The sequence below is a fragment of the Perognathus longimembris genome, chromosome 10 (genome assembly GCF_023159225.1).
Source record: "Perognathus longimembris pacificus isolate PPM17 chromosome 10, ASM2315922v1, whole genome shotgun sequence".
In the NCBI taxonomy this organism is placed as follows: Eukaryota; Metazoa; Chordata; class Mammalia; order Rodentia; family Heteromyidae; genus Perognathus; species Perognathus longimembris.
The window spans coordinates 70096652-70235443 of record NC_063170.1 but is presented as its reverse complement, the minus strand read 5'-3'; the positions used below and the strand labels follow the sequence as shown (position 1 = coordinate 70235443).

Here is a 138792-nt window from a genome sequence, read left to right as displayed (position 1 = left end):
GGACTTCAGTAAATTGGGCCTCTGATTCCGCACAGCTGACATTCAAATAAATGTCACATAGGAGATCTTTTTTAAAATTAAATTTGAAAATTTTTTTTGTTGGCTGGAAGGGAGGAGATCTGGTCCAGAGTCTCCTAGCCAGAAGGAGTTTATTTTTATGATCGAGCTGGTGAGCGCTTAGCAACCGCCAGCCTCCTGTCGACCGGGGATGGTCGGGATGATGGGGGGGGGGGGAGTGTGGGGTAGGCTTCAGGTGAAGACTAGTGTTTAATCAGATGGCGTTGGGGGGCTAGAGGGGGACCTCCTACCACCTGCCAAGGATCCACAGAGGAGTGGGATTGGCGGGATGGATGGATGGAGAGGTTCTTAGGCCTTGGCTCAGCCTTCAGCTGACCTTGGGTACGGTTTCCTGGCCTCAGTTTGCTCATCTGTAAAATGGGTAAGACGTGCGGCCCCGTTGGGCTGGTACGCTCTGGACCAGGAGCTCGGGACTTAGAGTGCACTGTCTTTCTGGTGACCTTGGGTGATTTCTCTTTGGGCCTGGGCTTGGCTGTCCAGGCAGCAGGGACGCCAAGGCCAGCCTCACTGCGACCTTGAGGGGATTGAGGGAGATGAGGCTGAATAAGCTTGCGGTAAGCTGTAAAGCCGGGTTGGGCTCCAGAGCTGCCGATTAGAGAGCGTCACGAGGTCTCGGGTCACAGTGGTGTGTGGCAAGGGCCTCTGCACGGCCCAGAGCCTTTGTCCCCTGGGGACACCCTTGTACTGCCTGGGGCACTGCCACGGTCTGCCTCCTGCACCTTGCCCCCCTCTGCCCATCCCATGCTGCCTGGACCAGCCCTGCTTGTCAGTGCCTGTGTCACAGATGGGCCTAGAAGACTGCCTGGATTGGACAGTGACAGGGTTAGGCTTCAGAAAGCCTGCATGTGGCCAGCCGTGAGTTTTGGCTCCATGGGGCTTTGGTCATGATTCCCCAGGGAGCTGAAGATCCTCTGGGGGCTGGAGAAGATGAGGGTCAAAGGTGAGGCTTGGGTGAGTTAAAGGGATCCATTCATGCCTCAGTTTATTCTGGGGGGCTGTTCCTTAGCTGGTATCGCCCCCCCCCCCCCAAGGTACTGTGGGCTCTGGACTCTGTTTTCTAATCCCACCTTGTCTGTCTGATAGTCCGTCAAGGGATTTGGGGCCTATGGTTCTCTGAAAGTTTCCAGAGGTCCCCAATGTAAGCCATTTGGGAGTCACTGAGCACATTTCTGTACGCAGGAAAGAGCTGAGGAGGAAACTACGAGGACACCCTGCTCCGCTGCTCGGCTGCTGCCGGGGGTAGCCGGCTCGTCTCTGCTTCTGCAGATGGACGTGAGCAAGACTCAGATTCTCTGGGTCTGCATCCCACTTTCTGGTGTTTGCCCACCTCCCCTGGCAGAGGCAGTTGGCTCTTTGAATTAATGGGTTGTGGGTGGATCTGGAAAGGCCCAGGGTAGCTTGGGTGAGAAGGGAGGTCCATTTTTAATGTGCTTTGCTCTGTTGGTTAATAAACATGGGCTCTGGTCAGGTCAGAACAGGCATTAGATTCAGGATACATCGTTGGCCTTCCAGATGTTCACACCTCTCAGGGAGAGGGGGGAGCAATGACCTTCACCATGCATGGGTGTCCTGAAGAAGTGGCAGGGGCGCCTATAGTGTAGCCAGCAGAATGTGCTTCAGCCTCTTAGCAAAGTCATGTCTGAGTCGCTCTCTTCTCTAGTTATAGAAACAAGATGGGCTGGCATTTGAGGTAGGGCATAGCAGGTGGCAAGGCACAGTGACAGGAAATAATCAAGCATTTCTTTGTAGAACACATCCCCAGGGTCCCAGCTGGAGAGAGGACCGGGAGCCAGGGTTGGATTTAGCAGGACCAGGTGGCAAGGGCCTCGAGTGCTGGGCAAGTGGACTTTGTTGGGAGGACAACAGGGATAGAAATAGGATCTCATGGGATTTGGGGACAGCAGGGCAGAGACCAGTGAAGCCCGGAGCCCAAGAGACTCCTGATGGTGAGAGAGGAATGAGGCTGGGGTCCCAGAGGCAGGGGCGGCAAAGCCCCAGTTGGGCAAGGTACAGTGCGGTTTCTGTGCCAGTGAGTCTGGCCCCGAGCTCTTTGTGTAAACATGGGGTGAAGCCTGGACATGCTGTTTAACAGGTACACAGCCCATTAACCTCCCCGGAGCACGCAGCAGCCCCAACATTGCCCCGGGTGAGTTACGGGCAGGACTGTGGGGTTTCCCTTCCCACCACACCTGGTCAGAAGTAGCATTTGGAAACTCCAGGTGGGGCCGGGGCCGGGGCCGGGGCTAAGGCTGGGGTGGAGAGGTCACAGGGATGAGGAAAAGGCAGAAGGACAGGAATTGTCTTTCTGTTTCCAAAAGCCAAACCACTCCCCTCCACAGGATGAGGGGAGGGTGACCTTGGGACCACGTTGTGAGGTGCCGTGAGCCTCCAGTCCAGGGTGGGGAGCGTCCAGTCTGCAGGGCACTTACGGGCTGTGCGAACCACTTGGTGCGTGACAGGACAGGCACCGGGTTCCTCCCCTCGGCAGCCCGTGGCCATCTGCCTGCAGCGATCATTTTGTATGGTCCTCAACGATGTTATAAGCGTTTAAATGGTCCTTGGCAGAAAAAAAAAGGTGTCTCAGCTACTTGGGAGGCTTGAGGCTCCGGGATTGATTGAGAATGATAGCTTGAGCCCAGGAATCAGAGAGCAGCCTGCCTAACACAGCAGGGAGCCCAGTCCCACAACACAGAAACAACGAAAACCTGCCGCAACGGCCGGGTCCTGGAGTCTCATGCTGTAACCCAAGCTGCTCAAGAGGCTGGGATCTAAGGATCTTTGATTTGAAGCCACACTGGACAGACAAATCGGAGAGACTTGTAGTTACAATTAACCAGCAAAAAGCTAGAAAAGGAGCTGTGGCTCAAGTGGTATAGCCCTTTTTAACGAACAAATTCAGATTACCAGGCCCAGCCAGGGCACCCCAAATCAGAATGGTCATGAGGTGGAACTACCTGGTTATCTGTATTTTTAGTTTTCTTCTCTGGTTATTGATTGATTGATTGTTGGTCATGGGGCTTGAATTCAGGACTTAGATGCTGTCCCTGAGCTCTTTTGCTCACTCTACCCTTTGAGCCTTTGAGCCTAGTAATTGGAGATAATAGTCTCATAGGCACTTTTGTGCCCAGGCTGGCTTGGAACTACATTCCTCAGATCTCAGCCTCCTGATTATCTTGGGTTATATTGTGAGCCACCAGTACCTGTCTATTTGTTTGTTTATTTAGGACAGAGTCTCTCAGGCTGGGCTTAAACTTATGAGCTCAAGTGGTTCTCCCACCTCAACCTCTTCTGTATCACTAATACACTAGGTGCCTGTGTTTTTTTTCTTTTGTTTAAAGAAGCCTTTTAAGTGGCTGAGGGGTGTATCTTTGTTTTGTTTTGTTTTGTTTTTTTGGCCAGTCCTGGGCCTTGGACTCAGGGCCTGAGCACCGTCCCTGGCTTCTTTTTGCTCAAGGCTAGCACTCTGCCACTTGAGCCACAGCGCCACTTCTGGCCATTTTCTGTATATGTGGTGCTGGGGAATCGAACCCAGGGCCTCATGTGTACGAACGAGGCAAGCACTCTTGCCACTAGGCCATATCCCCAGCCCCAGGGGTGTGTCTTTGATCCACAGCTGATATAAAAATTAAGTCAAATTTAGATTGATGTATAATACACATGTATTGAGATGTAGAGGTTTCTATACTGTTTAATGACTTTTGACAATTTTATATACCATGCAACCATCACCTATATCCATAGGGAACCTTCCTACCACCCCCAAAAAGTTGCCTTGTGGTCCTCATTTCTTCCTTTTCTTTCTTTGCTGGGGATTGAACCTAGAGTCTCACACAAACCAGACAAGGGCTGTACGACAGAGCCACATCCCAGCCCTCTCCACCTCCTAAGATAACCCCTCTCTGGTTTCTGTCACCATATGTCTGAACTCTGCATCTTGCACTACCACTTGAGCCATGCCCCCAGCCATGCTTTGTGTCTTCCTTCCTGACATCCCAGGGGTGGGAGGAGGTGAGGGAGGAGTGCATCAGAGGTTAATTCCTCTCCTCACCTTGCTTCTCCTCAGTTTCCCTTTCTGAGATGTCAGTCCCCATGATTATCTTCCCCTGGAAGAGCTAGGTGGAAGGATCCAGAGAGAAGCAGTTCATTAGTGTGAATAACTTTTCACTTATAATGGTTCTGTCTTATCAGTGGTTATTGCTGTTAACTAGTTTGTAAATTAAACTTTACCCAAGAGTGTATGTGTGGGAAAAACATTACTGTCCTCAGGGTATGGGGCTGGGTGGTGCCCGGTGCCCACCAGAGGTCTGTGGAAGGTCTGTGGACCGACAGTTTAGTTTTCCCAGGGTGGGGTTTTGTGAACTAAGCTTCTGTGAATGTGAACGTTGCATCTTTGTGAACATGTATTTTCATTTATGTAGGAAGTAACTGGCTAGTTCATAAGGTAGAAATGCTAGCTTTATGAGAAACTGCCAGAGTCCTTTTAAATCAAAGCAAAAATAATATACTTCAAGAAATACAAAATGTCTACTTTCAGATCATTAAAAAAGCAAGTAGGATATGGGTAGAGGTGTGTAGCTAATTGTCAGGACATATGATTGGAAAGAACATATGTGTAAGGCCCTGGGTTCCTTCAAAAATAAACTGTGCTGCAAAATAAACATGTAAATAAAGTCCCTTAAGGCTACACATTGCCCTCCACATGCAGCTTTAGCCACACCCCTCAGGTGTCACAGACACAGAACACTTTTTACCACTTTCTGGATACACTTTCATTTCATTTTCAGTTTCCTCTTTGACCAAGCTTTGTTTAGGATTTGCTCAGTAAGCCTGCCGTGGTTGTTTTGCTTTGCACAAAAATAGCATCACAATGTTCTTGGTTCTGCCACTTGGTCTATTCAAACAACGGACCATTGTGGACCTAACGCACGTAGTCGGAAGACATAGGGCTGCCAGCTCATTGTGCAGAGCCAGCCTTGCATTCGGGAGCCTCTGACGTCTTCTGCCCCTGCCAACTGCCAACCCAGAGAATGAGTCACCCCCACCCAGTGACTTTGGACAGAGGCACAGCCTGAGCCTGTTCCGAGAGGGCCCTGGAGTGCTGTCCTGACTGGCCTTCAGTGAACTCCTGAGCTCAAGTGATCTTCCTGCCTCGGCCTCCTGAGTGGCTGGGACTGTAGGCATGTCCCACTGACCACGCTGCGAGTGTTTGTTGAGCACCGGTTTTATGGCAGGCAGGGGTAGAAGGGCAGCGATAAGTAGAGCATGTTTGCAGGCAGCTCTCTCTCTCCCACAGTATCCCAGTGGGAGGGAGGGGTGATCAGCCTGTGAAGCAAGGGGAAGATGTATATCAGGAAGTTAATGAACAATCCCCGGTGGTTTGTACCGAGGACCGGCATTCTGGAGCTTGTGACAAGTGTTGAGAAAAGTGGCCCACTGGCTGTGGTAGTTTGGACCCCGGGCTCTCCCACTACCCTACCCTGTGGATGATGAGACGGGTCTGAGTGAGAGGCAGCACCAACCTCTGCAGAGCCCCATAGCCCGGTGCCAGGGGCTCACGCCTGTAATCACCCCAGCGACTCAACAGGCTGAGATCTGAAGACTGCAGTTCAAAGCCAAGTCAGCCCAGGCAGAAAAGTCCTTGAGACTCTTCTCTCTAATAAATTACCAAAAAAGTCAGAAGTGGAGCTGTTACTCAAGTGGCAGAACACTACCCTTGAGCAAAAGAAGTTAGGCCCAGAGTTTAAGCCCCAAAGCGAGCAAATAAATAAACAAACAAGAGCCCTGTTCTTTTGCCCCTGCAGTGCTGGGTCCTGTGTGAAGCTCCCCCTTGCGGGGGTGTGTTGTGGGGTGGGGGGGTAAGAACGCTGTACCTGCCTGGGAATGGAGCCCCGGCAGGTGCTCTACCATGGAGCCACACTGGAGCTCCAGGTGTTGGTGGTAGCTGCACCCAGAGTCTCTGCTCCCCAGGTTGGCACAGCTAGTGGAATCGCATGCCAGACTCAGCATGACCCCTCTGCCCAGAGACACCCTGCAATGCAGGATGGGCTTCCTGGAAGGCCCAGTGTGGGTGGGGTGTACAGCCCTGGGCCTGGCTGGACGAGGAGGCAGGTTGATGGGACTGGGAGAAGGGTGGGCCCGGTGGAGAGACACCTCTGCCTGAGTTGGGGTCTAGCAAGCCCGGGCTGCAGGCCCAGCTCTTGGTTTGCTCAGCCGGGCGCCTCTCCGTCCTCTCTGAGCCTCAGCCCCCATCTCTGCACAGTCCCTGCCGGTGCCAGTTCCATCGGTGCCAGGCTGCCCTTAAGGGTCTGAGAGGAAGACCCATCGTTACCATCCTCAGAGGGCTTCTAGTGAGCACAGCCTCCGCGGGTCACCAGGCCCCTGGGCCCCTGCACCGTCCGGAAGCCCAGCCGCGCTGCTCTCCTGCTCGGGGGCTCTCAGCCTGCCCATGCTGGCCCCTCAGCCCACAGCTTTCTCCTGCAACTGCTTGTCATTCTAGAAGCATCCTGCATCCCAGAATGGTGTCTGACACATAGGAACCCCTCAAAAGACAAGACCACAGTCCATGTGGACTTGAACTCACCCTACTGAGTTCCTGTAGCTTTCTCTTTGGTCCTGGCCAGCTTATTTGTCCACCTGAGCGCAGACATGTCACCATCTAGCCACCCACCCACACATCTTCCTACTCAGCAGCAAGAAGTATTGTCCCTGCCCTGGGGATGTAGCTGATGAACCTGACAGGTCAGGTACCGTGGTACACACCTATAATCCCAGCCCCGGGGAAGTGAAGGCATAAGGATTATGAGCTCAAGGTTAACCTGTACTACATAGTGAAACGCTGTTAATCCACATAAACCATAACAGGAGCCCTGATGACTACATGAAAGCCCCGTGAGACCCCATGATACAGGGTGGATGTCTCTCCAGGGCTTCTGGCTTGCTGTGTGACCGAGTGAATCCTTTCCCTCTCTGGTCCATGTGTTTGAGGGAAAGCTGCTGGCTAGAGGGACGAACTTCTTCTCTCTCGTCACCATGTGGACTGTCCGTCCCCGTGGGTCCCCTTTGAGGAAGCAGTTGTCTCCCTGTTGGTTTTCCAAGGTGTTGCCCCCCCCCCCACAGCCCCAGCCACCAGCTTCAGGAAAGAAAGATTTCCTGTGGGAACCATGTGTTTTCTTCCACTCTTACCAGAAGAATATAAATTAGAACAAAACCGTTCAAAAGAAAAAGAAGCCAGGCACAGGCAGCTCACGCCTGTCATCCTAGCTGCTTAGGAAGCTGAGATCTGAGGATCGTGGTTGGAAGCCGGTCCGGGCAGGAAAGTCTGCGAGACTCTTCCGTTAATCACAGAAAAAGCTGGAAGTGGCGTCGTGGCTCAAGTGGAAGAGTGCTAGCCTTGAGCGAAAAGCAAGCCAGGGCCAGGCCCAAAGTTAAAGCCCTAAGAGCAGGAAAAAAGACAAGAAAAGAGAAAGAAATAGGAGAGAAAAGAACAAAACCAGGAAGCCCACGGGTAGCAGCCCTGTCCCGCGGGGCTTAGTTCTGCTTGCTGGTGGGTAGCTTTAAAGGTGGTCTGACACGCATGCCTGGCCTGCAGAATTTTGGCCCCCATGTGTGCTTTGGGGTGGCCCCTTGCTCTGGGTTGGCTGCCGTGGGGGGGGGGCTGGCAGAGCACCTCCCCTGTTACGGCAGCAGGTGCCCCCCTTGCGCCCTCTTGTCTCCCTGCTCTGGGAGCTGGGACCACACCAGCCCTCGCTGCTGCGTGTCGCCGGTTGGAGGATGCAGGTTGATTGGGGTCTGGCTTCCTGCTGCCAGATGAGGTGCTGACTCAGTGCCGCGGGCGAGGGCAAGGTGATTAACCGAGCACTTGAGCTTCCCACGCTTTGTATCCAGCCCCCCAGCCCGGGCGGAGTCCAGGCCTCTGTCACCAGGCTGGGGTGCGGGGGGGGGGGGGGCACCCCGGCTGCCGCTAACCCACGTGGAGCCTGCAGTGCCTCCTTGCCAGGCAGGGCGGCGGCTTCCCGGGCGGCCCCAGTGCCAACTTCTGCTTTGAGTTCCGGGCAGCGCGCTCCAGCCAGAAGGGTAATTTGCTTTCTTTGAACCTAAAAGGTTCCCCTCTGCCTTCCGCGGAGAGGAACAAAGGCAGCCAGACTCTTCCAGAAAGCCCCAAATCTGTCACCTGGAGCGCCGTGTTTTATTGCCTTGGCCTGGGCAGTGGGAAGTGCTCGCCAGCTTCACTGAGGGCCCGGCCGGCCGGCCTCTCCCAGACACCCACGGTCCACGCATCGGACCGGAGGCCGAGGCGCAGGGAGGATTTTCTTCCCTTTCTGTTTTCTTGCCCCTGACTCCAGCTTGCACCCGTGACAGGCCTGGAGGTGGGACGGGAATGAGCAGCTACCAGGGTGGCTTGCTTGGTTACAAGGGTGGCAGATGTGGTAACAAAGCAGTGATCATAGCAACTTGCCACAAACAGCCACACTTGCAGTCTTGTAGACCTCCGGGGGATTTCCCACCCACCCCCCCCTTTTTTTTTTGAGGCAAGACTTTGCTCTCTGTAGCCCAGGCTGTTCTCAAATTGATGACCACCCCACTCCCCCCCCCCCCCCCCCCCCCCCCCGCCTCCGCGCTGAGATTTCAGGCTCGAGCCTCTGTGCTCCGCGCTAGCCAACTGGCGCGCTTGCTGCCGGCCGGGGGACCACGGCTGGAGTTAAGGTGGGGCACCTGTCCTCCCAGTTCCCCGGGAGGCTGAGGCCTGAGCCCTGGGGGTCTGGCGACTGTGAAGCCCCACCCCCCCTCTCAACTAAAAACCAACCAAGAGGACGGTGCGTGCACCTCAGCTTCTCCTTCTCTTCAGAAGGCCACCTGGTTTCTGTTCTGTATTATGGAAAGCCCAGAGCCTCCCGAGGGCAGGTGACTTGCCCAAGGTCGCTCTCTGGGCTGGGAGTTGGCCCTGCCTGGCCCTTTGGGCCGGTGCCACCTTGGAAAAGATGCAGGTAGGGAAGCCTTTTACTACCGAGCCAGTGTCCCCGCTCCAAAAGCCACAGAAGGCTTTTCCAGGCAGCCAAACCACGTGTGGATCCGAGCCCAGGCCAGCCAGGCCCTGCTGGCCCCAGAAGCCCCAGGCACTGTATCTCGACCAGGTCCGCAGCAGGAGTCTGGCAGTCTGCCTGCTCAGAGAGTGTTTGGGAGATGCCCTCGGCTCCAGGGAGACCAGCATGGGGCCTGCTGGAAACCAAGGAGGCAGCCTGTCCCTCTTCCCGTGGGTGGATAAATTCTAGTGTGGGCTGGCGCGAGCCTAGGAAATGCAGGAGCTCTAACCTGATGCTTTCCTTGCTTAAAGGTTGGTTTCAGCTGGCCACCGGTGGCTCACACCTGCAGTCCTAGTGACTCAGGAGGCTGAGATCTGAGGATCATGGTTCAAAGCCTGCCCAGGCCGGAAAGTCCTTGAGACTCTCACCTCCAATAAACTACTCAGAAAAGGCCAGGAGTAGCCCTTTGGCTCAAGTGGTAGAGCGCTAACCTTGAGCACCAGGAAGTTCAGAGACAGCGCCCAGCCCTTGAGTTCTAGCCCCAGGACCAGCAGATAGAAGATTGGTTTCACCTGGGAACTACATACCTGGGGTGGGGCCCGGTGTTTCTCCACCCAGAGTGGAGGGTGGGGTTTATGGGAGGTTCTGAAGAGCCCTGCAGGTGTTTGATGCCTGCTTGGGGGGTGGGGGGGAGGGTGATTTCCACACCTACTGTGTGACAGGGTAGGGGTGGGACTGAGGACCAGGGAGGCTCAGGTCCAACCTTTGCCCATCACTCAAGGTAACTGGATGCCAGGGGCACTGGAGCAGGGGTGTGTGGGGGGGTGGGGGTGGGGGTGGGGGTGGTGTTGGATATCAGTTTGTTTGCATTTTCCCCTTTGTTAAGGTGGGCTGAGAATCTTAGAGATAAAGAGATCAGCGTAAAACAACAGCAAGGCTAGGCTTAGGTCTGGATTCTTAGGGTTGTAATTGGCCAAGATCAGTTCAAGCCTTTTTTTTTTTTTAGAGCATTTATTGTGTTCATGTACTTCAGGTGTAGCTTGATCCAGGTGCTGAGAGAGATTGTCTTTTGTCTCCATTTCTGGGCTGTGTCCTTCTGAGCCTGTACCATTCTCCTTGCAGAGAGGGGCTTTTAGTTGTTCCAGTGAGAACTCTCCCCACCCCCATCTTCTGCTTTCTGGATAAGCTGTATTAATCTAGAGAAAGCCCTCTTTTGTCCCAGTTCATCATTCTCTTGGTCCCGTCATGGTCAGATGCAAGCAGGAGTCAACGGTGGCTTCAGATTGGCCAAGCTTGACTTCTCTTCCCACCTAGAAGTAGAGAGTGATGTCCGTCTACCCAGTGGGCCAAGATCACCCACGGGGGACCCCCAAGGCCGATAGATTTAGGCTGTCCCAAGACCAAGTGCCGCTCAGAGCCACTGTCTGAGCTGGGCTGGCCTCCTCCAGCTGGTGAGAATTCAGCTCAGAGAGAAAGATTCTGCTTTTCTTTGGTCCCCTTGGCATCATTCTTGGGGTTGTGTTTTAAATACATGAACTCCATCCTTCCCTTTGGCCCGCTCCCCTGAGTATAGTCCAGGAGAGTCAGGCTCAAGCCTACTAGGCTGTTAGTACTTCCACCGCCTTACTCCGAGGCAGACATCACTAATCCATCCCAGCTCCATCGACTAGGGAACCTTGGCTTCTCGTTCATTGCTGTGTCCCTGTGTTGAGTAGGGCCCTGGCGCAAAGTAGGTGCTCAAACAATTGTTGACTGACTGTTCCTACCCTGTGCCTTGGATTTGTGGGGATCTTTTGTAGCCAGGGACTTGTCTGACTTGGGAACCTGGGCCACACCTGTGTTTTGAATCTGGGGTTGGGACCATGGGGCAGGGCTGTGGTAGGGGGAGGGGAGAATGAGGGGGGGGTGGGGAGCATGTTCCTCCCCTCCCCCCCAGTCAGGGCTAATCCCAGGTTAACTGCTCATTGAGATGTAAGATCTCCCTGATAAGAAACCATTTCCTGGTGTTTTTTTTTTTTTACATTTTTATACTCCAGGAAACTAAGAGGGCTTTCCTGCCACTGGGCGAGAGCCACTGCAGGTGGTCTGCACCTGGGTGTTCTAAGAACCAGAGGTACTCCGCCCCCCCCCCCATTAGAACCCCCCCTGGAGGCTTCGGGCCGAGCACGGAGGTCTAGTGCCTTCCAGACAATGCAAGGGGCCTTGGGTGGAAGTTGCCCTGAGCTCTACCCTCAGCTCTGCAGAAAGTAAATGGATTAACCTCCGTGGGGTCCATAAAATGGCCCTGGAGTCCTTCCCCAGGAAGATGGCTTGCCCTGGCAAAGGGCAGCAAGGTGGTTTGGCACAGCAATTCTCAAAGCTCAGTGCAGCCGGGCACCAGTGGCTCACACCTGCAGTCCTAGCTACCCAGGCGGCTGAGAGCCGAGGACTACGGTTCTAAGCCAGCCAGGGTAGGATAGTCAGAGAGACTCTCACCTCCAGTTAACAGCTAAAAAGCCAGAAGTGGCGCTGTGGCTGGAGTGGTAGAGTGCCACTCTTGAGCCAAAAAAAGCTCAGGGACAGTGCCTAGGCCCTGAGTTAAAGCTTGGGGTCTCTCAGAGCCTTGCCATCCCCTCTAGCCTTGCGGTGCCCTTTGATCTGTTGGTCGGGAACCCCACCCATCACAGACTTGTTGAGAGCCTGTGGTGCGGGGGGGGGGGGGGGGGGGGGGGGCTGGGGGCTGGGGGCTCAGGAAGGAGGCCTTTTCCCGCCAGGCCTGGCGGGGGCTTTGCTGTTTGCATGCCCCTCTGAGCACGGGGGCAGAGGGCCATCGCCAGAACTTGCTCCTGAGCATGTGGAGCGGTGTGTGTGTGTGTGTGTGCACACTCGGGTTGAGGGCCCGGTGGCCCCGTGCGTGCGTGCTTGTGTGCGCCTGCCCTTTCTATTCCCAGGCCCTGCTGGGTATAGACAGGCCTCTCCCTGCATGTGACACCACTGTCACCCGTGGGCAGAAGGTGATGGCCAGCCCCGGTGCAGCCACGCCCTGCCTGACCAGATCTCCTCTCTCTCGGTCCTAGGTCCGGAGCCAGAACCACAGCGCCTTCTGAGGGTCCTCCGAAACGTAAGTCGCTTTGCCCCCCGCCCCCTGCCATGGGCTCTGTCTCACCTGGGAGGCAGTGGCCGTCAAGAGCAGGGCTGTCGGGGGGCTCCGGCTCAGGACCTCATTCTGGGCACCTGGCTGGGTCCCTGTGTGCTCGCCCCTATCTGCAGGGTGGCACGGGGATGGGGACTTTGCAGAGCCGACTTGGGGTGGCACCGCACCCGGGGGGTCACCGGCTCCCTGGCAGACAAGGTGCTCTGGGAACTGGGATTTCTTTCCACCACAAATCGTCTTGAACATATTGAACTTTATTAGAATTATTTATGACTCTCTGCAGTGCTGGGGGTGGAACCCAGAACCCTGTTTCGTGACAAGCAGGTGGTCTTAATATTGAGCTACATCTCCAACCCTATTACGCTTGCTTTTTAGTTAAAAAACAACATGTTGAGCCAGGCCCTGGAGGCCTGTAACACCTGTAACCCTAACCACTCAGGAGGCTGAGATCTCAGATTACAGTTCGAAGCTAGCCAGGGCAGAAAAGTCCGCGAGACTCTCATCTCAAACTACCCAAAAGCTGGAAGTGGAGCAGTTGTTCAAGTGGTAGAGCGCTAGACTTGAGTGCAAAAGCCCAGGGACAGTGCCCGGGTCCTGAGTTGATGCCCTAGTACCCCACTACCCCGCCTTCCTGCCCAGTTGCAAACTCAGTGAAATTGTGAGACTACTGTGGTGACCTCGATATACCCTGCTTCCAGGTTTTCCTATTGTTTCTGGGTTGTCTCCTTGCTACATGTTGTTGGAGCACTCGGCACACAAGGGTATTCTCTTCTGCCGATTCATTGGGACTTCCCTTTACCCCAGTCCTTCAGCTGTTTTGTAAGACCCGGGCCATTGTCTTACATAAGCACAGCACATTAAGAACCCAGGACATTTAACATTGACACAGTTCTCTTATCTAATCTATAGGCCTTAAAAAGACATTCTGCTGATGGTCTGTGTATGTCCCGGCTGGCAGGCTTGCTTTCCTGTGGGTCGGATTGCAAGGGCGTCTTTAAGAGGGGTGAGGGTATACCTTCCTCTGGCTGGTTTAGCTGATTGAAAACGTCACCAGCGTCCGAAGTCCTTTAATCCCGGCATTCCATAAGAAATACTGCTTCCAGTGGCTGGGGATATGGCCCAGTGGCAAGAGTGCTTGCCTCCTGTACATGAAGCCCTGGGATCGATTCCCCAGCACCACATAGACAGAAAGTGACCAGAAGTGGCGCTGTGGCTCAAGTGGCAGTGTAGCCTTGAGCAAAAAGAAGCCAGGGACAGTGCTCAGGCCCTGAGTCCAAGCTCCAGGACTGGCCAAAAACAAAACAACACAAAGAAATACTGCTTCCAGCAGAGCCTGGAGCTGAGGTTTCTCCAGCCCTGCCCGCTTGTCTGCCAGGCTCTCCTCCTTCCCAGGCCCTCCCTCAACAGTAGCCTCTACGTGAATTCCTCACCCGCCTGTGGACTCCGTCCTGGAACCAGAAAGCTCTGCCTTCCTGCACAGAAATCCCTTTTTCTTTTCTGCTATTTTATGACTGTCATTCTTTCTGACGTGGGGGTGAAGCCCAGGCCTTGCCCTGGCCGGGCCTGTGACTCACCGCCGAGCCGCACCTCAGCCTCCAGTGCACATTTCCAAGGGGGGCAGTGAAGTCCCTGCCCGTCCACAGCCGGAGTGCGGTTGTTGTGGGGCTCACCTATGAAGCGAGACTAGGAAAAGCCGGTTTATGGGGCCCCGCTGCCTGCCGCCTACTGCTGGCCCTGAATGTGCCCTTGTTGTGGGGTTCCCCTCCCCAGCCCCCACAAGCCTCCATTGCCAGCTGGCTGATGTCATGGAGAGAGTTCTTCACGCAGTGAGTGACACAGGCTGGGTGGTGGAACACTTTCCCAGCAGCTCCGGGTGGATGGATGGGCACAGGCGGAGGGAGATGATGGCTCCAAGGGGGTCTTACTTGTTCCACGGCGGAAGTAACCATTACTGGCCGCTTCTTTTCCTCTCAGCCTTCTCAGGTGGGTTCTGATTCTGAAGGTAAAAGTGACAGGGGAGGGGCAGGTGCCGCTACCGGAGCCCACCCACAGACGTGAGTGCTGACATCATGCCCCTAGTACAGATGGGGAAACCGAGGCACAGACATGCAGGTAGTTATAAGGCTGACTGCAGCCCCCTCCCCAGGCGGCTTGGAGCCCAAGCCCAGCTCCCCCAGCACTTCCTGCTGGTTAATGAGTGATGGAAGCCTAGGGGGGCCAGGGTGGACCTTCTGCTCCACAGCTGGAATGTGTGTTCTGCCTCCAGATGAAGAGCTGTGCGAGGGCGGCCCCCTCCGCCTTGCCGTTTTATAGAGAGGCTAGCACTGCCTCCTTCCCAGGAAGCCCATTTTGCAGGAGAGGCTGAGAGCTGGTTTTGAGAGCTGGTTCTGCTCCAGGCAGCCCTCCTAGCTTGCGCTTCTAGAGAGGCGGCCTGGCCTCCCACGGTGCGGTAGGCTGTGGGCTGTGGAGAGAATGCGCGATCAAGCGCTACTGCGTTTCAGCTCTTCTGGGCCTGCCCTCCTCTGAGGTCACCTCTGAGGCCCTCAGGTCCCCTTTCCAAGAAAAGGAACCGCATTGTCTGTCTCACGCACGTCTGTGGGTTGTTCAGTGGAGCCTGCCCTGTCAATGAACCAGCTAAGAAAGCATTTGCGGAGGTAGCCCACATGGTGGAGCTCGCTGTGCTGGGGAGTTCTGGACCCAAATCCTAGCTCCAGGGTTGGGGGGAATACTTGCCTGACCCGCGCAAGGAGCCCATGCCCACTGTGTGACCTTGAGGGAGTCCCTAAACCTCTGAGCCTCAGCTTCCCCGTACAATGGCACTCCAAGGAGGGCTGGAGGCACAGGGGACGCGAACCAGCTCTGTGCACTGTGTGCAGCTTCTCCTCCAGTTCTCCAAGGAAGGACTCCCCACAGCTAGCCCTGCGCCTCCCTCCCCACACCCCGCAGCCATGGAGTCCAAGGACCAGACCCCCCGGGGAGAGGGTGATTTCAGGGAGATTGTCCACCGGAGCGGGGCGGGGCGCTGGGCTTTTCCAGGACCTCCCTGTCCCGCCACTCCCCTGCTGTAAACCTGGTCTGTTATCTCACCAGGCCTGGAACTCCTGGTGTGTCCTTGGAAAGTGCCACCTCAGCCCCTTCCTGTGCACACACACACACACACACATACACACACTCACACACTCAACGCAAGAAAGCCAACAACACGGGATTTCTTACATATGTTATGAGTAGAAAAGCCAAACCTTTCCAGCACAGAAAGCTTAGTACTGAAAAACAGAAAGAAGAAAACCAAACTTCGTTCTCTTTATCCAGAGATAACCATGTGATCTGACAGTGAGAGAATGTGTGTAGATGTAAGTGTGAGCTGGGCACGGTGGCTTACACCTGTAGTCCCAGCCACTCAGGGGGCTTAAAAGTTCAAGGCCAGCCTCAAAGGGCTGGGGTTGGCCCAGGATCCATAGATTACCCTATTAGGTGCCACAGTCAACTTGTTTGGGTGAAGTAGTAGTTGTAGTATTTTTTTTATCAGTCGTGGGGCTTGAACTCAGGGCCTGGGCGCTGTCCCGGAGCTCTTCGGCTCAAGGCTGGTGCTCTACCACTTTGAGTCACAGCACCACTTCTGGTTTTCTGGTGCTTCATTGGAGATGAGAGTCTCACAAGCTTGGGCTGGCTTCAAACCATGATCCTCCGATCTCAGCCTCCTGAGTAGCTAGGATTACAGGCGTGAGCCATGGGCGCCTGGCCCACACTGTTTTTCTCAAAAGGTGTTTTTATAAGCGTACATTAGCTGCACATGGGGTGTTTCCACATCCCCTCCCCGCTCCATTGCTTTCTGCTTCCCCTGTGTGCAGTCCCGCCTTCTTCTCTTCCCTTGGAGGTGTTGAGCACCCATTGTAGACCAGGTACAGGGGACACCACCGGAGGGAACACCACATAGACAGCTCCCCAGACCATCCCGTGTGTAGAGGCGGGGGCCTGGCCACGAGAGAAGCCATACCTCATGAGCCTGTGGCCTCCATTGCCCCATGCATTTTCCCTTCTAAAATCTCCTAGGCTCAGAGGTAGAGCATGTGCCTAGCCAGCACCCACAAAAAGCAAAGGCTTGCAAGGCTCAGAGAGGTGCAACAAGCTGCCCAAGGTTGCACAGCAGCCCTCGGGCCTCTGCCCACCTCCCCCCCCCCCCCCGCCCCCAACTCTCCTGTGTGCTTTTGGAGACTGAGTAGTCCTTGCAGCTGCCCGCTGGCCGTGCCAGCTGGTTGTGCCACCGGGCAAAGCCACCTCCCAAGTTGTCTGTCTAGCCGTGAGGTAGTATGCCCACCGGGCTCGCAAGTGTGTGGGGGAGAAAAGCCCAGTCCGTGTTGTCAGGGTGATGGAGTGACCTGGGTCCGGAAGTCCCGCGGTCGAGGGTCAGCCAACATCCAGGGGAAGGTGGTATTGGAGTTCGAACTCAGGACCTTTACTATTCAAGCCATATCTCCAGCCCCTCCCTCCAGCTTCTTAAAGTCACGAGTAGGACTTTTTGTTAGTCTTTGGCCTTTCCAGTCACAAGGAAATTCTGTATTCTCAGCCTTCCAACTCTGCTAAGTGGGGGAAGACTAGGGCAGGGGAAGTTTGGGGGAAATCTCTTAAGCATTTGGAAACTGAGAATTGAAAGTTTCAGCATTCAGTCAGCAAGAAGTTGTGGACTTTTGCTGGGCGTGGTGGTGCTGCATGTCATCCCAGCGCTCGTGAGGCCGAGGCAGGGGAGACCCTGTCCTCCTGCCCTGCTCCCCGAAGTTGTGACGTTTTCCAGTGGGCCAGCCTCTGAGGAGCTCTGGGGGGGCCCGGGCCCCAGGTAGTCTCCCTCCCTTCTCCCCCTGCAGCCTGGGGCTCCAGGCTTGGGAATGGGGTGGGGGTAGCGAGGTGGTAGAAATTAGATACAAATTAGGTGGAGTCCTCTGAGGATGCAGTGGGGTTTGAGTGTGTGTGTGTGTGTGTGTGTGTGTGTAAATGAAAGAAAAAGCGTTCAGTATCGGGGCTAGAACCCGGTGCCCAAGCAGGTGCTCTGTCCCTGAGCCACACCCCTTGCCCCCGGGTGAGGATGCTTTGGATCCACAAAGTTCCCCCAACGTTCCCCAGAGGCCTTGCTTTGGCGGTGGCCTGCCGGGTGGACGCAGACAGAAGGGCATTCCTCGCAGAGGAAGCTGTCCATGTAAAGACCTTGGCAGAGACTGAGAGCAGGGGGGATCGATCTTTCCAGAAGCCAAGCAGGGGGCGGCTTGGTGTGGCCGGGCGTCCTGGGAAGGGTGGAGGTGCCGGGCAGCTGGTCTCACGGGGTGGCTCGGCAGTGCAGGCCCTGTGGCTGGTCCAGCCACCGGGACCCCAAGTCCTTATTTCATGGCTCCAGGGGCCCCTTCCAAGCAGCCGAGCGTTGTCTGGTTGTTTTGACAACTGCTTCTGAAGAAGTGTGAGGAAGGGGGGCAGATAAGCCCTGCCTCGCCCCACCGCAGTTGTGGGAGAATCTCCGCTCCGCCCGGAGTCCCAGGAGGAAACCCACTTGAAGGAGGCGGCTGACCTCGGCGTCTGACCCACTTTGCTGGCTCCTTTCACGTGGTTTGGGGAGTGAAGTGCCTGGGCAGGGGATGCCACCCAAAACAGCTCCTCTTGTGTGACACGGAGCACCAGGTGGAGAAACTGAGAATCTGGTGTTTTCTCCCCCGTGACGTCACTCCCAGAGCGAGGCTGGACACGTAGGGCCAAGTCCATGGTTAGGGTTTGCTGAACCAGGGGTGAAATTAAAGATGTCTGACCTCTGCGTTCAGGGCAGGGGGTGTCCTGTTTCTCCCCAGAGTTTGTCCGATTGTATTGAGGCCTCACCTCGTGCCTTCCTGGGTGTAACTGGAGGAGGCCCATTTTATAGATGATGCCACTGAGGCCTCCCGGGGGGCAGCCACGTTCTGGAGGTTGCGGCCCACGGCAGCGCTCCGAGGCTGGCTCCGGTCTAGGTGGGGCAGTCTAGGATAAGGTCCTTGGCCGGCCAGCATCTTCTCCAAGGGAGGAATTTAGGGAGCAAAGCTGGAGAGGCCCCAAGGCCACCTGCCTTCTCCCCTGACGGTGAAGAGAGAACCCAGGCTTCTGGGGGCAGGAGGAGCCGGTTGACCAAATAAATAGATGAGTCAATTAAAAAGGCCGGATTTCTTGTCTATTTATAGTTGTGGCCTAAATCTCCGGTATCCTTGCCCCCAAGGAGGAAAAGGAGACTTTTTGCGGTTGGTCCAGGTGATGTGCGTAGGGGCTAAGCTGATTAAGTTCCGGGCTGCAGGGGCCGGGACGCTGGAGGAGCGTCAGGGAGGGTTCGAGGGCCGGGGGCGGGTGGCCAGGCCACGAGGGGCAGCCACGGTGTTTCCCCAGTCGGCAGGGGCCCCGAGGCAGAACCCTCCCTTCCCCCCATCGAGTTGGTGAGATTAGCCAGGTTCTGGACTTTGCCCCCCTAATTGCTCTGACCCAGCTGAATTCAAGTGGTTGGAAAGCCTTTTCCTCCGCCTTCCAGGTCAGTGTTTGGCACTTTGGGTAGATGCCCTTCCCTGGCACCTGTTCTGAGTTCAGTTAAATGGGAAAGCACTCAGCAGGGGCCCTGGGTTGTACCTGGGCAGGGGAGGAGTTGTGTGTGAGGCGATGGGGCTCCACAGTGGCTGATGGCCACCACCTGAGGAGTGGTCTGGGCCAACTCAGAGAGACCCGGATTCTTTTCTTTGGGTGTCTGGGGCTTGAATTCAAGTCCTAAGCGTGGTCCCTTACCACAAGATAAGAGTCTCATGGACTTTCCTGCCCAGGCTGGCTTTGAACCACCATCCTGAAATGTCAGCCTCCTCAATAGCTAGGATGACTGGCAGTTCTGGATTCTAAGCTTGCTGGTTAACTTTGTCTCCTTGTCACCTCTGGGGTCAGGTGGAGGGGGCAGGGCTTTGTGGTGTCAGAGGTCACATGACCGGGAGATGCTACAGAGCACTGTGGTTCAGGATCTGGAGTAGGTTCTTTCTGGGCTGTGCTGTCTTCAAGTTGTTTAAGGTCTCTGGGTCCCGTTCGCCTGTGGGAAGTGGACATGGAGACGTGAGGGCCGGTCATAAGCAGTACCACAGCGCCGGATGCCAAGAGCGTGGTGCACACAGCCCCAGGAGCTGGTACCGCTTGGTACTGCGCTGTTGGAGGGCTCTGCTTGTGTACGGCATTTCTGTGTGCTTTTTGTCCTGGCAGCCTCTACCATGCTGTAAACCCTCCTTACCTTTGGACTAATTAGGAGATAAGTGTGCAGCTGTGAGCAGTGGAAAAGGATTTAAGGATAAAAGAGAAATATTTAGCCTGATTAAAGAAATTGCTATTAACTGGTATTTAAAGTAAAGTGCCCAGCCAGGTGCCCGGCACGTCAGCCACAGTGATTCCTGCAGTCGTAGGAGAACAGCTGTGATTGGGGGCAAGAGAGCCTTGCTACCACTGTGATAAACCTGGGTGCTCAGCCCAGCCCCAGAACATTCTGCCTTCTGTGGCCACTGAGAAGGAGCAGGCTCACAGCAGGGATGGGCACCTAGCTGCTGCGGGGTGGGGTGGGTGCGGGCTGGGCTGGGCAGGCTTCCTGGAAGAGGTGGCATTTAGGGGGAGGAAGAAGAACAGGATGTACCTCCCAGGGCCTGTAGGCCAGGACCTTCCAGGAATGGTGGAAGATAAAGTACCATCCTCTGGGGTGTGTGTGTGTGGTGGGGGGGGGGGGTGGGTAGGGTTCTTCCGATACTTGGTGTTTGCTAGACAGGTGGCCCTGTCCTGCATTCCTCAGCCTCCTGTTCCCTTCAGCCAGGGCCGGCCGGGCCCAGTCCTGTCTGCCTGCAGCCCTGGCTCTCCCTCTCACTCACTGGGTCTCCTTGCACCAGGACCAGTTCTTCTCTGAGCCTCAGTTTCTTCATCTGCGTAGCGGGCATGGAGAGGAGCGGCACACGAGGGGCCGGGAAGCGCCTGGCAGGCTGCAGTCTGGTGGTTGGGGAAGGGGAGGCTGGGTTTCAAACCCAGATGCCCGAAGTCTGAACTGGGGCATCACATCCATCCATCACGGCCTCCCGGGTCTCTCTGTCTCTTCCGTTTCGGTCTCTGTTTTACTGTAGGACATTTCGCTACAGTGTGGTGAGCCCTGGACTCCCAACTGGTTAGCCGGTGGTAGGATCCACGTACACGCCACGAGTCCCAACGCCCAGGGTTGAAGAGGGCGATCCTCGGGAGGACAAGAGGCCTTGGCACAAAAGGAATAGAGAGACTAAGGCTGAGGCGTTTAGAACGGACTGCAGGCAGCTGGGAGCCGGCGCGGCCCTCGTTCTTGGGCTGGGGTGGGCCCGGCAGGCAGGTGGGGTTTGCCAGAAGCCCTGGTGGGAGCAGAGGCCAGGCCAGGCCTCGAGGGGGTGTGCGGTGCTGTGGCCGCCCCTGACCTGTGACGTTACGTGACTGACAGCTTTGAGAAGGCAGCGCGGTGTGTTCAGCCTGCCCCGGGTGGGCAGGAACTTGAGTGGGCTGCAGCGGGGAAGTGGCTGCGGGGGCTGCCCTGGGAGACACTCTGTGCTCCTGGGCCTCCTACCCCCCGGGGGGGTTACTGCTGAGATTTTCTTCTGGTGGAGCAGTAGCTGCTGTTAGGTGCCCACTTTGAGAGCCGGAAGCTGCCATCCCGGCCGTACCAACACCCGCCAACCCGACAGAATTAACTCGAATCTCATCCTCCCAGGCTTGCAATCAGAACTTTCCCTTTCACCTCTCATGCCTCAGTTTCCTCTCTGGGCAGTGAGCTCTCCGCAACCCTGTTGGGTCACCCGTCGAAGACACTGGAGTCAGACCTTCCCCTTGCCACTGAGGCGCTCGGGCCTTGGTTTCTTCCTCTCTGAGGGGTTATGTGGGGGACCTCCACCAAGCCTTCTGGGGTCCCCCTGTGAGTCTGACTGTGTGCAGGGTCCCTGGCACAGGACAGCTCTGGGAGGGGCAGGGAAAATCCCCCTCAGGGTTATTTTTGGGAGATGTTGAGGGCATGGGTGTCATAGATATTCATTCCCTAAAGAGCCCCAGCTCTGTCTCTCAAAAAGACAGAGAAAAGCTTCCTAGATGTTCGACCTTGGGAAATTAACTGGGATCAGCGACTGTGTCCCCAACAGGGAAGTGTCCCGGCCACAGAGCACCCACCATCAAGGTGTGGGGACGAGGACACCGTGGATGCGTCCTCAGCACCCTGGGGTGCTGGGTGGGCTCTGAGGGTGGAGGGCGCGGCCCTGGCTCCCACCCGAGAACAGGGGGCGCTGGTGGCAGACAGTGCTGGCCATTCATTTGCCGCCCATCCAGCTGCAGGCCTGTCGTGCTGTTTTGTTCATCCAGCTGCAGGCCTGTCTTGCTGTTTTGTTCCTCTGGCACCAGTGTCTCGTGGACATTGTGTATGTGTGTGTAAACATGTGCACGTGTGTGTATGCATGTACGTCAGTACTGGGGCTTAAACTCAGGGCCTGGGTGCTGTTCACCATTAGCTTTTTCACTCTTGGCTGGTGCTCTCTCACTAACGCTACTGCTCCACTTCTGGCCTGGTGTTTTTTGTTTTTTTTTTTTTTTGGTAGTTAATTGGAGATAAAGGTCTCACAGACTTTCCTGCCCAGGCTGGCTGGTGGGCATTTGTAAGCCACAGGAGGTAAGGGTGGAGCTAGCTAGGAAGGAAGAAGAATGTTCTTCCTGTTTGAGGAGAGAGAAACGTGTTTAAAAGAGGAACAGAGCAGAGGGAGGTTGTTGGCAAGCATTTAATGACTTGGGGTGCTGTGCCCACTGAACAGACCCAAACACTGGGGCCCGGAGACAGAGTAGCCGTCCCAGAGCGCCCTGCTGGTTTCCATGGAGCCCTGGCCACACGAGTAGTGGCCTGGCTCGGAGCAGGCACGGGGCCCCAGGTGTGTCCCAGCCGGTGTCACCGAGGCCCTGTCCTGTCTCCACAGAGCAAGGGAGGGGCTGCCTGTTTGATTTTCCCAGGGTGCAGTGGGGCCCTGTGGGAGCAGATGGGCAGCAGCATTGGGGCTTTAGTACCTTGAAAGGGGAAGTCCGAGGAGGCTTTTCTTGGGGTCTCTTTTGAGGCCTCCAGGAATAATCCTGGGCTCTGCAGCATCTGCCCCAGGACCCTGGCTGTCCGCACTGCACCCCACTTCTGGAAAAGCCAGCAAGGCTGGGTGGTGGGGGAAGTGAGTGCCAGGAACCGGCCGGCTGCTGACTCACCTCACCTCCCCCCACTCCAAGCACCCCGCCACCGCTCGCTCGGCCCCAGCAGGCCCATAGAACCCCAGCCTCGAACCTCCTCTTTGAGGCCTTTCTCCTTAACCCTGAAGCAGATGTGAGACCCCCGTACCCTCTGATCCTCAAATAATTGGCTGTTGCTTTCACGAAACACCCTTCCCCTCTGCCCCCTCGGGGGTCAGGAGGGTGATCGGCGCCCCAGCCAGTGTGTGGTCAGTGCCCACCCAGACCCCACCAGCTGTCTCCCCTGCTGCGAGGGATGTCGGGTTCTGTCCTCCTGGGCCAGGGGGAAGCACCGCCACCTGCTACCCACCCCGTGCCCGCCCAGCTTGTGATGGCACTGGGTAGCTCCAACGTGTTGGGCCCTTCGCATCTACCCAGAGCAGGTGAGCAGTGGCCGGGGAGTCAGGGATGGCTAGGGTGCAGAATGAGAGGCTCACAAAACTCAGGGCACCCAGCTAACGCCAGCCCTGGGGCCCCGTGCTTGTTTGCTTTGCCTGGCCTGGAACGCCGTTCTCCCAGACCTTTGCAGAGCCCAGCCTCATCTCGCTGTGGTTGGAAGAATGGATGGGAGGGTTGTCTGGGCTGCGTTTCAGTCCCTTTTGCTATGTAGAAAGGGAGGCAGCAGGCCTGGGGGGTGTCGGGGGGCCACCCCATTGCTGGCCACTGTTGTGTGTGTGTATTTCCCGGTGTGCCCAGCTCCTTGGGCTCCCCTCTGCATCCCCTTGTCGGGGTCGTGGCTGACACGTAGCAGGCAGGTTCCCAGCAATTGTCACTGCGTGCCTAGCTAGCCACCTTTGCTCTTGATTTGCTCCCTGGACCTCTGAGGTGCAGCAGGAAGTGACTTGGCCTTTGACTTGGCCCATGTGACCCAGCGGAGCTGGAACTCGACCCTGGCCTCTGGCTCTCAGTCCTCTTACCGGCCTTTTTCCAACTCAGCAGCCTGCTCAGGCCCAGCCTTGGGCTGCCTCTATTTTGGGGCATGTGATCTGCCTCAGCTCCTTCCACCTGGGGGACTGCCAGGCCCTCCTGCCCCCAGGTACAGCCCAGCCCGATGAGGCCAGCCTGTCCTCCTTCCCCCTGGTGTTGACACAGGGTATCTTGCTTTCTACCTCTTCTTTGTGGAGCAAGGGCTGGGACCCAGGGCCGTCCACACACGAGGCAAGCAGCGCGTGAGCGAGCTCCAGTTCCTTCCTTCCCGTGTCTTCTCCACTGCCCATCTGGCTCGAGGGTCTTTGGGTCAAGTCCTGCCATCTCCAGGGGATGTGGTAAGGCCATCAGGGCCCTCCCCAGACCTGGAGTTTGTACTTGTGCCCGGGAGCTCCTCTTGCACCCCCACTCCTCAGCGTGTTCCCAGAGATCACGTCTTCCTCAAGCCTGGTTACCTTTGTCCAGTTTTCTCTCTGTAAACCGTAAGATAAGACCGTGTGGTCTGGAAGAGCTCACCTGGCCCTGGGTGCCTCCAGTGTCCTGTAGCCATTGCAGATCCGGGTTCGCTGTCCCATAGCTGTGTGACATGAGGCGTGGTGGGCCCTTCTCTGAGTGCCTGAGGTTCCCTGATCTGTGCAAGGTGGGTGTGTGTGTGCACACGCGCGCGTGTGCGTGTCAATCAGCAGGGACTGTGCTGAACCTCAGGTAGGTAGGCAGACAGGGCGGCTAAAACAATTCCTCCATGGAATTCACTTTCACTCGGGCCAGAATATTGTTGCTCATTGTTTTTTTTTTCAGCTTTGTTCCAGGCCAAACAATGCCAGGCTTCCTGGTTGACCTCACGAGGACAAGCCGTGGCGGGGTTGGAGGCTGGCCTGGCTAGCATCTCCAGAGGAGACACTGTGGGCACCTTGGGGACCTGGCCGTAGGGGACAAACTGGCCTTTTTCTTTGCACGTGCCCCGCGTGGTGTTAGAGAAATTGGGAAAGTGCGTGTGATGGGGTTGCGTGAGGCACCGCGGAGGGCTCTGCCCCAGCCCGACAGGCAGCTGCCGCCCCTACCGTTCTCCTGTCCTTTGCCTGCCAGGCCCTGCTGGCCTCTCAGGCTGTCATGCTTGGGTTAGTCTTCTCTTAGAAATAGGTAGCCAAAGGATACAGTCCAAGGGATTCAATTAAATGATTAAACCCTTCAAAACTGTACTTAATTTTTTTTTTTTTAATTTGGCTTGTTCCGGGTTTTAAACTCAGGGTCTCACACTTGCTAGGCTTGAGCTATGCCAACTGCTTGGTTGTTATCTTGGAGATGGAGTGCCATCAACTTCTGGGCAGTGAGTTCCAGACCCTCCCCTGCTGAGCCGCTCGCATCTTCTTTTTGAAACACACTGGTTTTATTTGCTTGGTGCTGGAAGTCAAGCCCAGGAGCTCCTGTATGCACTCCACATAGAGCTCTACCCCCAGCCCCATTTAAAAAATGATCTGTCCTAGCTGAGTGTAGGTTCAAAGCCAGCCTGCTCAGAGAAGTCTATAACATTCCATCTCCAATTAGCCAGCGAAATGCAGGACTGGAGGCATGACTCCAGTCGTAGCCTGCCAGTCATGAGCAAGAAAGCGAGTTTAAAGCCATAGGCTCAAGCCCTCGTACCAGCAATGCGTGTGCATATATGTATGGATACGCACACGCACATACACACTCAAAGTTTGCTTAAAGAGTGGCAGAGTGCTCCTTTTGTTCCTGGCAATACTGGGTTTGAGCTGACATAGTTCCCAAGCATTTTGCTTTTAGTGATCTTTGGAATGGAATCTTGTGTTTTTGCCTGGGGCCAGCCTCAACTATGGTTTTCTTATTTACACCTGCCACCTCGACGGGAGGACGGGAGGACCGGAGCCGGCCACCACTTCTAGCCTGTTGGTTGAGATGGGATCTCACTTCACCCCTGGGGGAGGGGCGGGGCCTGACCAGGATCCTCCTCCTCCTCCTCCTCTCTGCCTTCTGAGCAGATAGGAATATCGGCATGAACCACTGGCACGAGGCTGGAATAGCACTCTTCACACAGCTCTCTACTTGTTCATTTTACGGTGCTTATTAAACACGAGGGCCATGAATGGTGCCTAAGATATTACTCGTGGATCCCAGCTAGGGCAGACATTACTAATGGATCCCAGCCCTCCTGTCTGTGCCTGTGCTACCTGGTTCACACCTGTGGTGGAGACAGTGCTCCAAGGAGCCCCTCAGACCTATCCAGAGTTCACGTTTGCTAGAGAAACGCCCAGTGCCTGGCACCCCCTGTGCTATTTCATACGACATCCCGGGCCCAGCCACTTGAGCCCAGTCATGTCTTGTCTTGTCATATGACCCTTTCCTTCCCTGTTTGCCCTTGAGTTTAGTTCCCTATTTGTCAGCTTGCAGCTGGCCTCTTAAAGGCGCCAGAGCCTATTTCCCTGTGTGGAAGTGCGGTGGCAGATGACTCATGACAGCTGCAAGCAGTGGATGGCAGGGACTTTGGAAGCAAGGTAGATCTGGAAGCCATTCAGTTGGAGTTCTTTTTTGTATTTGATTTTGTTTTTGTGCCAGTCCTAGGGCTTGAACACAGGGCCTGGGGGCTGTCCTTGAGCTTTTGCTTAAGCCTGGCATTCTCCCACTCCTGGCTTTTTGGGTGGTTCATTGGAGAGAAGAGTCTCATGGGCTCTCCTACCCAGGGCTGGCTCCAAATTTGATCCTCAGATCTCCGCCTCTGGAATGGCATGAGCCACGGGCACCCAGCTCAGGTGGTCTTTTCTTCACCGTGTGACCTTGCACAAATGACTTTACTCTCTGAGCCTCAGGAGCCCAAAGCAGATAGCAGCTGGGAGTGGAGCAGGTGAACGAAGAAAAATGCATGCTAGGCACTCGGCACATCAGTGCCCAGTAAGGGCAGCTTGCTTTCTACGATTTGTAAGTTGACAAATAAAAATGATGTGCATTTATGGAGTGTGCAACGCGATGATTGATGATTTGTGTACGTGTGTGTATGTATATGTATGTGGTGTGTGTGTGTGTGTGCGTGTGCGTGCGTGCGTGTGCTGATCCTAACGCTTGAACTCAGGGCCTGGGCCCTGTCCCTGAGCTTCTTTTGCTTAAGACTAGCACTCTACCACTTCAACCACAGCTTTACTTCTGGCACTTTTTTTTTTTTTTTTTTGGTAGTTTACTGGAGATAAGTCTCATGAGTTTCCCTCCCCAGTCTGGCTTCAAACCTCAGCCTTAGACCTCAAACCTTCAGACCTCAGCCTCCTGAGTAGCTGGATTATAGGTGTGAACCACCAGCATCCCACTCACTACATGATGTTTTTATGTGTACAAACACACAGAATGACTAAAGACAATTAGCTTAGGAATGGTCCTAATCTGTCTTAACCAATTCTAATATATGGTTGTAAGATGTAGTTACCACGTAGGGTCGATCTCGAGCTTATGCCTCCTGGTGATTTTTCACTTTAATTTTTTTGAGACGGGGTAATCGTATAGCATGGTCTCCAAGGCTCCACCCTCCCGCCACCTGAGTGCTGACATTACAGGTGTGGGCCGCCACACCCACCTGAGCTTTTTCTTTGTATATAAATGCAGTTTGAGGTCCGTTGAGCACTCCCCCACCCCCACCTATTTTGTCTTTGTTTTAAACATAGTACATGGCTTGTCATAGAGTATCATAACATCTCAGTGGGCTGAAGTTTTGCTTCTATAATAGCCAGCCTAAATGGAGCGCTTGGCACGTGCCTGGCCATGTGTGGCATTTTACGGGCATTGTCTTATTTAATCCCTGGAAGGTGTGTATTGCTTTTACCTCCATGTTTGACCAGGTGTGGATACTGGAGCACAGAGACCTGTTACTTTCCCTGGGCCGCACAGCCCATCACGAACCCTGTCTGCAGTGGCAGTAAAAGGAGGATTGGAGAACAGTGCTGCCCCGGGCAGGGCAGGGCAGGGCAGAGGATGGAGCTGACCAGGTGATCCGCATGCCAGTTAGCACTCGGGCACAGCCGGCTCTGCCACCACCCCTGGAATAGAGATGGGGTGAATGCTGGTCTAGGCAGTGAGGAAGACGTCATCCTAAGCCTCGGCCTCAGAGCCCGTTCTCATCTCCTGTTGCCGTCACGAGCAAGAGGAAGCTCTTAAAATGGGGAATTATGCATCTCAGCTGCTACAAAATAACCCTGGGCCCAGTGCCAAGGAAAACAGCTCCTGTCTGCAGGGAAGCGGGCCCCTGGAAGCTGGGGCCAGAGGACTCGTGCCTGAGCGCGCACTGCCCTGTGGGGTGGCCCGCTTGGCCTAAAGGAGCGCCCACGGACGTGGACAGCCCACTCAGGGAGCGTGTCAGAGGTCAGCTGGGCCCGCAGAGGGTCAGCCCAGGCAGAAGCCCGGGCCACAGCATGCTCTCTGAGGCTAGGGGCCTTGCTGATTTCATCTTGAGTTGGATGGAGGCTTTACATCTCCCGGGGTTGGGGAATACCTGATGGTAATGATAGCAGAAATACTCCCCCAGCGTTTATTCTTACAACACCCCGTGACGTGGATACCCTCTCCTTACCCTGTACAGAGGAGGGCACTGAAGACCAGAGAGGCTGAGTAAGTTGCCTGACGCTTCCCAGCCAGGCCACAGCTCTCTGCTCCTGGATCCGGGCTCAGCTAGTCAAGGGGACATGGGTAGTGGGAGGCACTAACACAGTCCTGCCGGGCAGAGATGCCACCCTAGAACATGGCCAGCCAGGAGGAGCCTGCGTTTCCCTCCGTTAGTGAGCCGAGGGTTGGAACAGGGGCCGGCTCACATCCTGATCGTGCTTTGTAAGTTGCCTTCAGCTGGCACATTGAGAATAGGCGGGGGGCGGGCAGAGCAGCGGGGAGACCCGTGGGGGAGCCTGCCGCAGATGGAGCTAGGGGCTGCTGGGTCTGGAACTGCAGTTGCCATGGCAACTGGGGGAGACGTGGGCGGATGCCAGGACTATGCAGGAGCAGAGCTGCAGGTCTCGCTGTAATGGTATTTCACTGTGGCTGGGCTGGCCAGACACCCCCTCCCAATAGCTTGGCGTGAGCCCCCTCACGAGGGGACAGGGTGCCTGAGTCTGTCTGACCATGTCCAGGCCTGGGCGGTTCTGAGGCTTGGGCAGGGCCCTCAGTGGATGGATGGTGGCCATCCGGTGTGTAGCCGGGCTGGTGGGGGCAGAGGCGTAGGACCTCTGGGCTTTGGCTCTCCGGGGCGGGGGGCCTGTGAGGGCACCTCCACAGATGGAGCAGGTGGTCCCCGGGAGGGGGGTGAGGTGTGGGGAACGCTGCTGGCTGATCAGATGATGAGCTTCTAACTGTGGAAAGGCCCAGCAGAGTCCTTGTTTAATAGAAAACCTGTGTCTGGAGCACAGGCTCGTCAGGAACCCTGGATGCTGGCCACCCCCCCCACCCCCCAAACTTAGGGGAGCGTTCTAATAAAAGAGATGGGGCCAGGCACTCCAGGGAGGCCGACTTTGGCTCCTAGCGAGGCTGAGTCTGCCTGTGTGGTCCTGATACCCTGTCTCCCCTCGTGCTTTCCCCCCTTTACATCTGAAGGCCAGACTGACCTTTCGAAGTCCCCCAAACAAGAAGACCAAGAAGTATGCAGAAGGGTGGACTGGGCCTTCCCTGCGAGGAGTCACTCCCTGAGCAGCGAAGGTGGGCGTTAGTCCCACATCCTCCAATTATCCCCCCCCCCCCCCCACGCTCAGATAACCATCTCGGGCTGCAAGATGAATGCTGGAACAATGCTGGCCTCGGGGGCTATTTTTACAGTGGTGACCGTGGGCCTGCTGAGCCCCGCGCCTGGTCCCGAGGGAGCTGGGCAGAGAAAGGCCATGCGGATGCCCCGCCAGACGGAGGAAGAGCTCCGCGGGCTGCCCGGTGGCTCCAGGAAGCCTTTCTTGGTCTGCTGGCTGTCAGATAGTGAAACAATTGGGGTCCCCCACCCCGAGGGAGCCCGGGAGAGGAAAGAGGCGTGGGGGAAACGGGTTTGTTGTGCCTCTGCTCCTCAGAGCAGAGCCCCAGAGGCCCAGCCGCTGGGCGAGCCCGGCACGTCCCCCCCACACAGCGGGTCCTCAGGCTGCCCCTCCAGGCCCTGGAGGCCAGGGGCTCGTGGCGGCCCAGCCGGGCTGAGGTTTGCATTTGACCCTGCTTGCTACGCATGCCAGGAGAAGCACCAGGTGCAGCACACAGCCGAGCAAGGCAGCCGCGTCTTTGTCTCCATGAGTTCTGTTTGAGTCGCCAAGGAGACAGCTAGCGGGGGCTAAACCAACAGTCTGGCCTCAGGTAGGGCCAAATGAGGGGAGCCACACTGGAATGCCCGGGTGCCCCCAGGCGTGGCCTCCGAGGTAGGGGTGGCGGGAAGGGGGAGCCAGGATGGAGACACACGGCAGCCATGATTACTTCAGCTCGCAGCCATGGGTCCTGACCTACTTTCTCAGGAGAACCTTGAAATCATGACTTTTCCTCCCAAACCTGGTATTTCTATGTCGGCCACTGGTCTGGGTCAGGAACACAGACGTGCATCCCAGGCTGTGTCTAGAGTTGGCCAAACGTTGACTCTTAATTCATCTGTCCTCCAGAGAGAGGTACTGAGGCTCAGGGGAGAGTGGAAAGCAGCTCTTCTGTACTCTGACCCCTGGTGTGAGCTGTGTGTGGGGTGAACCCCTTGGGGGAGCCTGGCGGCAGGCTAGCGAGTCCCGGGACCTCACAAGGAAGAGGCTACGCCCTGGCTCTGGCAAACCGCTCCCAGAGCTGGCGTCCAGGCGGCATTGGCCTGAGGTCATGAGGCATCCCCAGGCGCGGGCAGGCTGAGCTAACCAGCGAGCGCTCTCTTCTTCTCTTCCACGCTAGGATGGAGCCAGGGCCTTCCTTGTGTGTACTCAGCAAGCACTCTTCCCCCAGCCGCATGGACGCACTCTGCAGACTCTCCGTGAGGAGACCCTAGCTTCTTGCCTCACGTGTGGGGCTCGTCAGTAAATTGCAAATACATTTCCTCGATGCCCACTGCCTGCACTCGGGTGACACCCCATACATCCAGTTCCTTGCAGCCACAAACTGACTTTTCCCGTGGGTCAGGACAGTGCTCACACATCAGCGAGATGACAACTGTCGTTTTATTTCTTCTTCCTCCCCCTCCGCCTCCCCTTCCTCCTTGTACTTGCTAGGCAGGTGCTCTACCTTGGGAGCCATAACCCAAGCACTCTTTGATTTTTCTTCAGCTAGTCTCACTTTTTGCCCAGGCCCAGCTGTGGACCACCTACTTAGCCTTTCCACGTAGCTGGTGTGACACACATGAGCCACCACACCCAGCTTGTTAGTTGAGGTAGAATATCGCTACCATTTTGCCTGGGCTGGCCTTGAGCTAGAATCTTGCTGATCTCTACCTCCTGAAGAGCTGACATCATGCATGTGAGCTTCTGTGTCCAGCCGACAGAACTCAAGTCAAGACAGGACCTGTCCTATGTGGAACTGAACTGCAGGCAGGCAGCTTGTTACTAGATGTGTTAGATTTTGTGAAAGGTGGTGCCGGTATTAGGGTGTGGGCCCCATGGTGTTTGACATTTGGGGATGGCACGCACAGTCCCCCTCATGCTTCTAGTTAGCAGGTGCTCAGGCATTGGAGCCGGTTGCCTCTGGTTTGCGAGTGTGCGCAACTGGCGATGAAGTTCTCGGTCCCCTAGAGAGACCCGGATGGCTCCTCTTGTGGACCGGACGGGGAATGGCAGCCCCCGCCACAGCCTGGAAGATGGGGGCTGCTCATCGTGAGACGGAGGGGGCCGTCCCAAGGCACCATGGTGGCCTTGTTAACTCTGCATTGTCCTGCTCTGTCCTCCATAGAAAGCGAGGACATGGCCACCAAGGAGAAGCTGCAGTGTCTCAAAGACTTCCACAAGGACATCCTGAAGCCCTCTCCGGGGAAGAGCCCTGGCACGCGGCCCGAGGACGAGGCCGAGGGCAAGCCCCCCCAGAGGGAGAAGTGGGCCAGCAAGATCGACTTTGTGCTGTCCGTGGCTGGAGGCTTCGTGGGTTTGGGCAATGTCTGGCGTTTCCCGTATCTCTGCTACAAAAATGGTGGAGGTGAGTCTGGAGTGGGCTGCATCTGGAGCTGGGGATGACCCTGGAGTTGACAGAGCAGGGGAGCCTCTGTGTGCCCCGGTTTCACCTGCTTCACCTGCTTCTGGTTTTCCAGTCCAGAGAGCTTTGTTCCCATCATACGTAGTGCAGAGAGAGATCCAGCGGAACAAAGAGACAGTGAATGTCAGTTTTTGTTCCTGTGTGTGTGCGCCTCTGTGGGCCTGGGCATTCTGTGAGAGCTTTTGTGCTCAAGGCATGCGCTGTACCACTGGAGCCACAGCTCCACTTCCAGCGTCTTTTTGGTTAGAGAGAAGAGTCTCATAACTGGGCTCCTGTGGTTCATGCCTAGAATCCTAGTTACTCAGGAGGCTGAGATCTGAGGAAGTTTGAAGCCAGCCCCAGCAGGAAAGTCCTTGAGACTCTTTTCTCCAATAACTCCTCGGAAAAAGCTGGAAGTGGTGCTGTGGCTTCAGTGGTAGAGTGCTAGCCTTGAGCACAAAGAGGCTCAGGGACAGTGCCCAGGTGCTGAGTTCAAGTCCCAGAATGGGCAAAAAAAAAAAAAAAAGTGTCACATGTTTCCTTCCCAGGCTGCCTCTGAACTATGATCCTCAGATCTCAGCATCCTGAGTAGCTAGATTACAGGCGCGAGCCACCGGTGCCTGCTAGTGGAGATAATCTGTCAGATGTAAGGTCGCTGCCCGAAGGGTCTGCTGGGTTGGCTGGCTTGGGTTTGGGTGTTTTGGGTTTGGTATGCCTGCCTGCTGAAGGCTCTGGGTGAGGTGCGGGGTAAGTCGGGCATGGCCTTGCAGGACAGCAGAAGCCGGCGTGGCGTGCGTTCTGCTGTACTCTGCCTTAGGGCTGGTCTCTAAACCTTTCCTAGGTACCAGGTTCCTTGGGGGCTCTGAGTGTCCCGGACACTCCCAGAGCAGCGCCCGTCCACCAGACCCTCCACGCCTAGCGCTTCTAAGCGCCGTGGACCCGCTGAGGCCGCTAGTGGGCGTCCATGCTCTCCTTCCTCCCTGGTGTTCACCCACTTGCCTTGTCACCAGGGTCCCTCCTGCACCTCCCCGCTGTCGGCCTCGGTGTTGGAGCCCCGTCCCCTGGGCTGAGCTGTCCCTATTCAGGAGGAGACCATGGAGTAGGCAGGCGGGCAGGCAGGTGGGCAGGCGGAGGCCCAGCTTAAACTAAGGTTAGGTATCTGTGAAGACCTGATAGATTTCAAGATGTGGGCAGAGGCGGGCACACTGGAGGGAGGATGCCAGGCGGGCAGAGCCTAGGGAATTGTCCTCAGCCAGCACCGCGTGTTCACCTGTGGACCCTTGCGTCCCTGCTCCCTGGGCCCAGTGTCTGGGGGGCTTGGAAGGCAGTCGGCCGCCTCCCCGCGGCACCCCGGGCTCACCGTGCCCCTTTGCTCACCCGCAGGTGCGTTTCTCATACCGTATTTCATCTTCCTGTTCGGGAGTGGCCTGCCCGTGTTCTTCCTGGAGGTCATCATAGGCCAGTACACCTCGGAAGGGGGCATCACCTGCTGGGAGAAGATCTGCCCCCTGTTCTCCGGTGAGTGTGGGGCCGGATCACCAGGCGGGGTGCATCTCCTCTACTCCGGCACCAGCTGCCACGGCTGCTCCCCGTATCTGGCCATCAGTCGCAGCGCAGGGAGGCCGCCCTGGGAGTAGAGGAGGAGACACGGCCACTCAGCACGGCCAGTGCCGTCCGGCACCATGCCGCGTGTCAAGACCTAGACCAGCAGGCTCTGTCTGGGTTCAAGACCCATTTCTTCCACTTCAGAGTTTGGGGACTTTCCTCATCTCTGAAATAAAAATACTGTGCCGACCTTCCCAGAATGAGTCCCATCCAACAGTCATGAGGGCGCCCCAAGCCCCAAATGAGCAGCAGCTTTGTCAGTCCGGTGCTGAGTACTTAGTGAGCACTGAGAATGTTAGAACGTCAAGCATGCTAGTCTCTACATGTAGTCATTTATGTAAATATCTGTCTATACATTAACCCTTTCCTGCACCAAAACATTAAAAAAAATGAGACCATTCATCATTTTCCATTCATCTCCCCAACTTTCCAACTAACCATCATACATACATACTTACAACAAAATGACTGTGCTTGGTGGATTTGCCATGCCTCCATCCACCCACCCACTCACCCACCTACCCACCCATTTACCCATTTGTCCATCCGCCCACTCACCAAATCCATCTGTGCATCCATCCATCTAGTGATCCACCCACTTGTCTACCTATCCATCAACCCATCCATTCATCTACATATTCTATCCATCCATCCCTTTGTCTACCTACCCATTCACCCATCCATCCATCCAGTTACCCAGTGTCCATCCATTTACCCATCCATCCATCCACCTAGCCACTTAGCCACCCAGCACCTGTCCCGCCAGCCACTCAACGATCTAGCCCTTGTTCATCCAGCTGCACGTTCACTGCTCTCTCCCTGCCATCCAGCCCTTCCGTTTCCCTTTCTCACACATCCACCTATCCAGGCACTCGCTCGACCTACCAATACTGCTGGTCACTGTGGAGGGGCTTCTTCTGAGCAAAGGCCCGGCATCCCAGCGCCTTCCAGCTGAGTCTGTGGTGACGGTGGCCGTAGGGCCCTTGCTCATCTTGCTTGTCCCACCTGCAGGCATTGGCTATGCGTCCATCGTCATCGTGTCCCTCCTGAACGTGTACTACATTGTCATCCTGGCCTGGGCCACCTACTACCTATTCCAGTCCTTCCAAAAGGAGCTGCCCTGGGCCCACTGCAACCACAGCTGGAACACCCCTCAGTGCATGGAGGACACGCTGCGCAAGAACAAGAGCCTCTGGGTCACCCTCAGCACCACCAACTTCACCTCCCCTGTCATCGAGTTCTGGGAGTAAGGCCACCTCGCCGAGGGGCAAGGGATGGGGCGTGGGCAGGCAGCAGGGACGGCCCCCTCCCCTTCTTCAGGGGGGTGGGGGTGCGGGTGCAGGCGTTGGGGAGGAGGGCTACTTGTCTAGAGACACACCCATGCCTTTGGGGTTCTGGCAGGCCTGGAATTGAAACCCAGTTCTGACATTTACTGGCTGCCTGAATTTAGGAGCGCTGCCCCCTCCCCCTTGATGAGCCTCAGTTTCTTTAACTGCCAAATGAGAGGCACGTACCCCCCAAGATCTCATGTGACCCCCTAAGACTGGGGAGCATGATTGAAAATGATAATTTTCTTCATATATATTTTTTTTCTGAAATATATAAAGAAAACCTGTGTTTTCTAATATATACCATAGAAAGGGGTATATAAATATGTATAGAGGGAAAGAGAAATATTGAAAACTGTGTATATAAAAATACATACACATTTACTCATATACTCAAATGGAAAGGTGAGTCCATAGAGCAAAAATAGGCATTAGTTAGCTTTTGGTGTGTAACAACCATCCCCAAACCCGGCATGTGTTTAGCTAATGGCTGCTTGTGGACAGCCAGCATGGGCCGTCCGGGCTCGGGTGAGCTAGGCTCTTTGTTGGACTCCTGCTTGTATCTCCCTGCAGCTGTCAGTCCTAAGGGCAGCTCTTCTGGGAGTTGGCCGGGCCTGGCCTGGGGGGTGTCTCAGGAGGCCAGGGACAACTGGTCCGTCACCCAGCGGGCCTGCGCTTGTCACAGGAGTGACAGATGGGCAGGCCCTGGGGGTGAGCTGTTTTAAATCTCTTCTCACGTCATTTGTGCTGATGCGCCGTGGGCCAAAGGGAGCCCCGGGACAACCCCAGATTCGGGAGGTGAGGAGGTCGTCCCCGCCCCAGGGACGTGACACAGCGTGGGACTGAGACTCACCTCAGAAAGGCGGGCACGAGGCTCGAGGTTGGCAAGCCATCGTACGGGGCTAGGGACACGTCGCGCAGTGCGTGGACGGATGGGAAGTGCGTGTCGCGCGCAGGACACTAGCAGTGGGTGCCGCCCCTCACCCCCGAGATGCCGGCGTTGCCTTGCCTGAGCTGTGGGCCGGCACGGAGGCCTGCGGTCCGGGACCACCGGGCACCTCTCCGGGGCTTGCAGCTCTGCTGTTTTCCAGGTGCCCACTCACCTGATAAGCTGGCCCAGGGACAGGCCGGAGAGGGGGCTGCCTGCTCCCCAGCCCCTGCTATGCTCTGGGGTCGAGCTGGAAACCCCCCAGGAAGGCTGGCGGTCCCCACTTGTGTGGGGTGCCGCCACTCGGTGTGTGTCACTCACGAGTCTTCGCATGCTCAGGGGCGGGTCCCTGGCCTGGCCGTCTTTGTGTGTGCATATAGTTTCCTCTTCCAACCGAAGGGGACATTAAAGGCGCAGTCGGCTCCTCCACGGCTCCCCACCCATTAGATAAAGAATGTGGGTGCTGCATTCTTCTTGCTTGAATGGAAGCCAAGGCCATGGACCTGGCCTTTCTCTGCTGTTCTTGGATACCTCAGCCCAGTACCTCAACCCACCCCAACCAGGCCGCTTGCAGCCCGCCCACCACGGGAGGTGTGCACCCGGCCTTGTTGCCGCCTCTGAGAAGGGGCTGCTCCTTCTAGCTTGGGCAGGCTGGGTCCCTTCCCCGGGCCTCGGTGACCTCCACAGAGCTCCACAGAGCTGGGTGATCCCCTGTATGGGCAGCCCGAAGACCTACCTGCCCCACCCAGGCAGGGTACAGTATACATCATCATGTCTCCATCCTGGGTACACCTCGCTCCCCATACCTGGGGTCTTTAATCCTGACCCTGTCAACTGTCCACAGACTCTCTGTGGTGAAGGAACACCCCCCGTGGGGTGCCTGGCTCCTGTCGCCCCAGGTCCCACGGGTCTTAGGGAAGAACGCAGTGTCTGTCCTCACCCACACCCTTTTCTCCCTGGGGAATTCAGCACCCTTGCCTTCCCAAACCTGTCCTGAGCACCAGGCTCCCTTTACTGGTCAGGAAGGCATGAGAGGTGGCAGTCACCTTTGGAGATTGAATGGTTCTGTCCTGACACCCAGGCCTCTGTATGGCCAGAAGGGTCCATGCTGTCTGGACAGCTGTAGGCCTGATCGTCCCTCTGCCCCCAGGCCTCTTCTCCGTCTGCACACCCTGTTGCCCTGCCAGGGTCTAGGAGAGCATTGTGTCAGCGTGCCCGTGCTCCATGCCTCTGTCTAGACTCCTAGGGAAGGTTGGTGAGGTTCATGAGCAGGAGCCCCAAAGGCAGACTTAGGTGGAAGGCCCGCGGCTGCCCTGTGTGTGATGAGCTGGGGGCTGAGCCAAGGAACGGCCAGGCAGGGGCAACGTCCAGCCTCAGCCTGCGGGAGGGTCCGTGCAGTTAGGATCAGAGTTCCGGCTCTTACTGGCTCCGTGTCTGCCGCCCGCGGCAACAGGTCATTACCCCTTCTTTGCCTTCATGTCTCCCTCTGCAAATGGCCGGCCACCCCAGCTGGGCAGCGAAGGAGAGAGGCAGCACGAACAGCTCTGGTAGAGGGTCTTCTCTTGACCTGTACCCCCCCCCCGCCCCCTCCACGTCCACCGCGTCTGCAGCACTACATTTCCATTCTCAGCCAGAGCCTCTCACACTCACAACAAGAAGCCGCCGTGGCCCCAGAGCGAGCGCCGCGTCGCAGGCTGGCTTCGTGGAGCGAGGGAAGTGACCTCGGTGGGAAGCAGAGCCAGCCCGTCCCACCGCGGGTCCTGGAGGTCTGAGGTCACCTTTGTCCCCAGGCCCTGGAGGACAGGCGGGGCCAGGTCTGGCTGGCTGCCCTTGATCATGCTGGAGCCCGGGCCTTCCTCCCCAGCTCCTCCCGAGTCCCCCCGGGAGCTCGGCACGTATCATTAGACTCTATTAGAATCAAAGACGTGAGTCACAGTTGCAAACAAGCAGGGCTCAGCCAATCTCCCCGAGCAGCTGTCGGGAGGTGGCCGCGCGGGGCAGGGCCGCGGGCCCATGCTCAGGCGGAAGGCCCTTTTATAATTGTTGCCTCCGCCAGTCTCCAGGGGAGAGCCGAGGCCAATAAATGGCTGGCCCGCAGTCAAAAGGAAACGATTTGGCCCACTCGAGGACGTATTTACATCTCTGAGTGCCGGCTGGACGGCAGCAGGGCGGCCGACTCCGAGCAGACGGCCAGCCCATTCTTTTTTGGATCCCGCCCTGGACTGAGTCCTTTCTTTTCTTGGGGAAGAATGTCACTTACCTCGGGGTCCCCTCCCCGTCCTGGGCGAGGGCTGAGGCCTCGCCCAGGACAGGGAAGCCTGGGCTGGCCGAACGCCCAGGGCAGCATCAGGCCCACACAGAGGGGACCCAGGTTTAATTCCTGCTCTAGACAGCAGACATCATAGAAGACTGATAGAAATGCCATGATAAGAGACGGGCAGCGCTAGAGCCTCCCCACCCAGCTCAGCTCCGGGCTTGGATGGATAGGTAGGAAGGGCCTTGTAGGCAAGCAGGTGCCAGCTTCTGTTTTCTGGCAGTGGTATGATGGGCACACGCAGTCGTGGGGGTGGGGGGGGGTGGGCAGCGCCAGGAAGAGGAGACCAAAGGCTTATGGATCAGGGGTGTTCGGGATCAGAGCCTCACCCCAATCGGCTGCTTCATCTGTCCCACTGGTGGATGAGCGCTTCTCTGCGTCAGGGGTCTGTTCTGTATCCTGAGAAGGCCACAGTGAGCCGTGGGGGCTTGGCCAGGAGTCGTGGGTTTTTTCAGGGTCCTCATGTTGAGGCTTCCAAGTACACCCAGGGTGGAAGCCATTGCCCACCTTTTAAATTAATTAATTAATTTTTTTTTGCCAGTCCTGGGGTTTGAACTCAGGGCCTGATCAGGGCCTGAACTCAGGACACAACACTGGCACTCCATCTACCACTTGAGCCGCAGCACCACTTGTGACTTTTTCTGAGTGGTTTGTTGGAGATGATCGCCTCACGGACTTACCTTCCCAGGCTGGCTTTGAACCGAGATCCTCAGATCTCAGCTTCTAAGTAGCTGGGATTACAGGCATGAGCTCCAGGCACCTGGCTAGCCATTGTCCCCTTTTATAGAAGAGACATAGGGCCTCCTGCTTGGGAGTGTGGCTTTCTGAGGGGGAGCAGTGACTCGAACCTGGGGAGAGGACTGCGGCTCCAGGCCGGCCCAAGCAGACATGCTAGGCTTTTTGAGAAAGTCTCGCTGTAGCCCAGACTGCCCTCAAGCCCACCGTCCTCCTGTCTCAGCTTCTCTAGCGTTGGCCTGAGAGCCATGCGCCACCAAGTCTAACAGTCAGGTTGGAGGGAATAAAAGGGATGGGACACATCATCCCGGAAGAGGGTGATTACCCCATTTCACAGATGGGGAAACTGAGGTTTGGGGACTTCATGACCTGCCCGGGGCCGGGCTGGGTGGAAGCTGAGTTCGCCTGACTTAGGGGAGGGGGTTTGCTTATGCCAGGACCGTGCCTATGGTGGGCCAGCCCTGGGCGTCTGGGGCCCATCCACAGCCCCTTCCATCTGCTTCTGCCTTCCCAACAACTCCGCCCCGAGACAAACAAGGACGCGGGGCCTGTGCAGATGCTCTGAGCCTGGCCCCCCTCACCTCTTACTCTGTTTCCTTGAAGGCGCAACGTGCTGAGCTTGTCCCCCGGCATCGACCACCCTGGCTCTCTGAAGTGGGACCTCGCTCTTTGCCTTCTCTTAGTCTGGCTGATCTGTTTCTTCTGCATCTGGAAGGGCGTCAGGTCCACAGGAAGGTAAGCTGGACACCTGCCCCCTGCCTCAGGGCCAGATACACACAGCACAGACTGCCCCTCTCTCGTGGGCCTCCGGCCCCCACGGCCTTGGCTGAGGGAGGTGCTGAGGGGTGGGAGGAAAGCTGGGAGGTCAGTCGAGCCCAGTGGCAGAGCTGCCCTCTCGAGGTGGTCCTTCATGTCCACTTCATGGGCATTAGTGCCCAGCTGGCAGAATCCCAGACTGAGCGGCCAGGCCCCTCCCGTGAGCTTGTCCCCCGCTGTAGACACCGATGTGTGCGATAAAGGAACACTGGCATTGTGGCTACCTTAGCTGAGCCACTCTGCTCTTCACTATGAGGTGTTTGAGGCCAACCATCAGCAACACCTGGGGCCTAGGGCACCGCGGCTGCCCTACACCTCCCGTGCCAGGCTAGGCTGCGCCCCATCCCCAGCTAAACCAGTTGCGTTTGGCCATCTGGAAAGCACTGGACGGCGTAGATGGGGCTGAGTCCGGTTGAGTTATAACTAAGTCTCAGGGTAACTTCCGTACTGATGTTCCAGCACGCATCTACTAATGGAGTCATTCGCAGCCAACAGAACGTTCGCTGGTAGCTGGAGTACTGGCTGTAGCTCCAGTGTGTGCTGCTCACCGATGGCTGGCAGTGAGTGGCCAGCTGACCACGGACACGCCAGTGTGCGACGAGGGTCGTAGATCTGGGCGAAGTGTGTGTTGGCAATAGTGGTGCTGTGTGTTAGCAATTAGACCCCAAGGTCCCTGCCTGTTGTGGTTGGCGGGGAGCCGGGGAGCTCTTGTCATCCGAGGGGAGCTGGCCTCAGGCCCTGGGTCATTCACACCCAGGGGATGGGCCATAGAGGTTAGGGGTCACCATACAGACTTGGCTGCCATTTCTTTTTTTTTTTTTTGGCCAGTCCTGGGCCTTGGACTCAGGGCCTGAGCACTGTCCCTGGCTTCCTTTTGCTCAAGGCTAGCACTCTGCCGCTTGAGCCACAGCGCCACTTCTTGGCCGTTTTCTGTATATGTGGTGCTGGGGAATCGAACCCAGGGCTTCATGTATACGAGGCAAACACTCTTGCCACTAGGCCATATCCCCAGTCCCTTGGCTGCCATTTCTATCTTTGTAGCAGTCCCCTAAGATTAAAGACACCCCAGCGTGAAAGCCTCTCTTTAGGTGGCACTGGAGGGCACCGGCGTGCTGAATACAGCACAGTCTGGAGGAAGGCCCTTGGCGGAGACGTTTACTTGAACTTAGGGCTGAGGCTGTGCCCTGGACGATGGCACAGTTGTGGATCTGGAAAAGGTTCCAGAAACCCATCCCCTGCTGTTCAGGATGCAGGGCGCCAGGTAGAAGGGGGGTGTCCTGGTGGGCGACACTGTGTGCACCCCTCCCCACCGTACGTGTCAGTCAGTTTTCTGTTGCTGTGACAAATACTGGGGAAGAAATCAACTTGAGGAAAGGCTTATTCGGAGCGTGCTGTGGCATCTTTCAGCCAAGCTCCCTCGGACCCTGTGCTTTGGGGCCTGTGCTAGCGTGGCGGTACATCGCTCAGTCCGCGCTTTCACGGCCTGGTGCAGCTCGCCTCCGTCTCCGCAGGCAGAAGTCAGTCTCTCTGGAGTTTTCTATGTGGTGCTGGTGCCAAGCGGTGCCGGATACCTAGCCGGGTTCTGACTCGCCGGCGACTTTGGAGCCTCGTCGTCCGCCAGGCTTGTTGCTGGAATGGGGCTGGGGACGCACGTGGTGCAGGCGCTGACGGCGGGGCAGGAGTGCGGTGGGGACACTGCGGTGCCGTGGGCTGAGGGGAGCAGGGAATATTGGAGTAGGTTGAGGTAAGGAAGCCAGGTAGACATCACTGAGGAAGAGACTGTGACTCAGAGATGTGAAGGAAGCGAAGCAGAGCATTGCAGGTAGAGTGGGCGGCCAGGGCAAGGCCTTGAGCTGTGTCCAGCCTATGTCGGAGGGGAGAGGCTGATGCGTACCAGGCATTGGGAGCAACATTCGAGGTGCAGTGAGGCGGGCAGGGTAGCAGAGCCAAGGGCAAGCAGGAGTGTGTCAGGCAGTAGTTATGGCTAGAAGTGAAGGTGTGACTTGCCAATGGTTCCCCCCCCAGCCCCGCCCCATCCTTAGGTACACCCTCCTCTCTGGGGCAGGCGTGGTTCCCAGAACAATACAGGGCCCCGCCAGCCCAGAGAAGCCAAGACAAACAGCTCCCTGGACTTCCTCAAGCTCAGTGCGAGGAGGCCACCCAGCTTCCAGACTGCTTTTAGGCCTGGCCACAAGCCAAGTTCACGGCCATGGTGGGGGCTGGGCGGGGGGAGGGAGGACCTGCACCCTGGTTGCCGGCCTCTGTGTGATATGGTTCCAAGGGTCTGTGACTTGCCGTGTAGTTCCAGCTGCTGAGCAGCAGTGGTGGCGGTGTGGGCCGTGACCCTTCTACAGGGCGACACGGCGGCTGGTCACGTCTCCCCATGCCGTTCTTTCAGACGGGCAGTTGGGGACACTGAGGCCCGTGTCACCAAGCTTGTCAGTGGCCAAGCTGCAATTTGGACGTGGGCCGCCCCCCATCTCTCACCCAAGTGCCCCATTCTGCCACCTCCTAACCCTGCCCTGTGCCAGTCTGAGGGCAGGAATAAGGCAGGAGCCTGAGGTCACCGAGGATGAGCCTGGCAAGGGGACAGGAGGCCACAGACCTCTGTCCAGTGTTCAGAAATGAGGAGTTGGGGAGGGAGGCACAGGCAGAGCCAGGCCTGGTCCAGGGCTAGGCTTTTAAATTGCACAGGTCCTTGGTACTTCCCAGCCTCAGTTTCCCCCATGTAAAATGAACTAGTGGCTCCTGCCCATGCGTGGAGGGGTGACCTCTGTTGCTTGGCCCTTTGCCTCCCAAAGGGCACGGCGGTGGCTCCCTCGGGCCCGGCAGGCCCCCCTCTCCCACCTCGTGTCCCAGGGGTCTGGGGAAGGGGCTCCCCACGCGTCCAGAGCTCGGAGGAGCCACGGAGGTTCGCTGGCTAGAGTGGAAAAATACCACGTCCCACGGCAAGACCTGCTGGGCCACCACCAGGGCCCACTGGCGGCGGCGGCTGGCACCGGCGTCTCCCCCGGGGACCCTGGGGGTGGCATGGAAAAGTTGAGAGAATGGCTCTCAGGGGCTGGTCCTCAGGGCAGCCGGGGCTGCAAAACAAGAGCGAGCCTCTTTCCAAAGAGGGGCTGAGGTAGGGGGGACCCGGCCGGGCCCTGTGGGCTCCTGTCCAGAGCCAGCACACCCCCCCATAGGTGAGGGCCCCCTGAAAGCGACTGGCCTAGAACAAAGCCCACGGGGGCCACCTGCTAACTCCGGACTCCAGGCAGGTGGCGCCCATCTAGAAAGTGTAAGAATCCGGGTCTTGTCAATGAGTGACTGGGGCTTAGCTCGGTGTGGACACTTGTCAAAGAAGTGCAGTCCGCAAAACAAGGGTGTCACCCCGCCCCCCCCCCCCCCAGGCCCTGGCCAGAGCCCGGTGGCTTTGAAGTGGTGGCCTCTGGGGGCCCCCACCGGGCAGCTGTCTGCAGCCATTGTTCACCAGCTCGGGTGTGGTCTGCTCGGGGGGGGCCCCAGAGCCCAGAACCGGTCAGGGAAGGAAGGAGACAGGCACACCTTCTGTGGCCTCCCTCTCCGTGCCTTCTCCCTCCTGGTCTGTCTTCCTGTCCTGGGAATACTGTGAGGGCTCTAAGCCTCAGAGAATAGAAGGAAGAGCCACTTTCTGGGGAAACTGAGGCTAGAGGAAGAAAGAGCTCCCCTCCCCCCCCAGGGGTGGGTGGCAGGGACTGAAGGCCTCCCCGTCAGTCTGGAGAGTGGCACAGCGGTGGGGATTGTTGAGCATCCTGGGACATCCTAGAACCCCAGAGGGGACCTCAGTGCCCCTGCTGGCGCCTCACTCCCAGGGGCGGGGACGACCAGGGAGGAGCCGGGACTGCAGAAGGCCGGATGCCCGGATTGGGTTCAGATAGAAGGTCTTGGTCCAGCCCGGGGGCCCAGGGGTCTTCAAGAGAATTCATGAAGTGCCCATCATGGAAGCCTTTCCAGCACCGTTGAGTGGCAGACCAGGCAAGACAGGAGGAGATGCAGGCGCGCCCTTGGCCCGGCCCACCAGCGTGTCTGGTCTCCACCACACACTTGACCTTGGCCTGGCTGGGCCTTGAAGTTTGACTTGCCTCCCAGAGGCCAGTGGAGGCCAGGACCTCCCTGTACTGGCCAAAGGCCTTGGAGAGGCGCTGTTCTTTCCCTGAGTCTGTTTCCTGAGCAGCTACTCCGTGTCTGATGCAGTTTCCATCGCGTCTCGCTTTGCGACCTTCCTCAACAGGCCCCGTGACTCCCAGAAAGTGAAGGGAAAGAGAGCTGCTGGGACTTGAACTCTCACCTACCTGTTTTATTTGTTTGTTTTGAGACAGTTATAGTTAGGTAGCCTAGGCTGGTCTGACTTAATGTTCCTCCTGTCTCTGCTGAGCTTGCAGGCGTGGGACACCACGTGCAGCTGTCCTGTCCGTCGAGTCCTGTTGAGAGCTGTAGCGTTAGTTGACAGTACCGAGTGCTCTGGGCCATCACTGGGCTGAGCCTTTTGCAGGCGCACATGAGACTCTCTTCTGTGTTTTCTCTCTACCCATGACCACACCAGCTCCCCAGGGCAGGGATTTGTTTTTCTTTCTCCACCACTGTGTTCTGGGCTTAGATGATACCTAAGGCATAGTAAACACAGATCCTTGTAGGACTTTTTCCATTTAAAAAGTCCTTGTGGCCTGATTGCTGTGCCTCACGCCTGTAATCCTAGCTGCTCAAGAGGCTGAGATCCATCCAGGAGGAAAGTTTGAAGCCAGCCGAGGCAGGAAAGTCTGTGGGACTCTTAACCAACAAAAAGCCGGAGTGGAGGTGCGGCTCAAGGGGTAGAGTCCTAGCCTCCAGCAGAGCCCAGGCTCTGGAGTGAGTTGATTTCAAGCCCCAGGACCAGCACGTACACACACCAAAAAGGCCTTGTGTCGACCGACACCGGTGGCTCATGCCTGTCATCCTAGCTACACAGGAGTCTAAAAATCCCAGCATCACAGTTCAAAGCTACGCCAGGCAGGAAAGCCCATGAGACTCTTAGCTCCAATTAACCACCAGAAAACCAGAAGCGATGCCGTGGCTCAAAGTGGTAGAGCGCTGGCCTCAAATGAAAGAGTTCAGGGACAGTTCCTAAGCCCTGCGTCCCGAGTTCAAGCCCCACGACCAGGGGGGAAAAAGTCCTTGTGTCATACTCAGGTTATAGGAGAGGAACCAGACTCAGAAAGGTCAAGCAGTGTGTTGAAGGTCACACAGCCAGGGACCTGGCAAACTGAGCTCCAGCGCCCATGCTGCCTCCTGGGGGGGTCGGGGGGGATGCAGCCAGCGGTGCCGCAGGCCCGGCTGACCTCTGCGCTCTCTACAGGTTGTCTACTTCACAGCCACTTTCCCGTTCGCAATGCTTCTGGTGCTGCTGGTCCGAGGGCTGACGCTGCCCGGCGCGGGCGCAGGCATCAAGTTCTACCTGTATCCTGACATCACCCGCCTCGAGGACCCACAGGTACGGCGCATCCACGCGCTTCCCCCGCACCCGGCCTTTCCAGCTGTGTGTTCATGTGACTCCTGAGACAGCAGTCGCAGGCTGCCTCGGGCGCTGGGCCGAGCGCTCCCACGTCTGGACTTCTGTCCCCAGCATCCCTGCAGTGGCAGATCGGGCATCCAGGATGTCCGCCAGCTTCCTGGGCCCGTGGCCGCTGGGAGTTGGTGACCACGGCCCACACGGCCCACTCGCCCCCTGCTCCTCCTCCTGGGGGAAACCTGGGCCACTGAGAGGCCATCCCCAACCTTCCGGTTGCTTCCCCGCCGCCGGGGGCCAGCGTTTCTCTGGGTCTCCGGCGGTGCAGGGTGGGGCAGCCCCGTGGGCAGGCAGGGAGCCACCTTGCCTGCAGACCCCACAGGGAACAGGGCCGCGCCCCCCGATGTCGCCACGGCCGTGGCCACGCGGGGCGTGAGCCTGAGCCCCGAGAGCTGTGCACTCGGAGTGCCCTTCAGAGACGAGGAGGCCCGGTCATTGACTTAGCTGGTGTGGGAGGCGGGGAGCAGGCACTGCCTCCGCGTTTCGGGGTCCCCTGCCGCGCGGCGTCGCGTGAGTGTGGCACCAGGGCTGCCGCGGGCACTCGCGCCCCCGGAAGTCAGCCCCACCTAACGCACCCCTCTCTCCTGGCCCACCCCTCCCTCTAGGTGTGGATTGACGCTGGGACCCAGATATTCTTCTCCTACGCCATCTGCCTGGGCGCCATGACCTCGCTGGGGAGCTACAACAAGTACAAGTACAACTCATACAGGCAAGTGTCGCGCCGGCCGCGCGCGGACCAGAGCGCGATGATGTTAAAGAAGACGAGTAGGGAGCGTGGCTTCCTGCGTTGTGAATTAACTTGCTCCCTGACGTATGTGTAACTTAGGGACTGTATGCTGCTGGGATGCCTCAACAGTGGTACCAGTTTTGTGTCTGGCTTCGCAATTTTTTCCATCCTGGGCTTCATGGCACAAGAGCAAGGGGTGGACATTGCCGATGTGGCTGAGTCAGGTACGGTGGTGTTGGTGGCAGTGGTGGTGGGCACTGCCACCGAGTGTGTAAGCCAAGTGAGTACTGTAGGCATGAAGCCAGACCCCAGGGGGACGGGGGGCGAGCCTGGCTTCTACACAGACCCCCCCCACTCCTACCAAGGTGCTCCCCCCCAATACCAGAGTGCAGAAGCTATCCAGGTCTTCGTGACAACCCAGCCCGCACAGGTCGGCACAGGCAGGGACAGAGCTGCTCTAGGGCGGTCCCCTCCCTCCCTGGTCCCAGCTCCCGCCCAGGTCAGCCGCCTTCTCGGCTGTCCGTTCTGTTTTGTACTTGCGCCCTGAGCCCCCTCTAGGCAAACCTGCTTGTTCGTTCTGCCCATCTCTCCCGTCGGTCTCCACCTGGCCCTGCCGTAGGCTCGGAGCTGAATGGGGGCCGGCACCGGGAAGGGAGACCGAGGACAGGGAAGGCCACCCTCGGGGTCAGTGACAGAACTAACTTGGGTGTGGGACATGAGGATCCCATCACCTCTGGCCCGGGGCCCGTCCTGGGAGTGGATGCCTTAGGGTCACAGGCTCGCCTAGTTTTAAGAATCAAGGAACCTAGGACCCCGGAGTTCCAGCAGAGATGCTTCTGGGGTCCTGGGGGCCGGGTTCCAGGACTTGGCCTTGATTGCTTGACGTCTTGGTCCTGCCGTGTCCAAACAGCAGTGGTTTGGGTTATGGACCCTCCCCTCCCCCAGCCCCTCCCTCCCGAGGCCTCGGAGGGTGGCCGGCAGCTGCCAGGAAGGGGTTGTGGTTTCACCCTGACTCCCCACCCTCACCCCACCTCAGAGAGGCCACCAGCGGCGGGGGAGGGCGCTGGGCCCAGGCCTCGCCAGCGGACGGGCAGGGTGTAATCCGGGGACCTCCACAGACCTGGGGCGGGTGCCCTCTCCTGGGCCCCGATGTTTTCCGCCTTCTCGGCGTTTGAACCCCAAGCTCCCGTCCCAGCGCCCCAGTGTCGGAGGGCCAGACTGCGTCGTGTGTCTCAGAAGAGCTCAGCCGTCTGAGAGCAGGAGCCTTTCCTGGCAGGGGTGCTCCACGAGGACCCTACCCTCTTCCACCTCTCCATCCCGCCCTGTGCACCCCCAAACACCTCAGGCCTGCCAGGGTGTGAATTTTCCAACCATCTTGACAAGCCCACGGCGCGGCTGTCTACACCTCTCCCTTTCCCCTGCTTCCAAATTGGATTTTCAGATCTTTTTTTTGGGGGGGGGTCCTCCTTGGAGCCCCCAAAGCCACCCCATAGACGGGAGACATGGGGCATGCCCGCAGCCATCGGTGGGCTCACGGAGTGGGCTAGGGGTGGGGACGGGCGCGGCCCAGCGCGCCTCCCCTCCACTCATGCCGGGCGTTTGGGATGTTTTGTTGCCGTTGTTTTTTCGGCCGAGGGCCTGCAGGCCAGTTCCTTGACTGCAGTGGACTTGGCCGTGGAGAGGAACGTGATCCTTTCTCTGTGGACATCTAGGTATTTTTGTATCCGTGTAGGTGGTCAGCCTCAGTTGTTTCCTTCTTCCTGCCCACTTCCAAGAGGTGGTCGTTCGTTCCCCACGGTGACGGCTGAACAGCCCGCGCATCGAGGGGGTTGCTTTCCCGCATGGGCTTTGAACGAGCACCCTATTCACCGGGAGTGCGTTAGAGCGAGGTGATTGCGGAGTCCGGCGCGCGCGCGCGCGCGCACCTGCGGGCCAGGCGCCGGCCGGGCGTCGTACACATGCGGATCCCAGCGCCTGGGTGTTCTCCCTGGGCTTCCCTCCACCCGAGCTCGGCCCCCGTCCGGAGTCGGGAGGGAAGCGCGGGGCCGAGGCCCGCGGCTCGCCGGGACCTCCCCGGTCCTCCTCCGTGGCCGGCCGGTCAGGGCCAGGGCGGCCGGCTGAGGGGCACGCCCCGTGGCTTTTGACTCTGGCTTCGATTTCAGGGAGAGGTTGTAGATTCCTGTGCAGGAAGCATGCCCCCCCCCGCCCTCCCCTTCACACCCGTCTCCCTCCCACGCAGCCTCGCTCCGTCGCCGCCAGTACCACGGTTTCGCTGGGCTTTCGGGCCGAGTGGGCTCTTCCCCCCCGTGGGGATTGCCGATGCCAACTTCTTGTAAAATTGGTTGGTTTTTGTGGGTTTTTCATCCTGAAACCACTCGCTTGGCTCCTGACGTTTGCTCCGGCACATTGTCTCCTTTTTTGCTTCTTACTCGCTTAAGGGGAGGGCGGTTTTGTTCTCAGGGGTTGGGTTTTCAGCCCAGGCCCTGAGCCTTGCCTTCCGGGGCAGAGCCCAGGGCGTGTCCCCCCCCCCCCCCCACGGTCCCCTGCCGTCACTGGGGGACAGGCCTCAACCTTGCTCTGCATCCCAGCGGCTCGGTAAGAGGATCCTGGAGCTGGCAGCCCCCCACCCCAAGCCTACCTTGGGGTCCAGCCCGAACGCCCTCTCACCCCTGCTGTGGGCTTCGGTGTGTCTCGGAGAACCGGAGTGTGAGAAGGCTCCTGGGGTCACCAGCCCTCTCCCCGTTCCGCTGGGAAACAGGGCCCACGCGGGCCTCAGCGGGGAGATGCAAAGAGGAGCCGGTAGATGAGGACTTGTCTGTGGCTCCCGGCTCCCCGGCTTGGTGCTGTGCCTGCACCCCCTCCTTCTGTGTTGGCCTGGGCAAGCCTCCCCTTGCCCCTGCCCACCTCTGGCCTTGTGTCTGTGGAGGGCAGAGGTGAAGGCCAGAGGCCACCATGACTCTACCCTTAAAGACCCTTTTGCCCTCCTGGGCGTGGCTCCCAGCTTTTTTTTTTTTCCTTTCTACTCATACGGTGTTTTGACCATCAATTCAAAATAGAAACGAAACTTTTATTTTTCGTCAAGTGGTCAGATGATGAGCACGTTTCCTTGGCTTCCTTCCAGCCTGTGTGGACAGGACGGCTTTGCGTGGGGAGGGGCTGGGTCATCGTTATCCCGAGTCCCTAGTAACCTGAGCCACAGGCCCAGTTCCCGCGTCCTGCCCCAACCCAGCAGCCCGCATCTATGGGTTCGTGTTGGCGAGGAGGCCACCTGTACCGGGTAGGAGAACAGGAACTCACACGGGGCCCCTCCTGAGCCCCGGGGCCCCACCTGGCCCCACCCCGAAGTGAGGCGAGACAGGCCTGGTCTCTTTGCCAGGCAGACACCCGTGTGGTTACGTGAGGCCCGGGGCCGCGAGGGGCCTGGTGGCTGATGCCTTTCTCTCTGTGCCCCTCCCCATTTTCTCTCCCGTTTAGGTCCTGGTTTGGCCTTCATTGCCTACCCCAAAGCTGTGACAATGATGCCGCTCCCCACATTTTGGTCCATTCTTTTCTTTATTATGCTTCTCTTGCTTGGACTGGATAGCCAGGTGAGTGCCCTCTCTCTCGCCCCGAGGGCTGCAGCCCCCGTGGACGCCCAGGCTGGGTCACGGGGAGCGGGAAGTGGTGGGAAAGTCCTAGAGAGTCAGGCAGGGGAGCAGGCGTCCAGAGAGAGGAGGTGGTCAGCTCACCAGGGTCAAGAACCGAGCAGGGAGGGAGGACTTGGCATAAGGGAGGCCCGTGTCAGCGGAGAAAACAGAATGAAAACATCCCGGAGATGGAAAACAAATCCTCGTGCGGTGGCGGATGGACCGGAGCCGCGTAAACAAGAGCGGGGTCCTCATTAATCATTCCGGTTCACGAGCTTGGCCTGTGGAGAGGCCCCATGCACGGGGCTTTTAGAACTCCTTCCAGAGCTCTAAGTAAAAGAAGAAAACAGAAACACATTAATAAGTAGCCAGGGATCACATCCCCACTGCCCCTCATAGGCTGCTTAGGCATGGCACCTACTTCCAAGTAAGCCAGCCGAGGTGGTTAGTCACTAGGATTTTGCCCTACAGGGCAGGGTGGGGGAGGGGGAAGGGACACACACACACACAGTGGGAGGACACAAGGGAGCCAATACTGGCCTCGGAGAGGAAGCCACTGCCCTTACTCCGCAGTCAGCGGACACCTTGAGGCTGGGCGCTTAGTGACCTGCCAGTGCCCCTCAGCCGGAGCCCCCTTGCTGGCCTCTGGGGATGGCATGGGGAGGAGCTTGCTGACATCACAGCTCACGCGTAGTTGAGTGCTTGGGGACCTGGCCCCAAGAGGGGACCGGAGCACTAAGTACCACGCTAGGTGCCGGCCTGGCTCAGAACTCATGCCAGCTTTCACGTGCACACGTGTGGCACCATGCATAGAACGCAAATGTCCCTCTCCCCATCTGCAAGTGTGCAGCCACGTGCCATCTTCCCCCATGGCACCTTGCCCCTGGCCCGCCCCCCACCGTGTTCTTTATCGCGAGCACCTGCTGTAGCCACGGCTCCATACCGTACCTCGGCTTAGACTAAGGGCTTGGCCGGGGCTATGCGGCTAGTTAGTTTGGGGCTTGATCCCGAGCTTTTGCTCTGTCTGCCAGCTTTGATTTTTGAGTTCCCAGAAGTCGAGGGGCGGCGGGGCGTGCTGGGCATGGTGAGCCTCAGGCAGGACCTTGTGTGACAGCAGAGGCAGGGTCCCCCAGGCTTCTTGTGGTGGTGGGGAGTGGCTCGCCCAGGCCTAGGGGCCGCCACACTGCTGGTTCCTGGTGGGCCAGGGTGGGGAGACACCCAGGAGGGGATAGATTCCTGCTGATAGAAAGCCAAGGGGCCCCCAAACTAGCAGCACCAGGAGGCGGGAGCTGGCCTCAGTGCCTCAGCTCTGCCCTCAAATGTGAGTTGCCCATTCTCAGCTGTCAGGTAGCTCTCAAAGTGTCAGGTCTCTCTCAACATCCTGGGCAGACCCTGCCGCTTGGCAGAGGAGAAACCCGAGGCCCATCACTGGTGAGCCAGGCAGGTTGGGAGAGGCTGCAGGGGGAAACTTGGAAATGAGGGGGTTGGGGCCGGTCTTGGTCCTGCTTGCTAGCAGCACCTCGGCTCTTTCTTTTCTGCGTCTCAAAGAAAGGAGGAACCATGTGACTCTTGAAGCCGCACAAAGCAAGGCCGGTTTGCTGACGGTGCTGCGACTCAGGTTCAGGCTCAGCCAGCTAGACAGCTGTAGGGGGTGGGAAAGTGCTCCCCTCCCCCTTCTTGTGGGCCCTTTCCCCTGATTTGGGCAGCCTGAAGGAGAATTTCTCTCCGCATGTCCCTTTCCTTGATCCTCCCTGCTGCCCGAGCTGTGGGTACTTGGAAATGCCCCTCCTCCTGCCTGTTCTGGGATGAAGCAACCGAGTCACAAAGGCTCCTAGCCTCTCAGTGTGTAGAGGAGCCGGATCAGCCTTGGGGCGTGGGGGGGTGGAAAGGGCAGTTTGGACTAGCCACTCCAGATTTAAGTGCTGCCATGGGCTCTTTTTTTTTTTTTTTTTTGGCCAGTCCTGGGTCTTGAACTGGGCACTGTCCCTGGGCTACTTTTGCTCAAGGCTAGCACTCTACCACTTGAGCCACAGCGCCACTCCGGCTTTTCCTGTGTATGTGGTGCTGAGGAATCGAACCCAGGGCTTCATGCACGCTAGGCAAGCACTCTGCCGCTAAGCCGCCTTCCCAGCCCATGCTCTTAAGCCCCGAGGCTGCCCTCAAAGAACTTGCCATAGACTGACTCGCACCCCCGCTCAAGTGCAGGTCAGGGGGCGGTGGCGGAGGGGCGGTGGCGGAGAGGAGATGGCAGAGCCCCTGGCAGGAGGAGCGCGAGTCTGGAAGGCGTCGCTTGGGCATTGGTCGGGTCAGAGATGGTACAGGTCCAGAGGATGGTACTTGAGGCTGCCGTCTGTTTAAAGCAGCCGGGTGGCGCTCCGTGGGGCACGAGGCCACGTTCTGCAAGATCACTTAGGCACAGGAAGCCCCGAGCACATCACCCGCGGAGGAACTCTTCAGATCTCCTTTCGTGTGGGGTGGATTCCTAGGCTCACAGGACGCCACATGCAGAGGACACGCCTCTCGTGGGCTCGTGGGAGAAAGGCTTTCGTAATAAACCGCCACGGGGGTCTGAGCTGAACTTCTCCGTGCCACGGACAAGAACACGGAGGCCCGGGTCACCCTGAGAGGCCTCCGCGTCCATCCCACGTCTACGCAGCCGTAGGCGCGCAGCCCCCCATGGTGTCGGGGGTCCAGAGAGCACGGCCCACCCTCGACACACCGTCCCCGAGGGCGCCGGGGCAGAGGGTCGGCACGGACCTCCGGGAGAAGCGGTCGCTCCTTAGTCTAGCGTGAGAGAAGGGAGGGCATCCTGGCTGCAGAAGCAGCCTGAGCAAGATGCCCGGCTTGGGCGCCTTACTTGCTGTGCAGACCCGCGCGGCCTGACCCCGCGGTGGGCCCGACTGCGGGGAATGGCAGGCGCGCGCCCTCCCCTCCCCTGCACTGACTGTCTCCCCCTTCCCTCCTCAGTTTGTTGAGGTCGAAGGACAGATCACGTCCTTGGTTGATCTTTACCCGTCCTTCCTAAGGAAGGGTTATCGTCGGGAAATCTTCATCGCCATCGTGTGTAGCATCAGCTACCTGCTGGGGCTGACGATGGTGACGGAGGTAAGCGCTGTCCTCTGGGCAGGCCAGGGCTTCTTTTTGAGATAGGCCCGTGCCTGGGCTGCAATCGACCTACTTTAGGGTCCCCAGCATAGCCGGGGTGATAGGTGTGGGGCCACTTTCGTTCAGCTTGTTGGGTTCATGAGCTTTTTCTCTTCCTGAGGTGGCCTCCAACCTCAGTCCTCCCAACCTCCGCCTCCCCGGCGGCTCGGATTACGGGCTTGAGCCACCAGCTCCTGGCTCCCCTCCCGTTCAGTGCTGAGATGGAGCCCGGGGCCAGGCGCATGCTCCGCGAGGGCCCTGCCACTCTGCGGGTGTCTGTCAGGAGGATGGATTGAAGGCGGGGAGAGGAAAGGCCAGGGCAGAGGGGGCGGGCACGGGCCAGCAGGAGACGGGCATGTAAGAGAAGATGGACACCCAGCGCCCCCCGGGGCGCCCTCCACACCCCTCTCGCCGCCTCTCACTTCTGAGGGGGCACAGGGGGAACAGTTGCCCCAAATCCAGCTCAAGTCTTCCCCAGTTTCCCTTCCTGGAAGTTTTTCTGGAGGTGCTCATAGGAACGTGGCCCATGGTGTCCGCCCGGGCCACGCACTAAGCTGGGGGCCACTCTCCCCCGCCCCCCTCCCCCCCATAGACAACCCGATGCTCAGATGGGCCCACTGTTTTGCTAAAAACGTGTTGTTTGCCTTCCGTGTTCCCTTCCCACATTTTCATTAAGTTGGCCAAACCTAAAGTTGAGCCGTTTTTACTCATTCTTTTGTTTTGGCAGTACTACAGGGGCAGAACTCAGGGCCTCATATTGCTAGGCTGGCATGCTACCATCTGAGCCATGCCTCCGGTCCAGCTTTTCGATGCTTAATTGCAGATGGAGTCTTACTGACTTTTCTGCCCGGGTTGGCTTTGAGTGGTGATCTTCCAGGCATCGGCCTCCTGAATAGCTAGGATCACAGGCATGAGTCAAGCCGAGCGTTTGAACAATATATATGGATGTGTGCACAGGCAGGCTGTCCCCCGGCTTTTTCTTTGGTGTTTTCTAGTTTATTTGCCAGACTTTTGTATGTGAAGATGAGTTGGAGATCAAGTAATAACCCAGCCTTCTCTGTTGTCTCCCGCACAGGGTGGCATGTATGTGTTTCAACTCTTTGACTACTATGCAGCTAGCGGTGTATGCCTTTTGTGGGTTGCATTCTTTGAATGTTTTGTTATTGCCTGGATATATGGTGAGTACAGACTCGTGCGGATCCCTTCTCAGACCTCTCCCTTGGGCTTCTCTCCACTGAAGGGTGAGGACGAGAGGATGTGACAGGCGGTCCTCACCCTCCCGGACGCTGCTCGCCAGGAGAGCGCTTTCCCGGGCGAGCCGTGCCTTGTAGTCCCATCACAGACGGGCCCCATGCTGGGGCTGCCAGCTGTGAACAGATGTTTTGCATGAGGGACTGTGTGTGATCACCTGGCATCCAAACACGACCCCTGGCGACCTCCTAAGGCTCAGGTTTGCCGCCTGGGGACCTGGGCACTGTCCAATGCTGACAAAAAAAAAACAAAAGCAGCCAAGATGCCAGCTATATTTGTGTTCCGTATCATTTTGGATAAGCCACGCCTGGCGTGGAGACACAGAGTCCTGATGACCTCAGAGGCCACGCCCCAGCCCCCATGCCCCAATCCCAGGGCCGCGCTGGCCTTGGACCCAAATCACCCATGCCTACTGCTATGTCTTGCAGGCGGTGACAGCTTCTATGACGGGATTGAGGACATGATCGGCTATCGGCCTGGGCCCTGGATGAAGTACAGCTGGGCTGTCATCACTCCGGTCCTGTGTGTGGTAAGTTCCACGAGGCGCTGGCTCAACACGTTTACCAGCCAACCTATCTCCCATTCCGCAAGGTATGGGCCGGTGGTGGAATGTTTGGCATCTCAGTGTTGAGAACCCCGCGGATCCATGACCGAGAGCTTAGCCTTTCCACGTGCTGAGGGGGTTGGGCCACAGGTCAAGTTGAGGCTGTGGCACGTTGAGCAGAGAAGTTCTGCACGTCGGTGTATCCGTGGACGTAGAGGTGGGGGCATAGACAAGCATAAGTCCAGCAGACTATTCTGAGCTTTTCCTTCCCCTGCCCGCCATCTTAGGCTTGACCTTGGTATGCCCTTCAGCCCATGGTGACGTTCTCCTCCAACCACTGCCGAGTGGCAGTTCCTCTGTAGCAAAAGCTGCTGCCCTGTCCAAGTTCGAGACCAGCCCAGACCCTAGGTGCCTGTGGGAAACCTGGGGTACACCCCATTGGCGCGCCATGGGAAGCACAGGTGGCAGAGATACCCCTAGCATTTAGGAGCTAGCACGGGGGATAAATGGGCCCCCTCCCCGATGACCTCTGCTCCCGGGCCAGGCCAAATTGCTGCTAACTTATGGTGCTTCTCTGGGCCTCAGTTTCCCTACCTCTAAAGCAAGGCCTTGAGGGGGCACCAGACAACCTTAGCCTCTTGCGGTTGCTGTCTAACATGATCCTGGGCGCCCGTCAAAGCCACGTGCCCCTCGCCCCTGCGATGGGAGACACCAGCAGCCACCAGCAGTGGGCACACTTGTCCCCAGCAGACACTCACTTCTCTGGGCCTTATCTTTAGTTGTGTGTTTGCGCCCCCCGCCCCTTACCACTCTGACCTGTCACCACCTCTCTCCCGGTCTGAGGGTCAGGGCCCCATAGGCAGAAACCACCAGAAAGGGCGGCCCTCCCCACCATGTTCTGCCCTGCAGAATTGGTCACAGGATGGAGTTGGCTTGTTTCTACCCTGTGGCCCAGTCCTAGATGGCCCGTGGCCACCCAGAGGCGCCCCATTCAGGAACGGGGCGCCCGCCAGCCTCTTCACCTCCCAGGCTGAGGTGCACAGTATCGGGGCTCAGGGCCAGCCCCACCTCGCTTGGAATCCCGAGGCCAGATCCGAACCTGGAGTCTAGAGCATGGAGAGGGTGACTGGCAGGGGGAGGCGTGGAGCAAGGCCTTCCTAGCATTACTGTGTGCCTGCCTGCCGTGTGTACTTCCTGTGTGCTCCTGGCCCTGCTCTCTAGCAGTCTGGATGGGGCCTGGGCAAGTAAGGCAGGAGCATTGGAGAGAGTGGAGTGAGTTGAGGGAGAAGAGGGCTGGGCAGAGGGAACAGCCTGTGCTAAGGCTCTGGGACAAGTGGTCAGGGAGCTGGGAGGAGTCCAGGATGGCCAGATGGCCCACCTGGGGGCGGGGGACAGAGTTGGGGGAAGGGCAGGCACCTAGGCTGACGTGGGCAGCCGGAGGGTGCGGCCTGCCTGCATCAGAGGGCACCACGCAGCCATGAGGTTCTTGAGACCCCTCAGGCAGCAGAGCAGGGTGCGAGGCAGCCGCGAGGAGAGCCGGCCAGCCCGGCGGGGGCAGACGCCTGTGGCCCCGACCCCCTCTGACCACCCCCTCTGCTTCTTCACAGGGGTGTTTTGTCTTCTCTCTCGCCAAGTATGTACCCCTGACCTACAACAAAGTCTACGTGTACCCGACCTGGGCCATTGGGCTGGGCTGGGGCCTGGCCCTGGCCTCCATGGTGTGCATCCCCCTGGTCATCCTCATCCGCATCTGCCGGACCGAGGGGCCGTTCCTCGTGGTGAGCAGGGGGGGGCGGGGCGGGAGGGGGGCCGTGCCTCGTGGTGAGCAGCAGGTCCTGGGTGGCCTTGGGCAAGGTGGTTGCTCTCTCTGGGTCCTGCATTGAGATGGATCCCGGCCGGAGTGCAGTGCATTGTGGGAAGCTGGGAGCCGGGAGAGCTCGGGTGGGGGGAGTGGGCTGCGAGCGAGCCGAGGTGCCTTGGGCGCAAGGGTGGACCGCCCGCCAGGCTGGGGAGGGCCCGGGGCTCTGGGGAAGAGCCAGCGGAGGGGAAGCCCAGCCCCGCGGGTTCCGGAGCTGGGCCTGTGCCCCGCCCGCTCCCTCCAGCCTCCACGCAAGCTCCGCACGGCACGGCGCTGGAGACCCCGGGCCGGCCGCGCCAGGGCTCTTTCCAAGAACTCCTTTTCTCAGGATCTCTTTGAACCTTTGGGTCTGGGCTGATTCCAAGTCTGCACTGTTTTGTTCTGGGTCCTTTTCATTGTTATTCTCTTCAAAAAATCTGGAGCCAGGATGTCCTGGGGCCCTGGCTCCCCCTCGGCTGGCTTGTGTTTCCTCTGGGCAAGGAGTGGCCCACAGGGGCTGTTGATGGGGGGAAGGCGCGGAGCGGAGTTGGGGTGGAGAGGGGACAGGCCCCCAGGGTATCCTATCCCTATTGTAGGTTTAGCAAGGATAAAGCAGTGGACAGGGCTCGGGCAAAAATGCTGGTCACTGGGCCCTGAGCCAAACCAGGCCACCCAGAGGGCTAGCTGCCTAGGGTGGGGCTGGGGCGGGTGGGTCTCTAGAGGTCCGTGCTCATTGGCCTGTGTGGACAGGGTGGGGACACCTAGCGGTCACTGACTGGTGCCCCTTCAAAGGCTGTTTTTTATTTCTCTATTTGGCCCTGGGGCCCGAACTCTGGGCCTGGGCGCTGTGCCTGAGCTCTTCAGCTCAAGTCTGGCGCTCGCCCACTTGAGCCACAGCGCCACTTCTGGTTTTCTGGTGGTTCAGTGGAGATAAGCGTCTCACAGACTTGCCTGCCCGTGCCGGCTTTGAACTGTGATCCTCAGATTGCAGCCTCCTGAGTAGCTAGGATGACAGGCGTGAGCCGCCCACAGCCGGTCCACCTGCGCTCAGTTTCGCTCCAGCCAGCTGGCCTGGGGCGGGCGGCATGAGTGTGGAGGGGGCGGGTGAGGAGGGTTTTTAAGAGGAAATGGATGGGGGCACTTTAAGTGGAGTTTTAGAGCTTGTATCTATCAGCGTTTTGCTTTCTGCAGCACCACACGTGTGCCGCATTGAGCCTCCTCCCCCCGGCTTTTTTTGGGGGGTAGGCTCTTGAGGTCTGAGCAGACGCCTGGCAAGACCTGGGCTTAGAGACGAGCCCTGAGCCCCGCGCCGGCTCTGTCACGGCTTTCCCGCGGCTCCTTCATTCTAGGATGCGGTGCCGCACTGGGAGGCCCGAACTCCCCCGCCCGGCATGGCCAGGGCCCCCGCGCCCAGAGCCGCAGGGGCGTCTGCCGCGCCCGGGGGGACCTGTCTGCGAGGAGGCAGCTGGCGGGCTCGGGAGGCCGAGGGCGCCGCCTTTCTGCTTGGGGCTGTGGGGACGCACGGCCGTCGGCCACCCTGGAGGCGCCGGGCCACCCACGGGACGGGCACCGGGCACCCGCGGGGAGGCCGGTGTGGCCTTGCACGTGGACTTGGCTAGGGCAGCCGTCCTTCCAGCTCAAGCGCCAGCGAATCCTTAGCGGCTCCATGGCCCCACTCCTTAACTTCCCAGAGAGACCAAGAGCGGGGGGCCGGGGGGCGGGGGGGACTAGCCACGGCCCGTCCAGCAGAAAGGGGAGCGGGGGAGTCCGCCAGCCAGCTCACGGCCCCTTCCCCCCGCTTGCTTCCGCAGAGAGTCAAGTACCTGCTGACCCCCAGGGAGCCCAACCGCTGGGCCGTGGAGCGGGAGGGCGCCATGCCCTTCAACACCAGCTCCGCCATGAACGGCACCCTGGTGAAACCAACGCACATCATCGTGGAGACCATGATGTGAGCTCGCGCCAGGGCCGGCCGCTTTCCTGCTGTTTACTAACATTAGATTCTCATAGGACCAGGTTTACAGAGCTTTACATTTGCACTAGGATTTTTTTTTTTAATTGTCACAGAAAATGTTCATGTTAAGCGTGTGTGTGTGCGCGCGTGTGAGTGTGTGTTTATTCTGTGTGTGTGTGTGTGTGTGTCTTTGTGTCTTGATTTGGGGATTTTTGTATAAAAATTCAACCCGTGGGCAGACGTCCTGGGACAGGCCAGGCTTTCATTCTGAATTAGATGGGAACTTGGTAAATTTTTCCTTTGTAATTTTTGTAACATGTAACTATACAGACACTTAAGAGACTGTCATACACTATTACCACTTGAATTGATTTTCTTGCCAGCAATACATCTCAATTTCAAAAGCAATCCTTCGGTGCTTATGTAGCTGGCAGAAAGTTCTGCCCCCTTCCCTCCCCCCTCCCCCCGAAAGCAAAACAAAACAACAGATCCACACTGGGTACAGATTTTCCTGGGATGGCAGATATGTCTTGAACGTGTAGCCCCTCTGGTGCCTGGTTTGGGCGGGAAAGGACCCCGCCAGCTGCAGAGGCCCTGGGGCGGTGGGGAGAAAGATGCCAAAATAACGGGCTAACTCTCAGACTAAAGCAGCTGACCGCGGTCGCAAGGTAAGGCCGCCAGCAGCAACACTGGGGAGAGCCATCAGCGTAGATCTGGGCAGGAGCAGCGGGAGGGAGAGAGGGTGAAGCCCCCGAGAGGCGGGCCAGGGGCAGGCGTGTCTGCCGCAATGCTGTCGGCGTGTGGGTCTGTGACACTTAGATCTGGGTGTCCCCCGGGCCGCCTGGATCTGTCGAGCGGTGCAGGGGAGGCGAGTAGACCGAATGGGCTGGCCCCGGCACGCGGAGGGCGGCGTCCGCAGGGAAGTGTGCCCTTCCTGGCCTCCTGGCCCCTCGGCTCTGTCCTCATCTCCCCAGACTTGTTCACGATGCCACCCAGGGCCACCCCAACTAGCAAGGAGCACCCAGAGCTGCTTTGGAGGTTGGCTCTTGGAGCCAGCGGTGGAGCCGCCCTGGGGGTGGTGAGCTGGCGCGGCCTTGAGCCCTTCAGTTCTGAGTCCGGCCGGAGCGGCTGCCGGGCATCCGCTGCCTGTTGTGAAAGTTGTGATTGCAGGGGGCTGGCACCCCCGAGCCGGCAGAGCATGCCGGAGTTCCCTTGACCCTTCCCAGTGCCACGGGCAGCGCACACACGCAGACACACCTCTGCCCTCCCCATCCAGGGTCCCAGTCCAAACCGCACCGACGCATTGTCCCCACAAAGCCACAAGGCTGCCTGGCAGCCGTGGAGGGCGGAGGCCGGCTTAGATTTTCAGAGTTGGGGTTCCCCTCAGTCAGGAGTTCGGACTCCCCCTCCGCACTCCCACAGGGGCAAGTCTGGACCTTGTGTCTCCCAACGAGTGTATGCGTTTCTCTTTCCAAAGCTATTTACTCTGCCAAACCACACCGAGTCCTCTCCAAACATGAACCAGTTCTACCATGTTCCTATTTTTCTATGTACTATGGTCGCTGTGGTGTCTGATCGAGTGTGTGTTGTTGTGTTTGTTGTCATTTAGCCGAGTAGCGATGTGACCTGTTTCCTTTTGTCTTATGGAACTTTAGTAAACTAACCACTGATATGAAGACAGGTGACAGGAGAGCGGGAAGGCCTTGTGGTCACTTCCATCTCCCCCCCCGCCCCCCCTCCCCGTGAGGCCTCAGTATTCTGGGTTGGTAGACAAATTGCAACATTCTGGAAAGGCCTGAAGAAGGTCTCTTCTCATAAGATTCCCAGACCAAATTCTAGACCAAAGACACAAGCAGACCAAGTCTCCAGTGCTGCCGGATGGAAGGTCCCCCTCTTCCCTGCCCGTCCCCCGGTCTCCCGGGCACCTGTCTTCAGTTCCAGTCCCCTTGCCCGCTCCCCGGCTCTGTACCATGTGCAGTGATGATTGTCTTTATGTCGCCATATGAATGACACTTTTCATTAGAGCTCGTGACTCCGGTCCACGCGTGTCTTGCAGAGTAGGCTCTCTGCTTGGGACGGTCAGAGATTCTGACCCCACGCGGCCCGACCTGCCAGAGCCGGGCGGGAAGCGAGGGAGGGAGGCACCAGCACGTGCTGTCACCATAAGGAAACAAATAGCGGGGTGCCGGGGCTGAGCCTCCCCCCCAGGACACGTTGATCATTGAGGGGACGTGCTCGCCGCGGGAAGGGCTCCAGTGTCCTCATTGTAAATGGGAAAAGGGGGCCCAGAGCAGGTGGGGACGGCGGGCCCTCGGGCCAGGCAGGGGGTTTGCCTGCCAGCTGTGCCGTCTCCAGGGTGTGAGCGGCGAGGCGGGCGTGGCCAGGGCTGCCCTCCACCCCCGGAAACACCCCCCCCACCCGGCCTGGAGGAGAGGTGAGCCCCGACCACCCCCCCCCCCCCCGGTGGGGAGACCGAGACCCCTGCACAGCAGGACAGTAGCCCCGGCCCACCCCCCGCCCCAGGAGCGAGCAGGGGGAGCCCGCTGCCTCACCCGGATCTTCTGTGGAAGCGCCAGCCTCGCCCGCACTGCAGCTCTCCACCGGACATGCTCTGGGCAGCCGGGCCAAGGGCCGCGGCCCCCACTGCTCCCCAAGACACAGACAAGCCAGGAAAGGCACCCCAGAGCAAAAGCCCCTCAAGGTCTTACCGGCCCTCAGACCCGTGATGTGGGTGCTGTAAATACCTCTGTCTGCGAACCCCCATCCAGTGCGAAGCCACAAGACTGAGCCCGGGGAGCAGAAGGGAGCGAGGCCCCCCTCCCCCCTCCTCCTGGCTGCCCTTGTTCTCTGGGCGGCACCGCAGGTGTGCCCCAGGGTGGCACGGGGCATCTCGTCATCTGTCTGGCTTCAATCTGAGATGGTTGCTCCATTATTATTATTTTTTTTTACCCAATTAATCTTTCCAATCCCTAACAACTGTGACTGTATTTAGCACAAGAAAAAGCCAAGAACATGGGTTTTGCCTCCTTCCAGAAATATGTCTGGTTCATCAGGACATTTTTTTTAAAAACTTCAAAATATTTTTAAGGTGTTTTAAACTTTTGTAAAAAATAAAAACCAAAAAAACCGAAATCAACCAACGAGAGGAGGAACATTTGTATCTGAGCAAGACCCTGGCGTGTGACTCAGTCTCGCAGTAAACAAGCTTTCGTGTATAAATGTTTTATGATATGGATCCCTGTATTTTGCAGGGTTTTTTTTCCTCTTTTGCTTTTTAGATAAATATGTATATCAATATTTTAAATTCATCTTTGCTTTTTTTAGAGGAGTTTGTAATCACCTTATAACATGACAATAAACATTTCCTTTTTAAAATCCAATACGTGTGGTGTATTTGGCAAATACTTTGCAGTTTCTAACAGGTGTTCGCCCTGCTCCTGAGAGGAAGAAACAGGCTCTGGGCCGGCTCACCGGCAGAGGGGCTTCAGGGCTGGGAATATTTGCATATCATGAGATACCTCCGGGCTAGGACTTCTCATAATGCACACAGCCTGAAGGACATTTTATAGAATATTCTGGGTTACTCCCACATTTGGATTGCAACCTTGTCGTGTGGGAAGCAGTGCTGGGTTGGTGTTCAAAAAGTTCAGCACCTGGGCTGGGGATATAGCCTAGTGGCAAGAATGCCTGCCTCGGATACACGAGGCCCTAGGTTCGATTCCCCAGCACCACATATACAGAAAACGGCCAGAAGCGGCGCTGTGGCTCAAGAGGCAGAGTGCTAGCCTTGAGCGGGAAGAAGCCAGGGACAGTGCTCAGGCCCTGAGTCCAAGGCCCAGGACTGGCCAAAAAAAAAAAGAAAAAAAAAAAAAAAAAAAAAAAGTTCAGCACCTGCATGCCCACGGCGCACGCCTGTCATCCTAGCCACTCAGGAGGCTGAGACCTGAGGATCGCAGTTCAAAGCCAGCCTGGGCAGGAAAGTCCATGAGACTTTTTTTTTTCTTTCTTTCTTTTTGCCATCCTGGGCCTTGGACTCAGAGCCTGAGCACTGTCCCTGGCTTCTTTCTGCTCAAGGCTAGCACTCTGCCACTTGAGCCACAGCGCCACTTCCAGCTTTTTCTATATACGTGGTGCTGAGGAATCGAACCCGGGGCTTTATGCATGCAAGACAAGTACTGTACTGCTAAGCCACATTCCCAGCCCTCCAGGAGACTCATCTCCAGTTAAGCAAGCACTAGAAAGCTGGAAGTGGAGCTGTAGCTCAAGCAGTACAGCGCTTTGGCCAAAGACCGCTCAGGGACAGCATGGCAGCCTTGAATTCAAGCCCAGGACCCGTGCCTGTGCGCGTGCGTGCACAAACACACACACACCAGATCTTTTGCCAGGCACGGGTGACTCATGCCCTCATGCCTATGTAGACTAAAATCTAAGCTACCTTCCTGAGGTAAATCCTTTGGGCTGCTTACTAGCTTACTGACTTAACTAGACTATGCGCTCTATCTCAACCACCTGTGGCCAAATAAATGGTAGAGGGCCTGGTGTGCGTGCCCGGGCGACTGAGGGCCTGAGCACTGTCCCTGAGCTGCTCTGCTCAAGGCGAGTCCTCCATCGCTTGAATCGCAGCTCCACGTCTGGCTGGTTTTGTTCTTGTTTCTGTTTCTGGTTAATTGGAGATGGGAATCTCACTGGCTTTCCTGCCTGGGCTGGCTCTGAACTGTGATCCTCAGATCTCACTCAGCCTGCGGAGCAGCTAGGATGACTGACGGGCGTGAGCCACCGGTACCTGACATGGCAGAGGTTCTGAGTGGATGAATGATCCAGAAAGCACGTGAGATGGCACGAGATTGACACACAACTGACCCTTGTAAGCCCATGAATTCAAGGGAAAGACTTAAGTGCATTTCAATATTTATTAAAAATTGATCCCAACAGTAATCGCCCCCCCGTGGCCCCCCCCCAACTGCAGTACCGGCAGGACAAAGTTACACGTGGGCCCCAAACAGACCCTAGGCAGCTTTTGCGGTGCAGCCTGCTGGCTTGTGCTTCCAAAGAGCCTTAAGAACTCTCCGTAGAAAAATAATTTACACAGAATAGGCTCTCGGCCAGAGAAAAATACAGCTTTGGGGGGAGTGTCACCCGCAGTGCATAGGCAGGCAGGACTCGGGCGGGCGGGTGGGGTCTGCACGGACACCTGTGAGAAGCCAGGGGGATATTGCATATGAGGAGGCCCCGTTGCATATGTGTGGGGGAATGGCGGAGGCCTCGGCCTGAGGATGACCAGCCTGGATGTGCTTTCTCGTGCCTGGAGGCCCGGAGTCATGGAGTCGAGTGTGGCTTTCCTAAGGGGAGAGGCCCTGAGAGTGTCGGGTCCAGCCATGTCACGTAACAGCCCCCCGAAAGGCTGAGAGGCCCGCCCAGGGTCACGCGGCGTGTGGCTACTGGCAACCCGGAGCCTTCTCCGCCATCCTCGGCCTTCAAAGCAGAGCTCCGAGCTTTTGCTCGATGCCCCCGCGTTGGGGGGTGGGGAGGGTGGGGGGGACTACAGGGGCTCAGGGCCGCCCAGACGCGTCTGAGCAGCTCTGAGGGCGCGGCGCGGGGAAGCACAGACGGAGATGGCCTGCACCTGCGCACCGTCCGCCTGACTTCCGAGGGGAGCCAGAGCCGCCGAGGGTCAGCCAGCGCGGAGCCGGGGCTGGAGCAGAAGCTGGCCTCTGTGAGCCCCAGGAATGGATCAGGATGGGGTGGGAGGAGAGGACCCTGGTTTGAAACCCACTTCTCAGCCCACGGGAGGGAAACAGCCAGGCTGACATCCTCCAGGTCCCTGGCCCAGACCAGGCCTGGCCCCTCGCGAGATGGAAATGGTGCCTAGGGCTGCTGCTGCTTGCAGGTTTCAAGAGACTGCTCGGCCCCAGGACATTGGAGGCCGTCTGTTGGGCTTGAGAAAGAGCAATCCTTCCTTTCCTCCAGCCCGCCCCCCTTCCCGTCTCTACCCCAGCTTCTCTCTTCCTGGGACTTCGCCAGGCACCCCCCGCCCCTCCACCGCCTGTTCCCAGGTTCCTTGGTTGGGAGTGGCAGGTGAACCATACTTCCTGGGCCCTTTGTCCCCAAATGCCACAAGGGGCACAGGATGCCCAACAGCCCCTGCTGACACTGGGCCCGCTCTGCGGCCCACAGAGCTAACGTGGACGAGTCACTGACCTTCAGTGGCCGGGACACCAGACACCCAGCGCGGGGCCTCCTGAGTAGAGACACAGAATTCGAGGTCCTCATACCAACCGGCCCGAACGTAAGGATTCAGAAGCAAGGCAAGGGCTGGCTCCTTCCTGGGCTTCTGCCCATCTGGAAACTGACACATGAGCCCTGGTACACATTGCCTGCTTGCCTGAGCCTCGGTCCCTGACTCGGGTAAGGCCTCCGCTTTTCTTGTTTGCCTCTCCTGACAGGGCGCTTGCACCCCTGCAGGACCTGGGGAGCCCCTCCTGCTTCCCCCACCCCTTTCTCCCTGGCTGTGCAGCCATCCCAGCCCCTGTGGAGTGGGCTTCTCTGAGCGTCTAGAGACCTAACTTCGTGAGGACCCAGATGGAGCTCCAGTTGGGGCCGGGACCTTGCTGCCCGGGCCCCCAGTGACCACAGAACCGAGAGCAGAGACCGAGGCCCAACCCCGGCTCAGAACCTCCCGACGCACAGATGGCCCGAGGGGGGGCCCACTTCCGCAGCCCAGCCATGGGACGGCGACCCCAAAGGCCTTCAGAGCATCTGGGGGCCGCTGGGGCCTGGTACACGGGGAGTCCGGCGGCTCTGGGCCAGTGGGTTGCGGCTGATGACCAGTTCTAGGATGTCGCCGGCCTCGGCTAGGAGCGGCACTGCCAGGCAGCAGTCAAAGTCCCGTGTGCGAACATGGTTGACCTGCAAGGGACACAAGCAGGGGACAGAGCAGGGACCGGTTGAGCAGCTGAAGAAGGTGGGGATTGTATGGACCTGCCCCAGCCTTGATACCAGGGTCAGTGCTAGGGCGCCCTGAGGAATTGCTTTTCATTAGCTCTCAGTTCTTCTGGAGAAAGTTCTAGGGAGATCCCTGCATACCTTTCGGGTCGGGCCCCTCTAACTTTGCTTCTCTCTTTTGTATAGATATTCTTTTTTTTTTTTTTGGCCAGTCAGTCCTGGGGCTTGGACTCAGGGCCTGAGCACTGTCCCTGGCTTCCTTTTGCTCAAGGCTAGCACTCTGCCACTTGAGCCACAGCGCCCCTTCTGGCCATTTTCTGTATATGTGGTGCTGGGGAATCGAACCCAGGGCCTCATGTATACGAGGCAAGCACTCTTGCCACTAGGCCGTATCCCCAGCCCATGGCTTTTCATTCTTGAGATAAACAATTTCCTTTCAAGAACAAATGTAAATTGAAAAAGGCTCATCAATCTAGAGAAAATAGAAGTAGGCTGAAAATAAAAATGGCTGAAACCAGAGTAAAGGAACATAAACAGCTAAGGCAGGGGGCAAGGGTGGTCTGAGGCGGTCCTGGGGGGTCCCCGGGGGTCCCCGGGGGGTCCAGGGTGGCCTAGGCTCCCTTGTGGAAGTTGGGCAGGTCACATGACTGGTTCTAGGCCCTCTAGCCGGCAGGGTGAGGAGGAAGGGCCGGGTGTTGCCCCCAGGCGAGGGCGGGGCTGCTCTTCAGACAGAGAAGCTCAGGAGACGCCACCTCAACAAACGGCAGACACCCGAGCCGCACAGGGAAGCCAGCAGAAGCAGCAGCAGCTCAATCCAGGCTTGCCGGGGCTAAACAGACCCTACCTTGGGAAAGGGGCGCGGCTTAGCTGTGGCGAGGCCCTGAGTTCAATCCCCAGTGCTGCCGGAAAGTGAATGAGCACGTACCGAGTGAGTTTCCCTTCTCCCTTCCCAGGAGGGGCCCGCGTGGGCGCGCGGTTTTGATGCCCCCGTGCCGCAGGCCGCGGCGTGGGTGCCGGGCATCGCTCCCACGCGCCCTTCCCCCTTTTCACAAGCGGGGCCGGGCCTGGTCCCCGTCGGCGCCCCCCCCCCACCCCCGTACCTGCAGGAGCCGGTCGAAGGGCCGCAGGCCCCCGCGCTGGGCCGGCCCGTCGGCGCGGACCGTGTGCACGTACACGCCCTTCTCCAGGAGGCCGTCCGAGACGCTGAACCCGAAGTCGCTCCGCGCCGGGTCCTTGCGCAGCGTCACCTGGGGGCGCGAGGGGACGCGGCCCTGGAGCTCCGCCCGCTGCAGCCTAACCCCTCGGGCTGGCATTCGGCGCCCCTGGGGGCCAGGGCCGGGCCACCGCGCACCCCGACCCCCGGGCCTCAGCACGCGGGCGCCGCTGGGGCCTTGGAGGCCTCGCTCCCCGCTCGCTCGGTGCCCTGCTGCGTCTGAGAGCCCCGGGGCGTCCGCACCCCAGATACCCCCCCCCCCCCCCCGTGCTCAGGGACAGAGCCGGCTCCCCCCACCGGCTAGGGGCAGCCGCAGCCGCAGGGGTCTCCTGTCGCTGTGGTTCCCACACAGTGACCCCAGGTGGCAGGAGGTGCCAGCTTCCGGCCCCCCGGGAGGGGTGGCAAGATGTGAGCTAAACTGACGTGTGGTTGTCCCCCAGTTCAGAGCCAGCCCGGGCAGAGTCCACGAGACTCTTGCAATTAACTACTGAACGCGGAGCTGCGGCTCAAGCGGTGGAGTGCTAGACAACCACCACCACAACAAAAAAGCGCAGGGACGGCACCCAGGCCCTGAGTTCGAGCCCCCGGACTGGCACAGACAAGAAGATTCCTATGCCCACCTTGTGCATCTCCAAGGGTGTTGGCAGCAGCAACTCCTGCAGGTCTTCGCGGGACTCTCGCACCTCCCGGGCCCTGGGCCAGGGCCGGGGACGCGGCCTGCCCTCCAGAGCCGCACTGGGCACGGTGCCCGTCATGATGGAGGCCTGTGGGAGGGGACGGGCCCGCGGCTCAGGTGCTTCCCGCTGCGCCATCAGCCGGTCAGCGTCCACGCTGAGCTCATTTTCTCCTCCGCCCCACCTTACACACAAGCCGGGCAAGATTTGAACCCAGAGTCTTGCTGCAAAGCCAGGGCTCCTAACCCCCGTGCTCTTGCTATTCATAAGCACAAATAAGAAAATGGTGAGCTGGACAGAAGAAGGAAGAGTCCAGAACGGTGTGAAGAGACAGGAGGGAAGCCTCTGTGGCAGAGGGCACAGCCTGTGCAAAGTCCCAAAGAGTCCTCCGAAAGGAGACCCTGCCAAACCCACATTCGCGGCAGGAATCGCGTCAGCCTTCGATGGAAAAAGAAATAATGATGGCCAGGAGCCTGCGACTCGGGCCTGCCTTCCTAGAGACCTAGGAAACTGAGATCTGAGGATCCTGCTTGGAAGTCAGCCTGGGGCAGGAAAGTCCGTGAGACTTTCAATTGACCATCTCAACCATCAAAATAGGCCCCCAGAATATAGGATTTGAAGTAGAAGTGTGGCTCAAGTGATGGAGCTCCAGCCCTGAGCATAAAAGCTAAATGATAGCCCCCAGTCCTAAGGGGCTGGGATGTAGGTCAGTGACAAACTGCTTGCCTGGCAAGTGCCGTCCTGGTTCCATCCCCAGTACCAAACAAGGCAAGACAAGAAAAATGGAATGCGGATCTGAGCCCCCTACAGACAATGCTGGCCACACCCTCGGTGCGGTCACACGCCTGCTCACACTCACTACAGCTGTGTTAGGCCTCTTTACACCTGGTACCTAGGTGGGAGCCCGCACACACAGGTGGCCACCGCCCAGTGTACCCAGACACACTGCCCCGGCCGCCCACCCCAATACCTCCAGGCCCCGCCCCCGTACCTCCAGGCCCCGCCCCTGTACCTCCAGGCCCCGCCCCCAGATGTCCAGGCCCCGCCCCCGTACCTCCAGGCCCCTCAGCAGCTCCGACTGGCCGCAGGACTCCAGGTCTTCCAGCGCCTCCCCGAGCACTCTCCAGAGCCCCTCGTCTCGGGCAGGGCCAGGGCCCGGGCTGTAACGTAGGAACCACAGCATCAGCTCCGGGCTGGCCGGTGGGCTGCGGGCTGGGCGTCAGTCTTCAGGGCTGGCTCATGGGGCCACGGGGTGGGCAGGCGGGCGGGCGGGCGGGCGTCCTTGGTGGCAGTGCCGGGGCCCCAGGGCAGTGGTTGGTGACACGGAATGGGAGGGATGCCGTTAGGGGTGACCAGGAGTGTTGGTGACCAATTAGAACAGAGACGGGGTGGAGAACGCTGACCCAGGACGCCTGGGGAGAGAGACAGACCCACAGAGAGATGGACAGAAAGACAGAGGAGGTCCGTGGAGCAGCCCCGAGGACACACCCTGGGCCCACCCAGGCACGGGGCCCTGCAGGACAGGGCGGGGGGCTCGAGCCAGTCAGGACGCGGACAGATGGAGGGGACAGACGGCGGGCCGGGCCGGGGAGGGGTCAGCCACAGTATTGCAACAGCAGCAGGTTCCGTGGCCTTGCACGCTCACACAGTCACGTGCAAAGCCCCACTGGCGCGTGGCACGCTGGTTTGCCAGTGGCCTCTTCCACCAAGCCCGGCCCCTTCCCATCCCACAGGCCACACGCCCGAAGTCGAGGGGCCCGAGGCAGAGCCCGGCCAGGGCTGAGGCCGGGCGTGGGGGTGAGTCCCCGTCCACCACGGCTTCCGAGCACGGGAGCCCGCCCATCGCCCGCCTCCCCTCTCGGCCCTTCCGGCCTTTCCCGCCACCCCTCCCCCCTCCTGGGCTTTCCCCCTGCTCTGCTGTCCGGCCCTGCCCCCCTCCCCACCTCCCTGGCCTGAGCACAGCTCCCCTCCCTCATGGCGTCCCCGCTACGGACCTCATGGGGGGATTCCAGTCCCCATCCTCCTCCTCCTCCTCCTCCTCCTCCTCCTCTTCGGGGAACTCATGGGGGGCCGGGGGGTAGCTGGCCCTGCGGGGCTCGATGGGTGGGGGGCTCCTCAGCCTGCTAGGCCGCCAGTCCTGAGGGATCCCAGCCCGGACGGCTGCCTGTGGGGTGTGGGAGCCTGGCGGGGGGCGGGAGGGGAGAGCAGGCCTTGTCCATGGCGCCCGTCCTCCCCTCCCTCCCCACCTGCCTCGTGCCTGGCCGCCCCAAGTGACCCGGCCAGCAGCCGCTGCTCTGGGTGCATGTGGGGCTCCCCTGCCCCCCCCCGCCCCCCGCCCCGCTCTCTGGCCGTCTCACAGAAAGCACATGGTGGGGCTCCAGGAGACACAGCCAGGAGGGGAGGCCCTGTCCTGCTGCTGAGAACCATCTAGAACTGGAGGCAGAGGCCTCTATGAGAGCCGGCCTTGCTGTTGGAGTAGAGAGTTGGGGGGGGGGGGGTCCCAGGGGCTCAACCATGGGTCACAAGGCCTCCATGCCCAGGGGCAGAGGGGGCGCGCAGGGGTGGGGGCGCAGGGGCAGAGGGGCACGGCCAGGGCGTGTCGCCAGGGGCACCGTCTGCCTTCCCGTCTTCAAGCGGGTGCAGCGTGCACTACTGAGCACCTGCTGCGTCCAGACACAGGGACGCGGCCAAGGGAACCGGCTGGGTGCTCAAGCTCGTGGGGAAGGAACCGGACGCGAACGGGCTCCGGTCCCTGCTCGGGGCCAGGGGCCCGGAATGGGGGCTGGGGTCTAGTCAGGTCTGTACCCTGGAGAGTAGACCTGGAGAAGAGGGGGGGCGGGGGTGAAGGAGTGGCCCCTACAAAGGCCTGTCCAGGGGCCTGGTGTTACCTGGCCCCCCGAAGCCGCCCTCCGCGGCCCAGCTGCCCAGGAGTCCACGGCGCTGTCGGCGCTGGGCACGGCGGGTGAGTAGCGGGCGGCCAGCGAGCCCGCGTTGAGGGGCTCCGGCACGTCCTCGCCCCCATCGCTGGCCTGGCCGAGACTGCCTGACTTGCGGGGCGAGGGGGCACCTAGGAGGAGAAGGGCCATCGCCTCTGCCCTCAGACACACGGGCGCTGGGCACACGTCAGCCCGTTTCCCCCTCGAGGGTGGTTGGGAGTTCCCAGGGCTGCTGCGTGGGGGTGGGGCGGGCCAGTGGGCAAAGCTGTTTCATGGGGGGGGGGGAACTGAGGCTCAGGGAGCTGAGCCACTTCCAGAAGGCCACATAGTGAGCGCTAGTGGCACCCAGGTTAGGAGGAAGACCCTAAGCCCGAGACTCCTCCATATCCGGGGGCCACCGAGGCGTGCGCAGTCAAGGACAAGTGTGGGAACAGCAGCTGCGCGGCCCCTCGCTCTCCTCCTGCAGCTTCCTGCTCAGCTGTCTGAGCCATCCTCCCCTCTCCCCGCTCCCAGAGGCCGGGGCGCAGTGCCACCTGGCCCCGAGGACGGGGCAGGCCCAGAGGGGTGGCGCGGCCAGGTGGGGCGGCCCCCAGGGCCGGGGCGGGGCTCACGGTCTGGCTGCTTCTTGATCTTCAGGGTGACGGTCTCGCCGGCCATCTGCAGGAGGTGGATGGCCTCGCTCAGGGGCCGGCCCTTGAGGCTCACGCTGTTGATGGCTAGGATGCGGTCTCCCACGTGGATGGCGCCCGTCCTGAGGAGCGGACAGAGGGCATGGGGGGAGTGAGCGCATGGGGGCCCCCGGGGTCCAGGCCTGGCTGGCCTCCAGCTACAACAGAGAAGACAGAGAAAAGAGGCGCCGTCCCCGACCACTGAGAGTCCCATTCGCTGACAACGGGACTGTCCAGCATGAGCTCTGAGCACGACACAAGTCCCCATACTAGCTGCCAAGCACTAAGCATGGGGTCCTGGGCAGTCTCCGCTTCTTCTGTAAGAAGGGGGCGGGGGGCGGTGATCACTAACACTAATCGAGGGATGAATACGTGGTCCTGAGCCTCAGTTTCTCTCCCTGGAGAACGATCCCAAGCCCCACGGCCCAGTCAGCCTCGTGGAGGGCGGATACAGCAGGCATCCCTCGTGCCCAGCAGCTTTCTACAAATGCAGAAGCCGCCCCACCCCCCGTTCAGTGGTCTCTGGGGGGGAGGGGCCACGGCACCGGGGCTGGGCTGCGGCGGGGAAAGAGGCTTTGGCAGGGGTGGGGTGGCACCTGTCGCTGGGGGAGGGCTGGGGTCAGGGAGCTAGAACTGCTCGAGGAACTGAGCACCTCCTGGTGGGGGCTCCAGAGGGCGGAGCCCTGGCCCTGCCCGTGCTCTGGGGGGGGGGGGTGTGGGGTGACACTTTCGGGAAGGGGTTACTGACCGGTCCCAACCAAGGTTAGCAGAAAATCTAAAGTCCATACCCATGGGGCGGCTGCGGCGTGAAGGAACAGCTGGGACACTTTGTTAACGGTTTTGCATCCGTTACATTCCCGTCTCATTCGGTTGCCTTGTGCTTTTAGGCTGCAGCTACTAGAAGCTGACACCGTGCCTTGCAGCTGGACGGCGCTGGGCCTTGTCCTGGCCAGGACGGACCGCCTGCCTGTCCACGCCCAGCCCGTGCCCCGGGTGCATACCTGCCCCAGCTCACCCCACCTCAGGGAGGGGACGGGCCCCACGGCCGGCGCAATCTGCCCGGAGTCCAGCAGGGGGCGCGCCAGGCCGGGCCATCCTGCAGAGCCCAGATGCGGCCAACCCTCCACCGCCGCCCCGCCAGAACGCACGCACGCACGCTGGCTCCTCCAGGAAGCGGCCGGGGCCTCCCTGCCCCGAAGCTCACTAACCCCTCCCTGCCAGGGGAAAGCCGAGACTCCCCCATCTGAGGCCACTCTGGGACGGTGGGGACCCCCCCTGCGTACAGCCCCCCGTGCCACAGCTTCGGGGCGCTTCCTCGGAGAAGGGTAGCAAGAAGTCCCCAAGGCCTCGGTTTCCCCATCTGTGTGGGTCCCCATAGTGATAAGCCGTTACCACCTCCACGCCCCAGTTCAAGAACACAGCAGCACAGCAAGACTGTGCTGAAGCTCGTTTTAGCAGGGAATGGAGTGGCCCAGCACTTTCCTGGGCCAGGTCTGCTGGGGCTCCCCCCTCCCCCCCGCCACCGCCCTCTGCCTGGCTGGTCCCTTCCCCTGGGAGGCTGGACTGACGTTTTCATTGTCTAGATGGGGAGTTGGTGCTCAGAGAGGGCAAGGGGCGTGCTCAGTGTCACTCAGCATGGACGTGGAACAGAAGTCAGAAGCCAGCTGGTCCCAAAGCCCTCGTCTGGTTGGAGGGCGGGGGGGGGGGGGTTGCAGACCACCCCCCGTCCCCACGGAGACCCAGCTTACCTCTCAGCCAGGCCACGTTTGGTGAGGCCAGAAATGACAATGGGGTCGAAAGGCTCCTCGGTGCCGGAGATGGTGATGCCCAGGGGGCCGCCATAGCGTTTCAGCTCCACCGTGTAGCTGACGGCGCCGGAGCCCTCCTGGTCATCTGTGAGGGGACGGCCAGGGGACGGCGGTGAGGGAGGGCGGTGGAGGAAGGAGCTCCAGCTCGCACGGTGGGGCGCTGGAGCCTTGGCACTCATTCAGCCCATCTGTACGCAGCCACTACTTGCTCCCGCCAGGGCTGCTCCGCGTGGCACAACCCCAGGGGCCCAGGGATGCCGTTAAGCGAAGAAAAAGGACACCCTCCCTCCCCCCCCCAAAAAAAAAGAAATGTAGAGACTCGGGGCCTGGGCGCTAGCCCTGAGCTTCTTCTGCTCCGCAGGGTTGGAACTCTACCACTTGGGCCACACCTCCACTTCCAACTTTTTACTGCTTGGTTGGAGGTAAGAGTCTCACAGACTTTTCCTGCCTGGGCTGGCTTTGAACCGAGATCCTCAGATCTCAGCCTCCCGAGCAGCTAGGGTGACAGGTGTGGGAAATGCTCAACGAGATCGATTTTGTGCGTCATCCGCAATAACTAGGAGATGATGGTGACAAGAAACCGGGTTTCTAGCACTTTAGCGAAAGGAAGGCGAGTCTGCCCCTGGGAGCCGCCACGGCGGGACACGGGGTCCCTCCCGCCTTCTCCCTTTGCCTCTCCAACTTCCGTGGTTTTCCCTATTTGTTTCCACGTAGCCCCCTGTTCCACGAGGGGCGGGGTGGAGTCCGCGGCCCCCACCCAACCACCCGCTGCTCCTCTTCCACCAGCCCCAGCTGGTTTAGGACGTGAGGGGAGACCCCAGACGCTGCTCAAACGCCCCAAGACCTTGCCCGAGCCAGGGGCCCGGCCTGCATCCATTGGATCTCCTCCTGATCCTGGGCGTGGGGCGGGGCGGGGCCGGGGGAGGCCGGGGGAGGCCGGGCGGGGCAGGCGGGACGCACCGGAGTTGTCCTCGTCCTTCTGGACCTTCAGCTTCACCACGTCCTCGCACTGCTGCAGGATCTGCATGGCGTCCTCCATGGGGCAGTGGTCCAGGCGGATGTTGTCGATGGCCAGCAGCTTGTCGCCCGGCTCGAGGGTGCCAGTCCTGTGTGCACAGGCCAGGGAGGGGAGACTTGTACAGGTGGAGGCCGCGAGCCCTGCGCCAGCGGTTTGGGGCACACCTACCTGTGCGCCACACTGCCTTTCTTGATATCTGAGATGATCAGGGGGTCGCCTCGCTTCCGGCTGGCCGCTGAGGGAAAGGAGCGTGAGGGAGCCTGATCTGGAAGCGCCTCGGCCCCTCGGGCGCGTGGCCGTGAGGCCAGGGGTCAGGACGTGGGCCCCGGACTTCCTGGCTAGGGATAGTGAGCAAATGGCTGCCTCCCCGTGCCTCAGTTTCCCTTCTGAAAAACGGAGATGGTGACCACATCGCAGGGGGCTGCGGATAGACTAGACTAGGCAACACAGGCCCCACCATGGCGGCTGGCCCGGGAGCTTCGCCCTTGCTGCCCACTAGCTGCCCTGCCCTAGCTGTGCCCGCAAGGGCTGAGGGTGGGCTGACGGCACGAGAGCCCTGCGGTGTGCCGGGCACGGAGGGCACAGGGGGCACGGCACAGCCAGGCAGAGGCAGAGCCCCCCCTTCTGGAGCTGGTCGTTTCGTGGGGGAGGCGTTACGGATGCTCAGGCGTTAGCCACGCGTGCTGTGTGCAGCTCCTCATGTGCTGAGCGGACAGGGAAGGAAGATGCTAATACTTACGAAAAGGCCTGTGCCAAAGCACAAATATCTTACCAAGGTGTGTGTGTGTGTGTGTGTGTGTGTGTGTGTGTGGCATGTGCACATGTGCATGTATGGTGTTTGTATGTGTATGACGATGTTTGTGTGTATGTTTGTGTGTGTATGAAGGTATATGTGTGCACATGCACGTGTGCATGTGATGGTGTTTGTGTGTATGATGGTATGTGTATGATGATGTTTGTGTGTGTGTGATGGTATATGTGTGCACATGCACATGTGCATATGATCGTGTTTGTGTGTATATGATGGTGTGTGTATGTTTGTATGCGTGTATGATGGTACATGTGTGCACATGCGTGTGCGCATATGATTGTGTTTGTGTGTATGATGGTGTGTGTATGTTTGTATGATGGTATATGTGTGCACATGTGCGTGTGTGCATGTGATGGTGTTTGTGTGTATGATGGTGTATGATGTTTGTGTGTGTATGATGGTGTTTGCGTGTGTATGATGGTGTGTGTATGATGTTTGTATGTGTGTATGATGGTACATGTGTGCACATGCGCGTGTGTGCATGTGATGGTGTTTGTGTGTGTATGATGGTGTATGATGTTTGTGTGTATATGATGGTGTGTGTGTATGATGGTGTTTGTGTGTGTATGATGGTGTGTGTATGATGTTTGTGTGTATGATGGTGTGTGTGTATATGATGGTGTGTGTGTATGATGGTGTGTGTATGATGTTTGTGTGTGTGTATGATGGTGTTTGTGTGTGTATGATGGTGTGTGTATGATGTTTGTGTGTGTGTATGATGGTGTGTGTGTATATGATGGTGTGTGTGTATGATGGTGTGTGTATGATGTTTGTGTGTGTGTATGATGGTGTGTGTGTGTATATGATGGTGTGTGTGTATAATGGTGTGTGTATGATGTTTGTGTGTGTGTATGATGGTGTGTGTGTATATGATGGTGTGTGTGTATGATGGTGTGTGTATGATGTTTGTGTGTGTGTGTATGATGGTGTTTGCATGTGTATGATGGTGTGTGTATGATGTGTGTATGTGTGTATGATGGTACATGTGTGCACATGCGCGTGTGCATATGATCGTGTTTGTGTGTATGATGGTGTTTGTGTGTGTATGATGGTGTGTGTATGATGTTTGTGTGTGTGTATGATGGTGTTTGTGTGTATATGATGGTGTGTGTGTGAGTGTGTGTCTGTGTTCTGTCTCCAGACCCCTAGGTAACCTCTGACGGAGGGGAGAGGACAAAGGGAGCAGCCGTTGCAAAGGCCCCGGGACAGGGAGGAGCTGGGCGTACTCCAGGCGGCTGTGGCTGGAGGGGCGGGAGCGAGGGGGAGGGGGAGGAGGTGGGGTGGGGTGGGCAATGGCTCAGGCGTCCTCGACGTGAGGACACAGCTCGCCCTCAGTCTCCATTTCACAGGAAAGCTTGTGAATTCACCTTTTCCTTGTTGTCTTCTTATCCGTCCTTTGGCTCAGGGCACCCAGGGAGACAGCAACCCCAGCCTAGCCCGGGTGTGGGGCCCTGACAAACCAGTTCCCCTCACCCGGGAGGTGGTGAGGCCAGGAGACCCCCCCCCCCGCCCCCAGCACAGCGGGGAAGCTGAGGCTTCAAGCATCCGGGCATCCAAGCATGGAAGGGCTGGCACTAACGGTAGCCGCTCCACCGCTGGGGCCGCCCCAGCCCCGGGTACCGGGGCCGCTGGCCGGGCCAGGGCGGGAACTCACCGCTGATGGTGATGCCCAGCTCCACCCCGCGCCTTTTGGGCAGCTTCACGTGGAAAGTCCCACTGCTGGGAATGACGGACTCTGCAAACCACAAGGACAAGGGGGGGCGGCCATGACCACACGGGCCTGGTCAGGAGGGACCCCAGAAAGCCACTGCTCCTGCCCAGTGCGTTCCCCCAACAAGTGGGGGCCCACGGCCCACGGCGCTGGCCAGCTCTGGTCAGAGCAGCGTGAGGACCGGAACCCAGACCCAAGGTGTGCTGGCCAGCACGGCGGCGGGGTGACAGTCCAATCAACTCAGCAAACGTGTGTGAAGCACTGCCCGCCGGCCAGGCTGGGCAGCGGAAGGTGACGTGCTGTCGGGGACCCTCGCTGCTATTTCACACAGGGGGAGACGGAGGGAGGGGGGAGGAAGCATTCTGTGCGGTTCCAGGTCCCGAAGGGGAATTCCGCCCCCGGCCGCAGCGGGCGGAGGGATCGTCCTGCTCACCCGCCACGTCGAACTCCACCTCCAGTAGCACCTTGCGGGCCAGGGCCGCGTCCCGGAGCAGCTGGTTGGCTTCCTCCATGGTCCCCTCCTCGGTGGCGATGCCATTGATGGACAGAACGCGGTCGCCCACCTGCAGCAGCCCACACCTGCCCCGGAGAGGCCCGGGGCAGCTGCGTCAGGACGCGGAGCCCGCGCGGCGCAGCGCCTGGGCCCGGCGACCGTGGGCTCCGGGATCCCCCCCGGGGGGCCGACTCTGCCTCCGTTTCTCTGTCTGTCCACTGGGAGGAGCCAGGGCCCCACAGGAGGTACAGACTTCCAGGTGTTGAGGTCTGAGGGTGCGCACAGACGCGCTCCCGGGCAGGTGACTGGGCGATGGCCGCCTCCGCTGGGGCTGGCAGTGGGGTGGACCTGCCCCGAGTGTTTCCCTGGGTCCCCGAGCTATCCAGGCTGAGTGGGGGGGGGGGGTGGGGGGGACCGGCTCACCGCTCAGCCGGGCTGTCGGGCTCGATGAAGCGGACCAGGGGCGGCGAGGACAAGGTCTCGGTGGTGAAGATGCCGCCCTGCAGCTGCAGGCCGAAGCCGCCCAGGGGGTCCCCGCACAGCACCACCTCCGTGGTCTCCGTGTGCACGATCTGCCCGCCCGGCCCCACGGTGCTGGAGGCCAGCGACACTGCGGACCGAGGGGCCAGCGCGAGTCCCGGGGCCGGGGCGCCGTGCTCCCCGCCTCAGGTTCCCCCCCTGTACGACGGGGTTTGGGCTCCCAGCTGGGAGGGGGGCGCGGCTTACGCGAGCTCCGGTGCTCCCTCCTCCTGGGCCTCCGCCGCCCGGCCGCCGCCCGGGGGCTCGCGGGCTGGGCTCCGCGGGCCAGGGTGCTGGCGTGGGTGCAGGGAAAGGCGTGGTTCATGGTGGGCGAGGAGAAGGGGGTGGAAGACGAGGCTGGGGAGAGGGGAGCACAGCCGGTGAACCCCACATTGCTCCCGCCCGCCGGGGCGCCCCCCAGCCTCAAAGTCCGGGGTTCCGCAGGCGCGGGGGAGCCCCGCGGACAGGGGCCATCGCAGGTGTCTCCTCCGGGGCACAGCCCTCCCCCCCCCCGCAGGAAGGGGGTGCGGGGCCGGCGCGGGGGCGGGGCACTCACAGCGGCTCTGCTCCTGGCCCCGCGGCGGCGCAGCCCAGGGCGGCGTGTGGCAGGGGCCCGGCCGCGGGCTGTGGCGGGAGGCCCCGCCGGCGTCCCAGCCTGGCTCGCTCCGCTGCACGCGCACTGTGTGTGACACAGCAGCAACGGCGGGGACTGGAGGGCCGGCCGGCCTGGGGCCTCCACTCCCCGGGGCGGAGGAGCCCCCTCTGCTCCCCCAGCGGGGGACCCTGCTCCCCAAGGCCCCTCCTCCTGGCCCCCCCGCTGTCTGGCCCCGGGCCTGGCTGATGGAGCTGTGGAGCGAACTGTCAAGATCCCACCCTGCCCCGCCACTGGCCCGCTGTGTGACCTGCACGAGTCCCCTGACCTCTCTGTGCCTCATTTGTACACAGGACGCAGAGAGTAGCGGCCCCCCGGGGTTGCATGGGGGAAGACAATGGGCTGGCAGCAGGGCCCGGGGCTTGGGGCTTTGCGTGTAAGGAGCCCCGCTGCCGCCTCCACTAGTCTGTGACGTGCGCTCGCCGGCAGGGTAGCCGCAGACCGTCCCTGGGCCTCGACACCCGCGGAGGGGCGCACCTGCCTCTGGGGGCCTCAGGGGCCGCGGGCCGAGGGGCGCGGGCACGATCTCCAGCCGCACTTTCTCGGACACGCTGGCCAGGAGCTTGGTGGCCTCGAGCAGGGAGCAGTGCTCGGTGCTGGCGCCGTCGATGGACAGGATGTGGTCTCCGGCGTGCAGGGCTCCGCTCCTGGCCGGGCGGAGCGCACGCCGGGGCTGGGCCAGCTGCAGAGCCCGGAGCGCCTCCCCCCCACCCCCCCCCCCCGCGGGCCGCCCGGGCCGCTTACCTGTCCACCGCGCTGGCCGGCTTGATGCGGTCCACCGTGATGACTGGCTTGTTCCGGTGGGAGCCGGTGGTGAGGGAGAGCCCCAGGGCGGCCCCGGGGGTCTTGGCTATCTCCACCACCAAGGGTCCCGGGGCTCCGGCCGCCGCGTCTGGCGCAGTGGAGAGAAGGAGGACGGGAGTGCTCCCCGCCTGCCCCAGCCTCGCGCCCGCTGCCCGGCCCGCGCGTGGAGGGGAGCACGGAGGAGCCACCGCGCACGGAGGGGAGCACGGAGGAGCCACCGCGCGCGGAGGGGAGCACGGAGGGCCCGGTGGGAAGGACCGGAACCCCGGGGCCCGGCGCGGCCCCGCCCCCCGCGCCGACGTACCGGGGCTGGCGACGTCGTACTCCACCTGGAAGAGCGCCGCGGGCCCGCACTGGCGCAGGGCGGCCAGGGCCGCGGCGTGGCTGGCCCCGTGCAGGGGGACGCCGTCCACGCTGAGCAGCCTGTCGCCCACCTTCAAGGAGCCCTCCCTGCGGGGACGGGACACGCCCGGTGGGGGGGGCCGGGGGGGGCTCAGACACGGAGGAGGAGGGGGCACCGAGGGAGGCACCCACCCCACGCCAAGGACAGAGGGGAGGGCAGCCTCGCCGGGGCCACACCTAAGCCCGGGGTGGGGTGCCCTCCTGCCCCACTCCGCCCCCCACAGTCGCCCCCGGCCTGGCAGCCCTGGAGCCGGGAGGCGGGCGTGGGAAGACAGTCACTGGGGAGGGGCCTGGCCTGCGTCTCCCCCATGGGTACCCAAGCCCGGCCCTGGAATGCTAGCAACAGGTGCCAGAGCTATTCTAGAAGCTTCTATGAATAGCTCGCCCAGGCCCCGTCTCGGGGACCGATTTAGGCCTGTGACAAGCCTGGGCTAGGATGCTCTTAAATGGCCAGGACCGGTCCGTCAGGAGGTCAGGGGTCAGGGGCGGGACTCCGAGTCATTCCTCCCCCGCGTCCTGTCTTCCCGGCCCTGCAGCCTGGGACCCGGCACGGCCAGGACAGAAGAGGCGGCCCCCGACGGGGCCCAGGGAGACGGGCTCCCCCCGACCCGCCAGGGCTGGGAGACACTGGGGCCAACAGCGCCGGCCTCTCAGGCAGGGGGTCCCCTCCCTGGCCTCCGCCTGGAGGGGTCTCGGGGGTCCGGGCTCAGGCTCACCTGTCCGCGGGGCTGCCGGGCCGCACGTAGGTCAGGACGAGCGGGCGGGCCTTGTGCACGTCTTCGTGAGCACCTCCTGGACGGAAGTCAACGAAGGCGGAAGTGTTACCTGCCACCCTGCGTCCCCCCCCCCCGGGGCCCCCAAGAAGCCTCCCTCAGCAAAACCTGTGCTAGGACCTTGTCTTTGCTATTCATGGAGCATCTTCCAAGACGCCCCGCGCCCTCTCTGTTCACTGCCGCGCTTCCCTTCCTAGTCTGTCTCATTTCCCTCTGTGCACTGGCTGCCAGGCAGCGCCCAACTTTGCCTTCAATCTCAGCGGACCGTCCACCATCGTTCTGGGGGGCATTTTCTCATCCCATTTCCCTCAGCCACGTGCACCTCATTGCTTGGCACGGCAGGGTCCGGGGTTCTTCAAGGTCAGAAGTGAGATCTATGCTATGTTCGCTCCCAGCGGAGCAGGTACCCCGGCACCCAGGCAATCGGCCTCTCTCGTGCCCCTCGGCTCCGCGGGCGCTGCCCACCGACTGACCTCTGAGGACAAAGCCGAAGCTGTTGCCTTCCTTGTGGAGCGTGACGTCCACCGTCTTGGAGACGATCCTCGGGTTGTTCTCGGGGGCTGCAGAGAGACGGGGGCCTCCTTTGAGTCCCTACCGCAGGTCCAAGCCCACAGTGGACCCCAAAGCTCATGCTAGGAGGGCTGAGGGACAGGCCGGGGACCCCAGGGAGGAGACCCTCTCTCCTCCTCACGGCAGGGTGGTGCGACTCCGAGGGCCCCTCTCCCCCGGTGCCCGCCTGGCCCTCCCTCAGAGGAAGGGCAGCAGGGATGGCAAAGGCTGGGCTTGGGCCCGGGTTCAGCTCCAGAGTCACTCAGAGCTGGGCATTAGGCTAGCTTGGAACTCGGGGCTCAGGGGCACTCAGGCTATGTCCTCCTAGCCGGGTACTGGGGTCCAGGGCCCGGGGGGGCATCTAGCGATGCAGAGCGGCCGGAGGTCTGTGACCGAGGTCCCCGCCTGCCGCCCTAGGCGGGGTAGGGACGCCTGGCACGGACGCCCGCCCCCTCTGGCACGGTCCCCGCCACCCCGGCCCCAGTGGGGAGGCTGCCGTGTCCACCCACGACCGGGGCAGTGGAGGCAGTTCCCCGTCTAAGGGCACCCACCGGGCGGGGGCAGCTCATACTCCACCTCCAGCACCACGCGCTCGCCCACGTTCTTGAGCAGGGTGATGATGTCGTCATGGCGCAGCCTGGTCAGGTGGATCCCGTTCACCGAGCGGATGTAGTCGCCCACGTTCAGCAGGTCACTCCTGAAGCGAGAGGCAGAGCGCGCGCGTGACCGTGGAGGCGGGGGGGGGGGGGCGGGGATCCAGCCCCAAGAGTGGCCAGGCCGTCGGGGCCCCGGCTCTTCCCTCATGCTAGTCCTGGCTGAGCGTGAACATCCTCTGTGGGTTTCCCTGCTCAGAGACGAAGCGCTGGGCAGAGCCAGACTCCCAGCCTCGGGGGCTCAGCTGAGGCAGCCTGCAGAAGCTGCCCCAGGGCTGTCAGGGGGCGGCGGGGTGGGGTGTGTGTGTGTGTGTGTGTGTGTGTGTGTGTGTGTGCGTGCCTGCCGTGGGGAAGCCCCCCTCCCCCACCCCACGATCTTGCCCAGGGCTCTCACCTGGCTGCCAGCCCCCCGGGCCTCAGGCTGGAGACCCTGGGCTTGCCGTCCTTGTCGGTGCCCCCGGAGATGGTGAGGCCCAGCGTGCTGCCTTCCCTCTTGAGCAGCTCCACCACGGTGACGCCCCGGAACTCCTCTGCGGCAGATGGGGGGGTGAGCACTCACCTGGGTCGGCCGGACGCCGGGCCGCGGAGCACAGGCCACGGGACTCCTTGGGGTCACGGGGAAGTGTGCGCGGGGCTCAGGCTGCGTGACCCACACGCGTGTCTGTGGCCGGGGGCAGCGGGAGGGAGGAAGGGAACCTGGGTACCTGGGATGCTCTGTCGCCGGCTGGCCAGGGCCACCTCCCCGCCTGCATCCTTGCTTCCCTTGGAGTAAGGCCCATCGTCTGCGGGGACAAAGAGGGACACAGCCTGAGCCGCCTTCACTCCCTCCGTCGGGGATGCTCTGCGTGGCGGGTGTGGTCCTGAGCAGGTCCTCTGCGTGGGGGTCTGCGTGGGGGTCCGCGAGGGCTTCCTCAGCTAGGGAAGGCGCAGCCCTTCTTCTGGGGCTGAGTAACTTGGGTTCGGCGCTCGCAGTGTGGCCAGAGCTTGTTTGGCATTTTGTTTCGATTTCTTTTTGTTGTGGTCGGTTGTGGGGCTTGAACTCTGGGCCTGGGCGCTGTCCCGGAGCTCTTCAGCTCAAGGCTAGCGCTCTGCCACGTGAGCCGCGGCGCCACTTCCGGTTTTCTGGTGGTTAATCGGAGATAAGAGTCTCAACGACTTTTCCTTCCCTGGGCTGGCTTTGAACCTTGATCCTCAGCAGCTCTCGGACTCCTGAGTAGCTAAGATTACAGGCGTGAGTACATTACGAATGCCAGCGATGAGGGATCTTCTAATCCCCAGCGGCTCCAGACATTGCCAAGTGCTCCCTGGGGTGCCCTGAGAACCAGGAGCAGGGTCCGCCTGGGAGAGGGGCTCCTTTTGAGTAAGGAAAGGCAGGGGTTTGGCCTGGGAAGTGGGCGTGGCTCGCCTGGGGAATGGGCGTGGCTCGGCCTGGACAGATGGTGGGTCTCAGCCAAGGGCTGCGAACATTTCCTCCACCGTCCCTTTAAACTGCACAAAGGCCCCCAGCTCCCCAGCCATTCTGCTCCATCAAATAACTGGGCTCCCTTTGCCTGTCCTAAGCTGGAAGATAGCCAAACACATCGCTGTGGAGCTCAGGATCATTTCGAGGGCTCACGCCCCTGGTTCTGATCCGCTGCCAATCCAGGTGACCCGCTATTAAGTGTAATGCCTCCCATTACAGTTCCTTAATACACCCTTCATCTAGAGTCAACAAGATGATTCTGAGCCAATAAAAGGAGAAGAATGAGATGGCTTCTAGCAACTGCATGACAGTATTTCAGAGGGCCACTCGGAGTTTTATGTGTCTTATCCTGTACAAATTAGCTTCCGCCTCTGGCAAATCCCACTCCTTCCCGCCCTCACTGTCCTGGGAAGCCCCTGCCAGCCCCTTGGCTAGCTCCACAGTTGAGGGGGCCCCGGGAAGAGGTGCGGGCAAGGGGGGCTTTGGGGCTGACTCTCCCGGGAAAGGACAAGGAACTGAGGATCCGGTTGGCCGATGCAGGGAGCAGATTCCCAAAGAAGGGCGTGCAGAGCAACCGGGCAGGTGTGTGAAGACGGACGGACGATGAACACGAAGGAATGATCAACCCCGACGGAGGATGGATGGAACCCCTCCCCCCCAGTGCTGGGCACGGAGGCCAAGGCTGGACAAGCATGTATTGAAAGACAGCACCCCTTCCCTGGACAGCTTGGGTCCCCATGGTTCCACATTCAATCCTCAGGCCTTGTTCCATGGCTGCCCGTGTGGCACGCGTCTCCGCTCCTCTCTCTGTAAGATGGAGAGGCCTCGCCTCCCGCTGAGGACAGGTGGCTGGGGCGTGAGGGGCCCCTTGATTTAGATCTAATCCCTCCAGGGAGCGGACCCCAGCCCCCCCTCCCCCCTCCCCCCTCTCTCCCTCTCCCTCTCTCTCGTTTTTGTTCTGGGACCTGGTAATTACATGCTTAGAGATGAAGGCTTTTCAAAAACATCTTTCCCACCAATTTTCAGCTGGAAACGTGCATAAAAAAAATACAGAGATATTTTTATCCGTTTTTTTTTTTTTTCTTGGTCTCCTCCTTCCAGTAATGGGCAATTATAAACTGCGCCTTCATTCAGTCCGTGCCGTGAGAACGCGCTTCGGAGGGGACTGTGCCTCTGCCCCATAGCAGCCGGTCCCAGAACGTGGGGCTGGGGGAGCGGGCCGCACGACCCCCCCCCCACCCTGGCCGGGACCCCCTCCTCCTGCCTGCGGCCACGGCCACGGCTGGGAGTGGGCAGGGGGCTGCTCTGCCTTTGAGTTCTCTTGGAATCCTTGCTCATTGGCCTCCGTGAGCTCCCTCTTGTCGCAGCCCTGGGAAGCCATTGAGCTTTGACAAAGGGAAAGGAAGCCAGTCCCCTGCCAGTCTGCTTTGCCAGGGCCCCGCCTGAGCCACGGTGCCCAGAAAGGGCCACGAGGGGCTGGGTGGGACTGAAGAGGGGTGCTGAGCACCTGAGAGGGCCCCCTGAGTGCACAAGAGTCCACAGCTCAACAGGACAGACTAGACAGCACCCCAGGCCCGGGGGAGGGGCCACCCTAGGACTGGGTGCTGACCCCGGCCCCCGGCCCACCCCACACTTCCCGGTGCACGGGGTGGGCACTGATGATTCCCGGGGGGCGGCTGCCGCCTGCCCGGTGCCTGTGCCACCTCCCTAGTCAGGGAGCCAGGACAAGCTGGGATTCTGAGGAACAGAAGAAGAAACTGAGGCACAGGGTGGCTAAGTAAACCCATCGTAAGGGGCAGGGGTTGACCCCAGACCTTGTCCTAAGAATCTTCACATTAAACCACTGCATCCTAATGGTATTCATGGTGTTATCATCCCTGTGTTATAGATGGGGAAACTGAGGCACAGAGAGGCTAAGGGAACTTCCTAGGGATACACAGCTTCTACCCAGCAGACTCTAAGGGTCACGCCGGCAGCCCTGGGGCCCCTGTGCTTGAGACTACAGCCCGCATGACCCCCTGTGACCCTCACGGCTGCAGCAGGCAGGAGGAGGACGGGGATACAGAGGCCAGGGCCAGGCCTCCGTCCAGACAGGGCTCCTGGGCCCAGAAAATGGGGCGAGCAGCATGTTCCCAGGGGAAATCGAAGCAGGTCCCAGCACTGAGGTGTGAGAGCCTGCAAGGGCAGGGGTGCAGCTCAGCGGGGGAGCACCGGGCTCCGGGGCCCCGGCACTGGGGAAATCCAGCCAAATCTGCAGCCTCACCTCTCCGCACCAAGGATCACTGAGAATGGAAGGTGCCACAGCCCCCCAGTGGGGCCCTCACCCTGCTGGGGAGGGGGCCAGCCCCGCAGCCTGCCCTCCCGCCCTCCCTCTCCCCCTCCCTCCCAGCCCCGTGGGGGGCCTGCCTGGCCACCTGGGACCACAGGCTCACAGGCCTCTCCCTCTCCAGGGGCAAGGACACCCCGCATCTCACAGGAGGGCGCGAGGCGCTCAGGCTGCGGGCTGGGTCGGCACTCCTCACCTCTCCCTAAAACAGGCAATATCAAGGAACGGGACCCCAAAACTGTGCCACCAACAGAACCATTCCACTTTCTGCTTCTCACGTCCTCTCTGGACACTTCTGCAGGCCCACCCCAGGGCCTTTGCACTGGCTGCTCTCGGCCTGAAGTTCCCTCCTTCCTCCTCTTGCCGAAACTTGTAGAAATGTCACCTCTCGGAGGGGTGAGTATTTGCCCAGACTCACCATCCGTCAGCACCCCACACCTCTTGACACTTTCTGATGGGGGGTACTGCGGGCCTGTGCTTCCAGGACGTCAGTGGGGTGGAAGGGCCCATCTGCCCTCGGCTACGCGAGCCCCCAGAACACTGCTGGCACACAGCAAGTGCCCGGCAAATCCTTCTTGAGCTCAGTTCCCCTTACAGATGAGCAGAATGGGGATCCAAGAGCTGGCACGAGGGGGCCCCAAATCTAAAGACGAGGAAGAGGCCGAGCCCAGACGGGAACCCACACCTCCCTGACTCTGGGATCCCAACTGTGAACCCTTGAGCGTGTGGCCGCTGGGGGGACCCCGCGGCTGACCAGTCCTTGAGCGAGGGGCTGTTCATGGCGGGGCAGTGCCGGGCAGACGGGCCCTGTGCCGGGCTCGCTGGGTCCCGGCTGGGCAGCCAGTGATGGCTCAGGCCTCACAGGCCCGGAGCCTGGGGACAAAGACGTCTTTGTGGCTGGGGAGCTGCAGAAGGCCTCGCGCCCCGGAGGCAGGGAGGGCAGAGTGGGATAGGACTTCCTGCCCACGACGTTTGTGTGCGGCCCACGGTGCATGTCCTAGCCCCGGCCAGCCAGGAGGGTCCCATCCCACAACGGCTCTGCGTGGGGCCCCCGTCTCCCGGCCCCCACCCCAGTTCTCACGGAGGGAACACGAGGGGCCCCCTCCTCAGGCCTGTCTTCCGGCCGCTGGTGTGGAGGTGTACAGCGGCCACCTGACCCGGTGGGCCGTCCTCCCCAGCTCCAGGGGAGGCCACGTGACCAGGCCCAGCCAATGACAGCTGAGCAACCGGTGTGTGAGTCAAGCCGGGCCCATGGCAGCCAGCCGCCCAGGCTTCGGTTGCAAGTGGAAGAGATGAGCTCTCCTTCCTCAGGGATGATGGGGTGGGTTGACCTTAAGCTGGAAGAGTCCACCTGGAAATGAAGCTCGCCTGAGGAGGTACAGGGCGACCGAGGAGGCCCAGGTTCCCGATTACGTTCATTGAGCACCTGGATCCCGCCGTCCCTGAAGCTCTCTTTTTGGCCTTGAATCAAAAGAAGCCTTGGGACTGATGTCAACTGAGGCAGGAGTTAGGGAAGGGGCTACCTGGGGCGGCGGCGGAAGTCAACCCAAGAGAGAACGTGCCAAGGAGATGTGGAGAGGCCTGAGTGCGGGGGTCCTGAGCGTGGAGGCCCCTCGTGGGCCCCGGTGAGGCCCCGCCTCCCCCCACGGGCCACAGGGACGGCGGGAGGGGTGCACAGGGGAGGGATGGCGCGAGTGCTCGTCTTGTGGCTGTGTAACCACGCACGCGCCTCAGTTTCCCAACTGTAAAATGGGGGGTGGGGTGGGGGAGAATTATGACTCCCCCTCCCCCCGCCCCAGTGCTGTTGTCACACACACACACACACACACACACACCTCACACACACACACACACCTTAGAAAACAGCCTCGCTGGTCTAGAAGGCGGAGGCTGGAGAGGTAGATGGACGGACGGCCGGGCAGACACCCGGAGGGATGCCTGGAGGGAACCACCCCACCCGCCCCGCGGCCTCTGCCCAGGTCCCAGGCAGCTCCCACCCCAAGGCTGAGCTCCTGGCTCTCCAGCCCAGCCTGTTGCCCTCGCCCAGGGCAGGGACTGGCTTGCTCCCCATGCAGGGAGGAGAGGGCCGAGCCCGCCCGGGGCCCAGTGCAGCCCCGCAAGCTCCAAGCCCACCCGCGGCGGAGACCTTCCAGAGGGGACGGAGCGCCCTCGGTGCCCGCCTGGCTGGGGTCCCCTCCCCACTCCTGCCCCCCAGGCCCCACAGCAAGGCATGGCTGTCCTCGGCCGCAGGGGACCGCAGGGCCACGGACCCCCAGCCCACTCCTTACCCGCTTCTCCCGGGCTGTCCCGGCTGAGCCCGCACAGCATGTAGCTGCTCTCCCGCCTGCTGCCCACCAACTGAGCCACTGGGTCCGCGGTCCGGGGAGGAGCCTGGGGGCGAGCTCCCTCCCACTGGCTGGGAAGTCCACCCTCGGCAGCCAACACTCTCCGCTTAAAGGGGACACAGCTGGCGTTGGCTGTTGGCTCCACGATGGGGTCCAAGGCTCCCCAGCCCCACAGCCTGAGGCTGGACAGGGCTCTCAGAGGATAGCTGCTCTGCCCAGCCCTCCCTGGCCTCCCACATACAGACCCTATGTCTGGGTCTGCTCCCAGGGTGCCCTGGGATTCAGGCCCAGCCCCCCCCCCCAACCCCCAGGCCTTTGGTTTCAGTCTGGTAAAGGAAAATGGTGCTTTCTACACTTTATTTACACCTATAATCTCAGCTGCTTGGGAGGCTGAGAAGGGAGGATGGCAGTTCAAGGCCAGCCTAAGCAGAAAAGCCAACGAGAGAGGGTCCATCTGCACAGAGGGAAGCTGGCGGCAGTGGGGCAGACTGTCGTTCCAACAAGGACAGGAAGTCTAGGGGGGCAGATTGCGGTCCAGACGCACACCTGGGCAGAAAGGGAGGCCGTTCCTCTCTAAATAGCCAGGGAAACACAGGGCTGGCTGCGTGGCCCAGGCAGTGGAGTGACTGCTCTGCCCCGGCCTGCCAGAGTGAGGCCCTGAGTTCAACCCCCCTATCAGCAGACAAACCATCTCAGCTCTCAGCATCCCCGAGTCCTCGCCGGCGAAGGCGCAGGGACCGCGGAGGCTGTGCAGAAACCATGGGCTCATAGCAGCCCCCCCCCCCCGGCCTGGCAGGAGGCCCTTACTCCGCCCAGCGTCGGGACTGGGGAACATGGCCCCCCGCCCGCAGCCCCGAGTCTCACCGATCCTGTGTGGAAGATGGCCCGCCCCGAGGCATGATGGGCAGGCGCAGCTGGTCCCAGCTCCCGCCGCCGTGGGCGGGCTGCCCCCTCCCGGCCCCAGCTGCACACACTAGGGCCCCCCAGGGCAGCTCAGGGCTGACCAGGCAGGTGCGAGTCGACGCCCCGCCATCTGTCCAGGAGAGGGGGTGCCAGCTGTGCCCACTTCCCGCTTCCACCCCACCACCCCAGGGCAAACACCTGGGCGGGTGCGGGGGGGGGGAGGGCGGAGCGATAGTGCCACCAGGGGCTGAGACGTGGGTGCAGCAAGCCGTGACGCTGCGTGGTGCACCCGGCCACACGCACCGGGGCTCGGACCAGGGCCCTGGGCCCCGGGACCAAGCCAGGCTGGCTGGCGCTCGTGCGTCCTGCCTGTCCTGAGAGAGGGGGCTCCCAGATCCAGGTTCTCAGTCCACTCAGTCCAAGTCTCCCTACTGCTCCCTCCCAGGTGCCTTCCTCCTTGGTGACTCTGCATAGGGGCTGGGCTGGGTCCACCTGGGGGTCTGGGCTTGCGGGGCTGGGTCCACCTGGGGGGCTGGGCTTGGGGGGTTGGGTCCATCTGGGGGGCTGGGCTTGGGGAGCTGGGTCCATCTGGGGGGCTGGGCTGGTGGGTTGGGTCCATCTGGGGGGCTGGGCTGGGGGGGCTGGGTCCATCGGGGGGCTGGGCTGGGGGGGTTGGGTCCATCTGGGGGGCTGGGCTGGGGGGGCTGGGTCCATCTGGGGGGCTGGGCTGGGGGACTGGGCCCATCTGGGGGGCTGGGCTGGGGGGGCTGGGTCCATCTGGGGGGCTGGGCTGGGGGGGCTGGGTCCATCTGGGGGGCTGGGCTGGGGGACTGGGCCCATCTGGGGGGCTGGGCTGGCGGGGCTGGGTCCATCTGGGGGGCTGGGCTGGGGGGGCTGGGCCCATCTGGGGGGCTGGGCTGGGGGGGCTGGGTCCATCTGGGGGGCTGGGCTTGGGGGGTTGGGTCCATCTGGGGGGATGGGCTTGGGGGGTCTGGGTCTATCTGGGGGGCTGGCCTTGGGGTCTGGGTCCAGGTTCTGGGTATGGTTCCCTCAACCAGGAATGAGAGTCCAAGACCCAAGACAGAAGGCACAGCTCTCGGGAGGGCTCCGGAGGGGAAAGGCTACCGGCCCCATGTAGCCTGTTACCCTGGTGATGGCAGGGAGGGGCTGGCAAAGAAGACTTTGATCTCCGCCAGGACCCGGAGGGCGGCTCAGAGTCCCGGCTCCACCTCGGGAGGGCAGGAGGGCTTTGCCCCAGCAGAACCCCCCCCCCCACCGCCCTGCCAGGGCTCTGGGGGGCAGGAGGGGGCGCAGGCCTTCAGCAGCACATCCAGCCTTTCTTTTTTTTTAATGTTTAAATGGTTAAGGAGAGGTTACCATTCCATAAGTCGGGTAAAGCGCCCATTTCTGCTTGGACTACATCACCCTTCCCTCACCCTCGCCCAGACAGCTGCCCTTTCTGCTAAGACAACATTTGCTCTCCACAGGTGCATGTCCACGGCTGGCCGGGCAGCTTTGCCTCCTCCCTCCCTCTCTCTCTCTGACTCTCTCTCTCTCTCTCTCTCTGCCTCTCTGTCTCTCTCTCTCTCTCTCTGTGTGCACCTTTGGAATTTACTTTTGTGGATGCGAAGCCCCTGGAAAGGTCACGCCATGGATTACAGGAAGGCTTCCGCTCAGCTTTCCTCCAGGCCCCGGGGGGACCGGGACAAGAGACAGGGAGGAAAACAGGGCCTTCCACCTGCCCTGCTCCCCCACGGCCACGGGGGCCTAGAGGAGGCCATGGCTGAGAAGCCCCCGCCCCTACGACCTGGGCCTGTCAGCGAATGAGGAGAGCTGGCCACCCTGTCCCCACGTTGCCTGTCTTTGTGCAAGCCGTCCTCTCCACAGTCACTCTGCAATCACCTTGGGTTCCGGAAAGGACAGGGCTGATCCAGAATGTTCTTATGACGAGGGAGGGACGTGACCCCTGGGGAATGATAGCGCCCCCTTAGGACAGAGGAGGCAGCACCAGGCAACTTCTCCAGAGCCCCCTTCCTCCCTAAAAAACCAAAAAGGACTGAGAATGAACAAGCAAGCGAGCTGTATTCTACCTGGGCTCCTAAACAATTATGCACGCTGCACTCTGTACCCCCAATCCGTTGTCTATTCAAACGCAGAAGACGGCGCAAGATGAGCTGAAGCTCTGACTGACCGTGGCTGCCAGTGCCGTGGGGTAACCCCTCCTCCGCCCCCCCCCCACCGCAGCCTCCTACTTGTTCTACAGGGTAAGGCACCCAACCGGAGTTGTGGGAGCCCAGGGGGTCCAGACTGTGGGGTGTAAAGCTCTGGTTCTCCATTACCCCACAAAGCACATCTTTACTTGATTTTATAAAAGTCATGAGGTTGGAAACAGCCGTGCATTTTGTCACAATGCAGGACACAAATGCTTTGGCCCACGGAGGTCCAGCAACTCGCCCAAGGTCACTCGGCTGGTAAAGGTGAAGCCAGGTTTCTATCCCATAAGCCTGGGCCAGCATCTTTGTTCTAGCACTGCGGTGGGCCTCTCCGCAGTTCAGGGGTTCAAAGAGGGAACTAGGGGAGGAGCAGCAACTCACTGGGGGTACCCCACTGGGGAGGGGCTTTTGAGCCTGACTTTGAAGGCTGGGGAAGGCATGTAAAGGAAGGGGGAACCCCTGGATGAGATTCCCATGCAGAGGGAAAAGAGGAAAGCGGAGGCCAGAGCCAGGCCAGAGCAATCGCCGACAGAGCTCTCAGTCCTCAAACGCGGTCCGCCCTTCATGACTGCGTTCTGAGCTCCTTTCAAGCAGGGGTCTGGCTTCCGCCTGGGCCTACCGGGTCGAACCTGGTGTTCACAAGCCCCGGGTGCTGTGCGAGAAGTGTGAGAAGCAGTAGGGAGCCACCGATGACTGTGGGGTGAGGCAAGGGTAAAGAGTGTCTGCAAGGACCTGGGACATTTTGGGATGTTCTCGACCGTTCTGGAATGCTTCTGAGAGAAGAAGGGCAGTGGGGGGGGGGGGACTTCTCTCTGGGAGTGAGCAGGCAGGGCCCCTTCTGGAGCCGAGAGCCGGCCAAGCTGCCGCTGGGCCTCACTGCAGAGACCACCCCTCCGGTGCAGTGCCGCCGGCCCCTGGAGGCAGAGGCAAGGAGACAGCTTGCAGGGCGTGCGCAGTGGCCGGCAGCCAGGCCCGCCAGGCACCCGGGCCTCCCGCAGCTCCCAGTGACGGCATCTGGCTGCTCTGTGCTTCGACGGAGGCACGTGAGGAGGACTGGGCAGCCTGGGGAGGTGGGGGGGGGGGGCCCGAAACCAGCAGCCAGTTCTTCCAAAGTGAGGAGCGGCCCGACAACTCCACATCCCCAGGTTTGGAAAGCTGGCCGCCGGTGGATCGCTGTGCGACCCGGGGACTCATCCCAAGCTCTCAGGACCTCAGCTTCTTCGGCTTGGGGGGAGGGGGGTGTTGGGAACCTGGGAAAATCCCAGGACCGGATCGGCGCTTTCCTCCAAGGCGCGAGGTCCCGCGCTGCAGGGCCATTACCGCGAGAGACAGCTGCTGCAACGCGGCAGCGCCTGGCGCTCACTCCCCGCACACCTGCTCACCCTCCCGCTCTCCGCCACAAGTTGACTGGGCACAGGGCCCTCGCCAGACACAACTGCCCCAGCCTCGGACTTGCCAGCCTCCAACCAACTCCCTCTCTCTACTTCACAGTGGCCGACCGCGGACCGCCGTGAGGCCTTTCCTGCTGCCTGGAGCAGAGGGCCCAGGAGCTAGCCACCCCACGCTGCAAACCCACCTGCACCTCAACAACTGTGAGGGGCAGGGGGTCACGCCCCCTCCTCCACGCCGTGGCTTCCCTGGCAGGAGAGGCCGCAGCTCAGACCCTACCTGTGGCTTTGGTGGCTGGATGGGGTGGGTGACCCTCTGATCTTCGTTCTGGGGCTTCCTCCTGAAGAGCTCCCCTCTCCCCAGGCCAAACCATCCCCCCCTAGCCGCAGCATCTTACTGGGCCCAGGGCCTCCTGATCCACGTCGTGAACGCCCCGTGTGGCCTCTGGGGGCGGGGGGGGGGTCCCTCCAGACCCCAGACTGCTTTGTGGCTGGGAGGCCGGGTGCAGGGACCTTGCCCAAGGGCATCCCGCAGGGTCGCCAGCCGCCAGCTGTGTGGCTGTTAGAGTGCCGGTTCTGGGCGCATCGCCTCCGCCCACCTGCCCGCCACATCTGCTTGTGAGTCACCAACGCCTCGGCCAAGACAGGGAGATGCGATGCGGGGGCTGCATACACAAGGTCGCCCCAAGGGCAGAGAGTGGTGAATGGGAGTAGTGGGGGGGGGCAGGAGCGTCTCAGCCCTAGGAGAGTAGGACTGGGGCACAGAAGGGAAACTGAATCTGGGAGGCGTAGGATCTACTCAGAGGCCCACAGGAGTCGGGGTCGGCTTGGGTCTGGGTGCCTGACGGATGGGCATTCTTTCTGCCCCATCGGGCTGTCTTCCCAGGCTGGCAGTTGGGCGGCAGCGAGCAGCCTTCACCATTATCAGGGCAATCAAGGCGAGCAGATGGTCCTGCGGACTGGACATTCAAGCTGACAAACGGGCTAGCGTGGGGCGTTCGCTGACAAGTTCAGCACAGGTTCGGTTGAGTAGATGCGTAGGCACACACTCGGTGTGTTGGAAACTCACCCGGTACCTCCGGAAGAGCCTGGGGCTCGAGCCGCTCTGCCGGCTTTGTCAGGCTTGGCTTCCGATGGCTCTGCTAAGGGGCCACAGGCAGGAGGGACACAGGCAGAGAGGGAGAAAGGGGCCCACTCTGTCTGGAGCAGAGAATGCTGGGGAGCCCGTCGCTGTCTCTGCCAGGCTGCCCAAGGGATCCAGGCAGCCAGGCCTGTAGCATGTGTTGAACACTCACGGCACGGTGCTACTCCTAGCAAGCCAGGGATGCTGGGTAAACTGACCACTGAGGAATGTCCTCCCCCACAACCAGGCAGGGGGCTTGCTCAGACCCCATCGCTTCTTTCTAGGGGGGTGAGTGTGAAAAGCCACGTTCTCTTTTGAGTCTCAGTTTCCCCAGCCGCAATGTCAGCAATGTGATTGGCAATTCTGAAACCCGGTAAGAAGACAAGGACGTGCACACGGCGTGCCTTGCACAGCGCCTGGCGTACAAACAATGCCCAAGAAGTGCCCAGGAGAACAAGAAACGGAGCCAGAGCGGCGCTCCAGGGGCCAGGACCGGATGGTTCCTGGCGTGACTCTGCTCCCCCCGGCACTTTGGTGAGGGAAGCCAGTCAACGGTTCCCGAGACACTGAAGCTCCTCTGCGATCCTGGGGTGCAGAGCATGGAGGAGGATGGAGACTGAGGAGGGGGCACTGACCGCCCTGGAGGGACAGAGCTCAGCTCCAGCTGCTGCTGCCCCAGGGTGAGAAATGCCAGAGCTGGTACAGGCTCAGGGGGAAAGTTCAGGGAAGCCTCCTTCCAGAGGGCCAGGAGGGGTGCAGGGACTCACGGAGGCGCGTGCCTGGGAGGAGCACAGCTGGACACAGCTCAGGACGGAGTGGGGAGATTTGATTTATTTATGTTTTGGTGGGCATGGGCCTTGCACTCTGGGCCTGGGCGCTGTCCCTGAGCCCTTTAGCTCAAGGCTGGCACTCTACCACTTGAGCCACAGCACCACTTCCGGGTTTCTGATGGCTAATTAGAGGTAAGAGTCTCACGGATTTTCCTGACCCGGCTGGCTTTGAACCACGATCCTCCGATCTCAGCCTCCTGAGTAGCTAGGATGACAGGCATGAGCCACAGGCGCCTGGTTTGAGATTTGACTTTTGTCTGTCTTGTTCCATGCTGTACCCCAGGACTTAAAGCAGTGCCTGACGCAATAAACATCTTAATCAGTAGTTTTGGAATGTGAGAACGGCGCAGTGTATTCTGCCTTGGCGTCCGTCAGCTGACTGTTCCGGTGGTCCCTCACCTCTTGCCTGGATGCCGCTTCTGCTCCTTCCTTAACGCCCTCCTTTGTGATCCACACTCAAAGCTGTCCACCCGCTCCTGATCAAGAACCTTCTATGTCTCCCACCACCCCTAGGATCAGTCCAAGCCTCCTCTCCCTCTTTCACCCGACTCCCCCTCTTCTCCCTTACCCTTCCTGTCCACCCAGGCTCTCGCAGTTCTCTAGGGCAGATCTTGCAAGCCTCAGACTCAAGCACAAATGGTTCTCTCTTGTCTACCTGACAAACTTCTACTTACCCATAAGATCCTGAGAGCCTGCATGAACAAGCAAAATGTACCCCGAGCCAGGTACTGGTGGCTCACATCTGTAACCTTAGCTACCAGGGAGGATCAAGGGTCGAGGCCAGCCTGGGCAGATAAGTTGTTGAAACTCCTCGACAAAGATAGGGACATAGTGGTGCACCTGCTATCCTGCTTACCAGGAAGCTCCAGGGCACAGAACCCAATTTACAGCATTATCTGATGTCCTCCAGGGGAGCTCCAGTGTGTGTCCCCCACACCCCAGGCAAAGAGCACCCCATTGCTCCTCAGGGAGGAGCTGGCATGTCCCAGCCTGGGAGTCCCAGACAGTCCCAAGGGAGACTCTGTTCCTGACCCTGTCCTGCTGGCCACCACTCAGGCCCTGCAGAATGGGCTACCAGGGCTGGCTGGCTGGCTAGGGTGTCAGACCTCACCCATCCCGAGTGGGGCCCAGCACTCTCTGCTGGACAGAGCTCCTACACAGCAGCCTGTGGCCTTGGGCTTTAGACTCTGTGCCTCAGTTTCCCTCTGCATCGTCTGGACAGCAATGGGAACAGCAACGAAGGGCATAGTGAAGAACAAAAGAGCACATGCACTCCCCGGTACTCAGTGGCGCTGAATTAACGTCTGCTGCCATCTGACCCTTGTGAACCCCACCCCCCCATCACCCATGCTGTACAGGGCAAGTCTGGAGGGGGAGAGGAGGGCCCAGCCCCACCCCTCCCCTCCCCACTCCAACTCTGCCCACTGGGGGCCCCCGTCCTCCGTCCTTCTGAGGAGCTGAGCGTTTGTTTGCTCAGGGACGGGACCAGCAGAGTTGATGCAGGGGCCCAGTGCTGGGTGAGCCCCGTCACCCCCAAACTTTGCTTCTCAGCATCTCCAGCGTAGGAGCTGCCGGCAATCTGAGCAGTAGGGAAAGAGGGCAGTTGGGGCGCCCCGATGGAACGTGGGGCCCTAGAAGGGCCGTGGAGGGCGGACAGGGAGCACGGAAAGGCCCTGGGGGAGGGCGCAGGAGGGAAGGGGAACCTGGAAAGGCAGAGCTGGGGCAGGCAGGGCCACGCCGCAGGGAGGGAGGCGCAGAGACCTCGAGGAGGACGGCACAAAGAGAGAAGGGCGGAGATGGGGAAGAGACCAGGGATGGAGAGCGAAGGAAGCAGAGAGGGAGGGGGAGAGAAAGGATGGGCACAGGTAGACTTGGGGGAAGAGACTCAGATCCAAGGGGGGGGGATCAGCAGAGAGAGCCCCAGTGCTCCCCAACCCCGCGGCCTCCTCCACCCGGCGCCCCCCCCCCCCAGCCCGCGCCCCCCCTCGCGCCCTCCTCCCGTCCCGCCGGTACCTTTGGGCCGCCGCCTCATCACGCCCAGCCGCCACTTGAGCGACACGGCCAGCATCGCGCCCCCCGCCCCCCTGGGGCCTCCGCGCCCCCGGGGACCCGCGCAGCCCCGCCGAGCGCAGCCTGGGGCGCCCGGAGCCGGCTCTGCGCTGCGCGCGCGGAGCTGCTTGGCTGAGCCTCCTCCTCCTCCTCCCTCCCTCCCAGAGTTGCTAAAATAGATAATCCTCCCCAGAGCCCGCGCGGTGGCAGCCAGCACTGCGAACCACAGCCCCGGCCTCCCCGACTGGCAAACTTTCCCCGGCCCCCTCCTCCCCGCCAGCCCTTTCCCACGGAAAGCTCTGGAACGTGGTTGAAACCTGTCTCACCCCCCCCCCACACCCCCATGCCTGTCCAATGGCTCCCGGACCACCCCTCAGAGACGCCCCTCTGCCTGCCTGGAAGGGCTGGCCTGCGGATCGTCCCTTAGCCAGTGGCCAGGCAGGCCAGCCCGGCTCCGCACTTGACATGCTCTGGGTTTCCCCGCCATGCCACACGGACCAGTCAGTCACTTCAGTGACTGTAACACCTTCCCCCCCCTGCCCCCCCCCCCCAGTCAATCAGATAACAGAGCCCCATACGTAGCTGCTGACCGGCAGGCTCGCAGTATATGGAGACAGAGTGGAGCTGTTGGATCACAGTTCTGAGCAGAACGGAACCCGGCATTATGAGACTCCACTACACCACTCAGAATGCAATTTGGAACTTACAAATCATTTCGCCAATAAACGGGTAGTGAAATGATTGAATTCCCTCCTTCCGTTTTCTTTCTTGTGTGGTACAAAGGCTTGAACTCAGGGCTTGGGTGCTGTCTTTTAGCTTTTTCATTCAAGGCTAGCACTCTCTCTACCACTTGAGCCACATCTCTACTTTGGGCTTTTGAGTGGTTAAATGGAAATACGGGTTTCAAAGACTTTCCTGGTTGGGCTGGTGTTGAACCCTGATCCTCAGATCTCAGCCTCCTGAGTAGCTAAGATGACAGGTGTGTATCACCAGTTCCTGGCTTCAGGTTGGCTTCTTTGGTAAAAATCTAGCATTGTCCTTGTCTCAGAGTCCCAGATTTCAGTGCACGGCAGGGACTTCAGCAAAGACAAAATGAATGAATGAATGAATGAGTGGGTGAATAAACGAAAAGCAGAACGCAGAGTAATATGTTCTCCAAATGCTGCCTTCGAAAGAGGCCCCCTCAGTGCTTCACCTCAGGAGGAGGAGGAGGCCAGAGCTGGACAGTGAGTTTCTGCAGGTGCAGAAGCCCTGACCAAGCAGTTTAACTAGCACGTCCTGCAGAAAGCAGAGTCAGCACAGGACTCCCAAGTCCCATCCCAAGCCCGCCGGTCCCCCCACCGCACACACCAGACCCCCAGGCTCCCTACGTTTATGCAGAGTCCTTTCCACAGAGAAGGCCACCCCACGAAGAATAGTAGGGAGCAGGGACCTCCCGAGGGAGATGATGCGTGAGAATCCTCAGGCTAACCCACTGTGCTAAAGCAGGGCAGATAAGCCTGGTCTTGCTTGAGTCCAAGACCCAGCTCGCTATGTGGCCTCAAGAAAGTCTTTGCTGTACTCTGGCTGCCATGGTTATATCCTGGGATCCGCAAGCAGGGCTCCCATGCTCTATCACACTCTCACCTCCTGTGTCCAAAGGCCCAGGGATGCTCTTCCTGTTGTCTAAGGTCACACAGTCAAATAAGGGTTCAAATACAGGACTGTCTGATTCCCCTTACAAATGAGCTACAAGTGGAGCATGGTGGCTCCAAGCCTATGCTCCTAGGGACTTGGAGGTAGAGATCAGAGGATCATAGTTCAAGGCCAGCCCAGGCAGAAAAGTTCTGAAGACTCCATCTCAACCAACGGCTGTGCCGGTGGTCTATGCCTGTCATCCCAGCAACAAGGGGAAGCACAGACAAAAGGCTTACAGTCCAGCCCAGTGCTGGTGGCTCACACCTGTAACCCTAGCTCTCAGGCGGCTGAAATCTGAGGATTGAGGTTTAAAGCCAACCTGGGCAACCAAGTGCATAAGACTTATCTCCACTTACCATCAAGAAAACTGGAAGTAGAGCTGTGGCTCAAAGTGGTAGAGTGCTAGCCTTGAACCAAAGACCTCAGGGACAGCACCCAGGCCCTGAGTACAAACTCCACCACTGACCTAAAAATAAAGGCTCACTGTCCAGGCTGACCAGGGCATAAAGCAAGATCCCACCTAAAACCCAGCACAAAAAGCAACTGGAAGTGTAGCTGGAATCATAGAGTACGTTTAGCAGGTGCAAAGACCTTAGTTTGAAGCCCAGAAATACACACACACACACACACACACACACACACACTAGCACAAGAAAGAACTGTACAGATCCACAAGATGGGTTGAAACAAGGAAAATGATCTCAAGAGGTCTGGGGAAGCCTCCATGATTCGATTTCTCCCATTCCTATCCTCCCCTCCCGCGACCCCTGGGGGCTCTGGGCTGCTGCTACCCTCACTTGCTTCCTGAAACAAATTAGCATCTCATTAAAGATCCCTTTCCTTTAATCTTCCTGGCCTTTGCTTCCCCCATGGGCCCAATATGACATTTCTGCTGCCCAGTGCTACTGATCTAAATAAGGCCCAGGCTTTCAAGGCTGGCTATGAAGATCAGGAAAGGGGGGTGGGGGGGAACTTTTATACTTCCTCAGTCTGGTGGAAGGAGAGCACATAGACTATCCATCTATTTACTTATTCAGATATATTAAGCACCTTCTGTGTGTCAGCCCAGAGATACAGCCATGCACAAAAATCAAAGCCTTGTGGTCTCGATTTTCCATGGAGGAGAGAAGATAAATGACTTGTAATATGTGTGTGATGTTGGGTTGGAGGTGCGGCTCAGGTGGTAGAGCACCAGCCAATGAGTGAAAGCAAGTATCAGTGAGTTCAAGTCCTGGTCTCAGACAAAAAGGAAAAAAGAGGAAGAAGGGATGTCACAAATGAGAAGGTGAAAAACGGGAGGAATAACAAAATGAGCTGACAGATAACCAGAGCATAGCTGATGTCTTCCCAGAACATTCCACACCCCCACACCCCCAGATCTCTACCTGGGCCTTCTTTAGTCTCAGAAATTAGGGAAGTGCTCCAAGTCTGAGAGAAGAAGGTTGGAAGGGTGCAGAAACCTGTCCTGAGGCTCCCACTGGCCAAATCTGGGACAACTTGAACATCAAAAAGAATGACTGTAAAACTGTAATATTCCATGTGTGCATAATGATTTTCAAAAGAAGAAGGAGGAAAAACCCTTACTGGTCCCTTTGGAGGTTGTTAAGGTATGAACTCATTTTTCTGTAAACAGACAATTGAAGGCCAAGGATGTAACACTAACCGAGCTGCCTTTGTGTCTTGGGCTGACAGTACTTTAGGAGAACCTAGTAAGGGAGCGTCATTGATAGAAGAACACAGACAATAAGTGTAAAAGAAATGATGAAAATGGAAAGCCGTGTTCTACAGTCGTAAGGAAAGAAAGGATGGTCCCTGGCCCACGATAAGGAGAGCAGGCAGCCCTCAAGCTCCTGAGCCAGGCTGGGCATCACCCAAAGTGGACTAGCTTGACCTTCTGTGCCTCCTAAAGGCTCAGGAGGAAGCCCACAGCACTGTCAGGAAACCTGCCTGAAAAACTGGACCCAAAGACCAGCTGACAGACAGAGACATACTACAAAATACCATGAAAACATCCCATGAGCCCACAACCCTGTTTCCCAACAAATAAGGGAGCGAACAAGGCGGAGAACAAGAGGGTGAAGGGATTGTTAGAGATTAAGAGACCTAAGAGAGTGATCAATAAATACAATACCAGGATCTTAATGGGATCCTAGTTTGAATAAACTGCATGTGAAAACATCTTAGCGATAATTGTGGGGAACTGCAAGAGGGCCAGCAGCGAGACGATCTGGAGAATTAATGGATAATTGTGTTGGCCTGATGCTGGTATTATAAATTGTCACCAAGAATAAGCTTTTTATATGTTAGAGATATTGATGGGGGGGTGGGGGGGAAGAGGCCCGTGACTTGCCTTTTGCCTTTTATAGTGTCTCGGGCCTGTTCCTGTATTTTAGGTGCCATTTAGAAGGTAACGAAAACTTAGAATGTGACAATAAAAAGGGAAGAGGGTGGTCAAAGGTGTCCCTGAGGCGACTTTTGAAGGAGGGGAGGGAGGGGGGTGGGGGGGAGAGGGATGGGGCGGGATGCGGGGGCCCCCTCCAGACTCTGTCCTGAGGATTGTGGGCTGCCCTGCGACCTTCCTCCCTCCCCCCTCCTTCCCCCCTCCCCCCTCCTTCCCTCTCTGGCTGTAGGGGAGGAGGAGCCTGGGGGGCCGCGTGGCTGGGGTTCCTCGGGATGGCGGGCAGCTGCTCCTTCCTCAGGGTCGGCAGTAGGCGCCCCGGGGTCAGTTTCATGGCTGATGATACAGAGGATGACCATCAAGAAATCCGTGTCACAGTTCGGACCTCAGTTTGGCCCACGCGCAGCCGGGCTGGTGAAGGCCAGAGGGGGTGGCGCCTTTAAAAGGCGGGGGCCCTGGACCGGAAGTGAGGTCACGGGAGGCGGGTCCGCGACGCGGCCAGGCCCCGCCCCTTCCGCGCTCACCCTCCGGCGAGGTGAGCGGCCTCGCGGTGGCCGCCCTGTGGCTCGGCGAGGCCGCAGGCCCCACACCACCCAGGCCAGGAGCCCAGGCTGCCTCCGAGGAGACCGAAGGCCGCCACGGGGAGCCGTCCGTGCACCCGCCGGCTCCCCGACGTCCCGGGCCCAGTCAGAAAACGCCATCTGGCGTTGTTGGCAAGGCCTGTGCTGGCTGCCAGACAGGTGCACGCCGGAGCCACCTGCCAGGCCATGGGCCTCCTGCGTGTTCCCACGCCCGGCACCGCCTCGGCGCTAATGATGGGCAGGACCCGTCCGCCAGGCTGCTGATTTCGTCACCTGTGGGCGCGGGGGCCACGTGGTGGGGGGGGCGGATATGGTCCCCACCCCCGCCCCTGTGCCCTTCCCCCACCTTGACCTGTGGGGTCCCCAGGAAGGGAGCTGCTGCGCTGGGTGAGGGGTGGCCCGGGCCACCGGGAAATGACGGCAAGTGCCCCATGAGCCAGACCTGACTCGAGACTCTGTGCCAGGCATTTTCCCTGAGAACGCCTCTATCCGAAAAATGGGGCTAAAAACGACTAATGTAACTTGTCAACCTAGAGGGCTGTTTCCAGCTCTTTATGCACATGCCCCAGCTAGACTCCCTGAGGAGTGGGGGACTAGATTTATTCCATATTGCAGATGGTATTGAAAGCCAGGTAAAGGGCCAGGGCCCCGCAGCTCTGAGCAGAGTGTCTGTGTGTGAATGTAGGTGTTGTGATTAAATACTGCACACATGTCCAGTGGGCACGAGGGCAAGGCTGCCCACACGGGCACCTTGAGCTTCTGCAGTCCTGGATTCCCACCTCCTGGCTGCCCCTGTAATCTGGGTGGCCAAGATGCCCTACTCCTAGACAAAGACTAGGGAAAAGTGATTCTTGGTGGCTTTGAGCAGCCGTATGACCCTGGGCTCTAGCTCTCAGTTCACATTGGGAAAGCCCGCCCCCACCTTAGGGTTGGGAGGGCAGGTCTAATTAGATGTGGGAGTGGGTAACAAGCTCATCCTCTCCCCTAGCGACAGTCGGTGAGGACCCCTACTCCTCCTACCCAATCTAGGAAGCATGGTAAGTCCACTCTTGGGGAGACTGACTCTTGGTGTCAGTGAGGGAATTTGGCAAAGGAGAGAATTGAATTTTAGAAAAGGGAAGGAACAAGCTTGAAGTCACAGAACTGTTAAAAAACAAAAACAACCTCACTGGACGAGGTTCAGCAGCTGTGCCCATGGGGCCTGGTGGTGGGAATAAAGCTGCAGATCTCCCCGTGGCCACAAGCAACCAAAGGGACCCACTGGGCCTTATGGCCTCAGGACCCTGCTTGCTTCCACCCTCCTAAAGAGATCACATGCCCCAAAGGCTCCTTCAAGGCCTGGAGATATGGGGTGGAAGCCCTCAACACACTAGGCAGTGGTGGATGAGAAGGGGCTGCAGAGAACCCACTTACTCTGGTCCCAGTGTGATTGCAAACTGCCGAAATCACGGTGCTGCCTAGGAAGCGGGCAGAGGTCCCTAGAGGCAGCCATGTCCTGGCACTGCCCTTCGTGGGGTGGTCAGTGAGTGTACCCTTCATCTGGCATATAGAAGGCCACATGAAGAATTCCCAAAGCATGTGCCTACCTGTCACCCGCAGAGCCCCATCCTGACTACCCAGCCCTGAAGCCTTTTCTTACTCCTTGCTCTCAGTTCTGTTGCTCAGGACAGAATATTTTGCTCCTCCCCGCCCCTGCCACCCCAGATTGAGACAGACACTTGTGCAATATCACTCAGCTGGGAGGCAAGGCTAGGACTGAACCAAGGACCCCTCAGTTCCAAGGACTGAAAACAGGGCAGGAACTCAAGGTGTTCCAAGTCCCCTTCTGCAGCTTTTGTCTGGGAGGCAGCCAGCCACCATGGTTAGGCCTTGTGAAGCTCTGAAATGCGGGACTCCCTGGGGACCCTGTGTGCCTCTGGGCTTCATTCTCATGTGACATTCTAGGAAGACTCAGTGTATGAAGTTGGGGGTCATTAGGAAGTCTACATTGACTGGCACTCCAGAGGTAAGGAACACTAGGGGGTGGGGAATGAGGCCGCCAACACACACACACACACACACACACACACACACACACACACACACACCTCATATCCTCAAACTAGGATCTGTCCGAGGCCTATAAGACTTGGGGGGAACCCTTAGAGCCCCTGCCTGCATGCAGTTAAGCCACCTCCATTGCCTGCCACCCCCTTCTCTGACACCCTTACCTACCTCCCATAACACTGGGACACTGTACCCATACTGTAGCCAGAAAGAAGGGCCTTGAGGTGGGGTGGTTGATACTGGGAGAAGAGGCCATCGAGAAGTACTGGTCAGCATGAATCTAGGCGGCTGCGGGCAGCTTGTCTGATATGGAGGACAACCTAGCACTACCGAGATCTGTGTTTTTTTTCCCTTTTTTATTTGATGCAGTGCTTTCCGCTCAGGCTTTGCACATGGAGGTTAGTGCTCTACCACTGAGTTATACCCCTAGCATCCTTTTTTTTCCCCCTCAGAGCCTTGATATATACCAAACACAGTCCTCCTGCCTCAGCCTACAGAGTGCTGGGATTATAGGCATATGCCACCACACCTAGTTTAGGTCTGTATTCAAGCTTGACATGTGATTCACTCATTCCGAGTGAATCCAAATCCCTAGAAAAGCATAATTAAAAACAAATTCATACAAAAAGATCTGGACAAGTATTGGTGAGGATGTGGAACAACTGGAAGTCTCATACCCTGAGTATAGCAATCTAAATTGATACTACCTACTTTAGAAAGATATTTGTCAGCATCTATCAAAAACTTTGAAATAGGGGCTGGGAATGTGGCTTAGTGGTAGAGCGCTTGCCTAGCTTGCATGAAGCCTTGGGTTCGATTCCTCAGTACCACATAAACAGAAAAGGCTGGAAGTGGTGCTGTGGCTCAAGTGGTAGAGTGCTAGCCTTGAACAAAAGAAGCTCAGGGACAGTGCCCAGGCCCTGAGTTCAAGCCCCAGGACTGGCAAAAAAAACAACAACCAAAAAACCCACACTCCAAAGATGCAATGAAATAAAAAGCATTCAGCTATGCATAGCCTATGACCTGGTTGTTCCACTTGACAGTATATACCCAGCAGAATTGTATACATTTGGATCCCGAAGGCATGATCATGCAGTAGAATACTATATAGCAATGAAAAAGAATGCCCTACTGGTTCATACAACAGAATAGATGCATATAAAATACATGGCATTGAGCTGCACAGTTTATATATTGTGTTGATTCAGGAAATTAAACAACAGGCAAAAACAAACTTTGGTATGTAATTAAAACAAAACAGGAGAACGATTATCCACAGTCAGAATTACGGTTGCCCCTAGGTAGAGAAGGGTAGGAGGCACGGTTTGAGATGAGTCTGTGGAGCCGACAATGTTCTCATTTTTTTCTCCCACATTTTCTATTAGAATCACTTAGTTGAACAAGGTTGTTTCATTTTGGCGTTCATATTTGCATTTCGTGTGTCTTGATCAGACTCACCCCCTCGCTACTCTCTAGACACCTCCTGCACCCAAACCAACTTCAGCAAGCTTCACTGTTCCATTTTCACACATGTACAGAAAGTGTTTGGGCCGTATTCACCCTCCTTCACCCTCTCCGTTTGCTCTTCCTCCTCTCACCAGTACCCCCATCCCCGACAGGACCTGTTTTACGTTCAAATCATCCTTCACCACCCCCCGCCGCCAGTGTATGAAAACTTCTCAAAAGAGTTTAATCCTGGTGTTTCACGCATGCGTACGCAACGTTTTCATCCGGAGCAGACTTGGGCAGCTCCGTGGATGTAGGGAGTACTGGAAAGAGGGCAGACAGGTATCGTTTTGTCACCAAAAATCCCGTAGTAGGAGTGGCAGCCTCAGAGCTTGCCCCAGGGCCAGCAAGACAAAATGCGTGAGGAGAAAGCAATTAAGGAGCCGTCATCAGGGAGGCAGCTGGCATCTGTTTGGGCATCTGCTGAAGCTTGCTCTGCCTCCCGAGAGCCAAAGAGGCGGGCGGGGAAGAGGGGCAGCTCAGGCCCACCCTCGGTGTGAGAAGCCACGGGCAGCGATGAGCTGTGTCAGCCCAGGTCAGGCTCCTCATCAGGAAGGGGGACACCGGCAGGCGCCGGCGACACCTGGGCACTCACTACCAGGCCGCTCACCGAGCACGTCACCTGCTAAATGGCGGCATCTCCACTGTCAGTCCCTGTGGCCCTAAGTGCTTGGAGGACAAGATTGGGGTGCTGTGAGGGCGCCGTAGAGCAATTCCAGGAGGTTGGGGGAAGATCCGGAAGGCCGGCATGATTGCGTGGGGTCCTGTGCAGAGAGCACTCAGGGGAGGGCGTGGGCGAGGGAGGAGAGCGAACCCTAAGAGCACTGCCTGGCAGCAGGCGTGGCCCCAGCCCTTCCTCACCAATTCCACCATCCTCAGGACTGTGAGTGCCGTTCACCCTACTTTCCAGACGGAGAATCTGGGCCACAGAGGTTATGTGTCTAATACACAGGTAACAGCTTCTAAGTGGAGAGGCTGACTCGGAGCCCGTTAGGCCACTCTTCCCCTCATCTGTCTCTTGTTCACCAAGAACGGAAATGCCGTTGTAGCGGGAAGCCAGGCAGGCTGGGCCCGTGGGCCGCAGGAGACTCCGTCCTCGCGGCAGTGGGGAGCCACTTGGGAGGGTGGAGAGGAAGCAACGCCAGAGGCTTTTCTTAGGTGCAGTCTGGTAGCACGCAGCGCAGTAGTAGAGCAGTACTGGACTGTCAACAGATAACGGCGTCTCTACTCTGCATTTATGGAACACTTCCCAGCACAAGGCCTTCTTCCAAATAACAGGACCTTCTGACTCCCCTGTCAAGATGGCAAGGACACCATCGCCAATGCAAACGTCCACATCCCTGCAACTTTGCTGACTGAGAAGGCCTTTTCCAGCATGAACCCTGTCACTTCCACTTAGACTGTTGATCCATCCTCTAAACAGCAGTGTAGCCACACCCATCGTTTTCCATTCTCTCTCTCTCTTTTTTTTTTTGCCTTATTGAGGTCAATTTCATTGAGATCAGGTCTTTTCTAATTAAAATGTATAATGAAGACTTGATTCATTAATCACATACTGATTACAGACATCTTCTACCCCTTGGGCTTCTCTGTCTGGCCATTATTTCTGTCAGCTCTGTTCTCTCAGGTCAGGTGTTTGCATCACTTAAAGTTGGCAAGGGGATTGGCTTCTTTTGTCACGTTTTAGATCAATGGCTGTTTTTCCTGTGCACAGTTTTGGCCTATGTCAGTTTTATTTTGTGCTGATTATTTCTCCTATTGATGTTCATGATGGATTGAACAAGAGATAAATGGTCCATGTTTATTTCTTAGGAAATCCACGAGAAATTGAAATGTCAGAAGGTAAAAGGAGGCAGGAGACAAAAAGAGATCCAGAGAGTGTGTGTGGGGTAACCAGCAAGTGAGCTAAGACAGTCAGAAACACAGATCATGGTTCAGAGCCAAGCAGTGCAGAAAAGTCCAAGAGACTATCTCCAATTAACTAGCAAAAATGCTGGACTAGAGCTGTGGCTCGAGTGGTAGAGCACCAGCTATGAGCAGAAGAGCCAAGTGAGAGCATGAGGACCCAGGTACAAGCCTCAGTGCCAGCACACACACACACAAATAAGTAAATGCTGGGAGTGTGGCTCAAGTGGCAGAGCGCCTGCCTGGCAAGTATAAGGCAGGCCCTAGTATCACAAAAGGAAAAGAAAAAATGCCCCTTAAACTACACGGACATGCGTGTTATTTTATTTTATTTTTCCTTCCCACCTTGCTGTGACATCCTCTTCCTCTTCGGCCTTTAAGGATGCTGGCCCAGAGCACCAGAGTCACCATCTCATTTCCAGGGCAGGAGGCGAGCGGCTTCTTTCTGAGCCTTAATTCCCCTCCCCCTGTGAGCAGGCGTGGTCACAGGCTCCAGGGCTCGGGCCTGGGAGCTTTAAGGGGCTCTTTAATAACTATGGCCTCCGTGGCCCATCCCCCCCCACCCCTCCATCCCCCCCACAGCAGAATCCGTCTTGAGTTTTTGAGATCTGCATGAGGTGCAGGCCCACATTCACGTGGGCAAGGGGCTGCTCCCCATGAGTTTTATTGTAGGTGCTCTACCTCAGGAGAGCTAAAACAAATGTTCCTGAGACAGGCTTCCATGTGATCAGCGACGATGGTGGACGCTGATCTCGTCTGGAGATGAATGGCCCCTGCAGGCCGTGTATTGAAGGCTTGGTCTCTGGGGTGGCCCTGCCCTGCCGTACTGGCTAGGAGGTAGGGCATTTGGGGAGGTTTTGGTTTGTTTGTTTTGTGCCAGTCCTGAGACTTGAAGCCCAGGGCCTGGGTACTGTCCCTGAGTTTCTTTGGCTCAAGGCTAATGCTCTATGCGTTGAACCACAGCTCCACTTCTGGTTGGATAGTAGATACTTTCCTGCCCAGGCTGGCTTCAGACTGCACTCCTCAGATCTCAGCCTGCTCTGTAGCTGGGATTACAGGTGTGAGCCACTGGCACCCAGCTGTTTTCAGATTATTGGGGGCATAACCTTGAAAGGGATTGCACGGCCCTGTTCTCCCCGCCCCTCCCCCCCCTTCTGTTTCATGGCTGGTGACCTTGTTTTGCTCTTCCACATGCTCTGGCCATGATGTGCACTCTGTCTATCTACAGGCCCCAAACAATGGGTTACACAGTATTAGACCAGAACTGCCCAAATGTGAGCAAAGAAGCATTTTCTCTGATAGGTTAAGTGCCTCCAGTATTTTGTTACAGTGATGGGATGCTCACCAACAGCATGTGCAGAAGCTCTCGACCTAGAAAGCAACTTACAGGTGTGAGGGATTGCGATGGCTTCTATGGTTATTGCCCCAAACAGTGACTACCACCACAGGACTTGTGGGGACACTCCATCCACGGAAGGTGGCCCCAGCTCTTGTATCAGGCTGAGCTGGGCAGTAGTTTCTCTCCTTCGTGATCTGCTTTGGCACCTGGATCAAGGGTGCTTCCCTCCCTGAGTTTCAGTGGAATATTCTCACCCATTTTTTCCCATTTTGTGGCCTGTCATTAGAGCGCGCATGCGTTTGTTGACGGTGCTTGGCTGGTCCACATACGTGGATGTCAGATCCACTGGGGCGGAGTCCTGTTACGGTTTGGATCCCGACTCTCTGAAAGGCTCCCGTGTTGAGGCTTGGTTGCCAGCTGATTTGGTTTGGGGGATGATTGCCTCCTCAGTGGGTGAATGCAGCACGTGGGGCTGGCTGGAGGATGTAGGCTGCTGGAGGGGTGCCAGGAAGGTTGTACTGGGCCCCTCTCCCTCCCTGTCTCCGTTGCCTGGCTGTCAGGAGTTGAGCAGCTCTGCTTCACCACACCCTTTTGCCATGACGTGTTCATCTCGTCTCAGGTCCAGAAACAATGGACTTGTGACAACTGTGATTGACAACCATAGGTCCGGCCAACCATGGATTGAAAATGGAAGCCAAGATAAAAGCTTTCCTCCTCCTCCAAGTGATCTTGCTTAGGTATTCCATCGCAGGGGCGGAAGTTGATGAGCGTAGGGATCCACCACCTCTTGGGACCGTCTGGTCCAGCCTCATTGGGCTTTCCCCAGCTGGGAGGGAAGTCTGGCAACCCTTCCTGGAAGTCGGAACACTTCTGGGTGTGTGGCAGGAAGTGCCAACAGGAGCCGTTAGATGCCCCGTGAAGAGGCTGTCATTGCTTGCCTGGATCCTGGCGGAGTGGGGCAAGTGAGATATTTTATTTATGTGCCGTGCATATTTATTAGGAAGAGGTAAATAAATTAGCTGCCTGCCATCTGCACGGCAGCCTGTGCCACGTTCCCTCCTGCCTCCTCCGCCTCAGGAGCCCAGGCTGCCCCGGGGAAGCCCAGGACAGTGACCAGGAGAGCTCCTCCCGAGTTGATGCCCTCTGCCGGGTGACCAGTCCTGGAATTAGAACCTTTCTGAGCGGGAATGGATGCCAGGAACTAATCTAGGCCGTTTGCTGTCATCTGAAAGGTGGGCGTGTTGTCATCCTCATTTCTTGGGGGAAGACAGTGAGGATCAGAGAGAGCAGGTCACATGCTCAGCGGCACCCAGCAAGTGAGTGGAGTAGCTAAGCTTCAGACAGTGAGGCCCAAATCCTTGAGCAGCGGGCTTGGGGTAAAGACCACAGGCCCGCATCTGCCTCTGGCACTAGTTGCAAGTCCTCAGTATCCTAACTTGTCATGGAGGTTCCGAACTCTGTGAAGGTGCTTGCCTCCCCCCTCCAAACATCCGCAGCCCCTAAGACTAGTCCAGGCTTTCCAGGGGGAGGCTGCAAGGAAGAGGAACTGACAGGGGTCGCGTTGCTTCGAAACATGCTTTTAGTAGGAAGTCGAGCCATGGGCTTGGGGAGAAAACTGCCCAGGGAAGCTGCAGAGCCCAATCAGGACTTGCCCACAGTCACAAAGCCCTTCGAGTGGTGGGGAGCGGGGGTCCCAGGCCTTGCTCCCACGCTGCAGAGACAGCCCAGGCACCGAGCCCAGCCCGCAGCTCCAAGCTCAGCCTGCAGCTGAATCTTTTATGAAGCACTATAAATCTCCCCGAATCACGCCAGCCCGCAGCCCGCAGGCCCTGCCCGCCTCAGTGCCTCTGCCTCCCCGCAGGGCCTTTTCATTAAATTAAGTGCAAGGAATCCAATGCAATTGCTTTTGATTGTCCCCAAGGGGCCACCTGCCACCTCCCTTCAGGGCACCTGAAGGCAAGGTTTCAGGGCACGCCCACTCAAACAAACATGATGGAGATTGCAGGGTAAGAGAGTATTTTTTAAGATGTTTGAATCGGGCTGGAGGCATGGCTCAGTTGGTAGATGGCTAGCCAATGAGTGAAAGCAGCAGCAGGTACCAAGTCGAGTCCTGGTCTTGGACGAGAGGGGGGGGGGGCGTTGGTTGATTCAGTGTCTTGAGCTGGTGTTGGTGAACCCCATCAGCTGCTCTTGGAGCCTCTTGATGGCTGTGGGGGCTGCGAGGCCAGAAGTAGCCCGTGCCGTCCACCAGGACGGTTCCCTGAGCAAACACAGGGCCATGGGCCCCCAGTCCTAGGGCTGAGAAGTGGAGGGAGGGACTGCAGGTAGTGGGGCACCTTGTCCTAGGACACTTTCAGAGGGGACATGTGCACTGCAGCAGGTCGGCAGGTTGGACAAGAAGGAGGCCGAGAGCAGCCTGGGAAGCTCTGCAGGCAGATCTCTGTCCTGTGTCTGCCCCTGGGCAGTGACACCTGTGGTGGCCTGCACATAGGCACTCCCCCGGTGCCGTCTCCACTGCCTCCCTCGCTCCCTCCCCGTTCCCAGAGGCCGGCACCGCTGCTATTACTATGTGTAGATGAGGACATGGAGAGTCCTAAAACTAAAGGCAGAGGGACAACAGGAAAAGAGATAGGTCACAGAGCAGCGCCTTGACACGGGAGGAAGCTCCACCCCTTCCCAGCTCACCTTCCAGATTTCCAAATCAAAGGAGCTGGAGAGTCCGAGGCTCATTCCTGGAGGGAAAGCCAGGAGGCCAAGATGGATATGGAGGGGGAGAAGCGGCCTAGAATGTGAGCAACAGCAACGTTCCACATTATGTGGCCATTAAAAGTGACAAGTGTAAGAAATAACATCTGTGGGGGAAGCCTACACAGAACTGCATTACAGGCTGATGACAACCACAGGAAAGCCGAGTCTCACAGTGACATTTTTATGAAAGCAAAGGGCTAAAAATAACCTTGGTGTCCAACTGTAGGGGCATAGGACGCCACTTATTGGGGCAGGAGGAAGCAAGAAGACATGCTGGAAAGCAAAGTGAATGAAAAGCAAAACATAAGACAGTGTGTGTGGTACGATATTAACAAGAACAGACAGTGAGGCAAGCTCAGTTGCTCACACCTTTAATGCCAGCTATCCAGAGGCAGAGATCAGGAACATCTCAATTCCAGGCCAGCCTGGACAAGAGGTTTGCCAGATGCTATGTCCACTAATAAAAGTTGGGAGTGGCTGGGTGTGCCTGTCATCCCAGCCATACAGGAATTGTAAAGAGGCCGATTGGGCATAACCATGAGACTCTATTTGGAAAATAACCAAGAGGGAAAAAGAGCTGGGATGTGTGGCTCAAGTCAAGGACCTGAATGCAATCCCCACTACAACCAACAACCAGAAAACAAAACAACAAAAACCGAAAAAATATGGAGGAAAGCACACCACAGTGCCCTGGGAAATGAGTTGGTTGAGGTTCATCTTAGTTTTCTTCTTAGTCTTTATCTTAATAGCAAAAGGATCTATAGTTGACAATCACATGTTAAGTCTGAAAGTCACTTAATGTAAGTAACTGTTTTGTTTTTTTAAAACAATAGCCAGAAGCTAGATTTGCTGTTTCATTACCAAAAACAGTTTAAAATCTCCAACAGTATCTTTAAAAGCTTTTCTTAAATTGGAGACAGAAAAAAGAACCATGAAACAGGCCAGGAAATTTGTACCAGGAGGGCCGAGTCCAGGTGCAGTTGAGCACTGAACTGGGTAAATCTTTCTTTCTGAGTTTCAGTCTCCTTATCTGTAAAATGGAACAGTGGTACATTTTTGTTACTCTAAGTACTCGAGGCAGGTTAACTTAATAAAGAAGATTTTATCTTGGCTACAGTTTTGGTGAGCCTTCTTGGTGCAGAGTTCAGGGTATGCAAAGCATTACATGACAGATGGTGTGTGTGTGTGTGTGTGTGTGTGTGTGTGTGTGTGTGTGTGTGGTGTGTTCAGTCATAGAGACTCCACCTTAATGACATAATCTAAACTTAATTGCATTCTAAAGGCCTCACTTCTAACCACCACAGTTGAATTAATTAAGTGTCCCATCCTCTCAGCACCATTAACATAGACACTGGGATTCATCTCCATCTTGAGTTGGGTAGGCACCACACTCACAAAATTTGGGATTACCGGGCTGGGAATATGGCCTAGTGGCAAGAGTGCTTGCCTCCTACACATGAAGCTCTCGGTTCGATTCCCCAGCACCACATACATGGAAAATGGCCAGAAGGGGCGCTGTGGCTCAGGTGGCAGAGTTCTTCCCTTGAGCGGGAAGAAGCCAGGAACAGTGCTCAGGCCCTGAGTCCAAGGCCCAGGACTAGCCAAAAAAATTGTGGATTACCCATCCTGCCTTCCACTTTGGGTTTCTGCCCAGCACTTAGTAGGTGCTCAGTAAATACTGGTTACCCTGTGCCATCTAAGATACCAGCCCAGAGTCCTCTCAACTATTGTATTTCCTATGGGGAGGCAGTTCTTTTTGGTCTACACAAGAAAAACTGCATTACTCTGCAGTAATATATGTGTATAATATATGTGTATATATTATTTATGGATTAGTGACATTTCACTCCATTTATATATCATGTGCATTATACAAGATATGCAGAAATGGAAAAATCACTATGTGGTAGAGCACAGATGTCAGTTGAAGCTCTTGACACTTTTTCTGCTCTTCCCATGGGTCTGACTGGGTACGGCCATCCTATGCTGCCGCTCAGGAGACCACTAGCTGAGTTTGTGAGCTCTTGGAGGGCAAGGTTCCCCAAGCTCTTAGCCGCTGTTACAGACCCAGCGAACTGGTGGCACTTGATGCACAGTTGTCCAGGGGAAGGCCTGTTGTGTTCTGTCTAGTTTATTCTCTAAGGATAAAAGAGTGACCGAAAGTACTCAAAAAGAGTGTCTTAACTCCTTGGGTCTGTAGATCCCTGCCCTTCGTTGGGACCTTGGGTCGCCCCTCCCATTTTCTGGACATTGTCCTGCCCCCAGGACCCAAGAGGGCCAGACCAAGGGATCTCTGTGAGGGTCCTTCCTACTGTCCTTAGGTATGGACTCTTTGAGCCCCTTCACACCCACTGCTGCTGATTTCCAGCTTCCTAGGCCCACCTCATGATGAAATACCACTCTCCCTGTTCACCTGCCCTCCAGGATTCCTCTAGCCCTGAGCGCATTGTGCATTCCAGATATCAATCTTGAAGCCCAGTCTTCTGGCACAGAAGGCACGCCACACATTTTAGGCTCCAGGGGCTCTGGTGTGGAAATTTCATCAGAGAACTCATTTCTTACCCTGCAGTAAGTTAAGTCCCTGGAAAAGAGAGGGCAGTAAGCATTTGTTGAAGGTAGAGTGGCTCTTTGAAGGGCTCCTTTCCCTGTGGGAGTCCCCAGGGCCAGGAGTCTCCAAACCAGAAACACTGGGTATACCCCCAGACTCCCCCCTAGCCTCCAAGTCTGTCATTTCATGGCTGGTCTGCTCCCCCTAGGGGCCAAAGGTCTCCATCCTGCTGAGTGACAGGCCCAAACCTGCTCTAAGAGGCAGCACAAGTGGCACATCTTTGGGAGAGCTTGGTGGCACCGAGTGCCAGGCATATTCTGTGGCTTAGGCCTGGGACAGAAGCAGTGGGAACTTCCTAGGCTGCTTTGACAGACAGCACACATTCTTAGCACTCTCCTTTGTGTACCCTGCGTCTCACGATAGAAGAGCAGAGGGCAGAGCGGATGACACCACACCAGCATCTGTGTTAAATGCAAAGAAAGAAAAGCATTCACAGAGACTTATAGAGGCACAGAAAAAACTCCAGAAAAAAATGCCCGGGGGGGGGGGGGGCGGGAGGTGAGAAATGGGGGCAAATGATGGGAGGGATGACACTGATCAAAAAGCACTGTACTCACAACCTGACATGGGATTGTGACCTTTATGTACAAGTAAATAATAACAATAACAACAGTAGTAATAATGCTGCAGCTGGGTAACTTGGCTACCACTGGGAAGGAGGAAATGCTGCAGATAGCAGGGGTTTAACTGAGGCCCTGCAGGTTGAACCTCCTGGCCCTACAGTTCTCATGCAGTTCCCCATGGATGGGGTCAGTTATTCCTCTGACTGTCATTAACAATGCAGTGAACATCCTTGTGCGTGTTGCCTTACGTGTCTGTCCAAGCTGTTTCTCTAGAGTGAATACTTAGGGAGGGAAGGACTTGCCAGGAGCGCTTACTTCGTACACTGAGAGAACTGTCCCATCCCCTCCAGCGTGGCCCTCCTCACTAACTTTAGGTTCAGGGTCTGCTGCCCCCAACGTCTCACCAGTGCGAGGAGCTAGGAATTTTTTAATTTCCTCCTAAAACTGCTATCATACTGTCGTTTCTGTGAGCATATCCTGGTGCTAACAGAATAATCCTCTGAGACGATGAGGCTCTCCATCTTCCATCTTCTCTCTCGCCATTCATGTGTCTCCTTCTAATAACCTACTGCTCACATCTAGTGTCATCCCCTGGATTGCTTATCTTTCCTTATTGGCATGCAGGAGATCTTTATACACTCAGGATATTATTCTTTATCAGTGATATGTCTCATAAATACTGTTCCTTTCTGGTCTAAGGCTTAGCTTTGAATCTTGTGGGTGATTTCTTTTGTCCTATACACCTTCTCTTAAAAATTTAAATTTTATTGTAAAGCTGATGTACAGGGGGTGTAGCCTATACACCTTTGTACCTATCATGTCCCAGTCTTTCATTCTGTTCCTCTTGTCTCCGTTTCAGCATCCTCACAGGAGAGGGATCTGAGAGCAGTCAGCTCAGGCCTGGCTCTGCTTTCCTTCATCACTCAGTGATTGTTTCCTCATCTGATAGGGTGACCAGGGCAGAGAATATATGAATAAGACCCCAGAAGTGCTGAGCTGATGCTCCTAAGTCACTTTTTACACTCTCCCTTCTTCAGCTTGCCTCCTATCCCCTCTAGCAGCCAGCGGGAACTTTTGGTAGCTATCATTCTCTCTCTGGAAAACCCTTCAGCCACCTAAAAAGAATTCCTTTCATTAGTGAGTACAAGGTCTGGGCCCCAAGTGCCTGTGTGGGCTGGTTACGTGAGCCAGTGTGTGAAGGGGCTGGGTGGGGAGCATGGCAATGTGTCTCACGGCTGGCAGCAGAAATGCAAGCTGGAGGCAGCCAGGTCTTCGGAAGAAAGCTGAAAATCTCTGCTTTTACTTGAAATCTCATCTCTCACTTAAAGATTACCAGAAAATTAGTTTTCCTAGCTGTGAGCTAGGTGTAATCACCTCTGCCCTCCCCATATCTTCTCTTAGCAATGTCCTGCCAGAGAACTAGGGTAGAGCTCCACTTGCAGTCCCGGTAGGGGAGGAGCTCATCCTGGGTCCAAGAAGGGTCACTTTGAGACCAAGATCCAAACACCCACTTCTGCATTGTTAGCCATTGTAAAAACTGCCCGGTGCACTGCCTGGGTTCAAATCCTAGCTCCACTCCTTACTGTATGCCTGTGGGCAAGTCTGTAACCTTTCTGACTCATTTTCCTTATCTGAAAGTGGGGTTAAGAATAGTACCAGCCCAAAAGGAACTTTAATGTCAGAGGAAACAAAAACTGTAACTTCTTCAGCTGGGTGTGGTGGCACAGACCTGTAATCTCAGCTTTGAGGCCATTTGGGCTGTAGAATGAGACTCTGTCCCAAAAACCAACTACTGGGGATGTAGCTCAATGGTAAAATGCTTGCCCACTACATGCAAGGGCCTGGGTTCAATCCCTATCACCATAAAGAAAGAAAGAACAAAAAAGAGCCAGGCACCAGTGACTCCGGCCTGTCATCCTTGCTGCTCAGGAGTCTGAGATCTGAGGACCACAGTTTGAAGCCAGCCTGGGGCAGGAAAGTCTCAGTGAGACACTTTTTCTTCTTTCTTTTTTTTTTTTTTTTGGCCAGTCCTGGGCCTTGAACTCAGGGCCTGAGCACTGTCCCTGGCTTCTTTTTGCTCAAGGGTAGCACTCTGCCACTTGAGCCACAAACGCCACTTCTGGCCGTTTTCTATATATGTAGTTGGTGCTGGGGAATCGAACCTAGGGCTCCATGCATACAAGGCAAACAGTCTTGCCACTAGGCCATATTCCCAGCCCCAGTGAGACACTCAAAACCCGCAAGTGGCACTGTGGCTTAAGTGGTAGAACACTAGCCTTGAGTACAAAGAGGCTCAGGGACAGTGCCCAGGCTAAGTCCAAACCCCACAATGGACCAAAAAAAGGTAGTACTTTACATTATAGGTTTGTTACGAAGAGTAGTATAGTTGATGCATAAAGCATTAAGACACAACCAGATGGCCGATTGTCACTAGTAGTGGAGCCTTGCTCGCTCACAAGTCCCCGCTCCAATATCACCTGTCAGGCCATGTCCACCCTCACCGCCATTTTCTAAAGGATTTTCACAGGTACTTTTCAGAACATATTCCATTTGGGGAGGGTTACTTTTATGATTTTCCTTGAGAAATAAATGAGGACCAGATGGGTTAGACAAGTAGCCACGGGAATCACTCAAAGAATTAAGACAGACCCCACACTCCTACCTCTGACCCCAGGCACTCTTTGGGTTACCCATTGGTGTTCAGCCTTCAAGCTTTGTGGTCATGGAGAGTACCTACCCCCAGGACAGAGATACTGAGCTGCTAGGCCACAGGGGGTCTTGCTCCCTGAGTGCCTGGCCTTCGCCTTCATCACTCCAGTCACGATCCCACGTGCATTCCCCCGTTTATCAGCTCTGGAGTCTCATCATAATGAGTAGCGATGCTCCCACTTTGCAGAGAAGACAGGGGAGGCTCAGAGGCAAAGACACTCATACTTCGTTACACAGCTTGGGAAAGCTGGGCTGGGCTGGATGGAAGTCAGCCCCTTGGCATGGCCTGGAGGTTTGATCAAGGATCAGGAAGGGTGGGGAGCTGCACACAAGCCAGGGGGAGGCTGTGGAGCTTCTCAGGATTCCCCTTGCCAAGAGGGAGCTCAGGGCAAGTCATTGCCCTGTCTCCGTTTCAGCATCCTCACAAGGTCCTCACAGGGGAGGGGTGTGAGAGCAGTCAGCGCAGGCCTGGCTCCTCTGCTCTCCTTGGTTGCTCAGTGAGCCCCGGTGTGCTGGCTCTCGAGCAGGGCTCTGAAGATTCACAGGTGAACGGGACAGGCCCATGTTCCCACAGAGTTCCAGGAGACGGGTGAGCAAACATAGTGCCAACAAGTGAGGAACTAGAACAGAAAAGCGGGGTGGGGGTGGGGGACTAATTTTGTTACATTGGAAAAGGGGCAACAGGAAGTGGCACCCACAGCCTGGCAGCCTTGGAGACAGTCACAAGTGGAGTGCCAAAGCTGACAGGGAGAGGCCTTCAGGCAGGGCAGCAGCCTGTTCAGAGACGGGGCAGAACAAGCCTTCTGCCAGGGTGTGAAGTGGTGAGAAGAGTTTACAGTAGCCAGGAAGGGACAAGAGTGCAGAAGGCCCAGACCAGAGCCTCTGAGCTGACTTCAGCTCAGAGGAAGTACCATTGACCCACAATGATCTTTACTTGAATCGGTAGTTAATATTTTATAGTCAAGAGATAATACGTAAAACTCTTAGAGTTTTAGATTCTGTCAGAAAATCTGGTCAGTTGAGATAGAGCTCCTAGGAGGCCTGTATTCTTTGTTTTATTTAGCTCTACCCCTCTGGTCCAGTTCACCCACTCAGCCCACCCATAGCTATTGTACAACTACCAAGGGCCATGTACTGTTTCAGTTAGTAGAAACCAGCTCTCATGGCACTTCCATACTAGTGAGAGAGAAGGAGAGCTGCAGGGCTAAAGGACTGCTGTTGTAGATGGGATGGTCAGGGAAGGTTTCTCTGAGGAGAGCATAAATGAATGAGGATCTAAATGCAGGAATTGAGAGAACAGTGAATGCAAAGGCCCTGGGGTTCTCTTCACTCATCTTTGGAGTCTCTTGCCTTGACTGTGTGGGCATGTACCACGTTAGAGCCCTACAGTAAGCAGTGAAGCACAAAGGGCAATGTGTAAACACATGAAAAACACTGGGTTTCCAGTACAATACATTTGACCAGCCGTGAGGGACACAATAGGAAACTAGGAAAAGGCCGAGGTGGCTCACACAGGGACAGGAAATGTGAGCCTAGGACTGAGCAGCCAAGAGCAGGTGGGGAAACCCTAGCTGCCGCTTCTCCAACGGCATAATCCACTAGACCCTGCAATATAGGAGGCAGAAGCAGAGGAAGCGAGATGGACAGTGCTAATCTTCTGCAGCCCTGAAGCTGATTTTAATTAAATTGCTTCTTTCCAAGCCTACCTGGGCTGCCACTGTGAAGAACCAACTATGTGGAAATCTTTTTGGTGTTTTCCTCCCCCTCCTCCTTTCCAAACAAAAGCACAACGTGGACTCCTTGTTCTTTTACCCACAAAGTAAGAGAGAGATGCTGTTGTTTTAAAGGTGAAGGGAGGAAACCGCAGCCACAATCCCATACCACCCTGGCTTGGGGCGGTGGGCAGGGACTTCTCTGCTCACTGACATCATGGTCTGCGTCACGGGAAATAACTTCCGCCATTCAAAGCGTTATTTGCATTTTTGGAGGTACGAGGAGACATTTCAAATCAGCTTGATTGTTGGCATTGCAGTTATTAAAGCCAAACAAAAGAGTCCTCCCTAAGGCTGGCTGATTCTTCTTAAATTTATCTGGGTCCCCACTACCTGATTTCAGGCAGCAAGCAGATGTTTCACAGCGGGGAGCTCATTAGCGCCAGATGTTCTTTGTTTGAGTCTTGGGCATGTACACATGCATGCATTAGTAGGCACACACACACTCGGGACCCAGGGCAGCAAACGTCACGCCTCCTCTTCCGGCACTTGGCATGCCCACAAGGACCATTTGTAATCCCTGCATGCAGTTCTGACAGAGAGTTGAGCAGCCTCAGTGAGTAGCCAATCACATCCCGCCCTATCGTCTTCCTGTTGTCTCCTAGGTAACTGGCCCAGGGACACATCAGCCAGCAGGGAATCACAAGGGACACACACACACACACACACACACACACACACACACACACACACACCCTATCAGCCCATAGTTCCATGCTCAGGAACACACACCCATCAGCACCCTGGACAGCTCCCCACAGCTGCACTCCATGCCATCCTTTTGGCAGGCTCGTTTCCTAGTTTCCCCACTTCCGCCCCCTTGCTCTCACCGTTCCTCAGCTTGGGATGCCTCTCCCCGCTGCTCTCCACCTCACTCAGAGCCTTGCTCATCTTCAGTGCCAGCCCAAGTCCTTCATCAAGTCCTCTGAAGGTGCCCATCATGGAGTACAAACCAGGACTCCCCCTGGCAGTCAAGGTCCAGGGGCGAGTTTGCCTTTTGCGATGTGGATTCCTCTAGCCCCCCTCACCTTTCTCCCTCAGCTCTTCCTGCAACAGGTCAGACTGCCTATCGGTACAGCACCCTCCAGAGCAATGCTGTCCTCTGCACTTGTGTCTGGCTGGGCCTTCTCATTCTCTAGTTCCAGTTCAAGTCACCTTCCCTCAGACCCTAGACTCCATCGCTAAATGCCACTGAGAGAAACCTCTCCCCTGGGGCTCTCCACCACGGCTACCTAAGTTCCTAAGTTTGTCTCCTATCACTGAGTGCTCTGAAGATGTCCTGTTCACCTTTGTGGGCTTACGGATTCTTTGTCTCCCCTGTCTCCGACAGTATCTATCTTGTTCCCAGCTGAGTACCCAGTCCTTACAGGCATCTCCTTGGTGCTGCTTTGTGTCCCTATCTCTCTATTCAGAGACTTCTAGGAACCCTCTGATTAACATTCCAAATGTCAATTAGAGAGCAGGAAGGACTGGCATAAGGGACAGCATTAGCCATCCCACACTGTGGTAGACACTGCTGGTGGAAATCTGACTTCCCAGCTGGGCCGTCCAAGTAGCTGCCTGGACAGGAATGTGCTGCTGCCCTCTCTCACGTCCTCAGTCACTGGACCACTGACCCTTCTGTCTGAGGGACCGGGCAACTTGAGACTAAGGACTGGCTTGATTTTTCTGACTGTTCGTGGACACTTGACTGGTCCTGGGGGCCAAGGGTCATCAGAAAGCATTTGATGCAATGAAAGGAAGAAAACGTGTGACTCTCTATAGAATCACGAGGGTCAAAGTGGAAGTTTATTGGAAGATCAATCCAACAAGGAAGTCATGAGTCACATACACCTCAAGAGCAAGAACCATAGGGCCCCCAATCCCATGGGTACAGGCATCTCTCCTCAAGGTAATAACTGCTGCTTTAGTCAGCTTCATTGGCAAGGCCAGGTTGTGGACACGTAGCCGTATGGTAGGGAAAATCCTGTAGCATTCCCCTAGAGAGCACAGAGATCTGTGTTGGCCATTTATAACCCCTGAGATCCTGAGTTCTCCCCTGACCATGCTGCACATCATTTCCTCAGACGTGAAGGTGAGCTGGATAGAAAGACAAAACGGTAGCATTCATGTTTCTTGAGTACCTACTATGTGCTGATCCTTGCACTAGGCTATGCTAGTACAGATTCTTCGTGACCATCCTTCCTACTTAATGAATAGAAAAAAAGAAACGCCACAAAACTAAAGCTAAAAAAACAAACCAAAGCATAACCAAGGTCACATAAGTTGGCACTTGTAAGGAGGTCTAGAACTGATCGTTAAGCCTGTTCTTCTCCCCCACGGCCTTAAACTACCCAATATCATTGTACCCAGAGAAGCTGGTCTTGTACAAAAAAATCCTTCTGGCAGATGGAAGCTCTACTCGGAGAGATGCCATGTTTGTGACCCTGCCTCTGCATCTCTGACCCCCCAGCTTGGCCGTGCTCCATCCACATGTCAGGGGCTCTCATTTGAGACCCATCCCACCGGAACCGATTTCCCTGTGGCCCAAAGAAAGCTAGAGGTTTTGTTTTTCAGAATAGTAATTTCCTGCCAGTGTGGGTAGTTGTTCCAGCCATCCTCAGATTTGGTGCTGAGCTCAAGGATCAATCCCAACTAAGATTTCCCAGGGGAAGTTCACATGTCAAGTACCTCCTAGATTGAGAAGGTGGCCCTGGCACCTTCTCAGATGGGCAGTGGCAGGCAAAGCAGTTGTCGCAGTCACGAGACAATGTACCTCACACATGTCACACATAAACGCCCCACCCACCTGCAACCCAAACCTGCCATCCAGGTGCCTCCAGGAACACCTCAGGCACTGACATAGTGTCTCCAGCGCCGCACAGTCCCCCTACACATTCATACACCAATACTCCACCTGGGCCAGAGGGTCAGGGGCAAGAGTTAACACCCTTCTTAGGACATTATAGAACCGAGGCTGCCTCAGGCTCTGTGATCTGCTGGGGCCAAGACTTGACATTGTCTTTCGTGAAGCCCTGGGCAGGACAAGTGTGGGCCTTCTGCAGAGACAGGAAGTCAGCCTCGGGGAGAGTGACTTGTTCCAAAGGGCCACACTCATTTTCAAGGTTGGCGGGCAGATGCTTCTGCAAGCTGCTCCTTGGGGGCAGCTTCACTGAGTGGGACACTTCTCCAAGCTGCCGACTCCAGTCACAGCCCCTCTGCCTGCCTTCTTCAACTTCAGGGATGAACCTGTGCCCTCAAGCTCTCTGTCCTTAGGACCCCAGCTCAGAGGCGGTCCTGGGAAACAGCTAAGGCCTGAGGGGATCTAAGCAAGACCCTTTGCCTGCTGGGCTTCTCAGCCCTCCGTGATGCAGGGTAAGAGCACTTACTTAGCCGTGGGGATAGGACAGGGGACAAGACCAGCTCTCCAGGCCTCCCCCCCCCACCACCCCGCAAACACCCACATACACCCTGGCCTGGGTCAGAAATGGATTCTCACCGGTGAGACTAGGTAAAATCCCGGGGGTGGGGTCGCGTAGGCTGGAGGGAAGGAGAGTGGAAAGTACCCCCAAAAGCCTTATGGGTTCAGGGTCACATCCCAGCCAGCCCCGCTCCTGGCTGTGTGACCTTGTGGGGAGAGGGCCTGCCCCCGTCCCCGAGGCTGGCCTGGTGAAGGTTAAAGGCGGGCAAGCCTGGGGCCGGGCCTGCGCCGCCCGGCGTGTCCCACCCGCGTGAGCCGCTCCCCGGCCTCGGGCCACAGCGCCGGCAGTTAACCCGCACCCACCCCAACTCCGCGGGGGGCAGGCCCAGGGCTCGGGCCCCCGGCCTCCCCCGCCGCCCGCCCTCCCTCCCTCCCTCCGGAGGCCGGGACAACAGGTAAGCGGGGTGGGCTCGGGGGCGCGGGCCGCGGCGCTGCGGCAGGGCCCGCGGAGTCCGCGCCCGCCAGGCGCTTCGCAACTTCGGGCAACTGCGGGCTCCGGGGTCCACGCGGAGGGAGGCGCCCCCGGGAGCGCCCCGGGGCCCCGGGCTGAGCCTGGCGGGGCGGGGGCGGGGGGAGGCTCGCGGCCCCGGCCCCGGCCCGAGCCGTCCCGGGGCGGTGCGCGGTGCTCGGTGCTCGGTCCCCGGTCCTCGCCGCGCCCGGCCCCGCGCGCTCGTCCCGCGGCGGGCTTCCCGGGACCGGGCTTCCCCGACCGGGCGCCGCGCCGCTGTCCCGCGGCGACCCCGATCGCGCTCACGAGCCCCCCACCGCCGCTCCTCCCCGGGACCCTCCCGGGCCCGGCCTCGCCCGCGCGCCCCCGGCCCGGGCGCCGCCTCCTACCTTCGTCCGGCAGCCGCTGCAGGCAGAGCGCGAGGTTCCTCCGCCAGCCCCGCATCCCCGCGGCCGCCCTGCGGCCCGGCCCGGCCTGGCCCGCCCGGCCCCGGCCCCGCCGAGCCGAGCCGCGCCGCGCCGCGCTGGGGAGGGCCGCGGGCCGGGGGCGCCGGGCATGGGCGGGCGGGCGGGCGGGCGGGCGTGGGGGGGGGGGTGCGGCGGGGGTGCGGGCGGCCGCCGGCGCGCGGCGCTGCCTCCGGAGCCCGCGGCGGAGCGGCGACACCGCTCCCGGAGCGGACGGAGCGCGCGCTTTCCCCGGGCGGGGCGGGGCGGGCGCGGGGACGGGGCGGGCGCGGGGACGGGCGCCCCGCGGAGCCGGAGCTGCCGGTCCCCCGCGTTACCCTCGCGTGGGAGCGCTGCCCGTGCTCGCTCTCCAGCTGACAGCCCAATTCCTAAGCTGTAGGAATTCACGAATGAATAAATGAATGAGAGAATGAATGAATGAATGAACGAACGGGGATAGGTCCGAAGGAATGTGTGAATAAATGATGGAATAAATGAGCTAATGAAACGCTCAGTAGGTAACTTTAATGAACAAAGGAGTGAAGGTATATAGAAATAATATGAATAAGTCAGTGAACTCGTACTTGTCTTCTGGCCTCAGGCCTGCCTGTTAGTGGCCAAAGGGATTCAGGACTCTGCCCAGCAACTCAAGTTCCTCCCTTGACATCCAGGGTTCATCTTGCAGGTGGGGCCCAGGGGCCCCGGGAGGGCAGGGCTTGTCTGCAGACGCCTGGAGGGAGGAGGTTTGTCTGTTAGGTCGTGACCACTGCACCTGGGATCGGTTCCACCCAGCTAGCACTGAGCTCCAGAGATCTCGGAGGCCTGAGGAAGAACGGCCTCGGGGGAAGTCACGTTTGCTCCCCCTCTGTGAGAAAGCGAGGGTGTGTGGAAGGGGGGGGGGGGGTGTATCACCCATGAAGTACTACGCAGCTATACAAAGAAAGACAGTCCTCGTGTGCCTATGGGAAGCCACTTCTGGGGTGCATTGTTAAGTGACCAGAGCCTATGGGAAGCCACTTCTGGGGTGCATTGTTAAGTGACCAGAGCTAAGTGAAGAATGGTGTTAAAGTGTTGTATGCAGAAAGGAGGGAGATCCGTACATTCCCATTTTCTCAGACACATGGAAATTATCCAGAGGAGGAATCACATGACCAAGGGCAGGTGGAAGAGACATTTTACATTGGATCCCCTTTTGTGACTTGAATCCTGAATAAAGCATCATGTATCTAAATATATGTTAAAGATCTTAAATACACATTTACAATATTTAGAAGCACATCTCTGTAAAGGCTACCTCCTCGAAGCCCGGTCAAGCCAGCCTGTGCGACTAGGCCCCTTCTCTGCTGCCTCTGGCTAGTGAAGGAGACTGTCTTTTCTGGTCAGGAATAGTGAAACGGGACCCTGGAAGGGAAGGTAAAGCACAGAGCCACTATAAATGTTGGGAGGAAAGTGAAAAACCTATGCCTGGATTCCATGTTCAGCTGTGTGTCCTTGAGAAAATCACCAGTCTCTCTGGAGCCTCAAACTCTCCACTTGCAAACCAGAAGTCATAATGGCCCAGCTGTTTTTGCTGTATAATTGGAGTTAAGAGTCTCATGGACTAGCCTGCCCTGGCTGGCTTTGAACAATGATTCTCAGATCGCACCCTCATGAGTAGCTAAGATTATAAGCGACTAGTGCATGGTAAAAGCACATACCACTTTTGTAAGGAAGATGGATGTCAGATCCATAACAACCTGCAAGTTTAGCTAGTATAATTTAATAAATGAGGTCACTAAGGCCCAGAGAGGGTAAATAGGTTACACAAGGTCATACACACCGAGTAGCAGAATTGATACTTGGGTCCAGATCTTCTCACCTCCAAGCACCCCAGCCAATCCCCACAAAGCCTAACCAATATACTTATCCTTTATTCATGTACCTTCAACCCTTGATAGGTGACATCGCAGCTCTGTATTAGTTCTGAGTTATTAATCACCTTGGGCCGTAGGGCCCAGGCCCAGGGGGCTGGGTGTGGGAGGGGCAGTTGGGCCGCAGGCCCAAGCTTGCGGAGTGCTGACTCCAGAACTGGTTTTAACGGCTGTGTGCCTCTGACAAGGAACTGAGTCTCCCCAGGCAGTGGAATTTCAAGTTGCTCCTGACCATGCCCAATTGATGGCCTCTACAGCGAAAATGCCTGCTGCTCCGATGGAATTGCTGATGGCAGAGGCAGAGATCCCAGGGGCGAGGACGAGAGGCCCAGCAAAGGCAGCCCAGGCCAGGAACCCTCCAGAGGCAGAGAGCAGATAGACCACAGGCACGAGAAAGGGTGTTCTGGTTCCCTGTCACTGCACAACAGGCCACTGTAGAGGCATAAAATTAATAACCATTTTGTTATGGTTGTGAATTCTGTGGGTCAAGACGCTGGGCATAGAGGGCACAGGAGACGTCTCAGTTCTATGACACCAGGGGCATTAGCTGGGAAGGCTCAAAGTGTGAAGCAGAGTGGGGCACAGGATGACCCAATAACAGCTCTAGAGTGCTCTGGAGGCTTCTCCGCTCCAGCCTGGCGTCCGGCTCTAGAGGTGGAATGAGTCCTTGAAGGCAGGGACGACTCAGACTGTCTCCCCAAACACCTCTCTAGAGCACCTCCATGGAACTTGTGCTTTCTTACAGCGTGGCGGCCTCAGGGAAGCTAACCTTCTTACCAAGACCCAGGCCTGTGAGAGCCAGTGTTTCAGAAGTCAGATCTCTGGTGTAACCCGGCCTTGGGAACCTTGACAAATCACTTCCAGATGTCCTGTATCCCAGGGAGGGAGCACAGACCCCACCTCTCATGGGAGAGTTTTGAAGCTATTTTAGAAACTCACAGGGATGGGCAGTCAGAGGAAAGGCAATGAGGAAAAGTAACAGAAGTCGTAGTGTTGGTGAGAAGAGGAGAAAGAGCACAAGTAGGACTGAGGAGGAGCTAGAAGAGAAATCATAAATCATTACTGGGAGGAATGGAAGTAGTAATAGGAAGACAAGCAATAAGGAGAGAGGTGATATTAAAAACAGGAATTGGCCAGTTGTGGTGGCTCATGCCTGTAATCTCAGCAGTCAGAGGCTGAGGTAGACGTTCCAGGCCAGCCTAGGGTACAGAATGAGACTCTGTCTCAAAAACGAATAGTAATAAAATCACAGCAGCCTGAAGGAAGAACTGTAGTAGGAGTGGGAGGAATAAATTAGGAGAAACAGTAATCTGGAAGGAAGAGTACAAGAAGAGGTAGCAACAGAAGATCAATATTTGAAAGGATGTGTTAGTCAACTTTCTGTTACTGTAATTATCACCAGAGATCTTCAGGTTGCACCAGGAAGAGGTTGCCTTGGGCTCACAGTTTTGGAGTCTCGCTCTATCACTGGTCAGCCCCATTGCTGTGGGGCTGTGGCAGAATGCCATGGCGGGAACTCCTAGTAGAGAAAAACTGTTTACCTCATGGCCAGGAAGGGACAGATACAAGCAAAGAGGAGCCAGGACCCCACGGTCCCCTTCAAGGGCACCCCCCCCCAATGACCTGAGGCCCTCTCACTAAGCCCTACCTCTTAAAGACTACGATCTTACAACAGTTGGGGACTGAGTCTTAACATATGGGGGGCGGGAATTGAAGATCCAAATGACATCGAGAATAATATGCAGACGATCCCCAGCCTGGGATGGTGTTTGGATGTCTGGGGTGTGAAAGTAATACACATTCAGCAGAACTCATGCTCAGAGGTTCCGGTTTGCTCCTTCCCCACGCTTGATGTGCGGGAGGATCCCGCTGTCCACAACCTCGTCAGCTCTGTGATCACTAGGAGAGACCACACAGACCCCGCCATGGCTGCCGCTAGGCCGTGATGGGTGGCAGATGTATCTAGTATGTTTTCAACTTGTGATGCTCTTGACTTAGGCTGGGTGTCTGTACGTAACCTCACTGCAAGTCAAGCACATAAGTAACAAGGCCAGAATGGCAGGATGAGCCCTAGAATAGGACTAAAGGAAATTGTTATAGCCATTAGAGCCATAACCAGGAAGTTATAACAGTTGAATAGAAACTAAAGGAGGAGAAATAATGGGCAAACCAGCTGCCTGGCCTCAAATCCACCTCCCAACTCTATGTCCTCTTGTTTGCTCATCTGTGAAATGGGAGTGATGCGAATGACACCTCTGCGATGTCGTTGGTGTCAGGGTCGAGGGAGTGGACGTGAGTAAAGCTCTGGGTACCTGACATGCAGAAGTGCCATGTGGTATTCCTTCTGTTTTGATTAGATGGCATTGGGAGCTTTTAGAGGCCGCTTCAGCTGCTACTACCTCACGATCCCTAGCCTGCCTCCTTGGCATTTCTGCTTCATGGAATCCATCCCTACTGCACACACCCCGGCCTCTCTGCTGGTCCCAGTGTGTCCCCCTGTGGGAGGCAGTGAAGGCTGTGAGACCTGCTACAAGGCAGGGTCCGCCCCAAAAGGGCCTGGCCAGGCCTCCAGGTCCCGGAGCCAGGACCGTTTGGGAAGGGAAGGGTAGTTGTGGTTCCAGTTGCCTGGGACTGGATCACTAGAGCTCTGTACCGGGAATGCTCTTCCAGGGAATACTCCAGCCTTTGGTGGAAGCAGGCAGAATTGGATCTGGTCATATGGGGTGTGTGGTGGGTTGAGCCATACCACTGGGATGGAGGAAGGATCGAGTACCAGCTATCTTTATAAATTAAAAAACGAATCTAGGAGCTTTACTGGTATAAATAGACTGACCGCGGTACACACATTGTATATATAAGTGTAGACACATTTTGGGGGAGGAACTCCTGAGTCATTTGCTGCTGAGTTATCTCAAAAGGTCAGAGAAGGTTGTGCAAAAAGTGATGGTGTGGTCTAAAGCCACCCCCTAGGGGCGTTCACCTGCAATCCTGCACTAACAGTGCCCTGAGATCACTGAAGGACCCAGCGGGCTTGGGAACAGCCTCTGTGATCTGGTTCCAGCTCCTGTGCGGGCCTCACTCAGCGCTGAGGCCAGGCCTGGCCTCCCATTGTCTTGACCTTTCCTTCTTTCCTTCTCCTGCTATTGCTGTCAGAATTTGCTATTCTACATCTTTTATACCCTTTCTCTTCCAAGAAATAATCTAAATATTTTGAATCTGGATCTGGGGACAGAGCTTTTAGTGATTCAGAATAAAGCTGATAGAAATATCCATGTGCAGTGTGTGTGTGTGTGTGTGTGTGTGTGTGTGTGTGTGTGTGTCCCTTAGATTTCACTTCTTGGGTAGACTCAGAGTGGGGTGATGGTTCCCATGGTAAGTGAAGTTTAACTTGATAAGAAATGGTGAAGGGAGCTTCCAGTCCTGCTCAGTATCACACCTCTGGCAAGGACATGTGAGTCCCAGTTGCCCCGTGTTCTCTCTCATAGTGGGTATTTGTAGGGTTTTTAAAAATATTGTCTCCTCTCCTTTTTTGTCTAGAACCACTCTGATAAGTGTATAGTAATGTCTCTTTGTAGTTTAAGCTAATATTTCCCAAGCTTATATATATTTGCTTATTTGCTTCATATCTTGATAGTTTATTCTCTCTGTCTCTCTCTCTCTTTTTCTGTGTGTATGTGTCTGTCTGTCTGTCTCTCTCTCCCTCTCTCTTTCTCTCAGTGATACTGGGATTTGAACTCAGGATGCTTTCTGGACGAGCATTCTATCACTTGAATCATACCCAAACCCCTCCCCCCCACACCAGTCTTTTTTTTAACCTATAGTTTGTTTTTTCAGATAGGGTCTCCTGCTAACTTTGTGTGGACTGTCCTCAAACTATAAAACTATAATCCTCTGTCTTTGCATCCTGAATAGACAGACCACTAGTGTGTGCCACTGCAGCTGGCTTTGTGTTGAAATGGCATCTTGTTAACTTTTCCCCATGCTTAAACTTCAATCCTACCTTTGCCTCCTGAATAGCTGGGATTACAAGTATACACCACTATGCCTGACAGTAGTGCTAGCTCTTTTCCTCCTTCCTTTCTAGCTAGAAGATCCTGACTTGTTAGGTGCTCACTATATACCCCAGTGATATGAGAACAGATAGCCTCTTCCCAGTCCTTAGGGGTCAAACTGGAGTTTCCAGCCCCTATACCGTGGCCACCATTTCAACACACTCATGTGCACCCGAATGATTTTATGGTCCAGGCCTAGAAGGGGCTGATGATCACATAAAGGACATGCGTTTCAAATGTGTTGCTTTACATTAGGTTCCCCGGAGGCAAAGTCTTAGACTGTGACCCTTTCTGCAAGTGTGTCCTCAAAGAAGGAAGGCAGGCAGAATTGAGCAAGGACAGGGTTTCTGGAAAAGTCTACTCAGACTGACTCAAGCAAGAGCTGTGGGACTGGAGGAACGCCCAGTCATAGAGGAGCATCACTTCCAAGATGTCCTCCAGGGGCTCCTATCGCTCCTGGGAGCAAGGGGAAGGCTAGGAGTGGTCAGCAACCCACACGCCCAGCGGGCGCTCCTGATAGGGCACCGGCAACATCCACTCACTACACCAGGGCTCCTAGAGGAGATGGGGTTCAACGGGGCCGTGGAAGGGAGGAGAGCCCCATCCTCGCTGAGACACGGTTCACAGTTGCCAAACGATGGGACCAGCTTAGGTGCCCACTCACGAAGAAACTGTGTGTGTGTGTGTGTGTGTGTGTGTGTGTGTGTGTGTGTGTGTCTCTGAGTCTGAGTGTGGGGTGGAGCTGACATGCTAGTGGGAGGGGAAGAAAATGGGAAAGTTAAGCACTGTGTGAGGCACGAATGGAAGGAAGAAACAAGTAGGGTGTACAGAGACAAGGCGAGGGGGGGGGGTAGGGATGACCTGAGGATAATCAGTGGGAGGCGGTCATGACAGGATCAGGGGTGAGTGCTCTCAGCCCAGCAGACTGCACGTACTGAGCGAGCTCAGCTAGACTACGGCAGGGGCCTCGACGGAGGCGCAAAGAGGCAGGGGGAGGGAGACCGTCCTCAGGAATGACTCTGGGAAACGTGTCAAAGCCCGGTTCTCAAAAACTCACGGGGCCCATTGCGGAGTTTGGATTCCATTCTGAGAGCAAAAGGAAGCTGTGGCCGTGTTTCAAGTGCAGGTGAGGCATAGTCATTTTTTTTTTTCTAGAAGTTCTGGTGGAAGTCTGAGTGGGGATGGGCTTCAGGAGTCTGTTCTGCAAGGTGACTAGGTTGGACAAGGGTTGGTAACGGCCGGAAGGGTGTAAGAATCTGCTGGAAGGTCTGGGTGGGGCGGGGAAGCTGCAGTGGAACGGCAGGGTCGGCTGCGGAGATGAGACCCACTGTTCCTGGTTCTTGGCTTCCCCTGCCTGCTTCCCCACTCAGGGCTTGAACACCCCGGGTTGATGGGTGGAGGCGGCGACCTCAGGAGCCAAATTGTTCTCATGTCCCATGTTCTCCGTTGTGCCTCCACTACGACCATCTCCTAGGACACGTGGTGGAGGACGCAAGCCACATGGCGCTGTCCCAGATCAGGGCCAAACCCCCAGAGGACCCTGGAGATAAATGATGCCTGTGGAGGCGATGAGGTTGGTGGTTATTTGCTAGGCAGCGGCACCATTACCTAAACAACTGATGCGCAAGGAGAGAAAATGGGGATCTGAAGGCAGAAGCCAAGGACCTGCCAGTGGGTTACATGTGAGGTTCCTGGGTGGCTGCCACACTCCAAATCAAGATGGAGAAGAGTTTGAGTTGGGGGGCAAGGCAGGGAACAGATCTGGTAGATGAAATGGAGTGCCATTCTCTTTACTCAGAAGGACATGAGGGAGCCACCAAGTGTTCAAAACGGGAAATCAGCCTGCTTACCTTGCAGGGCTGAAGTGAGGTCTTCCCCTAATTTATTCTTGTCAATCGAATGCATCCCCTTCCTTGGGGCTTTGCTGAAGGTAGAACTCACACAAATGTCTTTTGTCCGATCCGTTCCCAGGGAAAAACATGCTGCTTCCCATTTTTCCCAGCTGCTAGTACACTCATCTGTCTTAGGAAGGTGTAGGAACATCTGGTTGGTAGAGCCAGGCCTCTGGGACTTGTGGGTCTGTGATGTTGTTGGTTCTCTTCTTTCCCCCATGATCAAGCCTCGCCAGTGGGGAGGGACCAGGCCCTGGGTGGTCCCCGTCACAATGGCAGCCATACAGTACAGCACGCAAGTGGGAGGGTGGTGAGCACCAGGGTTGGTGAGCACCACCAGCGACAGGCCTTTTCTAGATGCTTGGCACGAACTCTCTTATTCCGGAGAGGGCAAGGCTTTGAGAGTAGAGGGGCCACCTAAGCTCTCTCCTGTTTCAGCGTCCTTGCAAAGAAAGATCCTAGATCTGTGTCTCTTTCTCACTAGAATATAAGTTCCACTGCGAAGATTGTTTTGCTTGCTCCTGTATTCAGTATGAGGACATAGAAAAATACCTGAAACATAATGCTTTATCACATTATGGCATATACTTTGAGAGGTCTTCAGAAGTTACTAATTTTTTAAGGGTCAAAATTACTAAAGAGGGGCTGCGAACATGGCCTAGTGGCAAGAGGGCTTGCCTCCTAGACATGAAGCTCTTGGTTCGATTCCCCAGCACCACAAATATGGAAAACGGCCAGAAGGGGCGCTGTGGCTCAGGTGGCAGAGTGCTAGCCTTGAGCGGGAAGAAGCCAGGGAAGGTGCTCAGGCCCTGAGTCCAAGGCCCAGGACTGGCCAAAAAACAAACAAACAACAACAACAACAAAAAACTTACTAAAGAGAGCATTGTTTTTTTTTTTGTTTGTTTGTTTTTTTTTTTTTTTTTGGCCAGTTTATGGGAAAGGAAACTGAATCACATAGCAATGGAAAAACTTGCCCAAGGAAGTAGCAGAACTTGACATCACAGCAACCTGGCCTCAGAGCTTGGGCCCTGAAATACTGTGTGTTGACTAATCCAGTGACCTCTTCCCATACCTCCTGGAGAAACTGGCACTGAGCACAGTGCCTCCGGAAGCCAGCAGTTGGATTCCAGCTTGTTATTCTGTTTCCCCTCCTGCACACGGGCACCACTGGCCCTTATCTTCTAGGATGCCAAGGTCCAGCCAAGTGGGACTGGCGGTTTCTGCTGCTCCACTTACAGGGGAGCCCCTGGATGAGGCTCTGCTGAGAACCATCCCATATGGATCTCAGCTGCTAACCTGCCCCCCAGTGCTCAGACTCCAGGTATTCTGGTCACCTCACAGTGTGCAGTAGGGTGAGTCATTGAGCTGAGAAATACCAAGGGCTCACATAGCACCTCACTGCTCATGAGCCGTGGATCCCGCAAGCACAGCCAGGGCTCCTCAGGCCTGGGCCCCCTCAGACTCACTGGCCTTGTCTTTCATCATGGTCACCCTCCCCCTCTTCCTCAATCCAGAAAAACATTCGGTATTGTGTGGAGCAGGTCACCTAGCTTTTCTCTGTTCTGTCCAAATCCACTGACCAGAACAGAAGAAACCTGTGTTCTGACACAAGGGCTTCACATTCTTCCTCTGCAACAGTGAATGCCATGGACGGGGCCCTGTAGGATGAGAAGGCAGAGGATTGGAGGGGAGAGCAGTTGGGGCTGGGGGAGGAGGAAAGCGGGAAGAGCATCAGTAAACATTTATGGATAAATGGTTAGCAAAAACCTTTTTTCTCTTAAGAACAAATTTGAACTTGGCTTAACTTACCAGGTTTGCTAACCCTAGAAACTAGATAAAAGCAGAGTATTGTCTGTGTTGATCGGCAACACTACTTACATTAGAAATGACCCTAGTCAGGCATCAGTCCCAGCACTTGGGAGGCAGGGACAGGAGGACCATGGGTTTGAGGTCAGCCTGACAAAGTTAATAAGAGCTTGTCTCAAAGACAATACCAGAATTTAAAAAAAAAAAAGCAAAGGAGGAAGAGAGAAAGAAAAAGAGAAGGAAGAGGGAAGGAAATGACCTTTGGCTAATGAATTGTATCTGAACTAGGGCAGTTTTGAATTTCGAACTGCCAGATGGGAACACCATAGCTTTGGGCTTTGCTGTGTGCAGTGACTCTCCTGACTAGCCATGTCCATTCCAGCACCCCGGAGCTATGTGTACAATGCTGTCATTACAAGACAGACAGGAATCTTTAGGTCCGTAATGAAAATCCCAGGGCTACCAGAGCTACTTGCTGTGCTGTGTCCTGAGTGACAGGTGTGGGTCCTGTGAACAGGTAGAGTGAACCCAAAGAACACCTTGGTGGTGTCTACTGCTTCTCTTTGTAGTTACAGCAAGGGAGACACTGAGAATGCGCACCGTAGCTGTATGGACATCCATTAGGGGACACATCCCAGGACTCTCCCTTCAGGCAGGATAACCAGGCTCTTTACACACCAGGAGAGCAGGCTCCCGGAGGCAGAGGCACGCTGGGAGACACATAGCGAGCTGGTGACAAAGCCGGGGTTTGCACCTGAGCTTCTGTGGAAGATTCATTCTCAAGGACAGATTGAGTATCCTTTCTGTGGAAAGCATGAGATGAAAAGGGTTTCGGATTTTGATTTTTTTTAAAAAATTGGAATACTTACAGATGCACAATGGAAGTATCTTGGAGATATCTCATATTTAGACCTAACTCTAAACGTGAAATTCATTTTGTGTCATATATACCTTATCCGTATAACCTGAAGGTAATGTTACACAATATTTATGGTAATTTTGTGCATGAAACGAAGTTTCATGGTATGGAATTTTCCATTTGTGTTGATTTAGGAATATTCAGATTTTGGACTTCCAGACTAGACATGCTTACCTTGTGCTAGCTGTGGGAGACCTGTGTGCTGACCAACCCCGGGCTCGGGATCTTCCTATTGGACATGCCCAGCCCACAGTGCAGAGAACTCCACACCTCCCCTCGTCTCAGCCCGCCTGCTGCCAGCCCATCTCTGACGGTTTCTAGCTGCTGTTGGCTATGCAGCAGATGTCCCTACACTGCAGAATGACATTTCCACAGCACAGATTTTCCCTGGGCACAGCTGGGCAGAGGTTCTGGCTGTGTCAACAGCCCAGTCTGATTCAAAATGGGAGTCCTGATTGCTGGTATTGATTCCAGGATCACCTCTGGAAAAGGCTGTGAACAAAGTTATGGTTAAAGCAGCTGGAGTGAGCTCATTCATTAACTAACTGTTTGATGAGCACCTATTATGTATTAAGCATGGTGGACACCATCATTTGTGTGCACACAGACAGAGTTCGTGCCCTGGCAGTTTCAGGCTATTGGGAAATAGGCAATTTTAAAGCCAACAAATACTGCAAGGCACGTATGAAAATGGTGACAACAGCTGCCATTGGCGTTGCTGCACTCATTTTAATGATTTTGTTGTTGTTACTGTGTGTTATTTGTTTGTGGTTTTGGTTTGGTGCTGGGACTGGGGCTTCAACTCCAGGCCGGGTGCCATCCTTTAGCTTTTTTCACTGCGAGTTGATGCTCTACCATTTGTCCCACAGCTCTACTTCTAGTTTCTTGCTGGTTTATTGAAGACAAGAGTCTCATGGAAGTTGGGCCCCAGTGGCTCAAGCCTATAACCCTAACCACTCAGGAAGCTGAGGACTGAGGATTGCAGCTAGCCTTGGCAGGAAAGTCTGTGAGACTCTCAATTTCCAATTCATCACCAAAATGATGGAAGTAGGACTGTGGCTCAAGTGGTAGATTGCTAGCCTTGAACAAACAAACAAACAACAAAGAAAACAAATACAAATATGGATTCCCCTTCCGGTACTGGCTTCGAATCGTGGGTCTCAGATCTTAGCCACCCGAGTAGCTGGGTCTACAGGCATGACCCGCTTCTGCCTCCCCTCAACCCGTGCTGTTTTAGTCTATAGAGGGACATGGATTTAAGGTCCTTGTGGCACATGGCTTGCCTAATTAGAGCATGCTACTCCTTAGTCACTACTTAAATGATTGGTCAGAGATAGGCATGTGACCTAAGTCTGGCCAATGAAATTAAATTTTGGAGCTTTGGTAGAAACAAGTAGAAAAGGGGAACTTCTCATTCTTCTGGGGTTTCTTAGGTTCAAAGGTCAAAGGGCCCTAGAGAACTCGCCCAAACCTGGAGCCAATAGGGGAAAGTGAGAGTTTTGTCACCAGGCAGCTCCCTGACAATTTCATGAAACCCTGGATCTAGCTATCCCTACCCTTGGGTTTTTCTGTTACCTGTAGCAACCGTCATGCTTTCTGGCTCATTGATTTGGTTTGTTTTCCACCACTTGCAATCAAGAGGGAATGGGAAGGTCTTGTAAGGCTTCCCCGAGAATTAACACTTATGAGTGCTGAAGGACAGGGAAGAGGGAACCAGGTAAAGAGGCTGTGACCGAAGCCAGTCATTTAAGGGCTTCAAATATTAAGAAATTCAGGCACGATAGGAGCAGAAATGAGAGTTAATGAAGGGAGATCACCACAGTGGGGGCTAGCCATAGTCACACTTAATGCTTAAGTGTTCTGTTTCATTTCAGTAAGCATGGGGACGTGTATTCAATTATGATTAAAAACCTATGCTTCTCTGAGCTCCCTGTGGAGACACAAAATGCTCTTCCCTGTTACGGCCATTCCCAAGAGGGATGGTAGGAAAGGAAGAAGGAAAAGAAAGAGCTAGAGGAGGGGCATCAGTCGTTCATGCCTGTAATCCTAGCTATTAAGAAGGCTGAGACCTGGTGGATCAAAGTTCAAAACCAGCCTGGGGAGAAAAAGTCTGTGAGACTGTATCTCCAATTAGCCAGCAAACTGCCAGGCTAGAAACAAGGTGTGGCTTAGGTGGTAGAGGACCATCTGTGGGTGAAAAGATCAAGTGAGAATGAAAGGCCCTAAGTTCAAGCTCTGGTACCATCGTGGAAGGAAGGGAGAAAGGGAAAGGGAAGCAGGGAATGGAAAGAACAGTTAAAACAAAAAGCAATAGGAGACTGTAAATGGACCTGCTTTTTAAATACAAATAAGCATTTCATAATTTACTGATTTCATAACACGGTACAATTTTGTGTTTTGGACTTTCTTCAGTTATCAGCATTTGCTTTATTTCAATGATGAAAGTATATATAACTATATTTTAGAATGTGCAGAAGAGAAATAATAACCTTATAATATCCTCATTTCAGCCCAACTAAAGTTAGATTTGGGGTATTTTCCTAGGCTTTTGATTTGGCTACTCCTGTGCAGTGTATAGACCACCTTTCAAGCAGTAATGTGTGCATAGATCACCAATTATTTGTTAAGATGCAACTATTGATGGATCAGGCCTGAGTTTCTGCATTTTTTTTCCTTTTGTTTTTCATTATCTTATACTAGCTCTACAGTGAGGGTCACTGTTAGATTTGCACACAGGCTTCTGCATTTCTGAGTTGCTGCAGGGTGACATCATGCAGTTCTGGACCACAGAACGGGGGTGGAGCAGAGACCAGCTCCTGGCTGTGTGGCCCACTTGGTGTTTTTGTCCCAGTCTGCATATCCTAGGACTTAGGGGTCTCCACTGACCTCCAGCTGGACCAGAGCCGGGAGGCCTCGGGGTCTCAGCGCGGCTGTAATGTTACTGAGAGAAGTGTGGGCCTGAAGGGACAACGTAGAGAAGCCACCAAGCTGGGGGTGAGACCTGTGGGGAAGTTGTGCCAGAGGGCGCTCCAGGGAGGGGGGGCCCCAGACACTTCTAGAAAGTGTGGTCAGTTACTCGTGGACTCTGGCTGGCCCAAAGGCATGGAAGGCGAGGTGTGGGGTCGCAGGGCCCGGCACCCCCTTCCTCCCACAGCAGGCCCATGAGCAGGCCATGAGCAGGCCCATGAGCACCTTTAAGGAGGTTTTGTCTCCAAGGCGATTCGCTGGTCCAGGCTTCCTCTGCCTCAGCCTGGCCCCACTCGCCCCGCAGCTGGCAGTCACCTGTCGGGGGTCTCACTCCTCACGCCCTTACTTTATCCAGGCTGAAAGACGCCCAGGTGCCCTCTCTCAGCCTTTGTCTTGTTACTCGTTCTTCCACAGCTGTAGGTCCCTGCCACGTCAACCAAAGAACAAACTTCTGCTCATCCCTCAGAGCCTAGACCAGAGGTCTCCCCTTCTCCAGAAGAGGCTAACCCCTTCTCTGGGCCAGCTCTGGGCTTTGTTCACTCCTCACAGGAGACAGGAGCTCCTGGTAACAAGGAGCTTAGGATGGAAGCGAGGAAAGGGCATTTGTTTGTTTGCTTAGTAGGAAGTCCAAGTGGCAGAGCTAGCTTGGGATACAGCTTAGACACAGGATTCACCTGCTACAGGCCTCTTCCAGCTCCCTACGTGCTCTGCTTGCTTTGCGTGGACTTTTCTCTCAGGACTCCCTACACCCATGGTCCGTACCTTACCCTTCCAGCTTTAATCTTAGCAGAGCCCTCGCTTTCCCAGTAACACTGCAAAAGTCTCAGCCGTGGGTCTTCGTTGGTCCAACTTGGGTCACAGGCTGATCATGGAACCAATCTTCAGTTTGTACCAAGAAGCTCATAAAGAATATACTGAGGAGTTGAAACCCAGCCCCCTGTGGTGTGGGTAGCCACACAGGTTAATTGGTTCTCATTGCTGTTAATAGAGTTAGGATAAAATATCTCAGACACACAGGGGAGAACTGCAGTGGATATGCACAGAGCCACTCCAACCTAGAGTACTGGGTGTTATAAGCCGGCTCTAGCTCTGTGGGAGCCCAGTCACTGGATGACCTGCACCAGGAGGCAGAAACCCCAGCTTTCTGTGCCACTCTGCACTCTGGAACCAACCACTGTGGCCGTGGTTTTCACACCTCTGATTGGCCCAACCTGAATCACGTGACTGCCCTTGGAGCCCGAGGGAAGGGAGTGAGAAGGGCAGATTCTGGAGGGAGATAAGGACCCTGGTGCCCAGGGCCCAGTGGAGTCCACAGGTGCCAACCTTAGGTGCCACTTGGAGGACTTCCCACACTGTTCTATGACTTGTGAGTGTCTCTCTCCTCCAACTAGGTAAGAAAGGAGAGTCCTTCTCATTTATAACTCTAGAACATTATTCCAGCCCAGGGGAGAAGAGTTTCATAAGTGGTCATTAAATTGGACTTTTTAGGAATCGACTGGCTACGTGACCCACATAGCCAGTCGATCAGAACAGAGGGGGACAAAGGTTTTGGTGACATGTATATTAAGAAATATCTTCTGACATTTTTGAATCCTACACCGAGGTTTTTGCTTGGTGTCTGTGTCAGTGCAGGGCGAGTCCGTGTGCCTCATGGAACACACAGCCCTGGAAAAAGGAGGGCTCCCACTTGACTAGCAAAAGAATTGAGGCCTACACAGCATGCCGCTTCTCCGAGGAGACGGCCTGCGGTGGGAGGGCTGAGGCTCAGTCCCCGGCAGGCTGTCCCTGACGCGGTGAGCTTCCCACTGCCTCGTGTGCCGGGAGGTTGGTATTCTGGGGCTTTCTGATGGTTTACTGAAGGGGCTCTCAATTTAGGGGAGTAGGGAGGATCTAGAATCACTTGGGACTGCTAGGCACTGGTGGCTCACACCTGTAATCCTAGCTACTCAGGAGGCTGAGCTCTGAGTTTTGTGGTTCGAAGCCAGGCCAGACAGATAAATCTGAGACTCACCTCCAGTTAACCAGCAAAAAAAGTCATAAGTGGAGGTGTGGCTCAAGTGGTAAAGCACCAGCCTTGAGCAAAAAAAAAAAAAAAAAAAAAAAAAGGCCAAGTCCCTGAGTTCAATCCCCAGTGCCAAAACAACAACAACAAACAAACAAAAACCAGAATTACCAGCCAGGTGCTGCTGACTCGCCTCGAATCCTAGCTTTCAGGACGCTGAGATCTGAAGATCACAGTTCAAGGCCAGCCATCACCAGAAAAACCAGAAGTGTCCTGTGGCTCAAAGTGGTAGAGTGCTAGCCTTGAGGGAAAGAGATCAGGGGCAGCACTCAGACCCTGAGTTCAAGCCCCATGCCCAGCCAAATAAACAAACACAGAATTACCTAGGGCTGTGTAGGAAATAGTTCTCTGTCTTAGTGTGGATTTAGTGTGCGTCTCTAAGATCACGGGTGGTCTCTGAGACAGGGAGGGAGAGAAGCATGATGTGGGCGAGGCCTGGGAGCATTTCAAAGAGGCGAGAAGGAAGGCAACAGCAGCCAGTGAGGAGCGCTCCAGCCCTGCTCACCGCAGTGGGCAACTGGAGCAGAATGTCAGCCAGAGGCTCCTGGGAACTAGGGAAGAACTGAGCTCAGAGCTGGCCTACTTGAGGGCTGAGGGAGCTGGTGGGTTGCTATTGGCTGGAGCTGCACCCACACGGATAGTCATTTGCCAGCAAGTCCAGCAGCAAGAAAAAGGCCCTGGGCAGTGCCATCTGGACAGACCTCTGCTGCCTGAAGAGGGCAAGGGGCATCACACAGGGCAGACAGAGGCCGTGCTGGAAACCACTCTCCACGCAGAGCAGGACAGAGCGCTGAAGCGGGGCCCTTGCGATCTGGAAAGCCCCAGGGAGCCCATGTGCCAGGCGTGGCTGACAGGGCCACAGCTTCCTCCTCGAGTTGTTTCCCGTTGGCCTTTCCTTCGCTTCTCTTCTTGTGAAGCTCCTAGGAGTATACTGGAGCGTTGAAACCCAGCCACCTGTGGTTTGGGTAACCACACAGGTTAATTAGCTTTCTTGGCTTCAAACAGAAGAATAAAGGATAAAATATCTCAGACACACAAAGAAGAGAAGCGGTCCTGCAGTGGACACCTACAGAGCCACCTGAGGCTGGAAAAGGAGTCCTTATAAGCTAGTTCTTGCTCTTCAGCAGCCCAGCTCCTTGAAGCTCTGCTCCAGGAGGCAGGAGCCCCAGCTTCGGGCAACGCCTGCCTCTCGCAGCTCTGTGAACTGTGCAACTCGCTTCTCTGTGTCCTTAGCTATGAAATGAGGAGAGTACCCAGGGCCTACCTCGAGGCCTGGATTGCTGTCCCTTAGGTGTTTTCCTCTCAAATCTGGTGCTCTGCCATCTGAAACACACCTCCACTTCGGGCTTTTTGCTGGTTCATTAGAAAAGAGTCGCACAGATTTTTTTTTTTTTGCCCCAGCTGGTTTTGAACCGTGAGCCTCAGATCTCAGCCTTCTGAGTAGTTAGGATTATAGGCGTGAGCCACCCGCACCTGGCATGCACTGAGTTTCTTGGTAAGATATTCTCTCCATCTTCTTTCCTCTTTCCATGGCTGCATCCTTGCTTGGGAAGTTTCTGTGGCTATTGGGGTCTTTCCGGGCTGGCTGCTCCTTGGCGTTTGGCAACGATAGGGGCAGGCGTCGCTATGAGCGGGAGTCTGCAGCATTAATTAGCTTACACAGGTGCCCCCGTGCCCGGGAAGACGGCCGCTCATGTTGCGGTGGGTGGCAGGCACTGGGAGTCCGTAGATAGCGGGATTCTCTTACAACAGTTAGATATTTTGGAAGAATCGATCTATGG

The 138792-nt window shown here is 57.3% G+C and overlaps 3 protein-coding genes across 4 annotated transcripts; 1 reads left to right on the top strand and 2 right to left on the bottom strand.

The window, feature by feature from the left end:
* Positions 1-14625: 14625 nt before the first annotated feature.
* LOC125358841 lies at positions 14626-18172 on the bottom strand. Of its 2 annotated transcripts, none has more exons than XM_048356323.1 (2): positions 17180-18172; positions 14626-14950 (listed from the first exon to the last, which is right to left on the bottom strand). In XM_048356323.1, the coding sequence occupies exons 1-2, from the start codon at positions 18121-18123 to the stop codon at positions 14866-14868; spliced, it is 1029 nt and encodes a 342-aa protein (XP_048212280.1). In that variant the 5' UTR covers positions 18124-18172; the 3' UTR covers positions 14626-14865. The 2 variants fall into 2 exon arrangements, with proteins under 2 accessions (XP_048212280.1, XP_048212282.1); XM_048356325.1 differs by having other exon boundaries at positions 17186-18172.
* A 13118-nt stretch (positions 18173-31290) lies between these two features.
* On the top strand, positions 31291-58406 carry Slc6a6 (solute carrier family 6 member 6). Its single transcript, XM_048356326.1, is given in 14 exon segments — positions 31291-31530; positions 32950-33084; positions 34183-34417; positions 39080-39203; positions 39206-39211; positions 44646-44780; positions 45461-45564; positions 45682-45806; positions 49057-49169; positions 52176-52313; positions 53428-53530; positions 54032-54132; positions 55755-55925; positions 57796-58406. Coding segments are annotated over 14 exon segments (1860 nt in total). The 5' UTR covers positions 31291-31301; the 3' UTR covers positions 57937-58406.
* A 4258-nt stretch (positions 58407-62664) lies between these two features.
* Positions 62665-121445, bottom strand: Grip2 (glutamate receptor interacting protein 2). Its single transcript, XM_048356322.1, is given in 25 exon segments — positions 62665-64841; positions 65978-66124; positions 66711-66854; positions 67819-67924; positions 68759-68945; positions 69653-69688; positions 69691-69831; positions 70312-70451; positions 72117-72261; positions 73137-73282; positions 73363-73429; positions 75660-75740; positions 76150-76295; positions 76633-76819; positions 76936-77085; positions 77285-77407; positions 77858-78027; positions 78125-78272; positions 78489-78634; positions 79303-79378; positions 79833-79919; positions 80460-80605; positions 80956-81091; positions 81266-81343; positions 121350-121445. Coding segments are annotated over 25 exon segments (3147 nt in total). The 5' UTR covers positions 121405-121445; the 3' UTR covers positions 62665-64682.
* Positions 121446-138792: the final 17347 nt, after the last annotated feature.

Excerpts from the sequence above, each read along its gene's own strand:
- LOC125358841 (XM_048356323.1), bottom strand. The coding sequence starts at position 18,123 with ATGGGCCTCCTCCAGTTACACCCAGGAAGGCACGAGGTGAGGCCTCAA. Across the intron at positions 14,951-17,179 it reads CACACACACTCAAACCCCAC|CAACCCTGGAGCTAGGATTT; the intron begins TGCATCCTCAGA and ends AAGTATTCCCCC.